This window comes from Aulostomus chinensis, chromosome 17 (genome assembly GCF_037954235.1).
Source record: "Aulostomus chinensis isolate RoL2024-O1b breed Wild chromosome 17, RoL_Achi_v1.0, whole genome shotgun sequence".
NCBI lineage: Eukaryota > Metazoa > Chordata > Actinopteri > Syngnathiformes > Aulostomidae > Aulostomus > Aulostomus chinensis.
In genome coordinates, this window is record NC_141336.1 from 18779810 (window position 1) to 18921020 (window position 141211).

The 141211-nt window shown below is 43.5% G+C and overlaps 8 protein-coding genes and 1 long non-coding RNA gene across 20 annotated transcripts in view; 6 read left to right on the forward strand and 3 right to left on the reverse strand.

The window, feature by feature from the left end:
• Positions 1–10585: 10585 nt before the first annotated feature.
• On the reverse strand, positions 10586–22411 carry aspg (asparaginase homolog (S. cerevisiae)). Its single transcript, XM_086183014.1, has 16 exons — positions 22007–22411; positions 20399–20522; positions 19028–19139; positions 18821–18946; positions 18660–18743; positions 18188–18314; positions 17991–18103; positions 15333–15518; positions 15114–15227; positions 14903–15010; positions 14444–14539; positions 14108–14271; positions 12997–13083; positions 12201–12300; positions 12069–12116; positions 10586–11475 (listed from the first exon to the last, which is right to left on the reverse strand). Exons 1-16 carry the CDS (start codon positions 22218–22220, stop codon positions 11434–11436), a joined length of 1845 nt encoding a protein of 614 aa, XP_086039140.1. The 5' UTR covers positions 22221–22411; the 3' UTR covers positions 10586–11433.
• A 9133-nt stretch (positions 22412–31544) lies between these two features.
• Positions 31545–33647, forward strand: arf6b (ADP-ribosylation factor 6b). The gene is made up of 2 exons (XM_086182466.1): positions 31545–31698; positions 31927–33647. Exon 2 carries the CDS (start codon positions 32581–32583, stop codon positions 33106–33108), a length of 528 nt encoding a protein of 175 aa, XP_086038592.1. The 5' UTR covers positions 31545–31698; positions 31927–32580; the 3' UTR covers positions 33109–33647.
• Positions 33648–41844: 8197 nt separating this feature from the next.
• Positions 41845–44122, reverse strand: vcpkmt (valosin containing protein lysine (K) methyltransferase). Of its 2 annotated transcripts, none has more exons than XM_086182530.1 (5): positions 43831–44122; positions 43571–43684; positions 43074–43146; positions 42845–42995; positions 41845–42761 (listed from the first exon to the last, which is right to left on the reverse strand). In XM_086182530.1, exons 1-4 carry the CDS (start codon positions 44085–44087, stop codon positions 42882–42884), a joined length of 558 nt encoding a protein of 185 aa, XP_086038656.1. In that variant the 5' UTR covers positions 44088–44122; the 3' UTR covers positions 41845–42761; positions 42845–42881. The 2 variants fall into 2 exon arrangements, with proteins under 2 accessions (XP_086038656.1, XP_086038655.1); XM_086182529.1 differs by having other exon boundaries at positions 41864–42761; positions 42845–42964; positions 43831–44121.
• Positions 44123–45254: 1132 nt separating this feature from the next.
• Positions 45255–54329, forward strand: msh4 (mutS homolog 4). 3 transcript variants are annotated; one of them, XM_086183387.1, is made up of 20 exons: positions 45255–45620; positions 46767–46940; positions 47019–47185; positions 47286–47396; positions 48144–48259; positions 48370–48543; positions 48627–48799; positions 48879–48946; positions 49226–49300; positions 49407–49471; positions 49545–49714; positions 49798–49934; positions 50222–50325; positions 50934–51058; positions 52492–52692; positions 52778–52896; positions 52980–53108; positions 53327–53501; positions 53581–53669; positions 53924–54329. In XM_086183387.1, the coding sequence occupies exons 1-20, from the start codon at positions 45425–45427 to the stop codon at positions 54119–54121; spliced, it is 2766 nt and encodes a 921-aa protein (XP_086039513.1). In that variant the 5' UTR covers positions 45255–45424; the 3' UTR covers positions 54122–54329. The 3 variants fall into 3 exon arrangements, 2 of the variants coding, with proteins under 2 accessions (XP_086039513.1, XP_086039515.1); XM_086183389.1 differs by having other exon boundaries at positions 47022–47185; XR_015109892.1 differs by lacking the exon at positions 53924–54329 and having other exon boundaries at positions 52980–53085; positions 53581–53668.
• A 366-nt stretch (positions 54330–54695) lies between these two features.
• On the forward strand, positions 54696–73919 carry ktn1 (kinectin 1). 6 transcript variants are annotated; one of them, XM_086183381.1, is made up of 36 exons: positions 54696–54935; positions 60374–61104; positions 61270–61428; positions 61514–61630; positions 61729–61859; positions 61962–62066; positions 62154–62294; positions 62399–62505; positions 62651–62795; positions 63444–63540; positions 63659–63843; positions 64112–64201; positions 64274–64311; positions 64397–64487; positions 65269–65337; positions 65508–65545; positions 65698–65788; positions 65975–66043; positions 66139–66176; positions 66543–66633; positions 66783–66895; positions 67016–67100; positions 67265–67302; positions 67386–67476; positions 68200–68286; positions 70000–70089; positions 70200–70286; positions 70371–70460; positions 70555–70647; positions 70778–70846; positions 70958–71041; positions 71439–71522; positions 72353–72436; positions 72527–72622; positions 72711–72815; positions 72900–73919. In XM_086183381.1, the coding sequence occupies exons 2-36, from the start codon at positions 60375–60377 to the stop codon at positions 72927–72929; spliced, it is 3858 nt and encodes a 1285-aa protein (XP_086039507.1). In that variant the 5' UTR covers positions 54696–54935; position 60374; the 3' UTR covers positions 72930–73919. The 6 variants fall into 6 exon arrangements, with proteins under 6 accessions (XP_086039507.1, XP_086039508.1, XP_086039511.1 ...); XM_086183382.1 differs by having other exon boundaries at positions 61547–61630; positions 67262–67302; XM_086183386.1 differs by having other exon boundaries at positions 54704–54935; positions 67262–67302.
• A 2767-nt stretch (positions 73920–76686) lies between these two features.
• Positions 76687–89555, forward strand: peli2 (pellino E3 ubiquitin protein ligase family member 2). Its single transcript, XM_086183390.1, has 6 exons — positions 76687–76986; positions 81975–82104; positions 85167–85268; positions 85863–86060; positions 86151–86339; positions 86425–89555. Exons 1-6 carry the CDS (start codon positions 76910–76912, stop codon positions 87001–87003), a joined length of 1275 nt encoding a protein of 424 aa, XP_086039516.1. The 5' UTR covers positions 76687–76909; the 3' UTR covers positions 87004–89555.
• A 6087-nt stretch (positions 89556–95642) lies between these two features.
• LOC147246625 (uncharacterized) lies at positions 95643–96952 on the forward strand. Its single transcript, XR_015109825.1, has 3 exons — positions 95643–95657; positions 96164–96214; positions 96860–96952. It is a non-coding gene; the product is annotated as an uncharacterized LOC147246625 (long non-coding RNA).
• Positions 96953–97355: 403 nt separating this feature from the next.
• Positions 97356–121438, forward strand: tmem260 (transmembrane protein 260). Of its 4 annotated transcripts, none has more exons than XR_015109821.1 (16): positions 97356–97795; positions 101116–101147; positions 102665–102816; positions 111482–111659; positions 111735–111848; positions 111948–112127; positions 112232–112272; positions 114269–114355; positions 115274–115382; positions 115621–115793; positions 117041–117212; positions 118077–118216; positions 118800–118876; positions 119833–119886; positions 120150–120234; positions 120375–120435. XR_015109821.1 is itself a non-coding variant. In XM_086183003.1 (16 exons), exons 1-16 carry the CDS (start codon positions 97687–97689, stop codon positions 120633–120635), a joined length of 2064 nt encoding a protein of 687 aa, XP_086039129.1. In that variant the 5' UTR covers positions 97360–97686; the 3' UTR covers positions 120636–121438. The 4 variants fall into 4 exon arrangements, 3 of the variants coding, with proteins under 3 accessions (XP_086039129.1, XP_086039130.1, XP_086039131.1); XM_086183003.1 differs by having other exon boundaries at positions 97360–97795; positions 118800–118976; positions 120375–121438; XM_086183004.1 differs by lacking the exon at positions 102665–102816 and having other exon boundaries at positions 97686–97795; positions 118800–118976; positions 120375–121438.
• Positions 121439–139760: 18322 nt separating this feature from the next.
• Positions 139761–141211, reverse strand: part of otx2b (orthodenticle homeobox 2b) — a 5786-nt gene continuing 4335 nt past the window's right edge. Inside the window, exon 4 of the mRNA XM_086182574.1 lies at positions 139761–141211. This exon is cut by the window's right edge and continues 532 nt beyond it. Within this exon, the coding sequence (XP_086038700.1) occupies positions 141120–141211 (92 nt within the window). The 3' untranslated portion in view covers positions 139761–141119.

Sequence of the window (141211 nt, forward strand, 5' to 3'; positions counted from 1 at the left end):
GCTTGGGAAATCTTTTTATAGCCAAACCCTGCTTTAAACTCCTGTAGCAGTTGGAAGGCGGAGGAGATGAGTGGCAGTGGGTAACTCTTCTTTATAGTGATCTCATTCAGTCCTCATTGTAGGGTCTCATAGTCTTGTCCTTCTTCTCAATGAAGAAAAAAAACTGTTTCAGCAGGAGATGAAGAAGGCCGAATGATGCCTGCGGCCAGGGAGTCGTTGATGGAAGTCTCCATGACTTTTCTCTTGAGCTCAGACAGAGAGTACAGGAGCCCCTTGGGAGGTGATGGACCAGGCAGGAGATCTATGGCATAGTTGGCAGGGGCAGAGATGTCTAGTGGTTGCCTTCCATGTCACGATCCCTGTCTTGTGCTTCCTGTTTTATTTTGTAGTCATGTCCTGTCTTCCTGACCTCCCTCCTGTGATTACCTTATATGTCTCACCTGGGTGATTGCACCACCTGTGTCTTGTTTTCCCTCATGTATTTAACCTCTGTGCTTCCCCTGCTCAGTGTGGGTCCATTGTTGTATGTTTCCTGTTGGCGCGTGTTGCCAGCCTCACGTGAAGTTCTCAAGTTTCCCCATCTCAATAAAACCTTTTGTGCACCATCCTAACTGTCTGCACTTGGGTCTACTTCCCCCCCTCACCCACTACTCACGACATTCCATTGTGACCTTGTGTGTGTATTACAATGCAGTAAAGCCTAGTGGTGCCACCACCATGTTTGACAGTGGGGTGGTTTTCATGTGAATATCATGATTACTGTTGTACATGTGGTAACTGAAAATGATAGATTATCTTTGTCACTCAAATTGAGCAAAGATAAGAAAAGGGCCGTCCACACCATTATAGACGATGGCCCTTTGCTTGACTCTTCCAACATGACCCCTGAGGACAGGGCAAAAATTGGAAATGATTCTGGGAGGATCAAGTCCAAATGGAGGCTGCTTAGGAAGAACCAGAGCCCGGGGCCAGGGGTGTCACACTGCGGGGATCTGCCAAGGTTGATGTACAAGACGCGTCGGTGCTTGTCTTTTTAGAACACTTGTTGAGAACTTCACCTCACCCAATGTTCATTTCCATTTGACGGATGGTTGCTTCACCTGGTTCTGTAAAAGTGAAGATTTTTCCTGTTCCTGACATCGGTGATGTGTTGTAATCATTTTCGTGATTCCAGGCAAGAAATTAGAGTTTTGACAGCTTATTTGAGTTCAGGAGATCCGGAGCATCTGTTTAACACATTCAGTTTGAGCTGAGGATGATATATTTGGAACCACAGTCAATCAATCAATCAATCAATCAATCAATCAATCAATCAATCAATCAATCAATCAATCAAGTATCAGCTGCTCTTATGGCATAGCTGAATTAAATTGATTAATTCGAGCAGTATCTGATCAGAGACCTCTGATGTTGGAAATGATTCTGGGAGGATAGAGTTCAAACAGGGACTGCTTAGGAAGAACCAGAGCCCGGCCGAGGTGTGTCAGACTGCCAGGATCTGCTATGGTGATGTCCAAGACGAGTCGGCACTTGTCTTTTTATAGCTTCCATTTCTGTTTGACTCACAGTTGCTATACGTGGTTCTATAGAAGTGATGACTTATCCTGTTCCTGGCATCAGTGATGTGTTGTAATCAATCTTGTGATTCCTGGGAAGAAATTAGAGTTTTGACAGCTTATTTGACTTTGGACTTATCTTGGTCTCCACCACCTCAGGAGGGGTCTTTCAGTCTGACCTTGGGACCTCCAGGCTAGACTCAGCGTGGATGTTCCTGTACACGGAGTCAGCCGCTTGGCTATGCTGCTCCATGTACGTTCTTACACCCTGCTCCTGTGTGCTGTCTCAGGCCTGTCAGTCTTGAACTGAGTGCCCTCTCTAGTGCTGCCATGAGTCAGGCCTCCTCCTTTCTTTCATACAGGCCTCTACAGTTACTGGCAGGAATTCTTGATCTTATCAGCAAGTTCTTCTATCTGGTGGTGGTACATGTTGTGTTGGAGCTTGTCCCTCCATGATTATTCATCTTCCTCCTTTTCTGCATTGCTGGGGCTCCCTTGTCTTGATGTCAGTGGCCTCTATTCCCTTTGGACAGATTGTTCCACCAGCTGGGTATCTGATGCCTGGCCAGGCTCACGTGTTGATGACTCAGACCTCTCTCTCTCTCTCTGGAGGTATCTGGCTGTGGCTTAATTCCTTTACCATCCAGCCACCCCGACCCCGGTTGCCACGGCTGAGTGATGAATTACCCTCTGAGGAGACTCACTCCTGTCTCCTATTTGTGTGCATTAAGGAGCTCCAGAAACATGTTGGAAAGCTAACTGCTAGTCAGCTTAGCTGCCGTGAATGCTAGTAGTGCCGTGCAGCTGCATAAAGTCTCATGAGTCATCACATACACTTTAATCCAAAATGGACTTTGCTTGTGGTGTTTAACATGCACAGTGAAAATAAATCATGAATTAAAAATACAGTGGCTTAAAAAAGGTATTCATACCCCTTGAACAAATACATATATTTTATTGGAATTTTATGTGAAAGCGGCACACAATTGTAAAGTACAAAGAAAATTACACATGATATAAATATTGTATTTCCTCTAATTTTTTATTTTAAAAAGTATTCAGCTCCCCTGAGTCAATACTTTGAGGAACCTCCTTTTGCTGCAGTTACAGCTGTAAGTCTTTCTGGGTGTGTCTCTAGCAGCTTGGCACACCCAGAGAAAACGGCAGTTTTCAGATCTTGCCACAGATTCTCAATTGGATTTAGGTCTGGATTTTGACTGGGCCTTCCTAACACATGAATGTTCTGTTTTAAACCATTCCATTGTAGCCCTGGCTTTATGTTTAGGGTCATTGTCCTGCTGGAAGGTGAACCTTCACCCCAGTCAAAAGTCTCTTGCAGAGTCCAACAGGTTTTCTTCCAAGGTTGCCCTGTATTTAGCTCCATCCCCCTTCCCTGTCCCTGCTGTAGAGAAGCAGCCCTGGAGCCTGATGCTGCCACCACCATGTTTGACAGTGGGGATGGTTTGTTCAGAGTGATGTGCAGTGTTCGTTTTCCGCCACACGTAGCATTTTGCATCTAGACCAAAATGTTCAATCTTGGTCTCATCTGACCAGAACACCTTCTTCCATATGTTTGCGGATGATTGCTTGAACAGTGCTCTGTGAGGCGTTCAAAGCTTGGGAAATCTTTTTATAGCCAAACCCTGCTTTAAACTCCTGTAGCAGTTGGAAGGCGGAGGAGATGAGTGGCAGTGGGTAACTCTTCTTTATAGTGATCTCATTCAGTCCTCATTGTAGGGTCTCATAGTCTTGTCCTTCTTCTCAATGAAGAAAAAAAACTGTTTCAGCAGGAGATGAAGAAGGCCGAATGATGCCTGCGGCCAGGGAGTCGTTGATGGAAGTCTCCATGACTTTTCTCTTGAGCTCAGACAGAGAGTACAGGAGCCCCTTGGGAGGTGATGGACCAGGCAGGAGATCTATGGCATAGTTGGCAGGGGCAGAGATGTCTAGTGGTTGCCTTCCATGTCACGATCCCTGTCTTGTGCTTCCTGTTTTATTTTGTAGTCATGTCCTGTCTTCCTGACCTCCCTCCTGTGATTACCTTATATGTCTCACCTGGGTGATTGCACCACCTGTGTCTTGTTTTCCCTCATGTATTTAACCTCTGTGCTTCCCCTGCTCAGTGTGGGTCCATTGTTGTATGTTTCCTGTTGGCGCGTGTTGCCAGCCTCACGTGAAGTTCTCAAGTTTCCCCATCTCAATAAAACCTTTTGTGCACCATCCTAACTGTCTGCACTTGGGTCTACTTCCCCCCCTCACCCACTACTCACGACATTCCATTGTGACCTTGTGTGTGTATTACAATGCAGTAAAGCCTAGTGGTGCCACCACCATGTTTGACAGTGGGGTGGTTTTCATGTGAATATCATGATTACTGTTGTACATGTGGTAACTGAAAATGATAGATTATCTTTGTCACTCAAATTGAGCAAAGATAAGAAAAGGGCCGTCCACACCATTATAGACGATGGCCCTTTGCTTGACTCTTCCAACATGACCCCTGAGGACAGGGCAAAAATTGGAAATGATTCTGGGAGGATCAAGTCCAAATGGAGGCTGCTTAGGAAGAACCAGAGCCCGGGGCCAGGGGTGTCACACTGCGGGGATCTGCCAAGGTTGATGTACAAGACGCGTCGGTGCTTGTCTTTTTAGAACACTTGTTGAGAACTTCACCTCACCCAATGTTCATTTCCATTTGACGGATGGTTGCTTCACCTGGTTCTGTAAAAGTGAAGATTTTTCCTGTTCCTGACATCGGTGATGTGTTGTAATCATTTTCGTGATTCCAGGCAAGAAATTAGAGTTTTGACAGCTTATTTGAGTTCAGGAGATCCGGAGCATCTGTTTAACACATTCAGTTTGAGCTGAGGATGATATATTTGGAACCACAGTCAATCAATCAATCAATCAATCAATCAATCAATCAATCAATCAAGTATCAGCTGCTCTTATGGCATAGCTGAATTAAATTGATTAATTCGAGCAGTATCTGATCAGAGACCTCTGATGTTGGAAATGATTCTGGGAGGATAGAGTTCAAACAGGGACTGCTTAGGAAGAACCAGAGCCCGGCCGAGGTGTGTCAGACTGCCAGGATCTGCTATGGTGATGTCCAAGATGAGTCGGCACTTGTCTTTTTATAGCTTCCATTTCTGTTTGACTCACAGTTGCTATACGTGGTTCTATAGAAGTGATGACTTATCCTGTTCCTGGCATCAGTGATGTGTTGTAATCAATCTTGTGATTCCTGGGAAGAAATTAGAGTTTTGACAGCTTATTTGACTTTGGACTTATCTTGGTCTCCACCACCTCAGGAGGGGTCTTTCAGTCTGACCTTGGGACCTCCAGGCTAGACTCAGCGTGGATGTTCCTGTACACGGAGTCAGCCGCTTGGCTATGCTGCTCCATGTACGTTCTTACACCCTGCTCCTGTGTGCTGTCTCAGGCCTGTCAGTCTTGAACTGAGTGCCCTCTCTAGTGCTGCCATGAGTCAGGCCTCCTCCTTTCTTTCATACAGGCCTCTACAGTTACTGGCAGGAATTCTTGATCTTATCAGCAAGTTCTTCTATCTGGTGGTGGTACATGTTGTGTTGGAGCTTGTCCCTCCATGATTATTCATCTTCCTCCTTTTCTGCATTGCTGGGGCTCCCTTGTCTTGATGTCAGTGGCCTCTATTCCCTTTGGACAGATTGTTCCACCAGCTGGGTATCTGATGCCTGGCCAGGCTCACGTGTTGATGACTCAGACCTCTCTCTCTCTCTCTGGAGGTATCTGGCTGTGGCTTAATTCCTTTACCATCCAGCCACCCCGACCCCGGTTGCCACGGCTGAGTGATGAATTACCCTCTGAGGAGACTCACTCCTGTCTCCTATTTGTGTGCATTAAGGAGCTCCAGAAACATGTTGGAAAGCTAACTGCTAGTCAGCTTAGCTGCCGTGAATGCTAGTAGTGCCGTGCAGCTGCATAAAGTCTCATGAGTCATCACATACACTTTAATCCAAAATGGACTTTGCTTGTGGTGTTTAACATGCACAGTGAAAATAAATCATGAATTAAAAATACAGTGGCTTAAAAAAGGTATTCATACCCCTTGAACAAATACATATATTTTATTGGAATTTTATGTGAAAGCGGCACACAATTGTAAAGTACAAAGAAAATTACACATGATATAAATATTGTATTTCCTCTAATTTTTTATTTTAAAAAGTATTCAGCTCCCCTGAGTCAATACTTTGAGGAACCTCCTTTTGCTGCAGTTACAGCTGTAAGTCTTTCTGGGTGTGTCTCTAGCAGCTTGGCACACCCAGAGAAAACGGCAGTTTTCAGATCTTGCCACAGATTCTCAATTGGATTTAGGTCTGGATTTTGACTGGGCCTTCCTAACACATGAATGTTCTGTTTTAAACCATTCCATTGTAGCCCTGGCTTTATGTTTAGGGTCATTGTCCTGCTGGAAGGTGAACCTTCACCCCAGTCAAAAGTCTCTTGCAGAGTCCAACAGGTTTCCTTCCAAGGTTGCCCTGTATTTAGCTCCATCCCCCTTCCCTGTCCCTGCTGTAGAGAAGCAGCCCTGGAGCCTGATGCTGCCACCACCATGTTTGACAGTGGGGATGGTTTGTTCAGAGTGATGTGCAGTGTTCGTTTTCCGCCACACGTAGCATTTTGCATCTAGACCAAAATGTTCAATCTTGGTCTCATCTGACCAGAACACCTTCTTCCATATGTTTGCGGATGATTGCTTGAACAGTGCTCTGTGAGGCGTTCAAAGCTTGGGAAATCTTTTTATAGCCAAACCCTGCTTTAAACTCCTGTAGCAGTTGGAAGGCGGAGGAGATGAGTGGCAGTGGGTAACTCTTCTTTATAGTGATCTCATTCAGTCCTCATTGTAGGGTCTCATAGTCTTGTCCTTCTTCTCAATGAAGAAAAAAAACTGTTTCAGCAGGAGATGAAGAAGGCCGAATGATGCCTGCGGCCAGGGAGTCGTTGATGGAAGTCTCCATGACTTTTCTCTTGAGCTCAGACAGAGAGTACAGGAGCCCCTTGGGAGGTGATGGACCAGGCAGGAGATCTATGGCATAGTTGGCAGGGGCAGAGATGTCTAGTGGTTGCCTTCCATGTCACGATCCCTGTCTTGTGCTTCCTGTTTTATTTTGTAGTCATGTCCTGTCTTCCTGACCTCCCTCCTGTGATTACCTTATATGTCTCACCTGGGTGATTGCACCACCTGTGTCTTGTTTTCCCTCATGTATTTAACCTCTGTGCTTCCCCTGCTCAGTGTGGGTCCATTGTTGTATGTTTCCTGTTGGCGCGTGTTGCCAGCCTCACGTGAAGTTCTCAAGTTTCCCCATCTCAATAAAACCTTTTGTGCACCATCCTAACTGTCTGCACTTGGGTCTACTTCCCCCCCTCACCCACTACTCACGACATTCCATTGTGACCTTGTGTGTGTATTACAATGCAGTAAAGCCTAGTGGTGCCACCACCATGTTTGACAGTGGGGTGGTTTTCATGTGAATATCATGATTACTGTTGTACATGTGGTAACTGAAAATGATAGATTATCTTTGTCACTCAAATTGAGCAAAGATAAGAAAAGGGCCGTCCACACCATTATAGACGATGGCCCTTTGCTTGACTCTTCCAACATGACCCCTGAGGACAGGGCAAAAATTGGAAATGATTCTGGGAGGATCAAGTCCAAATGGAGGCTGCTTAGGAAGAACCAGAGCCCGGGGCCAGGGGTGTCACACTGCGGGGATCTGCCAAGGTTGATGTACAAGACGCGTCGGTGCTTGTCTTTTTAGAACACTTGTTGAGAACTTCACCTCACCCAATGTTCATTTCCATTTGACGGATGGTTGCTTCACCTGGTTCTGTAAAAGTGAAGATTTTTCCTGTTCCTGACATCGGTGATGTGTTGTAATCATTTTCGTGATTCCAGGCAAGAAATTAGAGTTTTGACAGCTTATTTGAGTTCAGGAGATCCGGAGCATCTGTTTAACACATTCAGTTTGAGCTGAGGATGATATATTTGGAACCACAGTCAATCAATCAATCAATCAATCAATCAATCAATCAATCAATCAAGTATCAGCTGCTCTTATGGCATAGCTGAATTAAATTGATTAATTCGAGCAGTATCTGATCAGAGACCTCTGATGTTGGAAATGATTCTGGGAGGATAGAGTTCAAACAGGGACTGCTTAGGAAGAACCAGAGCCCGGCCGAGGTGTGTCAGACTGCCAGGATCTGCTATGGTGATGTCCAAGATGAGTCGGCACTTGTCTTTTTATAGCTTCCATTTCTGTTTGACTCACAGTTGCTATACGTGGTTCTATAGAAGTGATGACTTATCCTGTTCCTGGCATCAGTGATGTGTTGTAATCAATCTTGTGATTCCTGGGAAGAAATTAGAGTTTTGACAGCTTATTTGACTTTGGACTTATCTTGGTCTCCACCACCTCAGGAGGGGTCTTTCAGTCTGACCTTGGGACCTCCAGGCTAGACTCAGCGTGGATGTTCCTGTACACGGAGTCAGCCGCTTGGCTATGCTGCTCCATGTACGTTCTTACACCCTGCTCCTGTGTGCTGTCTCAGGCCTGTCAGTCTTGAACTGAGTGCCCTCTCTAGTGCTGCCATGAGTCAGGCCTCCTCCTTTCTTTCATACAGGCCTCTACAGTTACTGGCAGGAATTCTTGATCTTATCAGCAAGTTCTTCTATCTGGTGGTGGTACATGTTGTGTTGGAGCTTGTCCCTCCATGATTATTCATCTTCCTCCTTTTCTGCATTGCTGGGGCTCCCTTGTCTTGATGTCAGTGGCCTCTATTCCCTTTGGACAGATTGTTCCACCAGCTGGGTATCTGATGCCTGGCCAGGCTCACGTGTTGATGACTCAGACCTCTCTCTCTCTCTCTGGAGGTATCTGGCTGTGGCTTAATTCCTTTACCATCCAGCCACCCCGACCCCGGTTGCCACGGCTGAGTGATGAATTACCCTCTGAGGAGACTCACTCCTGTCTCCTATTTGTGTGCATTAAGGAGCTCCAGAAACATGTTGGAAAGCTAACTGCTAGTCAGCTTAGCTGCCGTGAATGCTAGTAGTGCCGTGCAGCTGCATAAAGTCTCATGAGTCATCACATACACTTTAATCCAAAATGGACTTTGCTTGTGGTGTTTAACATGCACAGTGAAAATAAATCATGAATTAAAAATACAGTGGCTTAAAAAAGGTATTCATACCCCTTGAACAAATACATATATTTTATTGGAATTTTATGTGAAAGCGGCACACAATTGTAAAGTACAAAGAAAATTACACATGATATAAATATTGTATTTCCTCTAATTTTTTATTTTAAAAAGTATTCAGCTCCCCTGAGTCAATACTTTGAGGAACCTCCTTTTGCTGCAGTTACAGCTGTAAGTCTTTCTGGGTGTGTCTCTAGCAGCTTGGCACACCCAGAGAAAACGGCAGTTTTCAGATCTTGCCACAGATTCTCAATTGGATTTAGGTCTGGATTTTGACTGGGCCTTCCTAACACATGAATGTTCTGTTTTAAACCATTCCATTGTAGCCCTGGCTTTATGTTTAGGGTCATTGTCCTGCTGGAAGGTGAACCTTCACCCCAGTCAAAAGTCTCTTGCAGAGTCCAACAGGTTTTCTTCCAAGGTTGCCCTGTATTTAGCTCCATCCCCCTTCCCTGTCCCTGCTGTAGAGAAGCAGCCCTGGAGCCTGATGCTGCCACCACCATGTTTGACAGTGGGGATGGTTTGTTCAGAGTGATGTGCAGTGTTCGTTTTCCGCCACACGTAGCATTTTGCATCTAGACCAAAATGTTCAATCTTGGTCTCATCTGACCAGAACACCTTCTTCCATATGTTTGCGGATGATTGCTTGAACAGTGCTCTGTGAGGCGTTCAAAGCTTGGGAAATCTTTTTATAGCCAAACCCTGCTTTAAACTCCTGTAGCAGTTGGAAGGCGGAGGAGATGAGTGGCAGTGGGTAACTCTTCTTTATAGTGATCTCATTCAGTCCTCATTGTAGGGTCTCATAGTCTTGTCCTTCTTCTCAATGAAGAAAAAAAACTGTTTCAGCAGGAGATGAAGAAGGCCGAATGATGCCTGCGGCCAGGGAGTCGTTGATGGAAGTCTCCATGACTTTTCTCTTGAGCTCAGACAGAGAGTACAGGAGCCCCTTGGGAGGTGATGGACCAGGCAGGAGATCTATGGCATAGTTGGCAGGGGCAGAGATGTCTAGTGGTTGCCTTCCATGTCACGATCCCTGTCTTGTGCTTCCTGTTTTATTTTGTAGTCATGTCCTGTCTTCCTGACCTCCCTCCTGTGATTACCTTATATGTCTCACCTGGGTGATTGCACCACCTGTGTCTTGTTTTCCCTCATGTATTTAACCTCTGTGCTTCCCCTGCTCAGTGTGGGTCCATTGTTGTATGTTTCCTGTTGGCGCGTGTTGCCAGCCTCACGTGAAGTTCTCAAGTTTCCCCATCTCAATAAAACCTTTTGTGCACCATCCTAACTGTCTGCACTTGGGTCTACTTCCCCCCCTCACCCACTACTCACGACATTCCATTGTGACCCTCTTGGGGACAAGGTGGCTGATTTCGGTAAGAATGAAAGGTGCAAATACTACATCAATAACATAAACCTGATCTCAGAATCACATTTAAAGACATCTATTTGATAAGATCCATATTCTGAGTTCCAATTTCTTCAGAGATGAATACAATTTTTTTTTGTCTTGGTGTACTTCTGTAAAAGCAGTTCACCTTGTACAAGCTGCATGTAATCCAGACGTTGAGAATAGAGCAGCTGGCACGGCCGCAACATAGCCTCTCACTACCACGAGGTGGTGCTGTTGACCCAGCTACTCCATAGGCCCAGCTACTCCAGAAACCCAGACTACACTAGCCTTACAGCTGTAGCAGTGCGGGAGTTTGATGTTTGTCCTTGATTATTGTAGTTTTCAGGGTTTGGTGCTGGACGCAACAATCACAGGAGGCTTTGCTTCAAATGCTGGGATTTATTTCTTTAGATTTATCCACGAGAGAAGCAGAGCGTCAAATCACTTACAAAAATGTTCAGAGTACAATCTAAAATGCCAGAAGGGGAGACAGCAGGACTATTTCAAGTCATAACTTTTTCATCAAATGTAATCACAAACAAGACATAATACTCTTTTGACATTGATTTTCTCAAAATCAATGTTATTTCTGACAGCAACAGACTTTACACAGGAGAAGCTCCATTCAGCACATTTACCAATTGCACTGCAAATATAAAAAAGAGCACACTTTTCAACATCAATGGAAAGGCTATTGTTAATTCGAAATAAATGATGGATCACAGTGACAACGGCAGTGCAAGACTTAATGGGGCTCTTTAACAGTCGGAATTGTTCCCCATCACATTGGAATGTAAGCCGCTTCAGGCTGGATGAGTGAGTCTTCGTAACACTTGTTTGAGCAGCTGGGACATTAATGTCATCTCACTATAACTATAAATGTTCTCTGAATTTCCAGAAAATATTGCTTTGGAGGTATTACTTTTGTCAAGTATTGGTACAGCTTCTGTGTATTTCTTTAATTCATTTGGTATAAAACTCTAAAACTACTGCTGTTCATATTCAGAGATAAAAGAATCTGATGTGATAAAAATAAAACACAAACAAAAAGACGAGTGGACTCAAACCAGTGCTAACACAGCTACCTGCTACTGATTAGCTTGATTAGCAATCATAACTTGGCCATTCAAAAAGAGAGCAGCTTTGAAATTTCACAGTATATGACGTGATGAGGGCGGCTCGAGAGGAAGCAGACGCAATCACGTGTTGACTTCTGCTGGCTGGAGCAGCGCCTGCTCACTTTCCTGGTGGAGTGGACGCAGTCCCTCCAGAACTCTGCTGCAGACACAAAAGAGGCAAGATGAATATAAAGCACGGGGCAGATGAAGTGTTCAGGGACTCTTGACTCCCTTTGTTGGAGCGTACACACCACACACAAGGTAAAGCCACAGCCTAGTAAATGTGGTAGTAACACACAACTGAAATGAGAAATAATTGGAACCGCCTGAACTGAGTCTTGGAGTTATCTGTCCAAGTGGAGGTTTGTTGGACTTTACCTCAGTCACTGGACGGCTGACCTGTCCTGCCTACTGTGTGATGCAGGCTGGGATGGATGGATAGATAGATACATAGATAGATAGATAGATAGATGATTGGTACAAGTTAAAGCCCATGACTACGCCAAAGCAGTGATGATAAGGCGGTGTTCAGAGCACGGGGTCTTGGAATGTGCTTGCCAAAAGTCATTCACATTCAACACATCTCATTTCCCTCCTCCTCCTCCACCTCATCATCGTATTTACACTCAAATTCTGCAAATGCTGGCTGAAATTATGCGAATGAAAGGCAAATATTCTTGGAATCACACTAAAATGCACATTCAGAAGAAGCTGTAGGGTTTGGAAATATCAGGAAGCTAACACTCTCATTACCTGTGCACGGAAAAAGGTTGTCAATTCCATTTTGCCAGCTTGCTCAGCCTGGAAACAAGCAGAACAAAGAGAGTGAGATGACAGAATCTTAACAATCAAACAGAGCAGTTGAGGTGTTTTGAAAGAACTCACCACTTTAAGCGGGGTCCGCCCATCATAGCCTTGTTCACTGAAATCTGCTCCGGCCAGACCCCATATTTCCAGGGCCAACAGGTCGCCGCTGGCTGCCAGGCTGACACACAGGGGATGACAGTGTCATTACACTAAAAGGTCCTGAGTAGAAGTGTATTGTTTGCACATTGGCTGCTCTTCAGGCCAACAGACAGCAGGTGAAGGACAGGTTGTGTACACACATTTCACAATCCGGGCCAGTAATTGAAAGTGATGTCATCAGGCTAAAAGAAAAAAATGTTTCTCATCAAGTTTCTGTCGAAGCAGTACTGCCATAATCTGATGTTTTGAGGATAGCTCACAAATACATAATTACAGAAGTGTGAAATGGATAAAGGGAGTTCAGTGTCTCAAATGGGTGAAACTGGCCAGTCAGCATGTCAAAAAGATGTTTGAGATGCAGAAGTAATTCACTATCCTGCCAGGTAACATTCCCACTGTGTGTGTTTGAGTTGGGCGACTGGTTGTACCTGTGTTTACTTTGTGGGATTGGTTACATTTATGCTTTTAGCCAAACAGCTGATTGTCAAATATTTTAAAACAGAGGAGAAAGATACAATGATGTAGAGAGAGAGAGAGAGAGAGACAGACAGACAGACAGACAGACAGAAAGTCCAAATATAATCCAGACATCGCAGATCCTCTGTGCACATTTAGACCAGCAGAATGGGAACCATTTTGTTATCCAGTGGAGAACAGAGATGACAATCATGTCAATGACAAAGTGCACGCAATATCTCGTTGCATTTCGCCGTACCTGCACAGTTCCGTTCCTGCTTCCTTCAACTCATCTCTGGAGAAGTGAGCTCCAGCGTTTCTCAGCAGCATCACCACTTCCTTGTTCCTAAATTAGACAACAGGAGATATGTGTTTGTAGTATAAATTACAACTGAATAAGTTGATGTGCTGAAACATGCATTCTTTGAGCCTTGAGCTCGTTTGCTCTGATTTGAATGGTTTATTTATCTATTACTACATCCACTTAGAGGTTTCCCCCTCGGTACAATGTGTTTCCACACCAAACCACAAACCAAAATGCCTCACTACAAGATGCAGATGAATGTAGAAACGTTCACTGTATTTATTGGTTCCATTTGTCTGGGGGATGGAGCATGGGACGAAATAAAGAAACCTGCATATTCAGCATACTGTATAGTTGGGTTTCCACTTTTTTATCATATCTTCCTCTTTCATTCTTTTTTATGCAATTTGAGTGCATTTGGAAAGGTACCGAAGCAACCAACTATTACACACACACACACACACACACACGCGCACACTGCTATTGCTGTGTTCACACTGGTCAAAACAACCCAAAAAATCTGGAAGTGTTCAAAAGCCAAACGCTGATATTACGACAATTTGATTCATGACAACTTTTTTGCTGTTGTTTGAAAGGCAGTGCTACAGTTGCAAGTAAAATGTGTTTTGCCCACGAACTGAATGGCTCACACAAGAGTCACCTTTGCGGGTCATGAAGTAAAACAATAAAATGCCATAAAATAGTTCCCCAGGTATCCAGATTAATAATTAAGGGCTGTGCTTGCTGTGTTACCAGATCAATGAAGGAGCCAGGATCTTTCAACAGGCAGTGAGCCACAAAAGTGAAATGGTTCCGCAAATCAAAACTCAAGTTGCGTCATTTGACGTCATTTCGCTAAATCCATTTTAAAAAAAGCCTTGCAAGCCTTAGCGTGGAAACATAGGAACTGGAACAACAACAGCAATACCAAAATAACATAAAATAGGATGGCAGCCATCTGGCATAGCTCTGGTACATACAAACAATTCACCCTGAAGCTTTGTCCATGACACACTAGGTCCAAACAAACACAAGACTTTATTATTAAAGACGAGGAGAGTCTTACTTGAAGCGTACAGCGTTGGCCAGGGCTGTGTCTCCGTTGCGATCTTTAGCATGGACTGTCACCCCAACACTCAGCAGATACTCCACCACTTGGAGGTGACCCTCAGACGCGGCGATGTGAAGGGGTGTACGTCGGTCATAGTCACCCAGGGACAGGTTGCTGCCCTGCGCCAAAGGAAAACAAGACAAACACAACATTATTGGTCACATTATACAGGTCACCTGGTGATTAATAAACAGAATGACAATAAGAAACTTTTTGAATGCTCAGCGATCAGTGGAAACAGGAAATTAAAGGGGGTTCTGGGAGTGGAAGTGTGGGGGGTTGGTTACTTACCATATCCTGTAAGGCTTTTAAGGCCTCCATGTCTCCGCTCTTTGCAGCAGCACATGCCAGCGTTGGAGTCAGGGCATCCCGGATCCCTTGCATCTCCTGTCAGCACCACAGATCAGTTACAACAGTAACACAGGTATAGGGGCTATGAGATCCTGGTTTTGCTGATTCATTTACTCCCCAAGCCCATTCTTTTTTTCCTTTTAATGCTTTCTGAATTTATTTTTTATCATTTAATCTCCTTTTGACTTCAGAAAATGTCCACACAAAGCGGGTCAATAACATTTCAACAATTACAAGAAAATAATTCAAACTTGAGGCCCAACTGATATTGGAAAATATATTCACCAAATGAACTTCAAAATAATAATTTATTTGAGAATGTAAAAAATGTTTTTGGCTGAAATTGATAAGGCAGAGACATGATTGGCTGTCTTGGCCGTTAGGTCCCGGTGCCCTCACCTCACTGCAGCTGATTTGCAGAGACTTGGCGATGAGCTGGATGAAACCACTGCTTAACCAGCAAATCGAGTCAGAAGACATCTCTCCTCTCAGGTTCTCAACCATCATCTGGAAGGTGTCACACACACACACACAAAAGTAACTTAACTCCATTTTCTGTCTTTCTTTTGTTTGTGTATGAGTGATGTCACTCATGAATGTAGGCACCAACCTTTTTCTTGGCTTCTAAATCAAGGTCGGTCTTGGCCAGCACATAAGACAGCTTTGTTAGTGAAGCTTCTGGAGTCATGTCCCCGCCAGCTATCAGCCCTTTGTCCATCAAGACCTGGGCAATCAGAGTGACCACTAATTTAATGTACTGAACATTACTGTTTTATTTACAAAACTAAAAGAGAAAGAACAATCATGACAATGAGAGGACATGACCAACCTTGCCAGTGTTGTAAGTCATGACCACAGTGCCCCTCAGACACTGAGTGCAGTTGACAATGATCATGCCAGAGTCAGTGGCGTTCTTCAGCGCCTCCAACAGGTCAGGGCGGTTATCTGGGGCGTTTCCAGCGCCATAAGTCTCCAGGACCACACCTTTCAATGGTGGCTGCAGGAAAGCCCTCACCTGGACACACATGAGAACATTAGAAACCACCACAATCTAAGGCCGGCTGAACTGGCAGCACTACTGTAGAGAATCAAGAGTGAGGAATTGGCATTCCATGTTATTTTTCCTGCTGCCCAATGCACAAAACCATCCACTCTCCTAAAAGCCCATCTGGTGCTGTCTACACCACCAGCATCTCAGTCACTGGTTGGCTGGCACTGGGAGCCCCAACACCACATCATTAGTCGTGGAATATGACTAGAATGGCAGATGAGTGAAATAGCAGGAAGGAGAGCAATTAATCTGAAGGTGTTAGCTAGCATAAAGTCACTTGGCAAGACCAAGGCAGTTACTGTAAAATGTGAGAGGCTGGTGACATTAAATGTACCGCGTTTCGTCGGTATTTTTGATGCGATAAGCACTTTGACAAGAAATGCTGGATGCTGATTACCAGTGAAGCTATAGTTCAGCAGAGTCAGGGGACACAGGAGAGCCTTGTGCTGAATCAAAACTGGCCCTCATCAAGGCAGTTAAAGGCCCTGAGAAAGTCGTGATAGCAGAGCTGGGCAGGGAGAGCAGATTGAGACAGTAAAGTCACTCTTCTGGCAGCCTCTGGAGGAGGAGGTGCAGCTCAATGTTACACTACCTATGCCAACCCCCCCTCTTTAGAGGGTGATTGGTCATGGCCCATAACTCCTTCCCATCTTTCTCTGGGCTGAGCTTTGATGGCAGTTTACATGGCAAGGAAAGTAACAGAAGATGGGTAATAGCACAATAAAATTAAAGTGAACCATATTTTATTGCTGTTCAAAAAAAACAACAGCTTTTGGGTTGTTTGTCCCCTCTGAATCCATAAATGTGCTAACGATGTCATCAGTGACCCCAGTCATTCTAAACACAAATCCTGAGCCCTTGCGAAATCTGGCAGCAAACTACCGCAGCCAGAATATTACCTCTCAGGGACAGACTATATTCCAAAGCCATCAGACTAATTAACAGTCACCTAACGACACTTCAACCTGTACCGTCAGGACCAGAGCACCTCTGCTCAGCTGCACTTTGCAAATGACTGACTGGTCTCTTACACTCAATACAAATAGGAATAATGATAATCACTGACAGTGTTCATCACATCTATGTTTGCAAAATCTATCCACTTTACTATCATTGAAGTATCACCATCGAAGTGTAGAGCAAGATACTGAACCTTCAATTGCTACTGGACAGTTTGTCCTGAAGTTTATTATTTCAGTGCACTGATGTCATTTAGGTAAACAAATTTTATTCTAATTCTATGTCTTTGTCACATTTCAGATGATACATTTGCAAAAACAATATTGGCTTATATTCTGAATTGTTTTTACTCCCAAATGTTGATCCCAGCATCAGCTATTGCATTACGCGAAGTGACATTCCATTTTAAGTGCACCAATGTCCATCCTTTTGGATGCACCAAGTTGATTTTTAAATTGTCAATTATCTTCCTATCATCAAGTATATTAGTATTTGCAGGTTAGGGTTATGTCTGCTTATATATCACAATCAGTCGTCGTCATCGTCTACCGATTTATCCAGTTGGTGCGGGTTGCGGGGGCAGCAGCCTCAGCAAGGAAGCCCAGACTGTCCTCTCCCCAGCCACCTCCACCACCTCTTCTGGGGGAATCACGAGGCATTCCCAGGCCAGCCGAGAGATACTATATAATCCCTCCAGCATGTCCTGGGTCGGCCTAAGACCTCCTCCCAGTCAGACATGCCTGGAAAACCTCCTGAGAGAGGTATCCAGGACGCATCCTCACCAGATGCCCAAACCACATCAACTGACTCCTCTCAGCATGGAGGAGCAGCGGCTCTACCCTGAGTCCCTCCTGAATGACTGAGCTTCTCACCCTATCTCTGAGGGAGAGCCCAGCCACTCTACTTTCGGTCATAACCCAAAGCTCATGGCCATAGGTGAGGAATGGAATGTAGATTGACCGGTAGAACTTGTTTGCATCACTGCAGGTGCCGCCCCAATCTGCCTGTCAATCTCCCGCTCCATCCTACCCTCACTCATGAACAAGACCCCGACATACTTAAACTCCTTCACCTGAAGCAGGACCTCCCCCCGACCTGGAGTGAGCAGGCCACCCTTTTCCGGCTGAGGGCCATGGCCTCAGATTGGAGGTGCTGATTCTCATCTCTGCCACTTCACATTTGGCTGCGAACTGCCCCAGCAAGAGCTGGTGGTCATTGCTTGATGGACATAAGAGGACGACATCATCTGCAAAAAGCAGAGACAACATCCTCCCGCCAGCAAACTCGACCCCCTCCACCACCTGCACCTAGAAATTCTGTCCATAAAAGTTATGAACAGAACCGATCACAAAGGGCAGCCTTGAGGGAGTCCAACCCTCACTTAGAACAAGTTAGAGAGATAAGAGAGAATCTCTATCCCAGTTCTGGTGCTGAACCCCCAGGACAACAGTGACGGTAACTCATAGGACGACTTACACTTTCAGCAGTGATTCCTGGGAACAGCCGAAGCAGGCCCACATTGCTATTCAGCGTTGTCCAGACTTGGAACTTTCTTATGTTTCCTTGTCTCCAAACTCTGTCCCAGTTAACTGCAAGAAAGGAGGGAAGGAACGACATTTCAAGAAATTTAAAGCACCAGTTAATTTAATGCATTAGATGCACTCGTGACTTACTTGAGATATCCACTTCAGCAGTGGCAAGAGGACCCAAGTTAGGGGAGGAGAATGCGTTAAAACCCCCAGCATCAACTTTGGTCACCCGATTCCCTCGGTAGAGTTTGTTGTAGAAATACAAGCACACCTGATTGGAGAGAGTGACACTGTGCTATTCGTTTATATAATGATACATTCCCATGAGTCTGTATATACAGGGCCATATCCCATATGGATCGAGAGAGAGAGAGAGAGAGAGAGAGAATATATCTCTATTTCCTGCTCCCTTTTTACGCTAACAGATGTGCTTGCTCATGGGCAATAGCTGGTCAAAGGATGTTGTTCTAGACCTGTTCTACTTGTGCACTGGCATGATAGATAGCTAATGTTGTGATTTGGTGCTGTAAAAATAAAATTAACATAATGAACAATATAAATGATAATTACAAATATTTCATTATCACATTGGTTAGTTTCATCTCCATTGGCTCACCTCTGGGATAACATATTGGCCAGCAATGAGCAGCGCCCCCAGCATGTTGGCTCTGCCGTCATTCCTCATCTCGTAGATCGGCACCTGAAGACATCATGAGGGTGGCAATAATTAGACTTAAAATAATGCTGGCACATTATGCTGAAGGCAGCAGCTCTTACCTGTGAGCCAGTGAGAATTACTGGTTTGCCCAGGTGTTCACACATGAAGGACAGGGCAGAGGCAGTGTAAGCCATGGTGTCGGTGCCATGAAGGATCACAAAACCAGCATAGTCCTCGTAGTTTGCCTGGAAATTAATACCACCCAGTATGAGGAATATTTTGGATCAATGCAGGGTTTTTATCAGTGGTATAACGGCGATAAATACCTGAATATCACTTCCAATTTTAGCCCATTCCTTAGGGGTCATGTTGGAAGAGTCCAGCAAAGGGTTGTACTCTATGATAGTGTAAACGACCCTTATCTTCTCTTTGCTCAACCTGAGTGACAAAGATAATTTTATGAGTTTCAGTTACCACATACACAGCTGCATTCATGATATTCACATTGCAAATCAGTGGCTGCAGTCATTGTGCATGCAGTTTTTAACTTCGAAACACACAAACATGCGGTTCAATTAAAGATTATTTGTCTTCACCAAGCTCATAAAACTAAGTGGGTTAAATTCAGTTGCTTGACAATTGACGCCCTGTTCTGGAATTTTTTTTATGAGATCTTAAATGTCATCAACGTCATGACGATAGTGTCATCAGATACAGTTCAGTAATCTCCTCTACTCTCTTGGTGGAGGATGTAATTGCTATAAAATGCTGATGAAATAATGTGTGGACTTTGATTTATAATTTCATATTCTTTTTTTCTTCAATATCATTTCAGATTCAGTGGGGGTTATTTCAGAGTTTGGCCCATAACAAGTAAATGTACATATGACACTCCTGGTTTGGATATCTATGATGATGTAAATCATAGTTAAAATTTGAAATTACATGTAATAAATTGTGAGCAATGTCAATATATAATATGGCATCAATTTACCCTCTTACTGTCTATAACTGCAGGCATGTTTTTTATAAATCGCAGCTTTTGTGTGGCTATTTTGGGTACCATTTTTTTGTGCACGGGCAAAAAACCACCCCAGGACACGTGGCATTTTCAACAACTCTATGTGCACACAGAAAGTAAGGTAGTATGGATCAAACGTGCTCAAAAAACTACTCTTCAGGTACCCAGACATCAAAACAGCATGCTTGCTGGTGTCCAATATCACATTAGTATGTGCAGACACACACAAACCCTACAGCTCCATGCTCCCCTATCCCTATCTTTTCTTCTATTGCTACCGGCCACACACATGCATTTCTAGTTATGCATGCGTAGCATATATATTTGGTCTTAGCATCGTAGTTCACACATCAAGCATGCGATTCTACTCAAGAAATGGAAGTTCAGACTGGGTTGTTGGCTTCCAGTCTGGGCAACAACAAAAAACAAAACAACACACAACAACAAAAAAGCAGTTTTGAATCATTCAAAAACAAAATGAAGTAATATTCAGACCATTTGCAACCAGTAACAATGATAACTAAATCTTTGTTTTTTTTTTACTTTTACTTTTAGAAACGATAAGAAATTGAAGCATCTGAGACAGTCACTGAATAAAAAATGATTCACTGAACACTGAGAATTGAAGAACACACATATCTCTCTGGCATCATTTCAACTTTCTTGGTGAGCTTACGGCAGGACGAAGGTGTTCTCTCCATAGTAGTCATCCAGGCAGGTTTGCTTCGCGTACTCCTCGTCATGGAACATGGGCAACTTGCGCAGGTTCTGCGCGAAAGTGTGCTTTTCTGGTTGCAGCACTGCAGGTTGCATTATTGGGGAAGAAAATCATTAATTTTGTGGCGCTACTCATCAGTCTCATACTGAACCCTAGTGGTAAATGGAAGGTAAAATTTGTGAATGAAAACCACAACAAATACTTGACAGTTTTCAACAGGTGGCAACTAAGCCCAGATTACAGAGACACAGACTTAAACCTTAGGAGGTCACGTTCTGACAGAGAGACTGGAGGTGTTTCTATTGAACAGTAAAACAAATATAACCATGTCATACATGCAAAACATCTATGAGGATAATTTGATTAAACTGCAAGTGTTGTGAATGAATGGTTGCAATTAAAAGATCAGGCTAGGCATTGGCAAGATCCTCACGGTTAAATTCAATTTCAATACTCCGGGTACCAATTTGATATGTGCATCTATGTGACTTTAATTCAACGCTTTACCTCAAAAGGGATTAATACTCAAGGTGCATAACAGAAGGCCCCATAATCCACATCATTTTGTAATAACATTATTTGCATCGTCAACCTCAAACCCTATTTCTCCATTCACAGTGTACAATAACTTCACACTTGTAAAATGAGATTAGAAGGTACAATATTTCTATTTTTTGCTCACTAAATAAGTCAAAACTCTCCAGGGGTGCTGATGATATTCTGTCCCCTGATGAAAAGCTTTAACTTGAACCGAAACATGTAGGAACCTGTTGTTTTTGCCTGTCTGCAGGCTCCAGATGTTACCAAGTACCTCCCGTCAACATAGTTATTCATTAAGAGAATCTATGGTGTTGCTTCTACTGTTATGTTGCATAGCGTTTTAGTCCGTGTACTTGGAGTGGATCCAACTGATTACATTATCTAAATTTATTGTGGCATCAGGTGATAGTCCTGTCCATCGATGACAATGAATCTACTCTGTGGTTAATGACTGATATAATGTCATATAACTCAAGACTCCATTTAACATAGAGCTTGGATCAGTTAGAGCATAGAGCAGTTTTTGTCTCTTTAAGCCATTTTTCTCAATTATCAATTAAATCCAAGGGTTATTAATGATACTGGTCCAACGTCATCAGTCATGTGATATAATGTCATTATCATCTGACATAAATATGAAATGATAATAAGGTCAACTACTTCAACGCCAACCGTGTGCATTAATCAGTAACATCCTCATTTCAAGCACTTAATTTACTTTCTTACGGTAAATTATTATTATTATTATTATTATTATTATTATTATTATTATTATTATTATTAAGAGGTCAAAGTCTTTTAGCATCTTCAAAAGTTAACATCAATAGCAGGACTATTTTGGGATACACGCGCGCTTTGAAGGGCAGGAATACAACTGTCACCCCAGGACTCACATCCGGAAGGACCTGGGACAATCATCTACCTGTGGGTTTGGCCACCGCGCTGCAGCTGTCTCGAAGAAAACAAAAAACAAAAAAACAAAAAAAAAGCGCAGGTTAATGAAAACAGGACAGTCAACATAAATACCGTCGCCATGAAGCGTCATCCCGATGGTTCCTCCGGTATTGATGACCAGCACTCGCGACTCCATGGCGCAAACTGAAGGGCCGCCGGTGCCAGCACAGCTCACCCTCCTGCGGCATCTGGAAAGGGTAGGTAACACACCAGAGAGTGTGTCTTGCAAAGTTAGTGACAAGTCCCGGGCGAGGGGCGTTTTGCTGCTGGAGCTGGGATCCGCCATGATGACTTCAAAGACTTGGAGTTGGTGCGTCGCTTCGCGCTCGTGGACAGTGTTCTAAACGCGGTGGTTTCAAGGCGTCAAAGCAGGCTGGATACCGGCAGCACAGGCCCTGGTTTATATACAAAAATTGAACTTCCACATAATCACGTGGTGAATTAAAAAAAGGGTAGAATCATCATTTTTTGTAGTCTACAGGTTTTGGCACTTCTTCGTCTTGACCCCCCGCAGACTACCCCCTGGATAGGTGTCGCTGATGTCGGTAAATGACGTCGGCAATTCATTAGGGTGTGTCCAAAGAAAACTTGACCACACACTTGATAGGTTCTGTTACTGCAGGATGGGGTCTGCACAACTGGGTTTCTGTGTGTGTGTGTGTGTGTGTGTGTGTGCGCGCGCGCGCGCGTGTGTTTGTCTAATGTATAAAACAATGAATAAAAACGGATTTGGGAAGAGGTGGAGGTCCACAATTCACTACAATATTTAAAATCAAACCATACGAGCAAAGTGTAATGTTCAATAGCAGGAGCTGCAACTTTACCATAAAGGTAAAAATTTGGGTTTTTTTTTTCTAAAAGCAAAAAATGTGGATACTGCATCATGCATAGTGTTGCAGAATAGTGTTTGGAATGCAATTGATATTATGTGTTTTTGGTCCTTCATATTAGTTCTATTTATTACTTATTGTCTTAATCACCAACTTCCTTTTCCTGAACATATTTTGTAGCAGATTTAAGGTGTGAATTTGTCTGCTATAGGATCAATGAAATAAAAATGAATCCAGAAATGATGCTTCAGACACGCATCAGCCTGCAGGTCATATGCTAACACGTGGGTTCATTTTCAGATACAAGTTGTGCTGCAAAAATATTTTGGTTACACCTTCATTTGAAACATTGAATTGATATATTTATGTCATTATTGTCGGGGCGGCATGGCTCAAAGGTAGATTAGCAAAGCTTCGCTTGTTTGATCCTCACTTCCCCCGGTGACCAAGTCCAAGTATCCTTGAGCAAGATACTGAACCCCTAATGGCTCCTGATGGCCCTGTGATGGGCGGCACGGTGGTGCAGTGGTTGACACTGTTACACTGTCGCCTCACAGCAAGAAGGTTCTGGGTTCGAGGCCCGGCTCAGGCACGGGATCTTTCTGTGTGGAGTCTGCATGTTCTCCCTGTTCCTGTGTGGGTTCTCTCCTGGTACTCTGGCTTCTTCCCACCATCCAAAGACATGCAAATTGGGAAGAAACTGATTGATACTCTAAATTGACCATAGGTGTGACTGTGAGTGTGAATGGTTGTCTGTCTCTATGTGTTGGCCCTGCGACGGACTGGTGACCTGTCCAGGGTGAACCCCGCCTCTCATGAAACATGAGTGCAACAATGCATTATGATGCATAGTGATCATAAAATTAAATCTGGAGATCAAACTGCATTTAGTTTGCTTTGTCAGCATGTTACAGAGGTTCAAGTTCCCCCGTGTAACAATCTCAGTCCTACCTTCCCTTGTTTTGCTTCATCCCTCATGCCTAGGATGAGTTGAACCTCCAGAAGCGTGACCACACAGGCAATATTTCATTATATTGCCTAAATACTCATGACTCAGTGGTCATCACTTCTGTTTATGGTATAGGATTAGTGTATGAGTGTGAAAAGTATAGAAGTGCAATCCATGGAAATTCATTACATCATGTGACCGTGCTGATTATTACAAAGGTGGCCAAAGTACATGTTGAGACAAAAACAAAACTTTGATCAACAAAAAAGTGGAATGACACTAAAAGAAGAAGTGAGACTTCTGCGTTAGTGTTGCTACAGAGATCAGGCTGGGTGAAAGCGAATCAGAAATAATTCTAAGTAAAGACAGAATTGAAAATGTTGCCTAATAACATGGTATTGAAACATTTACGGGTAAGACACAGCAAATGAGTCAGAAAAAGGACAGGGAAGGATAACAACCATGTCTGGATTATACTGTTGGGACCTAAGCTGTGCAGCCACACAAAGAATGGCCTGGCATCATCAAAGCCTGATTAGGGGTCAAGATTGAATTGTTACAGACTGAGTCTGAGTGAGCTCGCACCAAAACACCTCTCTGTCTCCTGTCTCTCGCAAGCTGGCCCTCTCTTTTCGCCAGTAAACTTGGAATTGTTGCCATTCAGGCACTCGAACTCCCCAGCAGTGTAGGCTACTGCAGGATGAAGCTCCTTTGAATTCTCTGCATCCTCCTCTCGATGAAGAGACTGAAACAAGGGGAAGGGGAAGATGCTACTTGGTGGTTTGGTAGCACACCTGCCTCTGAACCCTGGACGGTTTACGACCACCATGACACAGCCATTAAACTGACCTCAACTGTCCACGCTGTTCTAAATAGTTTCCCAAGGAGCCACCTGATGTATTGGTGGCATCATTCACCAGCATCTCAACCCCGTATGATGCTGAGATGAGATCATAGATGCATTTATTTTATTTACTCATCACAACTGGCTCATATGAGATCTAAATAATTACATCAGCTGTCTCTAGAGTGCCCAATCAGAAGTGCAGATGAAACGACGTAAAACATAGGAGACAATGTCTGTATGTGCTGTGAAAATTGCAAGGCAAGGTGCCTTAAAGACATTAAAAAAAAAATTGACATTTAACAGTTGGACACATTGATTTGCATGCCAGCTGTGAAGCTGTTAACATCTGTCATCCTCACAGTCGCATGTTCCACCGGCAGCAATTCATACCTGCTGCGCTTAACCTGCCTGGTTCTGTTAATTTGCTCAGAGTCTGCAGATTTTGTCGATGTCCCTTAGTTTACATGATTCTATCATGTGTTTGTTGAGCATGTGGTTAAATTGAGTCCCTCTCTGTTTGTTTTGCAATCAGGAGTCTGCGCATGGTGTTTTATTTTGAAAAAAAAGATAGGAGTCACTATATTATTCATGGGGGAACTTCCTGTCTGGCTTGATCTGCTCTGTGTAACTTTATGTATAATTTGATCTAACTTGATGTGCTTTGCAAATTGTAGCATTTTTTCTTTGTTTCTATTTCTTAAAATTCTATTCAATAATCTGTTAATTCGAAGATGCTCTTCAGTATGAACTAAGTGCAAGCTGCTAAGAGAGAGAGAGAGGGGTCATGGTGGCACTGCCATGTCTGCCATTTAAAAACAGTTCACCCTGGACAGGTCACCAGTCCATCACAGGGCCAACACATACAGACAGACAGACAACCATTCACACTCACATTCATACCTACGGTCAATTTAGAGTATCAATCAGCCTCGTCCCCTCTTGATGTCACACAATATTGTTAAAGATATGTTTGACAGATACAGTTTTTTTTGAAGGAATTGTATTTTTCTCCAAAAATAAATAAATTTTCTGGCTTAATCATTACAAAAATAGTGAAACATTGTCTGTATAAAGGCTCTTAAAGCCAAAACCAGCTTTATAAAAAAAAACCTGTTTCACATTTACTTCAAGCAATGTAAGCCATATTTTGAGCAGTGTTAAACAGTAACTTGAACTGGTGTAAGACACATACACCTTTTTAAATTGAGAAAAAAAAATGTTTTATTAGCTGGTACCAATACTAAACTATTCAGTAATTAAATATCTGTGTCAATAGAAAGTCTAAACAGTCAGCTTACACTCATAAAATGGCGGGACAGAAAAGGGGTAGTTAGTTTATGCAGCAACACTGTGAGCAAGTTCTTTAAATATAAAAGCATAAATTTCACCTCTTCTCATCAAAATGAAAAAGTATGGCATGGTAACAACATGTGTAGCCAGGTTTAAGGTCGTTACCTTTAAAACGAGGACTGTGTGAAGGGAGAAATTGTGCTTTCAACGGTTTTATTCCTTTGAGGTGAGGTAGAGGAGCGCGCGCCACCTTTCGAAGCTCTGAGGCACTACCAACAGATCGACGCACAATCAATCCGGGCACGAGCCCGCTTTGTGCCTTTCTTCACCGTTAAGACTTTGGGAACAGTGCTGAATTAACAAGGAATTATAGCACGATTAAGCTAGGAAGGATGCAAGCCGTAAAATCTTATCAAGATGTGATTATTTTTTTGCTGATTTTCATTTATTTATTTATTTATACAAATACTTGCGACTTTCCAGCTTAAATTTGTGTTTCAGGTGGAAACGCCGATACGAAAATTTTGGCATAGACCAATATTAATGTTGCTATTCTGTCTGATTGCCACTTTTTCATATTTTTTTTCTTACCAATATCAATGTAATCTCTATTAAATTGCATTTAGATTTTACTCATATTTTACACACTAAAAAAAACGTATGTATTGATTCGGAAAAAAATTAACATTTTTCTTTATTTACGAGATATTTACAATATTTACCACATTATTTCTGGTGAAGTTACAGGGCCACCATAACACACACACACACACACACACACACACAGTAAATTGCTCCTGGAGTTGCTTTCCAGTGCAAAATAAATCTGTCCATGGAGTAGTTTTGAGGGATTTTGTTATGGCTTAAACTCACAATTAATGTTACTTCTTCCACTTGTTTGGTTGTTCCTTGTCACTGTCTCAATAGCTTTAAGGTGAAAGTCATGGCATTTAAAAAAAAAAAAGTTTCAACAAGCTGTTGAAATTGGAAAGTTGGCCAAAAGCTATTGGGACTTTGACTATCTTGACTACTGACTGTGAAATTTGAGCTTGAGTATACTGTAAAGGTAGTTTTCAAGAATACAGAAGCATGATGTGTCGGATGTATATGTGCTGATACAACAAAAATCATTAACCAGATACAGCCTATGGATGCAGTGCTTAAACCCCCGGGCCCCCACCATACCAAATATTTTGAGGTGAATGTTAACATAGCGTGGTGCAGTGGTCAGCACTGTTGCCACACAGCAAGAAGGTTTTGGCTTCGAGCCTCAAGCATGGGATCTCTGAGAAAATGAGTGTCCGTAGAATGAACCTTGGATGAGCCCCAACCTTGGACCTCTACTGTAAAATCAGCAAAAACAATCTTCACAAGACTGGGAAGTTGTTGAAAATGTACCCATATGCTGATGGTGAATTTCCTTCCTTTGCCCGATCAGCTTCGTTGGAACTGCTTGTGTGCAGGGTCAACGCAGGCAATCGGCCTTTCGTAAAACCAGGTCTTTACACAACTGAGCACACCCAATGGCTCCATACTCACCATCTTTATCGTACGCTGCAACATACAAACCAGAACATACGCTGCTGGAGAGGAATTTTGTGTGATGAACAAATTCATCAGACACAAGACACAGAGGAACAAAGTTCAGTGTGAGATGAGATTGGGTCGGTTTCCCCAGAACATCTAATCTCCTTCCCTCAAAAACAGTCATGCTTCTATTGTTGGGCACTATCAGTCATACATCAGCAGAACATCACACAGAGTGACCTTCACGTAGTCGGAACACAGTTACGCAAACAGACAACAGAGTGTTCAGAAGGTGTTCTAACAACAAAGTTACAATGAACAGAGAACTTATTGAAGACTCCTGCAGGTTCACTCTCAGACCCAGATCAAGGCCCAGTGTCAGATTGGCTCTTGTTCTTACTGACGAATTATGAGAACAAGACCATCCATCCATTTTCTTCTGCTTATCCTGTTAAGGGTTGCGGGGGGCTGGAACCTATCCCAGCAGCTTTCAGGTGAGGTTCACCCTGGACAGGTCGCCAGTCCATCACAGGGCCAACACATAGAGACAGACAACCATTCACACTCACAGTCACACCTACGGTCAGTTTAGAGTATCAATCAGCCTCGTCCCCTCTTGATGTCTTTGGACTGTGGGAGGAAGCCGGAGTACCAGAGAGAACCCACACAGGAACAGGGAGAACATGCAGACTCCACACAGAAAGATCCCGTACCTGAGCTGGGACTCGAATCCGGAACCTTCTTGCTGTGAGGCGACAGTGCTGACCACTGCACCACCTTGCCGCCAGAGAATAAGACAAAGAAAGCTTAAAAAAAAAGGATACCAAATGAAATTCCTTATCAGTTGTATAGTCTGACATGAGGAATGACATTTGTAACAATCTTTGCATTTGAGATGAATGTTTTAGCCTGATTAGTCACTTTTTTTTTTTTTTACTTTAAATATTGAAATACTATGTTTTTGTTGTTGTTGTTTTGTTCTCACAAGTTGTGTAAGTGAAGTATTAGTCCTTCACACATTCATCACTTCTGGGAATGCTCGAGGAAACACAGTGGGCTGCTGGCAAGCTGCAATAAAAAAGAATGAACATGAAGAATAGTGCCAATTTAGAGTCGTCATTCAACCTAACTTGTATGTTTTCATTGAGTGGCAACCAAAACAGAGGGCCCGGCCAGATGAATGATTTAAACCTAGAAGTTTCCTGTTGTGAGGCGACAGATAGACCCACTGCACCACCATGTTGGTCCTGTGTTTATACTGTAAAGATACTGCAAAACTGCTGAGTTCTGACCTTTTCTCCTGTTTGGCATCCATTTTCATTTGGCAGTGACATAGTACCGGTTTTAAAAACCAAGCAGTGAAGTTTTGCAAGATTTTGTCTGAAGATCATGTCTGACATTTGGGGATATTTTGTGGTTTGCAGAAATTATTTTAAAAAATAATAAAAGCCTGTATAGTGGACTATGCAAAATGGCAGATATCAGCAGACGTGTCATAGTGTGTGTTGAACTTGGCTTGATTCAAACGACTCTGATGGCGGCCATGTTTTGAATTAAGTGTATAAGCAACATAATCAGGCGGCATGGTGGTGGCGTTGTCACCTCAGTTTGCTTGACCTCCCTATGCCTACTAGGCTGATTGATACTCTAAACCAGGGGTGGGCAATCATGTGCCATGGAGGGCCGTGTGTATGCAGGTTTTCCTTCCAACCAAACACTTTAACAGGTGATTCCACTGATCAACACTCTTCTGTGGCTGAAGGTGTGTTAATCAGTGGAATCACCTGTTCAAGTGTTTGGTTGGAAGGAAAACCTGCATACACACGGCTCTCCATGGCACATGATTGCCCACCCCTGCTCTAAACTGACCATGGGTGTGACTGTGAGAGCGAATGGTTGTCTGTCTATATGTGCTGGTCCTGCCATGGACTGGCGACCCGTCCAGGGTGAACCCCACTGCTCCCCCGGAGGCAGCTGGGATAGGCTCCACCCCCCTGCAACCTTTAACAGGATAAGTGATAGAAAATGGAGAGATGGAAGTTACATAATCGCACCTAAAAATGTGACTGTGACCCTGCAACCTCGGGTTGTAAACAGGAAACTTTGCAAAAAGTCGGTGGAATGTCTGCACACAACACTTCAAATTTCACAACTTTTTCGTTCTCTTCTGAAAGCACTTAGTAAACATTTCTAGACAACAGTCCATCAATCTTATGGAAAGTCTGTCACTTTGATTATCTATACTTGAAGGGAAAAAAAGGAAAGAGCTGCTAAAGGTTATTCATCATCTTAATATTACCCTCATAACGTAGTCTGATAGTTGACTTCAGTGGGGATTCCAAAATATAATTGCATTCCTTTACTTAGTCTGTGGTCTGTATGGTGGTGCAGTGGTCAGCACTGTTGCTTCACAGCAAGAAGGTTCTGGGTTTGAGTTCTGGCTTGGCCAGGGGATCTTTCTGTGTGGAGTCTGCATGTTCTCCTTGTACCTGCGTGGGTTCTCTCCAGGTACTCTGGAGACATGCAATTGGGGACCAGACTAATTGGACACTCTAAATTGACCGTAGGTGTGAATGATTGTTTGTCTTTGTGTGTTGGCCCTGTGATGGAATGTTAACATAGGGTGGACCTGTCCAGGGTGAACCCCACCTCTCACCCGTTGATGCTGGGATAGGCTCCAGCCCCCCCGAGACCTTTAATGTAGGAATAAGCGGAAGACAATGGATGGATAGTTTTTCTGCTTTGAGGGCGTCCAGCTCTTTGGTCCCATTTAAATACAGGGCATTAGTCTATGATATCAATTAAAAGTGTACCAAGCTGTATCCTAAGAGTTTTTACATAACGGATTGTCCCCTCTAGACTTATAATCCACTTGAACTTTCCCATTGTTCATTAACCTTGTCATTATTCCAGTTCAGCCTTCCCAACATCTTTTCACATGCAGTAGTTTCCATCATTTGAACTCGTCACATATTCAATTTAGGGTTGTAAGGCTCCCTCCAACACCTTAGAATCAGTCTGACGCAGTTTTTGATACTCAAACTAATCATGGATTTAATCGCAGCGCTACAGTTTTGTTTCCAAAGAGACACAATCTCCGAGACCCAGGCAGATCTTGTTCTAACCCTCCATGTATTATCAAAAGAATTAATCTACGAAGTAACCCTGGGACACTTCCCACAATGCATACATATGCGTGACCCTTTCCTCTCTGCATTTACAGCAAAGATCATCTTCAATCAGGGGCAGTATAGTCCCTATTTTTGCCACCGTGCTCAGGTCATGGCCAGAGCTAGAAGGTCACCAATGAATGCCTGTCTTAGTCTCTCTGTCACTCACTGGGGGCAAAAAGAGTTTAGATATTGTGATGAAGTTGGGAGGGGGGGGGCAGAGAAAAGGGTACCTAGTCAAAAGAAATTTTATCAGCACTGTATGTGTTTGGTTTTGGCCCCCAGCCCATAATCTGATTTGAATTTTGGCCCTCCAAGGTTAAACAAAATTGGGCCCCTCTGGTCTATGGATTCAACCACCACAAGTCAACACATACAGACATAAATAAATCAGTTCAAACTCCAGTGCCGCTGTTCAAGGTCTAACTGTACAGGTCACTTGTTATTTTGCTGTAGACTCAAGTTGCGCTGTCATACATTTGTATTTGAATGACTAACATTTATCTGCAAACATATTAAGATTCAAATTTCAGCTTCAACTTTAAACTTGTTTTTCCTCAGTGGCACTATTAGTTTTAGGACCTCATGAGGCAAACTAAAGGAACGGGTCAAACTGATTGGTCATACATGACTTACAGTTGTCTCCTGCTACCACAAGGGGGTGCTGTTACACCGACTTTTCACAGGCAGACATACAGTGACTAAACCAACCTTTCTCAATTGTAATATTATACCATTTCAACATTTCCCCATTACTGCAGCGCTTTTATTATCAACATATTTAAGCTAATGTTTTCGCAGAAGGAAACCAAGAAACACTTATCCACCGATGTGTAAAAGTCATTATCGTACGTTGCATTCTTTTTATTTACTCGCTGGCTTATTTTGATTTAAGTCGCACCTATATGATTCTTGAGAAAAACAATGTTTTTTTTTACGTCATTTAAGCAGTTTTATTGTTTCTATTGTCACTCGTGAGTGCTCCAGACAGCGAGAGCTCCACCAGGCAGCAGTTGAATGAAGTAGACGGGAGGAAGTGGCGGTTAATGCAGCTCCACACCTTTCCGGTGTAGCAGCACTGTGAGCACCTCGGCTTAAAGGAGAAAGACGAGTGCTGGGTGTAATTATCGAAAGAGGAGGGGAGATAGGAGGTAAATGGCTTGTATTTTAATTAATAGTTCAACTCTGGGTTATTTGCCTCTAATATTGTGTCATCATCTTGTGTATTTTGTGGCAAGACATGGTTAGTTTGCTGAAGCTAACCTCCATTAGCTTGTTAGCAAGATTGCTAACTTTAGCATGCTAGCCGTCATTCTCAGCCATGGGCAGTAGCTAGCTAATTTAGGATGATCTGACTCTCCTCCTAAATCTCTTTTCAGGGGGACGAGAGGTGGAGTTTCATGGGTGAATAAATGTGTAGCCGAATCTCCGAGGATTTTCTGGAATAAGTCCCTCAGCACGCTGAAGTTAACCGGCTCAAAGGAATAACTGTTAGCCGCAGAAACCTGCTTTTCTCCTCCGGTAGCGTAAAGAGAGCAGGGGCGCAGCCGGTTGGGAGGACCGCTAGAGAACACCAGAGGGACTTGTCAAGTAACGTTACCCTTTCTGAACCTTATATAAACGCCATATGTCCCTCTGAAAATTGAACACACCACGAACTGTTGTGTTTACAACGTCTGTGTTGATTTGGGCTGAACAATGAACACCCCACAACAGCTGCTCTCAAGTTTTTAGACTGTCCGTGCCATGGTGTGTTTAGGCCCAGCACATATTGTGATTCTCTAAACATACACGTCCTTGCACAGCAGAGGATCCTGACGCATAGTGAAAGTCTTACAGGTACTGCAAGAACATGAGTATGTGATTTTGACCCTCTTTTTTTTTTTTTTTAAACCTGCTTTTGCTCTTCATTGAGTCATGGTCTCTCAAGTAAGCCCATAATCAAACTGAAGTTATATTCCAATTGAAAATCGTCAGAGTGCTTTTAGTAATATTCTCTTTACTAGCAAAGTATTTATGCACAAGAGTTCAAAATGGGGAAGATGCTATCAAAAATATTTGGCAACAAGGAGATGAGAATACTAATGCTTGGACTTGACGCTGCTGGAAAGACAACAATCCTTTACAAACTGAAACTTGGACAGTCAGTCACCACAATCCCCACAGTCGGCTTCAATGTGGAGACTGTCACCTACAAAAACGTCAAGTTCAATGTCTGGGATGTTGGGGGCCAAGATAAGATTCGCCCCCTGTGGCGACACTATTATACCGGCACCCAAGGGCTAATTTTTGTGGTGGATTGCGCTGACAGGGATCGCATTGACGAAGCCAGGCAGGAACTTCACCGCATCATTAATGACCGGGAAATGAGGGATGCCATCATCTTGATATTCGCCAATAAGCAAGACCTTCCGGATGCCATGAAGCCGCATGAAATACAGGAGAAGCTTGGATTGACCCGCATCAGAGATAGGAATTGGTATGTTCAGCCCTCCTGTGCGACCACAGGGGATGGACTATATGAGGGCTTGACATGGCTAACCTCGAATTACAAATCTTAATGGTTGAGTGCTGACTGTTTTAGGTCAAAACTATAATAAAGTTGCAAATAACAAATAACTTCTCAAATGAGTATGGTTAAGGAAAAGTTGATTATCCCCCATTTATTTTTAATACTACATTTACCCCATGACTAATTTATCTTCAGATTGGTTTGCTGGCTTAAAGTTCGCTTGTACTGTGTAGCAGATCTATATTCATTCATTATTTTGGGGCTTGCTTGATGAACATTGAATTAATTGGTCCTATTGTGAAAGCCAGAAAGATCACCGCCTTTGCCTGGTTGTTTTCTCCCGTTTTATATGAGTTTTTCTAATGAAGTTTTTATCTCCATTCTTGGACTTGCGCTTGTTCCGGAGCTCCTCTATCTTTATCGCGTTCAATTTGGATCATTGGTTTCTTTTCTTTTTTTTGTTGTTGTTGTTGTTGTTGTTGTTCCTACGAAGGTGAAATATTTTAACATCAAGCAACCGACTTTGAAGGACTTTGTGATGAAAAGTATTTGTTCTGAATGGTATTGACTGCTACAAGGTGGGGGGGGGGGGGAGAAAAAAAAAAGAAATGTCACCACTGCTTACAATTCATGATCATCTGTCTTGACATAAAAGAAAACAATGTTTTGTTCCCCTCACCTGATCCCTTTATGTGGGCTATATAGTTAACTGATTGAACTCTTTTGTGTCATGTCTTGATACCTAATTGTGCTAAATATTCAACAAATAGGCCTCCAGTAACTTGAACATGCTTGTTGGGATGCATTTTTAATTTTAGGGTTTTAGGGTGGGTGGGGTTTTGAGGGGGGGGGGGGGCACATACACAGTCAGTTGACTCAATCTTTCCAAAGGAATGTCATTCAGCTCTGAGTTCTCTCAATCTGATACAACAATTGATAAGTCTCAGTATTGGGACATTATATGATAGCCTATATCTGTAGCATGAGTACGAAAGTACGGTAAACCTCCATCAGAGTCCATCCGTCGTGCAGTCAGAGGAAGCTGCTTTCTGGTGAAATGTTGGAGACACCTTGTGGTGCGGCTCTTACTCCTATTTTGACCGGGGGTACCATGTACAGACAATGTCATTGTAATGTCTTATTAAAAAAGTGATTTTAAAACTGTTGTGTGTCTTTTTTTAATTATTGTTACTATCAAGGGGGTTTGTTCAGCCTGCCCGGCAGGATCGTGACCTCCACGCATGTCAGCTCCTCCAGTACAGAGCTGATCTTAGTAGCAGTCAGTCCAAATTCAAAAAGCTGCTGTCCTCTGTGCAGAGAGAACGTTCAAAACAGGAAGTTAAACTGCTGCTCTCTCTGGAAGGACAGCAGAGCCCCATGATAGCTTGCATGACAGTGTGTGTGTGTGTGTGTGTGTGTAGGGCGGGGGGGGGGGGGGGGTGAAGATGTACGGCTGACTGGTGAATTCTATTTTGAATGGTAGCGAGCTGTCAGGTCTAACTTCATGCCTGTGCTTTTGTTTGAGGCTGGCATTTAAGGGAGAGTTGTTGAGAAGCGGATCAACGCCGGGTCGCTGTTGAAAAGATGAGAGGAGAAGGTGATCAGCGGAGGACACCTGCACACGAGCAACGCCGTCCCGTGACGAGCGAGACGATCGTTTCCAAGGCGAACATGTTGAGTGTGTGCAGATGAAGCGATCCTCTCAACGAGGAGCCACTCACAGCCAGGAGTTACTTGTGATTACCAGCACAGACGGCGTGTAGTAATGCCAGTGCTCTAAAATATCAAACATTCTCTTCAGAGTATTACTGGTTCACGTCTGTTCCTGCGGGGTTGACACAAAAGAAGACACTGACTGGTTTCTCCGTGATGCTTTTGGGAAGCAGGGAGGCAGTTACAGAATTACATATTTAGTTTTGTTTGTTTTTTACAATTCAATGAGACAATTGCTGGGCAGTCATTATTTTTTGCGTTGTGTGGCTTGCTTAGCTGCTTTTTCCCTTAAGTGAGGTTATTTTTTGATTTAATGTTGGCTACATAAGTGTTCAAAGGTAAAAAATAAATAAATAAATAAATGCAAAACTAAATTAAAAACAACAACATGAATTAAAATATAAAGCTTTAATGGACTTGGCCCATCAAATCGGCCGGTTTGTTCAAGCTTCTCAGCACATAGTCAGTCCTTTATTGGTAGTCACTGATATTTTGGGGGTTTCAAAAAGAAGAAGCCTGATTTGTTTTTCAGTATGTACAAAATGTGAATATCATATTCACTTATATAGATGATATCTGTAGATCAGCTATCAAATTCCATTGTAAAATATATCAGTAAAAAATCCTATATGGTGCATCCCTACTTTTAACATTTAAAATGATGAACAGAAAATTCAAAAGTTTTGGTGTTGCACCTGAACTAAGTTGATGGATTTGTGCCTTCATCACATGTCTCTTGTTTCCTGGAGTCATAATTAGCAAGTCTCAAGTAATCATGATCGACGTAAAGAAAGTAAATACGAACAGCTGTTAAAGGAAACGATGTGACGCCTGTACTTTTAGCTGACGGCTGTGGATCTGAAGGCGAGCATAATTATGGTAGCAAGTAAGATGATGGAGGCCTCAGGTAGAGGGTTTTGGCTCTTAAAACTAGAGCAGAAATGTGTGTGTGTGTGTGTGTGTGTGTGTGCGGGGGGGGGGGGGGGGGTTCCCACTTATCACCCTCCCAGTATTACATTCTTGCTAAATAATTACTTCCTTATTTAAATCTCATCATGTTGTGACAGCAAAGTCAGTCTCAGGGTTCATTTCAGGAGCAGCAGGAGTGAATTTGTCGATTCTGGTCTAATAGATAACGAGAGCAGCATGGAGGAACGTAGCAGTTAGCATCGAAGCTGAGGGCTGCTGCATTTCTTTCCACTATTTTAAACTTAAAAACACCCACACTGATGTGTATTTACAAGCAAGGCTTTAAGTATCCTAACAGAAGACGTACAGTACAGCCACACACGCTATCCCTGTGTATGTGTGTGCACACGTCTGCATCCACAGCCGTTTGGCTGCGCAGTCGCAGTGGCATTTGCTTTGTGGAAAAATCTGGTGCTGAGCGTGTTGCTGCAGAGGCCTCAGGTTGTTTTCTCTAGCACCACAGAGGTTTTCCGTCAGACAGGTCAGGTGACGAGACTCTGCTGCTTCCAGAGATCTTTTGCACAACGTGGTGATATAATTCAAAACAAAAATTAAAGGGTTAACCATAATGATCAGCCTCATACGTGCAAATACCCTGTGAATACCAAGCTTCTGAGGATATTTGCAGATGCTCTCAGCGAGGGCTTGGTCAAGAGCCTCTGTTAGATGCTGATGGCAGCTTAATTGGGCTGTAATGGTCTCTTGGCTTCCCACTACTTCATTACAACCATATGATCCCCACAGCTTTATTAGCAGTGATGGGGCCCCTGGGGCAGGGACATCGACTGTAAGCAAGGTTTTACAACCTTTCCTCTGTTAAGATGAGACCTTCTGGCCTTTTTGTCAACTCCCTCTGTGATCGGCAGGAATTTCTTGCACTTCCTGAGAGGCAAGGTTAGGGAATCGGGTCTGCTGAATATGATGGCGTTCACACTCAGAAGTCCTTTTAAGCATCTCAGCTATGAAGAATGTTGAGCATTTCTCATAATTCAAGACTTTTGTATCTCTAGGAAGGTGAGAAAACTGCTAAAACGGAGAGACTGTGAACGCCTGTCTGTTGAGGTGGTTCCCGTGACAACAGTCTGACGGGATGGACTTCCGGTGTGGCTTGCTGGTTTTTGGTGTCACGTAAGTTCCTAACCCGAGTTTGCACGGAGTTCCTCTGTGTGTAGATGGAAAGAGGAAGAGTGTGGAAAAAAAGCAAGAGTGACTTCTGAGAAAAGCCCTGCAATTGTGGATCTCTAACACAGCAACAACTACGATATTATTACCCAATCTGATAAAGATTTGACCCAGCTCAGGGATACTGAGGGGAGTGAGGTTAACAGCTGCAAGCCTGACATGCCAACAAACTTTGCCTGAAATGTGTGGGTTTTGTAGGGGAGTGGCTTCTCATCTTCACTTCCCTCTTCGTCCCAGCTGCAAAGGAACGTTAGCGCAGGTAGCGCTGACACAGATCTGAGCACAGTCATTGCTGAGTTAATGCTACAGTTCTACAGCCACACCCAGATGGATAATCACTGTGGGATTTGCGCTTCATGCACGCACGCACACGCACACACAAACACACACATCTATTCTTTAGTGCAGAATCCAACACCATTATTAAAATAGTTTATTTATCTCCCAAACGGTGGGAGGGAACACCTACTCTGCTATTTGCTACACTTCTCTTATCCTCAAGGACAGTAAAACAGTCTCTGTCCTCCAGGTCAATCAAGAGCACCTCCAGTAGCTGCTGGTAATGAGCTCATGGAGGGAGCTCGTTTGAACAACGGGTCCGGAAGTCTCTGAGAGTTGTTTCAAGTTTCCTGCTGAGGTTAACGTAGTCGAACGCCATTTTTCGTGGTCTTTAAAAAACATGCAGGCAGCAGGTAATCAAATTCAAGCCTTAAGACATAAACAATGTAGAAAAGTTTTATTTTAAATAAAAACATCTCAACAGGGGTTTAACTACAGCCTGTTAATTAGGTTTGAGAATCTGAAGCGATGATGTCCAGGGTGCACTTTGGGCACTGGTCCAAAACACATTCCATTCAGATCAACTCAAGGTTACTTGCTGTGGGGAAATTACATATTCAGAGAAGCAGAAATAATCATGTCAACATGACCATATTCATTTTACTATGACGCAGATAGAAAAAGGGCTCAAACTAGCGATGTCACAAACAAGTTTTTAAATTTTCCTAAGTAACGCAGTTGCCAAAGGATAGTTGTTATTCAAATTAACCGGGTTTATAGTGCGACTGCTGCTCTACATTAAGAAAAAAAAAAATGTCTGCCATCCAAGCTGCTCATTGAGGGGTTTTTTATGTGTGTTTTTTAAAGTTCCAAAGTAAACAAAATTCCAGCAGACCAAAACCCAAAGGCTGTTCTGGCACAAGTGACAAAAAAACAAAAAAGCAACAAGTTGTTTTTTTTTTTTAATTAAATGACTGACATTTAAACACTCAAAATGTTTTGCTATTAACTGATTAATTACTGCAACTCAGAGTGACAGCTGATGTTAAATAAAATGATCTGATTCTGATCAGTTTAAAAAAAAGCCTTGATCAGACCTGATTTCAAACTTTGAGATTCCTTGTTTACACAATCATCAGAAGTGCTACCTCTTCATATTGTATTCTTGTACTTGTATTCTATTCCATGAAGACATTCCCACATTATTCCTCTGGATGTAACTGAGCTGTGGGAGTGTGAACTGGTTGGTTCCTGTTGTGTTTTTCCAGCTGAAACAGACTGAGAGTGAAGTGGATCACAGTTGACCATCTTGCCTCAGATGTAAGAAAGGCTGAAGTGTGGAGCTAGAAATACCACGGCGAAGCCTGCTTGTTACTGTGACTTTGACCTCTCACCGCCAAATGTTCTCAGTTCATTCTCAAATCGCAGAAGATGTGTGTGCCAAATCTGAAGAAATTCTTATAAGGTGTTCCCGGGATATCATATTAATGCAAATGGGACGAATGTCACACACAAATAGGGTACAAAGGACCCTCGACCACGAACAACACTTCCCAGTGGACATTTGTGCCAAATCTATAGACACGTTCTGAATTAGTCCTGAGATATTGTGGTAATAAGAAAGAGATGGACGGATGCTTTTAGAGGCATGGAAGCATAAAAACTGTAGTAGATGCTGCAGCTTGTGGTTTCCTGCCTCTTGGCTCGAAGCACATCTCATTTGTTTGTATAATGTTTTTGTACAAGAGAAACTCATGCAGCACAGAGGGTACTGACCTCTGTACGAATGTACATAACCTCCTACAGGACGAATCGGAGTGTCCGCTCAAGTAGACAGGAGCCATTCGTTCCAGTCCACTGGCAGAATGACGGCGATCCATCTGAAGTAACCTCAAAGGCTTCCTTCAGCAGCTTGCTAACACACCGTCCCGCTCCATCACTGTGTGTGTGACAGGATCGCCTCTGTAATCACACAAGCGTCAGTGTTTCCAGTGACACTGTGTCTGTATTAGACACCAGTTTGGGCTTGGAGCAAATCTCATATCTATGGCAAGTCTCATACACACACACACACACACACACACACACACACACACACACACACACACACACACACACACACACACACACACACACACACAAACTGGTCCCTTCCTTCTGCAACTCCCACAATCACCAGTGGTGTATGAAGCTGTAGATTCTGCTGATTATTTACTGATGTTTGCACACTGATCAGATATTAATACCATTAATACCATTGTGGCTATGATGCAATGACATGAGTGCACCGAAACACCTGCGAGAGTCTGTGAGCTGATGGTATTAATGTCTGATCAGTGTGCTGATCATTTACTGATGTTTGCACACTGATCAGACATTAATACCATCAGCTCACAGACTCTCGCAGGTGTTTCGGTGCACTCATGTCATTGCATCATAGCCACAATGGCAGGAGGCAAGTGTTCTCATATTCTCACAGTGCTGGGGTTTGTGTCCTATCTCAACTGCAGCACAGCTGTCTTAACAGCACCCCCGCCCTCCTCCTGGTTCTCTGCAGGGGGGAAGACGAGGGGAGGGGAAGGGGGTGGTGGAGTCAGCATTGTGTTTCTAAAAGCAGTTGTTGTCCTGTCAGGCTTTGCTCTGCTAGCGCCGCACCATCTCTTGCTTTCAAATCCACTGAACAAGAGTACAACAGACGATTAGAAGTGGTGCATCACATTATTCTGCCTTAGTCACAAGCTCCACTCATTATATTAGCTCGTTATAAGTTCACTTTTTTGTCCCATGGAAGAGATAGAGGGGTGATCTATGCGTGCAAATAAGTTTGCAGGATCACACATGAATGCAGCCTTTTCTATTTTTAAATCATCCCAGTTTGATGGTCTATTCTTGAGCCACTCCCTAATAGTTAGTCTTCCTCTCTGGAGCGGTGTCTCTGGGCTCCAGGCAGCGTGATGATGGTGACACAAAGGATCCTCTGTGTCACTTGGCTGTGATGCAGCAGAGTGGAGCCCAGGCGCTGGAGTCTGACTCTCCTCCATCCAGCTGGTTCAGATGCGGTGCTGCACTGCTGCTTCCTCACATTACCTGGTTTTAAAAACACCTGGGGGGAACATGTGGATTACAGCGGTGATGCAATGTTTTTTGTTTTTTTTTTTAAGTTTGGTTGAATTAGATATAATCATCATAACCCACTCATTTCACCATGCATATCAAAGTCAATCAACAATGTTAACTCCCCTTTCATCGATCATCTTTAGCGAGTGTTCGACTCCAGCGCCCTGGAGTGACTGTGGAGAGAAGAAATATATTTTGTGGCCACAAGATAAAACTTGTTCCCTCAGTGTGATTATTTTGAGGCCACCACATACAACCTGTCTCCTTACTCAATCCATTTATAGCAACAAGACATAATTTCTCGCTTAATTTAAACATTGCTTGATCCTTCAATTTCATTATTTTGAGAGCACAAGATATAACTTGTTCTCATGAATTAATCAGAAAGCGGGGAAGGAGTTGTCTTGTGGATTGTTGTTGTCTCTCTCTGTGGCCACTCTTCGCACGTAGCCCTACGCAGGTAATTGCCGTTTCTACGAGCGGCACCATCTGTTGGTATGCATCGCCCCCATTCTGTCTTCAAGCTGCATGTGTACACGATTGGTAATGAATGTTTAAGGCTACAAGAATACTGCGTGTATGCTTACAGACTACACCAACACCAGAGCTTCATTGCCCTCATTTACCATGAGCCTCCCTGTATTCCCCAGTAGTGCTAGCCTAATTAGCAAACCACAGTAAGGCTGTAAGGACGTTGATGGAATTATTTTTGGTTAACATTTATGGAGGAGAGAGCACCAGGGAGACTGGAGAATAGACTTTAGATTATTTGACTGAGAGGGCTATAGGTAGGTGGGGTGGGGTGGGGGTGGGGGGGGGGATGTTACAGACTCAAATACTTCCACCAGTGAGTCACAATCATTAGCTAAGGATCTCCTGGTCAGAGCCAAAGGAGTCCTGAATCACTGAGAGACTGTAATAACGTGAGTAAGAGGGCAAAGGAGCGCCAGAGTGATTATCTTAAATGATCCTCGGTAAGATATGCAGGCCCCTCCACCGCCGCCAAGTGTCATAATTACCGCCCTGTTCCATTAAGTGCATTCAGGGGTAAATGTACACGAACATTCAGTAACGATATAAATAAAAGAAATGATTTTGTGCTGCCATTCTGTTCATTCCATAATCGCAACGCAAAACACCAGGTTTCTGGCCCACCTAAGTGGAACAGGGCCATGATTAAATGTTATTAATAACATCTGTGTTCTAATTTTAAAACTACTCCCAAATTGAGGAATACTCATTATTAAAATGCTCCTAGTAGCACTAATTATCAGACTCACACTAACGCAACATATCGGCATGTATTGCTTTCTTGTGGAAATCGACTTTTTTTGGGGGGACTATTTCAGGACTCTTACACCCTCCCCATTAACTGGAGCTGGTTTGGTGAGAGCGCTGGAAGCCCCCCCCCGGCTTGTTACACTACAGCAGCTCCAAAGTGTAAACAGAGATCTGCATGAAAGCCTGCGAGGGGCCCCGGCATGCCTGTGGAAGTCTGTGCCGTACTTCATGGGTTTTATACTAGAAAAAGAGCAATAATCTCTCACCTAATCTGGAGACTGATGTGGAATTCCCCTCACACAGAGGAAAACAAGAGCCGGCAAATGCTGTGTTGGCTTTAATCTTAAAAAACAACAATAAAAAAACCTGGGAAGAGGAAATGAGTAAATGGGCTGTTTAATTTTACTTCTTTGACTTTTTGAATCTTTAGAGTATCCTCTTTACAACTTAAATCCATATTTAGTGCTGAGATAACTAGCAAGGCCTTCAAATTAATAATGCAGTCGCAGATCAAACTATTCTTTTTTAGCCATTATCGCCTCCCAGTGATACACATAAGTACTGCATTTACAGTCAGAGGAAACTGAATAAACTTTGTCGCAAATATACTGGAAACAACACATTCAGACACTTGCAGGAGGTTCTCAAGTGATAACGTGGTATTTTTTATTTTATAGTGTGTATTGTCCTCTACACAACAGCCACGGATGAGCTTCGTGTTCAGCTGTTTGCAGTTGACTGAGCTCTTTCAGTTCTGCTTACATAAAAACAAACAAAACTCTCATATGTTGGAGACGCTGATCGTAGTTTCTAAAGAAACACATCCTGGTCTGTTTGGAACTCTTCTTGTATTCTCAGTGCATCGTCTGCCACGTCTGTGTTCGTTACTTTCACAGCTATCAACGCCACTGATGGTATCGAAAGGAAAAATCTCACTTTAGGTTTACCTTTTTAAAACACGTACCCCGATCACATGTGGGAAAACTGCAACATCAGAAAACAATTTTCTTTTGATGTGACTTTAAAAGAGCGTGGACACGGACACTGAACAGGAACTCAGACTTTTCTTTGGATGTGCAGGATGTGGATGTCAGGACTGCTAAACTCTTGGTCTTGTTTGCTTGAGGGGATCTCCTCACAGATGAAATTCTGTTGCAGCAACTACGAGATAAAACAGAAACTTCTAAAAATATACTCATCAGTTTCTTGGTGTTTACAGATCAAGCACATGGTTACGTCCTTACCTCAAAAAACTGCCTTTCCACTTTTGGGTTGACACCCTCAGTGCGTTGCTCGTAGCAGCAAATAATGCAGGTCTCCGGTCCCGCGAGCACCATCAGGGTCTCCACCAGTGGAGCAATAGACTGTAAAAGGACATGGACTGCTACCTTTGGCCTGTTTTCACGTTAATATAATGCAACCACGCATAAGGTCAGTGTGCACGTAAAACCTAATAAAGTGGTAGAAAAATACCTGTTCATAGTAGATGCAGTCGGCCATCAGGACATAGCGTGGGGGTGGCAGGAAGTCAGCCACATCTTCACCCCTTTAACAGAAAAGGCAGAACTCAACAGTTACCACACGGGCATGTTCCCAATGTGCTGATCATACAGGTTGATGCCATTACTAACAGGGATGGGAAGATTGATGCTTTGATACACAAAGGCTACTCAATTGGTATCAATTCCTTATAAAAACATAGCAAAAATGAACTTATGCATTAGTGGCTGACATGACTTCTTAATGTCAACCAGTGGCACATGACAAACAAAAACACCCTTCATTTCTAAGCATTAACATGACCGACTGTGCAAATTCATTATTAGTGCAATGATTTTTCTTGCCGCTTAAAATAATTTTTCAAAAATGACAGACTAAAATTATTGGTATCGCTTTCTGCTTTCAAAAGTTTGGTGTTGCCAGTCTCTAACAATAAATAATAAACAATCCAGCATAGAAAATGTACAAACCATTTCAGTACCTTGGCAGTTATGGCTCCACGCGTGATGAGCGCCTGGTTTTCTTCAATGTTCACTCTCAAGAGGGTTTGTAAATCCTCCAAGTCTGTCACAATAGTTTCAGCTCTAAAGAGGAGTTGATACACCATGTCAGAAATGTGTTTTTATCTGAAGTAAACACGGACTTCACATGAGGTGACAGCAGAGTGGGAAAATTATGATAATACATGAAATTCTTACTTGGTAGAAGCAGGTGACACTACTAAACTCACCCGAGCGTTGCTGCCATCAAACCGACCGCCCCAGTCCCAGCTCCGAGCTCCAGCACCCTCCTGCCAGCCCACACGTTCACTCCGGAGGCCGGGTCGTAAAACTGTTTGGTCTCTAAATATTTTGCAAGAACGATGGCGGCGTCCCAGACCACACAGCCAACATCACCCATGTAGCACTGCTTCACTTTCAACACACAACCATCGTTTTTCTCAATTTCTCTCACAAAATACTCATTCGGATCACAGGAAGCCGCCATATTGGCAGCAGCTGACGCTCAAAGCCGGAACTTCCGGTGGAATTTTACACAACAAAAGCATAAAGTCCACGATACCTGTCTTCCTCTAACGAATGACGAGGGTTTACATAAATACTGAACAAATTACAGCGAAAAATCGTTATACAGGTCACTAGTTATTTAACTTTACCCTTTTTTTTTGACAAAAATGAAATTGGCAACAATGACACAGAAAGGTAACCAAATTTGACTTTTTCTAATTAACTGCTACATGTCAAAGAGAGTGAAAGTTTACAAATTTGTTTGTAATATCAAAATTAAAAGAGTACAGGCACTAAAAAAAAAACTTTTTAAGATGGAATGCCCCTGTTAATATGACACCGCATATTTTATTTCCATTTATTTATTTGCAGTTCTTTATAAACTGGGGGCCGTGATACACGAATTGGACCCATAGAACCCATAGTTCACTCTGCTCATTACTCTGGTCTCTTAATGTCAAAGAATTCTTCCTTTTACAACATTTGATGCCACAAGACCTTTCAGTTTAATGATGACTCTTTATCAGCAGAGACTGAGTATCCATGTCAACACTTGAAATGAGTCAGACAATGCCACTGCCAAGTTAACCACTTTCACTTTAGGACTCACACTATCATTTAAGTAAATTTCAAAAGTCACAGTCATGAAAGTTACATCTCTCCGCCTCAAGAGGGCATCAAAATGTTATTATTCTTCACTTTGTGCATGCGAGTAAAATAAAAAAGTTCTGAATGTTAAGAACCACATGACGGAGCAATTACAAGGTTAAGAGTGTGGTTTTATTGATTTCACAGGTATGTATTATTTTAGTTATAATAAGTCATGTGTATTCTATTTATTCCAATCCTCATCCAATCATTAAATTTGTGATTTTTTTGCTTTGAAAAATCTGTTTAATCTAAAGTGAATTTATTAAATCCCTATCACAATTTTTTTTAATTGCTATTGCTGAAAATTTGTATCTTGGTTTTTTTTTTCAAATTCTATATAAAGTATCACTTATTTTGTGGCATTTCTTTATAATAGTAGTAATACAATTACTTTATCGCTCAAACCATCAACAAACCAATCTGTTTAACCCCTCACTTGTTGATCAACCCGACAGATAAGAGCAACACAGACATGCGCAGAAGTAGGTTAGCTAAAATTAGCTAATTGTTGTGTTAGCTAGTTGGATTTTTTTCTACAGAAATCTTCTTTGTGTGTGTTGTTAGCATATTAACTGAATATTTGAAAACTATCTTAATTTTATTTTTCAGCTGTACCAGAAAAGTGAGAAATAAACATTTCTTAACGAGCTTTCTTCAGGTTTTGAGATGTTGCGCAGTAGCACAGAGGAGATAACGACAGATAGCTCGGAGGGCGGAGGGACAACGCCGGTGGACAGAGGCGCAGTAACCGAAACTACTTCGTACATTCCCGCGTCAGCTTCCTCAGGTTCATCCCATCTAAGTTTAGATGGAGGCAGCAGAAGATCCAGCCATGGTCCAGCACTTCCCCGTACTGCTACAGGTGACAATTTAATGTGGATAGCCTAGGTAGTTTATGCTAACATGCCAGATTAATTATGTTGTAGAAAGAGGTTGAGCCACATCCAATGATGAGACAGTAAAAGACTGACAGTTTATTTAGATATATTTTTCTCAAATCTTATTTAGTCATGAAGCAGTAGATTAGAAGACGAAGTAAACAGTTCTTTTACTAGTAAAAGTAGCAAAGCCCAGATAGATTGTACTCTAGCACTCTAAAAGTTACGTTTCCATTCAAAATTTTACTTGGAGTAGAGAACATATTTGATATTGAGTTTCCAAAGTATCAAAAATAAAAGTACACATTCCGAATAATATTTGAAAATGACTTTAACTTTGAGTGTCTCATCTTCATCACATATTGTCTTGTTTCTTAAACAAAATCCATCCATCCATTGTCTTTCACTTATTCCTATTAAGGGTCGCGGGGGGTGGGGGGGCTGGAGCCTATCCCAGCAGCTATGGGCGAGAGGCGGGGTTCACCATGGACAGGTCGCCAGTCCATCGCAGGGCCAACATACAGAGACGAACAACTATTCACACTCACATTCACACCTACGGTCAATTTAGAGTATCAATCAGCCTCGTCCCCTCTTGATGTCTTTGGACTGTGGGAGGAAGCCAGAGAGAACCCACGCAGGCACGGGGAGAACATGGAGACTCACACAGGAAGATCCTGTGCTGGAGCCTGGAACCTTCTTGCTGTGAGGCAACAGTGCTAACCCCTGCACCAGTGTGCAGCCCTTAATACCTCATATTTATCTTCACATACTATTTATGTTAAATTCTCCTTGTTCTTGCTGCTGTAACGATGTAAATTTCCCCACTGTGGGACGATTAAAGGTTGATCTTATCTTATCTTATCTTATCTTAAACAAAATATTTTTCTTGAAAATAACTAGTAACTGAGGGGTTCATATAAATATAGCATCATAAAAGTACAGAATCCCCTAAAATGCAAATACTTCAGTAAAGTACAGATACTTTGACATTGTACTTTGACAGGACTTGAGTAAATCTACTGTTGCACCACTGTCTTTAAGTGTTTTGTTTTGGTAGTGGATTGAACAATGGACAGAGTTACTGGATTATAACACACATCCTCTCTTCCTATTTTGGTTTGGCAAAGGTCAGCTCCACTCCAGCTTCAGGTTTGGTGCTACAAATCCATCACTCCTGGTCTCTACATCTGACAGCTCCTCCCTCCGCAACCGTGGAGGGACACCTCGACACAGAAGGACCCCGGGATCTGTAGGGGCCGCAGGCCTACGCTCTGCACAGACACCACTGACTGATCACACTGGTACCACCCAGGATGATGCTTCCAGTAAGGTGGTAAAATTGCTAAGGCCAATGTCTGAATATGTTTCATCTGCTCCAGCAGCTACAAGTTGCTCCTCTGTAACCTCAACATCTGGTGCATCTGTGATTGTGGCTGTGGTGGAGGGACGTGGTTTGGCCAGGGGAGAGATTGGCATGGCCAGTCTCAACTTGAAATGTCCAGAGCTCGTTCTATCTCAGTTTGCAGACACTGGAACATATGCCAAGGTGACTAAATACTGCACTCGAGATACAATATCTTCTTCACTCAGTCAGGTCTCTGTAGCTGAGGGAGCTCACATCTCTGTTATGGCATGCATTTCTTAAGGTTATAACCAAAGTTCACATCTTGATGCCAATGGAAATACTGATGCCAGACACTGCCAGCGACACAGGGAAAGGGACCAAGCTGTTCAGAATCATTACAGAGAACTTCCAGGTATCGTTGTAAACGCTTGCTGTTAAAGGAACACACCAACATTTTGGGACATGCTCTTGTATACCAGCCATCCCAGAGCCAAACAAGAAGACAGATACCCTTCCCTCCTCTGTGTGTCCAGTAGAGAGCTAAGACCCAAAGGTACCAGCTTACCTTACCTTACCTTAGCGTAGCGCAGTGAATGGTTGTTTATGGGCAGGTTAGCATACTTCTAGTAAAAGTAATCATATATACTTTTTCTCCAAAATGCATTATTACGACTTGGGTTGTAGATAGAATTTACAATGAAATGGCTATGTAGAATTGCCAGACAATTTATTTCAGGTTTTGACACATAGCTGGAACTGCTTTTCGTACTGGACGCAGTGATTTGCTGCAGCACCTTAAAACTTTGACCAACAAAGCAAAACATTTGCTGACAAGTAGAGGAGCTGCTGCTGCTACTTACAATGGACAACGTTATAACGGAGGATGAGGATGATTTCTTCTGGACAAATTAAGATTCAGAAACTTATACATTTGAAGCAGGATACACAGTTACCATTCACTACCATTCATTGCACCAAGCTAATATACTGTCTCCTTGGTTTTTGGGAGGAAGTCAACTAAGCATGCTTTCTTAAAAGCTTGCATGTTCCTGTAAGAGTAAAACAGACATTTTAAAGCATAACATTTCTCCATCTACTACTGATGTATATTTAGAGTGTTAGCTGATGAACCGATGAGTTTTTGTGTTTCATTTATCAGGGTGTGGCTTTCACTGCAATCCAAAGGAAGTATTTCAATGAGAGGAAAGGACTGGAGTACATTCAGCAGCTGTGTGCTCCAGAATTTGGCACTGTCCTCATGGAAGTGCAAACTAAGTATGCCACTGAGTACAATAATGTATAGAAACAGACATACTGTATATTCATATATCTATATACCTGTCCCTATTGTGTCTTAACTACCAAATGTCATGATTTTTTTAAAGATATTATTGCCTAGCAGCTGCAGCAGCTTTGCTGAAATACTTGGAGTTCATTCAGACCTCAGTCTATGCTGCCAAGTCTCTCAAAGTGAGCTTTAAAGGGAGTGAACTGACAGCCATGATCGACTCAGGGTCTGCTTGTAACATGGAGCTGGTGGTTAATAACAGAGACCACAGGTAAGCAAAGATTGTGAACGCATGATCTCACCTTGAAGTGTTTGCATCAGCAGACGTTTGCCTTTCTTTATTTGTGTGCACAGGAGCAACCATACTCTTTTAGGGGTACTCAACCACACAAAAACTCCCGGTGGTGCTAGAAGGTTGCGCTCCAATATTCTTGAGCCGCTGGTTGATGTGGATACCATCAACATACGCTTAGATGCAGTACAGGAGATGCTGCAAGACGAGGAGCTCTTCTTTGGCTTGAAGAATGGTCAGGAACAAACTGAATGTTGTGCATACTGATGATCAGCGTGTGACTGAGTTTTTAATATTTGTTCTTTGCCCTTAAGCCATAGGTCATTTCCTTGACATTGACCAGCTGCTGTCTGTTCTCATCCAAGTTCCAAAGCAGGAAACAGTATGTGAAGTACTTCTTTTCCCCATTTAATTTATTCTATACAGGAAAACGTTGGACAGGAACAGTAAAATGGTGCAGTTAAACTGACCTGACAGCAGCTTCCTGTTCTACTGCACATAGAGGACGACTTCTACGGCAGAATAAAAATAATAATCACACACTACTTATGATTGCATTCAGTTACCTAACTGTAATAGGAATTCTCACTTTTAACTGAATAGGAATTCTACATGCATTTTTCAGTATTCTTCCTCTCTCTCTCTTTTTTTTTTTTTTTAGGTTCAGGTTGCAGAAGCAAAGATTACACACGTCATTCAGCTGAAACACACGTTGGATCTGGTGCCGCAGTTGAGGGTGTGTGTCCGTTGGTGTTTAACGTCAAATCAGTGTACAGTTATAAACAAACCCTTGCACTGTCATTATCTGCTTATAATGTGAATGCCTTATGCCGTGTAAACAGGCAGTGTTGAAGAACTGCAAAACAGCTCTCCTGAAGGCGTACAGCACGTCACTGGAGGACAGCAGGTACCAGTCTCGTACCAAACAAATGATCTTTTTCTTCTACGGCCCTGCTTTAATTGTTTGTGTGTACCATCAGATTTGACCTGATCCTAACGCAGATCCACACAGTGATTAACGATGACACCACCTACCTGAAGGGGAGCCTCAACTTGCGCACCCAGAAGTGCTACGCTGTGCGTCCCAATATCAACGAGTTCCTAGATATTGCCCGGCGAGCTTATACTGAGATAGTGGATGACATTGCAGGTGTTTATTCTGGCGACATATCTTTGGTTTGTAAGTGGAATATTCCTAGACTGAGACTCACTAAAGGATTCATGCTTGTACAGGGCTGGTGAACCAGATGGGGGAGAAATACGGCTTCCCGATGCGAACCAGCTTCAGTACAGCTCGTGGTTTCTTCATCCAGATGAAGCTGGGAGGGCTGGTCTTACATGAGGGGAAACTTCCTCCGGAGTTCATCAAGGTGTTGTCCACAAGACAGTAATATTGACAACACTGTGGACTTCTGGCATTATTGACTGACGCTGTTTAATTTTTTTTGTTTGTTTATTAATCAGAGGGGATTCTCTCACTGTGAAATTCTAGGTCAGTATCGAAGTTTAAAATAATTGGCTGGTGCCGATACTAACATCTGTTGATTTTTTTGCCAAACCTGATCTTCTTTGTTTGTTTGTATATGTCAGCTTTGTTTATCTTTACTTCCCCCTCTGTGCCAAGGTAACAGAAAAAAAACATCTGTGTCTCACTCAGGTGTCCAAGAACAAGGACAACTGCAGCTTCACGACTACAGACCTGATGAAGATGAATGACCGCTGCGATGAGGCCTTGAGGGAGATCTTCCACATGTCCTACGTGTGAGGGGATCATGATCTTGTGACTGAAAACAAGCACACTCATGTATTGTATACAACATGTTACTTGTATAATTTTAAAAGAAGGATTGCTTTGTACTGTGACTGTCCTTGTCTAAAGAATTTCTCAGTTGAGGAGTGTCAGAATTGCTGTGTCTAACTGATTAGTCACTTGAATCTGTCATATGTTTTTTCTGATATTTTCCACAACACAAACGAATGTGATAACGCTGAGGAGTTTCTTCTGATACATATTTAAAATCTGTATTAATATCATCCATCTATCCCAGCTGACATTGGGGGAGAGGCGAGTTCGCCAGTTTGTCGCAGGGCCATCAGGAGCAGTTTGGGGTTCAGTATCTTGCTTAAGGATACTTAGACATGGTCACCAGGGGAAGTGAGGATTGAACCAGCGACGCTTCAGTTGCTAGATGGCCACGCTTCTTCTTCCAAGCCGCCCCCTGTATTCATATTATTTCAATAATATTCAAACTCAGATGGATTCACTTAATTTAATGATTTCTCCACTAGAGTGTGCTGTTTGTCTGAGAATGGTGACAATAATGATAATCACCTGTAGCTCTCTCAGCATCTAACCTGTGTCCATACAGGGTGATATGTCAACTCCTCAGCACCATCCACGAGCACATCCACTGCCTCTACAAGCTGTCAGATGCTGTATCCATGCTGGACATGTTGCTGTCGCTGGCAAACACGTGTACCATCTCCGACTATGGTTAGTTTGAATCACTGCTGATTTTTGTCAGACTGTCAACCTTGAATAAATCTGATCTGTGAGAGTGTTGTTTGCACATAAGGGAGTACCCAGCCAGTGTCAGACATGACAGCCAGAGAGTGCTCTCCTTTATCTGGCAGTTACGCTGGCCTCTCTCTTTTTGTGTGGGTTGCGGGCATCACCAGCCACGTGGGTGGTGAGTGTTGGCCCTCAGCTGTCTAAAAACATCTATCTGTAGACACGTGCTGACTGCCTGCCCCCTGCTTTCCCAGCCAGCTTGTACTCAGATTACCCTCGTTACATAAGCGTGCACTGGTGTGCTGTATTTACCAAGACAAATCTTCTCACCAGAGGAGCTTGCTGACTGTCACCACTGCCCACAACTCTCTGAGAATTCTACCTTTATCATAGGTGACACACTCGCTTTACCACCCAACTATCAGTTGCATAAGAATGTACTTCAACCAGTGCAGCTCATAAAGAAATATAACACATGTAGTATTTGGCTTTGACTGAGTCACTGTTAACTGGCCATAAAGACTTAAAACACACTTCCACAACCACATAGTTCCAGAGGCTATTTAGAAGGAGACAAACCACCCTTAGAATACCTGAACAGAGGAATATGCAGCCCAAAGATTGCAGTTCAACGCATATCCCTCTCTTCCACCCAGACAAAAAAAAAATGTCCCCTGAAGCATGTGACTAAGATCAGTAGACTAAAACTACAGGGAACACCTCTTTTTGTTGCAATTTATCGTCTCCTTTAGTTGTTATGAAATTTTTTGGTTGGTTTATTTTTCATCCACTTTCTGCTGCATTGAATGTTTTCTTTTTTTCTACAGCCTCAATGTCATGTGACTCCAAATCAGTACCAGATATAAGTACTGGACTGGAAATGTAATACATTCCTCTGTTTATTGCCTTTTATTTCATCCTATATTATATATAAATATTTTAGATCAAAATGCCACGGGTTGTTGTGTTCTTTATACTGCAAATTGGCATTTTCTTTTCCCATTGGCTTTCATGTCATATGACCTAGGGACTATGGATCAGTACCAGATATTAATACTGCACTGGAAATGTAGAACTGCAACGCATTGATTCTCTGTCTCTCTCCATCTCTCCCTCTCTCTCTCACACACACAGACACACACACTTTCAATTATTATTAGTATCTGTGATCAGACTCATAGTATCACATGTACATGTGACAGTGCACACACAACTGTGTTCATGAGTGAAACATGCACTCACATCATGGAGTATTTCTGCTCTGCACGCACAAATGCGTTCCTTGGCCCTGGTCAGTGACTGACTACAATGCTGACGCAGTCTTTGCGCATCAGCTAACATGTAGTTGAGTAGTGGGGGGCAGTTCTAAACTAAAATGATGCCATCCTGATTGTCGTTTGTCTTGTGTATGTCAGTGCGTCCAGAGTTCACAGACACGCTGGCCATCAAGCAGGGTCGTCACCCCATCCTGGAGCGAATGACTGGACAGCAGCTCGTATCCAACAATAGCTACATCTCCGAGGGCAGCAACTTCATCATCATCACTGGGCCCAACATGAGTGGGAAATCCACATACCTCAAACAGGTGGCGCTGTGTCAGATCATGGCCCAGATAGGTCAGCAGCAAACTCCTCTGCAAATTGGAAACATGAAGCTACACGCACACCGCTGTGCATTGATAATCCCCATCCTCCACTCCAGGCTCTTTTGTTCCTGCTGAGTACGCTTCTTTTCGTGTTGCTGATCAGATTTTCACCAGAATCGGTGTTGATGATGATTTGGAAACTAACACCTCAACTTTTATGATGGAAATGAAGGAGGTATGTTCTGTGCCCATTATATGGCTACTTACATTCTAGTTGAATCATTACCTCATCATTGCCTCTATATTCCCTCCCCAAAGATCTCTTACATCATCCACAACGTAAGTGACAGGTCTTTAATCATCATAGACGAGCTGGGGCGTGGCACTAGTGCTGAGGAGGGCATCGGCATCTGTCACTCCGTTTGTGAGTTCCTCCTTAGCCTCAAGGTACTGTCAGCACAATTAAGTCCTGCAGTGTCCGTCCTTTGTCCAAGACAGTAATAAAACCATGTTGGTTAGATTCCTACTGATGTATAAATACGATAATTGATACTATCATTCTGATAGACATCAACAGTCAAAGCCAAGTGAAACGAAACATAGGAGCAGTGTACGCCCTTAAGTGTGAACAATCATTAAGGTGTGTGCTATCTCTGTGTTCGAAGGCATTCACGCTGTTTGCCACGCACTTTCTCGAACTGTGCCAACTTGAATCTCTTTATCCCAACGTGGAGAACCAGCACATGGAGGTTCAGCACACACGCAGTGGTGAAACCGGTGCTGAGGGTGTGGTGTATACACACTCGCTGAGCCGGGGATGCTCTGAAGAAAGACACTATGGTACAGAAGAGTCTGTGAAACCTAAATCTGTTGATAAGAATATGTCAAATCATCACAGTAGTTATTTTTACTCTTGTAGGTCTTAGAGCTGCAGAAATGACCTCCCTACCTTCAGGCATAGTCCAAGAGGCAAAGATGATTGCCTCCAAAGTCAGCCAGCAGCTATCGGTATGCTTCTTAGAGATCTTATTTGGACTCATTTTGTTCCACTCTGTTTGATTAACAAATCTGTTCTACATACATGTGAAATACATTTTCACGTGGGATTTTACAGCATGAAAAATATTGCTAAAGTAGAGCATACCTTCAATCTTCCCCAGAAAAAAGCTCTGGATACATAACGTTTTCTGAATCCTAACCATTGTTTATCTGAGTGCAGGATATAGAAACATTACTAAAGGAGTTTTATGTGTGTTCTCCAGGCTAAACATCAGAGTGATCCTGAAACCGAGAGGCAGAGAGCTGTATACCGTTTGGCCACCCGCTTACTGCAGACTGCCAGGAACTCAAGACTGGACCCAGAGAGCCTGCGCATGTATCTGAAGGGTCTGAGGAAGCAATACGAGGCAGAGCTGCAGGCTGCGGGGCCGTTAGCATCCAAAGACACAGTGGAAGAATGAGTGACTCAGCCCTTTAGCCGGGTGGGGCAATTATACTAATGTATGAAGGTTATTAGTAGACATTTTGTAAATCTAAATTGGCTTGTTTCCCAATGCATTTCCTCTAGCGAGCCCCTCACGGCCATGCCTATACTTTTAAACGTAAAACTAGAGTGTTAACGTACAGATGGGACAAATTAGAGAAAACATCAGAATAAATGCAAGTGTTTCTGTACTGAGCAGCAGCTGAGTGGACAGTTTGATGGGTATGGATGATGGTAGTCAAAGACCAGATCTCTGTATACCTGAATGTCCAGATTTTGGAACATTGTGTTTCAACCCACAATCATGAAAGTATCAGCATATTTTGAGGGAATGCTGTGTACACCTACCAGAGGAGACGCATTAGGGGTGGAAAACATGTTTAAAAGATAAGCCAACTTTCTGTCTTTTCCTCTGCGCCCATCTGTAATAGAAGTCGATCTTGGCACAAACGTTGCACCGGGGCCAGAACTTTGACGTTTCTGAAGTAGTGTCACCACGCCCCTCTTTGCCTTTCTGTTGCTTAAGATATAACTGCCAAGGATGTCTCGAAAAGACGGTGCTATTTATTGACATGCCTTCTGCCACACCGGTGCGTTCGGGGCGCCTCGAGGAGAAAATCAAGCGCACCCAGCAGCCTACGTGTGACCCGCCCCCGCGAACCAGAGGCAGCAGATAGTCTGACGGATAGCGCAGCGGAGAGTCAGGTTGGAGCTGGCCTGGTGAGTCTGGAGTCTGCTCGAGTCAACGCAGAGCAACGTCATTTCTTGGAGAACAGCAAACTAAACGTCAGGTAAGAGTTAAGTATCCGTCTCCCGTTGTTTTCTGGCCAAACAGCCAATCAGTCCAGTGTTAGCGCGGCTGAGGTTTTTACTCAGGCCTTGGAACGGCCCACAGGACTCAAACGGAAGAATGGAGCGGCAGACCGGGTCAGAGATTTCAGGAGAGACGGGGGTTGGGTCACCAGCCAGATCAGGCCCGTCGAACAGATGTCCACGCCTCCAGACGAGCTGTTTGTTAAAACTAATTTTAGTGTTGTCCCAAACGTTTTGTTGGTCATTTTAATCGCCGAAGACTTCCTCAGAATGTAATAATTGGATTGGCCGGCTAACGTTAGTTGGCTAACGATTGCATTAGCCCCTCAGAGATAGTGTGGCTCATAAGCTCTAATGTTAGCTTTTCAGTGGGCGAAGTTGAGTGGCGAGCCCTTTCCTGTAAGGATTCAACCATCACAGCAACTACTTGTAGCAATGTGGCTGCCTCCAGTTGATCCTTAGCTTTCATTACTCGGTTTGTGACGGCGTGTGATAGAGAAGCCGCTAGGCTAACCTACCATTAGCTTGCGAGATTAACGTTAGGATCCGTTTTGTTTGTTCCTCCATTTATAACAAGCGTTGGTCTTTTGTGAGAACAGCTGCCATTACGTGTCTTGGTTCACTCGCCCGGTCTAGGCCCACAATTACACATGACCTAGCATGCCGGGACATTTGGTACTCGGCCATGTGAACTGTCAGCTGGCTTGCTGGACATCACTCAAAGAAATGGTATACCCGTAATGGTCGTTGCTAACCTGGTATATCTTCTGTTGTGCCTGGAGGTGTAAATGTGCTATAAGGCTGTATTCCAATCACTTCCTGGTGCATGTAGGGTTGTTAAATGATTTATACTCTTGACCTACGTGCCACTTTGGAGCTCTTTTGAAACCCAAGTCAGTTATAGCCCCGATTTGATCAACTATTCCATCTTCAAGATGTTTGAGGTTGACACATCATATCATTTTTGTCATGTCATCTTTGGCTCTTTCCTTGACTTGTACCGGCAGATAAGCTGTCGTGGGGGTGTTTGAGATTGCTTGGTTCAATACGGTCTCGATAAGTTTCCTTATTACAGTCTTACAAGGAAATCCAGACTATCTCCGGGACCAATATCCTGTTGTTAATGTTTTCCACAAAATGGATAAAATGATAGTCCAGTTGAATATTTTATAAGTGCAAGACAGAAGTGAGGGCTCTTCTTTCTGGCTGTGCTCTCTTTACAGTGTTTCCACTGTATCTTTGCACTTTGCTACCGGCAGTTCAGTTTATTATCAGAATATTGATAATGGTGATTTTTCAGCCCCTCATTCTCACAGGTTAAATATTAATTACCACCATCTTCATGTCATCCTACCTGTCACTTCTAACTTGTGCATTTGAATTGCAAAGCTGCCATTATTGAACATTTATCAAGCTCAGAAATTGCACACTTGACTAGATGTAAGTTTCCTTTTCTTGCACAGCAGAACATGAGGTTGTCATATTGTTGACATCCTAAAGATGCCGTGTGGCTTGCTGCATGGCCTGTTTTTCAAGAACTTGTCTGTGCTGCTTTTTTTGGATGTGAAAGTTGTTCAGAGCTCCCCCTGTGTCCACACTAGTTAAATCAGGAGGCCTCGCCAGCCAAGTAGCTAGATTCCAGGGAGCCAACAGCCCGAGAGGGCTTTGTCCTCCAGGCTCATTTTGATGCTGGGACAAGACTCAGGCTGCACAAGAAGACTCGTGCACCTTCCCCTTTGAGGTGTGAGACTGAAAGTTAGCTAGCAGGCCTCTAACATTCATACCAATTATTCCACCCATACTTTATAAGCTAAGAAGCCAAACACTTCAAGAGTTCTTGGGCTGTTGGACTTTGTCTGATCTGGCAGTTTCCTGTTAAGCACAATGGATGTGACATTAAAAAAAACTTCCTGCTTCAAAAGTTATCGGAAGTTTTTTTTTTTTTTAAACCAATAGTATATCGTGTACATACTATTTTATTGCCTTGCAAGTGGCTGTTAGTTACTATCCAGATTTCAGACAGTAATATCAGAAGTGAATGCCATTTGGGCTGAACAGCAGATTGAAATTTTAACAAAAATCACAAAATGATTTCGTGCTATGTCTAAATTATTCAAGGTAAATATTTGCTAGAGGCAAAACGTGTCTGAAAATACCATTTGAAATAAATATTTCGGCCCGCTAATTGTCGGTTACAAACTTTAAGCAAATCATTCAAGCTAATCCAGATAAAATTAAGACATTATAATTTCAACATGTTTCACATTCAAGACATGAAAAATGACAAGAAAGATCATTCTTTCTACTTGTCAGGGCTTTTTTCCCCAAATTGTTCAGCCCTAACTGCAGCGATCCTGTACGACCGTTTGGGTTTGAGCAGAGAATGAAGATGACCTGAAGGAAAGCTTGACGTTCTCAGGTTCTGGTACGAGTCCACGTTTCACACAGTGCTCTGTAAACCAACAGCTATTTCTCTTCTCAAAGTTAAAATGTACTTTTATGTGTTCACACACAGCTGCCGCCAGCGTGGGGGAATGCATATTTTTTCACACACACGCCAAACACCTTGGATGAATTGGACTGAATAGGAACAGAATGTCTAAAACAAACCTTCTCAAACAACCCTGAGAAGCAGTAAAGATGTATGTTGTTGACCGAGAGCTCTTCATAAAAGTTATGTGATGAGAACTGTAAGAATTCCAAACAAATGTTATTATAAGGGTGTTTGTTCCGGTTTAAGATTAAGGGGAGCGAATCTGAAGAGGAGAGAAAAATTTCTGAGAATAAGAAATAAGAAATGTCATTGCTGCTTCATTGTTTTGGATGAAATGAGAAGTTGTTTTTTTGTTGTTTTTGGGAGTCTGGAGTGAAACAGACATCATTACTCTATTACTAGGCCTAAGCCTGTCAGCCTGTGCTCAGGAAGCCCTACACTGGCAAGTTATTCTTAAATGTATTACCATGTGTAATCTTCTTAATCCAAATTGCTAAAGAGGCCCGGTCTACGACACGGACTACATTACCGCCACAAATCTTGGGATTGTGCAGCACTGTGTACATTGATTGAATTCATTTATTTCCAGCAGTACGGCATATTTCACAACATAAATGACCTGCACCGAGCAAAAATTAATCAGGCAAATACTTTGAATAGAAGACATGCAGGTTCGCTCACGGTTGCTGCCCCTCTCATTTTGTTGCCAACGCAAGTCCGCTATTGTCGCTTGGCGCTAAACTTGCTCCGGTTTTTAAATCTCTGGATTTTTGTAGTCATTGCACAGGTTTGTTCACAGCCCTGGTGCATGCTAGTATGTGTGACACACTCGCAGGGTGACCATGAGACTGTAACTTTGACTTAAACCAGTTACAATGATAATATTTTCCATTTGTGGGCACTGCATGCTCACTGCCTGTACCAACTACGTCTATGTAACAGCTGGCACAGAGATAAAATAGTTTTGAAGGAACAGCGTGGTCTTTGGTTGACATTTTTGGCACCGTTTGAACTCGTTCTTTTTTTTTTTTTTTTAATATTCACATTGCATGACTGAGGCAGTGCATTAAAGCAACATTATGCAGCATTTTCAGCTTAAACTAACAGTTTGAACATCATTTTGATGGTGAAATAATACGGGATGGGCACAAGTAATGTTTTCCTGGCTTGTGTAATCGTATGATATAGTGATATATGTTGTAACTGGTAGTGGAAACAGAAGAGTCAGTAACTGTCAGTGGAAACTAGTATATAGAGCAGCAACATGAGCTAGAGTGATGTCAGCTTAGCTCCTAACAACAAAATACTAAAAGGTGCTTGACTTCCGGTCTAAATTTTTCAGAATAAGTCTTTCAAATCCAGCTCTAGAAAAAAATGATTGCAGTAAGAAAAAATAAAAAAAAAAGGCATTGCATTGATCCCTGGTGTTCCCTCGTAACAGCGAGAACTCGGTTACTCACAGCTATCCTTAATCCGGACGTGTGAAAAAGAACGGTGGCACTTTGATTCCCCCTCAGAGCTCAGTGTATTTGTTTCTGCTTTATGTAATTTAAGCTAATTAGATACTTCTGCTGGCTCACAGTGCTGCTTTCAGGTACTAGAAATTGTTTTGGAATTCTCTGTATATTCTAGCGCAGGACGTTACTAGAGGAAGCCGAGGAGAGAGACATGAGACCTGTTTGTCAGCGGTTGTGTTTCCATTTATTCCTTAGAGAATTTTAAGCGCCAGAATGTGGTGGATGTATCTTATAAAAGGAAATGCGCACCATGGGTTTGTTTCCATCAGCTAGTTTGAATTGAAGTCTTTAATGCACTGCTACAGCCTAAAAAAAACAATACACCGAGTAGAATAATTGTTACCTTTCTGACATTTAACAAAAGCTGAGAAATCACAGGCTTTGTAAAAGCAGTGCTTAAACTGGCTTCCGTCGAGAAATAAGTTGCATCGTCTCCGATCATTTCTGCTTTGTCTGCATTGATTCCACCCCAATTCATCCTAACAAGTTAATGAATGCGAAAGCTTTCTGAGATGATGATTGTCTGAAGTCTCAGGACCTCGTGGTAGGAGAGCCAAACTGCAGCTGCAGCCGTCCTCCTTGGGTTACTCTTGTGCGTGGGTGTATTTTTGCCTCTCCAAAATCCATCCTGATACGAGTGTTCAGAAAACCAACATGTTGCCCTTGTAAGGGGCTGAAGCAGTGAAGTGACTAAATGAGAGTGAGTCACGTTCTCTTAAGTCGTGTTTGCCATGTTTTTGACCCGTTTCGTTTTTCTTTTTTTCTCCTATGTTTTAGCCAGTATGAATGGAGTTGATGGCCTTAATTCTCTTCTTTCGATGTGTGTTTTTTCCAGGCCTCCGCCTTTATGTAAAGGTGAAGAGGACGTTACGTTGTGTATCTAGCTTGGTAACGTTGTCAAATTGGATCATATTACTAAGAGGTCGGCGATGGCCCTCTCACTCACCCTCTCAGCATTAGTGAAGTACTAAACCCCACCCACCATCACCACCACCAGTCTCAGTCAGCCCTTTGCATCAGGGTTTAATTCAAATTATTGTCATTGTGACTAAAACTGGCCTGTTGGACTATGTGAAAACTCGTTAATCCAACTGAAATCGTACTTGCTGAAGTCAAACGAGCAAACCTAGAAAAAGCCGTTAGTCTGCTGTTCAACTGGGATGCTGCTTGTTGCTGGTTTATGTTTGCCCTGTGAAGCAAAAAGGGAAATCAGAAGAAATCTGATTGCAACTGAATGTAAGGTGCCATACCTCCACCCACTGCTTATAATACTCTTGGCATCTCTGGAATTGGTTAGGTTGCTGATTGCCCCATGGTTGTAATGTCAAACATACGCTAAAACGTTTTAGCGGTTAATTACATGGAAAGTTATCCAAACTAATCCCATTGTCTTTCTGTGCTTCAGAATGGCGGTGGATATCTACGACTCTCAGTACCTGCTCATCCTGGCCCCTTCCCTGGTCATTGCCCTCATGTTCCTCTTCTTCTGGCTCTTCATGAAGGAGACCTCCTATGATGAGGTGCTGGCCAGGCAGAAACGAGACCTCAAGCTGCCACTGTCCAAGCCAGAGACCCGTAAGAAGAATGAAAAGAAGAAGAGTAAGAAGAAGGAAGGTGCTAATGCAGGAGGTGGCGGAGGTGGAGGTGGTGGGGGAGAGTCTGAAGAGGATCTGCGAGACTTTGATGGGGTTGATGGCACCCACAGCTCCGCACTGGAGATGGAAGAGGAACCTGCACCAGAGGTGACACCAGCTCCTTCTCCACCAACACCGACACCCTACGTGTCTGTCCCAGTAACAACAGAGGCTCCTGTAGGTCTGCGGGAGAGAAAGAAAAAGGAGAAAAAAGCTGCAAAGGCTGCAGCTGCCGCTGCCGCAGCAGCAGCAGCAGCAGCAGCGGCGGCAGCAGCCGCTGCAGTTACGTCTGCCCCCCTTGAGGAGCCAGAAGTGAACGGCTCCAAGCTGGTCAACCGCAAGACAGAGCCCCCTATGGCTGCGAGCAAACAACCCAGCCCACCCTCTCCCCAGCTTGAAGCTCAGGTTCAGGTCCAAGCTGCCCAGGCTCCTGCTCTAGCTCAGACACCTCCTCAGACCTCTGGGAAGAAAAAAGAGAAGAAGAAACAAAAAACAGAGGGAGGTAGGTTGCCTAGAGTACTTCTAAAGTGGCAATTTGTCTCAAACTGCCGACTAGTCCATGGTTCAGTTAATTCTCTCATGAAGTTACACTAGAAATTGCAAGGCAAATATGAGATTTAGAGTGTGAGTGACAAGTGAGGATCAACCGTCACTCGTCTCTTTCCAGCTGATGACCAGCAGCCAGAGGTGAAAGCAGAACAGGCTCCAGCACCGGTCAAGAAGGAGTCTCCTGTTGTGGCTGAAACCAAACCTCTCGACACTGCAACTCCTGTTGCTCCCAGCGGCAAGAAGAAGAACTCAGCCAAGAAGCAGAAGACAGAGCCTGGTAATGATGCTCAGCTTCTATCCATAAACACTGACTGAGCATTGAACTCATCACCTTGTAATCATCTGACCTCTCTCGCATCCAGTCGATGACTCCCATGTTCTGGCTGACTCAGCAGCTTCTGCCAACCACCAGGCAGCCCATAATGATGATGCACCATCCAGAGGGAGTAGTAAAAAACAGAAGAATGAGACGGATAAAGGTGAGAGAAAAACCCAGCTCTTTTTGCCATCTTATTATTGACTATTGCACAGCTTATAACCTGTTTAATTGGTCATGTGTCTTGTCATGTGTTAACAGAGAACACAGAGCTGAAGCTGAAGGAGCTGCTCTCTGGTCTGTCCAGCCTGGCTCTGTCAGAAGCTGAGGCTATCAGTGTGATCACTGTGCTGCGGGAGAAGAGCCCGAGCGCCTTGGAAGCCTGGCGCAAAGTGAGAGATTTTGAAGTCATACATATCAATTATGGGTCGTGACAAGAGTCATTTTACATGATTTATGACACCCGTTTCATTTTGTTTCTCTCTCACCACCAGTCTGCCACCAGACCGGACCCAGCTGCTCAGGAACGAGAACGACTCCTAACTACTCTTCAGGAGGAGGCTTCCATTGCCAAGGACAAAGTGAAACAACTCAGCCAGGTTCAGACTCTATCTTTTACTTGAAAAGGGTGATGTTTTCTATCTCAGGATGAATTTGTGTGCCACATTTTTTTCTCTTCTCCTCAGGAGCTTCAGGTTGAGAAGCAAAAGACCGGCCGGGTGGAGGCCATGATGAGAGACCAACGCGCAGCAATGGAGAAGGAACTTGGAGGCATGCAGGCTAAAGCTCAGGGCAGCTACCAGGAGCTCCAGACCATGCAGATTAAGGTGAGGCTGTCATGTATTCCCTAAAATGATCACCTTTCATTTGTTTTCCAGTCTGTTTTGCCTCACTATTGCAGCTTAGCATCATTGAGATTGTTTGTGTGCAGTTCCAGCAGGTGAGGGAGCAGCTGGAGGGCCAGATCACTCGACTGCAGCAGGAGAACGGAATCCTGAGGGACGCCGTCAGCTCTGCCACCAACCAAATGGAGAGCAAGTCAGTGTGGCACTGCAGTACACAAGATCTTACCTTAGCACGATCCTCAGTGTCTTCCACGTTAATCATATTCACATAATATTTCGTTGATGAGACAACTTCCCTCAACAGTTTGGATGTCACTTCAGTATGTATTTCTTGGCAGGAATTCGGCGGAGATGAACAAGTTGCGTTCCGAGTATGCTGGTCTGATGAAAGAACTGTCAGACAACAATAGCAAGCTACAACAGGAGGAACACCAGAGGAAGTCACTGGAGGTCAACTACAAGCAGAACGTGTCCCAGCTGGAGGTACGCTAATCCAGAATCCAGATGCCCATCAAGGTTTATTTGGCCCGTGTGCTTCACTGATTTCCCCAGCCGAGACAAGGAAAAAACCCCAAACAATGAACCGAACTGTTTAAAGTCTTAGCATGCCGCACAACTTCATATCTGTTGAGTGGGTGTGACAGCATTAGCAGGGAAATGGGAGGAGGTTGTTGGTGGAAGTCCTGGGGAGGGGTGTGGGAAATGGGACCCAGGTTGGGAGGGATCATGTTGGCTTTGGAAGCTGGGATGTTTGAGGCTTTGTGCTGTGCATAAACACCACTTTTCCTGCTAGACAGCCAGATCAGCCTTTCTTGTCTTTTTTTTTTTCCCCCCCTCAATCCACACAATCAAAGAAGGTGATTTAATTGAAGTTGGCAGCTTGACACAGATGATTCTCAACAAAGAGCCACGCCACAAGTTTTGAAACCCGTTTTTCTTCATTGATGAGCCAATGTTATTGAAATGCTCTTGTCTCTTTGATTAGTTTGACAGATCCTGAGCTTTATTTTCACTCTTGAGGAAAAAGAGATGACTAGCCATGCTAAAATGAAAATAGTGAGATTGAGATTAATATTTGTTGAAGTACATGAGAAGAATGCTCATCAAATGTTCTGTATTTCTTGGTCCCAGGCCCAACTCCAGGACGCAAAGCGACGCTGGGAAGAACTGCAGAATTTCCTCCATAATGTCAACGCCGAACGAGAGAAACTTCAAGCATCTAATCAAGGTCATCAGACACATTGCATGATTTTATTTATTTGTTTATTTATTTTTGTTAATTCTACAAAGGGTCAGGTTCCTGTCAACATTGGATTTTTATTGTGTGTGTGTGTGTGTGTGTGCAGAGCTCCACAGCCAGATGTTAGCTGTGGAGACAGAGATGAACAATAAGAACAAGGAGGTCCAGACCCTCGCCAACAGCCTGACCGAAGCTGTGGTGTCAAATGAGCGGCTGGAGCAAAGAGTGAGGGAGCTGTTGGAGGCGTCCCAGCACAGTATGCCTGATGACTCCCTGCAGGCCCATGCTCAGGTGAGGCGCTGTCGCTCAGCTTCTAACCCAGTATCAAAGTTTGAAACATGTTCTTTCCTCACTTAACAGAAGGGAAAAAACAAAAGCAATTTGTGCTTTATGAAATGGGATTGTATTGAATTGCATTAAATTTCACTGGAGTAAAGCTGGAATAGAATTTGATTATCTTGACGCCTCCTTCAAATGCATCTCTCCATTGGTGATTCTATATCGAGATCCGGAGCTAATGCACTTTGTAGTCGCTAATGTTTCGGGTGTTTCTTGACAGGAACTTTTGAAAGAAAACAAAGATCTTCAGGTCCAGAAAGAGACACTCCAAGTCCAGAATGAGAGCCTACAGGCCCAGATCTCCTCACAGGTATATAGGACTCCACAGTCAGCCCTTGCTGAAGTGAGTGTATGCATGTTAATAAGATGTCATTTCCCCCAGGCCACCCATGTCTCCCATATTGAGGAGCTACAGAAGCTGTAAGAACCTTTCACATGGAGTAATCCTATTAAAGATGATACTATTATCAGTGCTGGTTTGCTAACGCCTCCTTGTTCTGTCCAGACTGGCTGAGAAAGAGTTGCAGAGGAAGAGTCTGGAGGATTCTCTCAACGCCGAGAGGAGCAGTGGCGCCAGTAGAGAAACCAACATGCAGGTAGAGTTTCTAGCGCTTCATTTGCAGCGTCAAACGTTACACAGTTCCAGTCAGGGGTGGGTGATGTATCAAATATACTCGGATGCATCGCAGCTTGTGCTCAGAGGGCTATTAAATGACTTGATCACAGACATGAGACTTTGCTTCGCATGCATACTCCTAGGCATGCACCTGACTCCTAATAGGGTTACTCAGGTTCCAAAAGAAGCTCCGTAATAGACATGGCTGTGCACTGATTCCTGTTATGGATGGACACAAGACGCAAATGCAGCGCAGAGCCTTTGTTTCACTAATTGATAATTTAATTTACTACACATTTTGTTTGAAAAGTGACCACTGTGTTCTGACAGCTGTCTGTGTTATCACTCAGAGAATATCCACATCGAAGAAAGTCCAAAATCCGTATAGTCTGGTAAATGTTGCAGAGACGACCAGCACACATCTGTAATTATATGTATCAAAGAGTAAAGTTGCGTGTGCATTAAGAGCTTTGGAAAAGATTTCTAAAGTGTATCACTATCTTGGCTAAATATATCATTAACATTATTTACAGGCCACTCCTGATTTAATTGTTGAACACATGATCGGCCTCTCGCCGCGCTGAGGGGTGAAGACATGTTCAGGCACATTTACCAATTCATCATGTTCACATGCCAAAGGATTTTCATCTTAGTTGTGATAAGCACACACAGAGTTGAGTGGTACAGTCTGATCCTTTCCTGTCTCTGTTGTTACCCCTCCCCCCCCTCCTCCTCCTCCTCCTCCACCTCCTCCTCCACAGGCCTTACACAATGAGAACATGTCACTGAAGGCAGATATTCAGAATCTGCAGGCCCAGATTTCTGAGCAGGTCAGCTGTGTTCTTTGATCGAGATCAGTGAGTTTGGTCTTGTCTTTGACACTCTCTCAATCTCTGTCTCTCTCTCCCTCTCTCTCTCTCTCTCTCTCTCTCTCTGTCTGTCTCTCGCTCTTTCTCTCTCTCTGTCTCCTACTCTTTGACTACCTTTGATTCTCATTCAGACTGCCTCCCAACTGGCTTTGGATCAGATCCAGAAGAGGTGTGTGTGTGTGTGTGTGTGTGTGTGTGTGTGTGTGTGTGTGTGTGTGTGAATACTGACAACTATTTCTAGAAATGCATATTTTGATCAATCTATGTAGTTAATAATTTATAATTTGTAAATAACAGTTTTCAAACCTTACCTCCTACCAGTGTTCAAGAAAGGGAGGAGAACATGAAAACAGTGGAGGGTCTGCTGGAGAAGGGCCTGATTGAAGTGGCCAACAAAGAGGAGGAACTCAAGGTGTGTGTGTGTGTTTGTGTGTGTGTGTGGTTTTCTTTGTGTCAGAGTCTCTCACACACATCCACATTTGACTGACATCAGCATCCCTGAAGTGACTCTGCATTTCGTTGCATTTCATCCTTGTAATTTAAATCCATACTTGGCAAAAAAAACAACATGTTCAAGTGGTTTCTTTCCTCAATTCAGGCTGTAAGAGAAGAGAATCTGGACCTAAAACAAGATTTGGAGATCCTTCAGAGAAAGATGGCAGAGCAGGTGAGTTAATCTGACATCCGTAATTAAAACGGCATCTTCTTTTTGCTACTCTGGTCTGTTTTCTCTTGCTTTATTTTCATCATCTTATATCACAGGTGCCATCAGAATCACTCATGCAAGAACTGCAGAGCAAGTAAGATTTTAGGGTTCGTTTCATTATTGTGTTTGTGTGTGTGTGTGTGTGTGTGTGTGTGTGTGTGTGTGTGTGTGTGTGTGTTCAGTGTCTTCACTAATCAACACAAACCAGCTTTAATTCCAGTAACACAAGTCAGCTAATAGTAACAGGTTTTTCAAACTAGCTGAATGAAGAGCAGCTGATGCATGCCATAATTTTATGTTGTGAAAACAAACTAGACCGACGATGCCAACAAATCAACACAAATGACTTCTGGCAACTTCGGCAAAGAGCTTTTTAACACTTATGAGTATTTGAATGTCCTCATCATATGTACATGTCGTTATATGCAGTATCTTTATGGGCTGTAATTGTGCTTTACAGGATTCAGGAAAGGGACGTGAAGCTAAAATTAGTGGAGGAAAGCCTCCAGGCAGCACAAGACAGCAGCTCTGCCCAAGCCAAGATGGTTGAGGTGAGGAATTCAACATTCCCTTTCTTAACTCTCTGTCAAGGAAATACTTCATTTGCAACTTTCAGGAGACCAGAAATAGTGTCCCTCATATTGCAAGTGCAGTCTTGTCCTAGTTTCTGCTCTTGTCTGAAGCCGTTTTTGTCTTGCAGGCTCTGGAGCAGCAGTTGGTTGCCCTGCAGGCAGAGATGGAGCAGCTGAGACAGAAGGAGACGCCAGGAGAGCTGACCAGTTCTGGTGCTCAGCTCCAAGAACTCCATGCTCAGTATGTTAACCTCCCCAACACACACACGCGCGCACGCACATACACACACGCATGTCACTATGCAGTCTCCCTGTGAGGGCATGCCAAATCAGGCTACTAACGAGGACATGTGATCCACAGACTGGCTGCGAAGGACCAGGAGGTCCAGATGCTGCAGGAGAAGATGAAGGAGCTGAGTGAGACGATGGTGCAGGTACATCAACAGGTGAGGAGGCACCACAGATAGAAATGACTGGCTACACACTGAGTGTGACATTTTCGGAAGCTTTTACAGGCTACAGCTCGATGCATGAACATTTCTGTCTCTGTGTTATAAATTCTCCATCTATGTTTTTGATCACAGCCTTTTCTCCTCTCTTCCAATAGCAGTCCAACACTGGGATCCCAAGCTCAGAGCTTCTTACAGCGTGAGTAATGCTGAACACTGAACCACTCGGGTGTTTTTCCAGGAGAGGAGCCTTTACTACATGTGATGTGTTGTGTCTATCAGGTTGTCGGAGAAGGAGCAGCAGCTCTCAGATCTGCAGGGTGAGCTGGCTGAGCTGAGGGACTCCCTGGAGCTGCATAGGAAGAAGAACAATGTAGGTTTCCTCCAGAGATGACCTGAACTGTTTAATACCACTGGCAGCTCTGGTCCAGCCCTGTGAGAAACCTTTTGTGTGGTACCCCCTGAAAACACTCCCATCACAGTGGAGGTGCACACACGTCCATAACCTCCCCCCCACTTAGTTTGACTTGGTCTTGGTCATTTAAATGTTTGGTTTCATTTGTTGTCGTTTCTAGCCAACATGGTTATACATATCAGTGCAGATGTCTGTTTTGATTTGGATTGCTCAAGCTGAACGTTGCATAACTGGGCTCCCAGCCTACTCTTGTTAGGCTCGCCGCTGGCCATGACGGTTCCAGCGAGCTTGTCTGTGCTTGTGGGTGATTCAGAGCAGTAGAACTCGCCTACCTTTTTATTTTTGACAGAGGCACTTGATTTGAAAAGCATCTTTACTTTTTCAGACACTACATTTCTTAACAGTATTACCTTAATTTGAATAGGAGGTACTGGTTAATCCTACTATGTATATTTATCTTGTCTTGCATATTGTGCATGCTGCTTTTACCCACATGGTGTGAGACTGGTGCTCTCAGGGTTCCTAATTCTCATAAATTGTTGGAGCATGGGTGAAAGGCGGAGTGTAGTCATCTTAGAGTGACACATTGGTTCCGCCGTGGTCTGTATTTGAGGGTCACTGCATGCATTTTTCCCTGAGGCTAAACTGAAAGTAGTATTTCTCTGGAACTGACCAAAACAGGAGCTCCGGGAGAAAAACTGGAGTGCAATGGAAGCTCTGTCAGCCACCGAGTCCATGCTTCAAGGAAAACTCAGCAAAGCTGTCAAGGTTCGACACCCCACCTCAGTCTGCTTCACTCTAGTTCCAATCTGATGCATTCCCCCAAGATGCTCCTTTTTTTTTTTTCCTTCTTTTTTTTGCCATAATCGATCCAATGAGATGTATTTTTCCGCCATCATCCATAACAAAGCTGCATACTCATTTACCTCAATCCCCCCCTCCCTTTGGCTGAGTGTGGAGCTGTTGAACTACTCCTGTTCGAAATCTCAGAACTCTTTTAACTAAATCAATCTTTTTTTCTCCCCCCCCCTTTTTTTTTTTATTCTCGTTGAAAGCGGTGGGCAATATGGCTAAAATCTTTTATCACAGTAAATGTCATTATAGGTCACAATACAGGAATTTTTCTGTAAATTCAGTTGAAGAAAAAGTCCCTTTTTATATTTGATTTATTTTCCTCTTTTATTTCGAACTTCCATACAGATTTGGGATGGTTAGGATTCCGCCTCCTGCTCTGTATGAATTTCACTTCGCCATGCACCGCAAATTCTTGAAAATGTACTTTCTGTGGTAGAAACGTTAAATCTCTACCGTCATATGGCCCGACCCTACTCGTGGATATGTTCTCGACTCGAACCTGTTGCCCAAAGCTGCAGCTGATGCTTGGAAATGAGTGTGCAGTGACCTAGTAATGGTTTCACTAGATGTCATTAGGTTTGAAGTATTCATGGCAATCATTTCAGCTCCTTCCTGTCTCTCTGTCATGTGACTCATTTCTTGCATGGTTCTTTTTTTTTTTTTTTTTTGCCTTTCTGCTTGTGACATCTGAACTGTCAGTAATCCACTGCGATTTAAAAAAAAAAAAAATTTTTTTAATGCAATTAATTCTTTTAAGGAAGCTTTTTAATGATCAGTATGTGCTCGCTTCAGAAATGTTTGTTCCTTATGAAGAACTATGTATTTCATATAGTTGCAGGTCCCCTCGTGTAGACAGAAGTGAGCTACCAGATACAGTAGCTGTTCTATTCATAGTTTTATATACATATATATAAGTGTGTGTGTGTGTGTATATTTTTGCCATCGCCCTCCCTCAGCAGTGACGGATACATGCTGAACCATCATCTTGGCAGCTGCTCATCTGCCATTTTAGCACAGTAGAGGCGTCCGTCTCAGAGCTGAACCGGGGAGCTCCTTTGGCAGCTGTTGTGTACCGTCAGTGCACGCTGGTTGTACATTCAACTTTATGCTCAAGAGCTGCTTTGTGACACCATGTGTTTATATGAATGGAGGTTAGCTGACATCGTTCTCCCTTCAGGCCTAAGAGTGACAGTGCATGACACTGGCCTATTGAGGGAGGACTGATAGCTACCTTTTTATCATTGGAGAGTTTTTTAAAGGTGCTTTTTACATGTCATGAGGAGGGAGTGATGTGTTTGTTTCCTTTAAGCTTTGGGAAGCGGTTCCAGGAGAACTGGCGTATGTGAGGTGCTGTGAATTAGACGTGTCAAGGTTTGCTGATGGTGACTTCAGTAAAACAGTGTCAACTTAAAAGGTTTCTGTGACACTGATCAGGGTGAATTAAGTACTTAAGAGCTCATGGAGATGATAGTGAGGAAGAAAAACAAGGTTGTGGTCATATCTGCTCATATGACCACTGGACCTTCCATGCAGCTGAACCATACGTACAGTCTGGGCTCAATCCCCCTCTCCTCTCCTTGTTTTCCCTCCTCCATTTCCACTTTGCCCTCCCACATCACCTTGTAGGAGAACCAGACGGCTCTAGCAGCGTCTCAGGCTGAGTGTCGTGATGTTCTGCACAGACTTCTGCCCCACGTGCCTCTGCCTAATGAGCAGGTATGGGTATTACAATTTTACTGCCAGGCCAATTATTACTCTTGTAATTATTATTATGTGAACTTCTCTGAAATGTGACCCTTCACTTCCTGTTTCTGCGTTTCTGCTAGAACCATCAGGAGTGGCTTCACAGCTTTGAGAGCGCAGTCCCTGAAAGTTCGGCAGCACAATCCAACCCTGCATCAGGGAACTCTGAGGCAAGTGTTCAAGAAAAAAAGAGAAGTGAAATGGGTGGGGGGAGTGGAGTGCAACATGACCCTTTGATGCTCTTCTTTCACCAGGGACTGTCTGAGAAGCTGAAAGAAGCTGAAGAAGCCCAACGGATCCTACAGAAAGACTGCGAGACATACAAGAAAGTTTTAGCAGAGACAGTGAGAGAGGATTTGTTTTTATCAAGTGTTCACCACGACGGTGTATGTAGCAGCATCTTGCAAAACTGAAGTGTCATTCCTACTGTGTCCACAGGAGGGCATCCTGCAGCGCCTCCAGAGCAGCGTGGAGCAGGAGGAGTCCCGCTGGAGGGTTAAGGTGGAGCTGTCTCAGGCCGAGCTCCGAGAGGTAGGTATTCAGGTCTAGCTGGAAATGACACCTGGATGGATCACTGTCATATTCTATTACAACTTGTGGTGTGTGTGTGTGTGTGTGTGTGCGCGCTTTAATCAGGTCCTTCTTCTTTTTCTAACCTCAGATGAACCAGAAAGTCATAACTCTGGAGCAAGAGATCGAGAGACTAACTGATGGGGCAGAGTTGGAAAATGTCAGTGGGGACACTCCTCAAGCTTTTACACATTTCCTCAAAGACTTCTCACACTTGTTAAATGTCATCGTCACTGCTATTGGTCTCACTTGTATTCTCCTCTGACTCCAGCTGAGGAGAGAGAAGCAGCACTTGGAGTCTGAGTTAGAGAGGGCGGAGCGTGAGAGCGCCACCTATGTGACAGAGGTCAGAGAGGTGAGCCGAAGCTGGACTTTCCTCAGTCGTGTCACACAGCATTCCACCTCCTGCAGCTAAACGATGAACTCTGTTGGTTCCTTGGTGATGGCGTGCTTCTCTCCCCTGTACGCATCCTGTTTATTGAGGGAATCCATACCAAATGTAGCTGCACTAAAAGTACAGACACACACACACCACTTACCAGACTAACTTTAGATCTATTTTTGTCAGTTCCATACGCAACAGGATCCCATGGTTCATCAGTGGACACACTCACCACTTCTAGGACTCATATGGCTGGAGCAGATTACACCACTGTGTAGACTAGTTCCTAGTAGCACTGTTCCGCATCAAGTCTCCCCACCTTCCCACCCCCCAAGACTCATTATACCCATCATCTCAAACTTAATTTCAGCTCAAAGATCTGTTGACTGAATTGCAGACCAGACTAGATGGCTCATATACAGAGGCCATCAGGCAGAATGAGGAGCTGAATTTGGTAAGCGTTGCTCATCCTGTAGCTAGAGCTCCTTTATTTGAAACCTCTCCCTGTTGCACTGAGCTCCACACCGGCCGCCACAGGACGGGGCACTAACCTACACCATCATTCATAACCTCAGCTCACTTGCTTGCTCTGCATAATATGTATTACTGTCCTATTTTCACATCGCAAGCAAAAGTATTCTGGAAATGTCTGTGGCTATGAATGATGACTCACCTTCACGCTGGGTCACACTTACAAGACTAACTCTCCCTTCCCTGCCCTCGCACCAGAGCTCTTCTCTCTGTGGTCAGGTGTTGTAGAACTGATGCACTAGTTGACTCCTCATTCTGCAAAGGCTGCACTCTTGTCGTCCCATCTTCAGCCTCTATACAACCCTCGTTTCTTTGTCTTTATTGCTTTGTTTTTTAATCATAATAAATAGTCAAGCTGAGCTTTTGTTACCGTACAATGCATTGTGCTTCAGAAGATGAATGACATACTTCTACTGTTTATCTTGCAATCGCTAAGCCTAAAGGAAACCGACTGCAGCTGTTACGAGTCTTATATGCTGTAATATCCTGTTTCATAGTATGATAACCCTCTGAGAAGTGTTGCAGGTTCTGATAAGCCTTGAAAGATGGTACATAGGTGTCCGCACCAACAGTTACTTGCTTTTTTTCCTTCTCCACGTGGCTATCATTGATGTGAAAGAGGCCTATGTCAGATAAATTAAATGTATTCGGTGTTTTCGATGCGTTCATGGCTGAATTTGAATTCCGAGGTGGGTTATTATTTTTTTGTTTAGGAAAACTGCCATCAGCTTTACATTTGTATTTTGATTCCAGCTGAAAACCCAGCTGACTGAGACTCTGTCCAAGCTGGAGACGGAGGAGAATGAGAGGCAAAGAGTAGCTGGCGACCTCTACAAGGTATGACAGAGACTTGCATGTCAATTTTTGGGAAACCTCTCACTCCTGGCTGGAATTGTAAACAAGACAAACTTGTCATCTGTAACCCAGGCCCAACAGTCTGTGGATCTGATCCAGGGGGAGCTCTCAAAAGTGACAGACAACACAGATGACCTGATAGAGAACAGCAGCCTGTCGTCGCAGAGAGTAAGAGTGTGGGGAAGTTGGTGAAGTGCTCTGTTTCTGTAGTGTTATCAGATCTAAAGGTGTGTGTGTGTGTGTGTCTGTCTGTCAGGAAGAGATTGACAGAAAGGAAAAGATGACTGCAGGACTCAACCAGACAGTCCGAGAACTGCAGCAGCTGCTACAAGGGGTCAGCCGGCAACTCACAAAAGAGGCGGTAAGATCTGTTCCTTCCAATAATGACTACTTGTGATCCCGCATGTTTCTGAGAATTCTACATTTGTGCTTCTTTTCTCTCAAGGATGTAGACAAAGATCTGCCCAAGGTATAGTGAACGGAGATTGGACGCAGGCGCAGCCACTCTCGACTGCACTACAGAGACCACATTTGACCTTTGGTCCCATCACTACCACTGTCACACCATACTGTCACACCCAGCCTGTTCTGCCCCACCCTCCGTCACCTCACCTGTGCTGGAGGCAGGCTCACACCGACTCTGGCTGAGGCACTGGCCGACAAATCCTGGCCACAAGGGAGCGGGGCAGAGGTTACTCTTAATTCCAAACTCTCCGAACACTGCACCAAGACACACACTCCTCCACTCCCACCACATTCCTCGTCAGCAGCGTTGCTAGTTAATTTTTATTCTAATCTTATAAATGACATCCTGCATAATTCAAAGTGTGTGGCGACCATTCCTCTGTTTAGAGCACCTGTATTTTTCAATGAGATCTTTTTGAATACTCCAGTAGTTTATTTGTCACAAGAAGGCAGTGATACAAATTTCCAACTTGACTTATCAAACTTTGGGTTTTCAGCCTTTCTTTTCTCTTAACTTAAAGATATGTATTGTTTTTAATGTACCAGTTAGGACCTGCTGAAATACACCATGTTGTTGATCTGTTTGCCTCTCGGCCACAAACCTGTCACCCACCTGTGTATCGTCTGGCATTCATGAACACATAGCTCCATGCGTATCTTGGCTAAGTATTGGGTGGGAGAGGGAAGATCGGGTTGGGGGGGGGGTCTCTGCATATCAGATGGGTCACTAGGTGACTGTAACTATGGAGATACAGGGACAAGTTGTACGTGAGTCTGTACTGCAGCTCAAAAGAGAAGGGAGTCTGTTAGCCTGGCTGTGGAGGGAGATGGCCAGGACACCAGTGTAGAGGTTTTAATTCTACCGCAACTACTCTAGGAATAAGTGTCCCATATCATCTGTAATCAACACTTGCTATATTGTTGCTAAGTACATTAACACTGAAGATTTTGTTCTTTTTGTAACAGGTGATGTTAATAAAAGGGATGCTTGATAAATCTGCTCTTTGTCCTGTGTAGCTGTTTTTTCTTCTGATGCGCTTCTTTGTTTTCACCACTAGGGGACACCACATGATCTTCTTTCAAATTGATTCAGTTTTAGCTCCTTGAAATAGTTGAAGAGGCACAAGGAAATGACAGTGCTTCAAATGACATGACTTTGGCCTGCAGTTATATTCTTCTCAAACAAACCGTCGTCTGAATGTACAGCACACAATAAACATGTTTGTGTTGCAGTGAGGTCATTGTAGGTCATTGTTGTGCTTACAGCCTTGGTTATGGAACATTTGGGGTGTGACTTTTCCCGCAGAACAGAATACCAGCCATTATGTTCTACAGAAAGATACGAAAGTATTCTACTCTGTAGCTGAAATAATCGAAAGCTTCCCAAGGACAACTGTTGCTGAGAAATTCAAAATTTCACTTTCTTGTGGACTGTGAGGGGTGAAAAGTCTATATTATGATCATAAAGGGTGTATTTTTTTGTTTTCTTTTTAGACTCCCAGCTAACTTCTCATGAAATTGCTCATAAGATGCATGTGTATGGACTTGACTTGACGTATATATTCCGAAAGCTCTTGCCCGCATCTTTTTCATGTTTTTAAGGCAGTGTCCAACAACAGGAGTGTTGTGTTGACGGGGGTCGGGTCAGGGGCAAGAGCAACACGGGATCAGCACATTCCTAACATTCTCCCACACTGTCATGCTGCAGTCAGCTGATTGGAGATCTGGCTTTTACCTTCATGGAAAACTCACAAAGAAACTGGTGCCACTGGATCTTCAACTTATTGGATTACACACGGAGTTCTTATGTTGCACTGATCTTGATAAAGGGTCTGATTCCTAATTTATAACCATGTTTTTAAAGGTTCTAATTTATCTCTATTTCATCCTGTGTCAACCCCTTTAACTAACAGGTTTGTAATGAGCTTGACTATGTGGGTCACTTTGCTTGAAGTAACGCCATCAGACATTTGTTGACAGTCTCATGATTTCCATAGAAAGTCTGACGTGGGAGGCTTTCCACGAACCAGCGATGAGAGTTAATAGGTCTTTTGTCTCATCTGTGTCATTACTCACACTATGAGTCTCAATAGTGGAGCTTAGCTGGTTCCAAATGAGCTCTTTGACACACGTCTCCTGCCTAGTAACATTTGACTCCTCCTCCTAAACATAGATTCACACTACGCTAGCGCAGATTCAGCAAAGCAGTCCACTCCCTGCATCTGCTCTCCATCAGTGTGGTATGTGCGAGAGGGCCTTTGATCCCCCCCCCCCACACACACACACACACAACTCCACTGTGTGTGCGTGTGTGTGGGAGGGTGAGCCAGACAGACATAGAAAAGACTGTAGTGCTCTTTTACAGAGACAATGCCCAGTGGATGAAAGCAAGCGGAAAGAGACAGTGACACAAAGAGGCAGTAAACAATCATTATAGTCACAGCTTAGGAGGACAGCCTCCAGGCCTGCAGTTAAAGGCCTACCGCACCTCCAGTCTCCTCAAGCTTAATCCATGTTTCTCCAAATGGACCTGTCTGTGTCGCTATGAACTAAAACAACAATTTAGTAATATCTGTTCTATAGCTATCGTATATCTTGTACCGTAAAGCTGCAGAGTGCATGGGTGGGGAAACATAGTTTCATGGGCCCCAGTGACCCCCTACTACCTTTTGTTTCTGCGTGAAGTGTTATTGCACTTTGAAACTGAACACCAGTTCAAACAGTGGGCCATAATTGCAGAGGCAATAGCCCCACTGCAGGGGCCTAAAGCAGCAAGGGTACCTCCAGCCATGCAGAGTCTTGTGAAAACAGGGCGGAGGCTGTAAGCTGGAGATGAGACTGGCAGACAAAAGTTAAGTGGCACATTCATCAGAGAGGCGTGACAAGCGGACACGTGAGATATTAAAAGGGGTGATATTGGGGAGTTGTCACGGTTGTTGAATGCTTCACATCCTTACATTCTCACTTAAGGTGTGGATGAAGAACTGACTGAGAATTCTCAGAAGAAGCGTTTAAGCAAATCACTGGCTCTGATTAGGTTAAGCCGTATCTTCTAAAACTGCAGCAAGGAAGTAGAAACAAGGAAAAATGAGTCGACAAAAACATAAAAGCAAAGTGAAATACGAAACTAAAGCTTTCAGGGTTGAAGGTGTCATTGTATCGCATTAGCAAGCTGTAATAACACAGTACTCAACTATAGTTACTGAAAGATCCTAATGGGTCTCTTGCAAAAAAATAATCTACATATGAATGATAAAAATGGTATTTATTTTTCATCATATTTCCCACGTCTGTTCCCCAACCTTGTGAAGGATCTGATAACTTATATTTCTTGCTGAAATTGATCATGTTTGTGATGCAAACAATCAGAATATGTCTGGTAAAAGGGTGTAAACCCCCTCTTCTACTCATGAGAAACTGGAGAAACTGGAGACTTGAAAAATATTATCAGGGAAAGTATGACCCCTTTAAAAATTCCCTGATTGTACTCTTTGTTTACATAACACAAGGTGCCATCCAACGACCATGCGAGGTGGTACTATGACATATATTTTTATAAGTTTCAAAAATTTGGCTCCTTAAGAGTCAGTTACTCATTGAGTATTTTGATACTACTTACTAAGTAACTTTAAATAATTATATGCAGCACATTACGGTTAAAAACACTGATTTAAATACTAAATCGTTTAAGAATCCCCCCTACAGAAAGTAAAGAAGAAGAGAATGGTACGTCCCGGCCCAGCTCCTCGCTGTTTTTGTATCTGCTTCAGAGCGGATTCAACCGCCAAGTAAGTTACGTTTTGCAATGTCACGGTAAAGAAGTTTCAGACCAGTTTATTTATTGAAAATCGGATTTATTTGTGTACTTAGATGTATTCCGCTACATCTGTGGTATGAATTGACTGCGTGTCGGAGCTTTCTAAAGGCAGTTGTTGGCTATTTTTCGGCTGCTGTTATTACTGTAAAGCTAACAGTCAAGTCAGAAGCCTCATGTTTTCGTCAAGCCAAGAAGAGCACTGCGCCCCGTCCAAAGACCCAGTTAAATACGGGGAGCTGGTAGTTTTAGGGTAAGTTGAAGCTTATTTTTATTTCTTTGACGTTATTTTAATGTGTGAACACCCCCCCTGTGGACGTTAAAACGAAGTCTTACTATTGAGGAAGTTTCTGTAGGGAACCCTCTCGGAGCTAGCACAGCAACGAGACTTGAACATACATGAAATGAAAATAAAGTTCTGTTTGCTTTATTGGCTGTACTTTGTGGGGTTTTTTTTTTTTTTTTTTGGAAAGCTCGATTGAGAAATCCACGCGCTCACGTTACTCAACAAATCAGACACGTGCACAATCACAGATGTGTACATTTTTCCTGTTCGAGTCTCGGATGATATTGGATGTAATGGCAGGCTATATTTGAACACAGCTGAGCACATCGAAAGGATCCGTTCAGTACCGGTATGAGAACTGGATCACCAGTGAACTCAGACCAGCGCTCTTCTTCTCTTTCTTACCTTCAAGTTGGATTCATGGGGTTTCAGGAATTCGGAAGTGGCGATAGCCCCCCTCCCCCAGTCTCTAGGCTTCTTCCCCCCCCCCCCCCCCCAAAAATCATCTGTAGCTCACAGCACTCACATCTGCGAGACACACGTCCTCTGTCGCCACGAACTTACCATTTTTAGATCAATAGATAGCAAATGTGTAGGCAAACATTGCCCCCCCCCCCTTCCTCTCCACCAGCGCAGGAGACCCCCGAAATAAAACACTTTCTTCTTCAGAGTGTGGACGTCCACATGGTCAGGTAGGACCCCTAGGTAGGTGGACACAACTCTCCATTACAGTGTATGTACACGTGGTACGAATACCAACACACTGTTTTTGATTTTGGTTAATGAGCTAAACACCAAACTCATACAAAATGTCTAAGAAGCTGCCATTAACTGCCCCCTCCTCCACTCCTTAGTAAAAACTAGGAGTGTACAAACACATCAGTGTGTATTAATAAATGGAGTCAGTGACATAGAAACAGGGTATAAATTTACTATTTATAAGGGCAGCTTTATTTTTAAATTCTCTTTGTGCCTTTGAGTGATTTTATTCTTTGTAATAAGAATACTTTTCCAGAATTCAGGAATATAATGTGGAAATGTCACCGTTATTGTGTTTTGGTGCCATCGATCACAGTCCCAGATATTGAACAGAATTGTGGTTGGAATTTGTATTATCAGCAAATATTTTCTGTGTTTCAAAGCATCATATTTTGATGTAATTTCTACAAATATTATCTCAAAATCTAGCGACAGGCATATTGTTTTGCTCGCTTAAATTAGCAGAGTGATTGAAATATTTCCAGATTTACCAGATCGTTTCTTTATTTATTTGTAAGTTGTCAGTGATAATTACTCTTTTTTTTTAATGCCCTCCAGTTGATTTATTTGGTCATCTGCGGATCCTCTTCAAACTTGCTAGTTTTCGTTTGAAGAAAAAGTTCTTCTATGAACTAGTGTGTGTGTGTGTGTGTGTGTGTGTGTGTGTGTGTGTGAAGGCCATTTAATCAGTTAAATGTGGCATTGCTGTATGTATACCAAACCGCTCCTTTCTGCATTTACCCAGCAGCAGTTATCATAAACAATTGTGTTTATATTGATAAGCTGTGTCAAGGGCAACCGAGGATGGAAAACATCTGTCATGTCATCAATGATTAGAGTTTGGCTGACTGACTTATATTGAGCCCTTCCAGATGTTTGGGAGCTGCTGCGTCTGAAGGTCATAGCGGCGTGGTCTGTCCCCTGTCCTCCGCCCGTACACTCTTACCGCTCACTCTGTTAGACAAAAAAAAAAAGTGCTGACTCTTTCTTTATCACCTCAAGCGGAATATGTGGCATGTTTGAAGCTTGCACTTTTAATCTTTCCCTTGATATAAAGACCACAGATGTGACGTGGTGTATAACCACCGCTGTGACATCACATCACATCCCGTTGATAAAGCTGATGGCAGACAAGCGAGCTGACAGCGTGGAACAAAGCTTGTTTGAGCAGCAGTTTCCTCTGTGGTTTGTTGCCATGAGCGTGATGGCTGTTATTACTTGCATGGCTGGCCCCCTATCTCTGACTGGGTGGATTGGCTCGGTGCTGGTCGGGGAAGGGGGGTGTGGGGCTGCGTGGGTATCCTGGAAATGAAAGGATGGATTGACCAGGGCCCAGCCTTTGCCTCTTCTCAGCTTCCTCTGTCCATTGTATAAGGGAGACTGGACCTATTGATTGAACTTTACTCCCTAAAAGAACTGCTTGGTAGAGGAAGTGTACAAATCAACTCGGGCGACATCTTTTGCACAAACTAGCAATGATTGTTAAGATTTTGTGCCCCCACCCCCCACCACCATTCTTTATTTTTTGAAAATTTGCTACACCAAGAAGGAGATAAATTACATGCAACATGGCCAGAGAGTACCTGATGCTGTTTCAGTGTCTGGGGCAAGGTCATATATTAATCAGACGCCATGACTGCTGCCTCCCATGTAGTGATACGAGAGCTCTAATAGGCTGCAGGCTTTCCAGCGAGCATCGTCATCATCTGGCCCATGTGCCATCATCAGTTAAACTTAAAGGCCGTCCTTGTCTCACTGACATGTGAACGAAGGTTGTAACTACTCAGCATATCTCTTCCTCATTCCCCGAATGCTTCATGTTAGCATAACAGGTAGGAGGTGCTGCTGACTCCTTAGTGCAACCCTGGAGGATAGGTGATATGCTAGAGTCTCTAATCCCTGCTACTAAGTATTGCAAGGTAAATCCTCTGTCTGGCACAGGTCAAAAGGGAAAGCTATCACAATTAGTTGGAGCACTAATTAAAGAAGCCTCCCGTGTGAATGTGATGCTGGTAAGTGTTGGAATATTGTTTCTCTCTGTTATTTTGAATAAATACAATGTCGTAGCTGTTCCGCTGCAGAGAGCCTGTCATCTGACTGTGTGTTGCAATAAATGGGACCCCCATGCACAGGAACCACAAATACCTGAGTGCCCAGCTGCAGGAAGGGCCTCTCACAGCTTTGTAGGCCTGGCTGTTCTTTATTTAGGAGGTTTGTTTCTAGGACAGGTTCACTGAAATTGGGGTATAGAGTCAGCTCACTGTTCACTTGATTATTTCTGTCAGGTATAAATCTTTAACAGGGTCAGGACCACAAAGTCTTAATTGAATATATTCAAATTTTTTAATGTGCTCGCTGTCTTAAGTTATATAACCAGATTGAACGGCTATGAAGAAGATGCACTGTTGTGTCAGAACATCAGCTGATGGCGCTTTCATAAACATGATTTTAAGGTAACGCCTGTTGTCTAGAAGCTTCTTTTACTTCTTTGATAATCGGAGTCCTGTCCTAAGATGCACCCGACCAGCTTCTTACTCTGAGTGAATGTCCTCCAATAAATATGAAAACGAGGACTGCTTTCCTGTATCGACCTTGTGTCCGTATCAGCTGATGTTTGCTTGTTGACTGCCATCGTCAAATAAGATTCACAGAGGACAGTGGCCAGTGTTTATGGGTTGTTGTGAAACGTTATAATAAATTCTGGAAAGGATTTAAGTTATCCTTTTAAGATGGTGTGTTAAAAGCCTAGAAGGAATTGTAGTATTCCTTTATTTTCTCTGCCACAAAAGAGGGGAAAAACAATATGAACAAATAAAAATACAAAAGTATTGGTGACAATAAACAGGGAAGCTTCAGCAATCTGCCAAAAATATTATTTTAAATGTCTCTATCAGTCAGGATCGGCCTGGAGTGTCACAGTCGGTGCATCCCTAGTGAAAACATAACCACTGTAAGGCAAATTACACTGATGTAGTTCATTGTAATCCCAAATGTTTTTTCCGGTTTTCCTCCTGCTGTCGTGCTGTTGGTTGTGGTTTTGTCCGCTGCTTCATCCAGTGCCTCTCTAGCTCTCTGTGGGTGGCTTGTCCTACAGGCCAGCTTTGTGCACTGTGCTGACTGGGACCATGTGTTTCCATGCCTGGCCAGCCGTGTGGAGACATGGGACAGGTGGACTAGCTTGGGAGGGAGGTAGGGAGCAGCAGAAGGAAGGTTCTTGTTAATGTTGCATTTGGGTTGAAACAAAGAGATAAACTGGTTGAAGATATGCTAGCTTGGAGTTTATTCTCACGTTATTTACATTTCTTTGTGAAATGTAATACAGATTTTTGTACAGTGCAAGTGAGATCTGTACACTGTGGTTTAGTCTGTGACAGACGGTCTGTGTGTTGGATGGGAGTAGAGCATGGGGTGTCCCAGCTGTAGGAACCAGCTGGTGGATGGGGGAGGACCAGTCATACCGGAAGGGGCTTCTTCATTCAAAGGATCAGACGAGTCGAGGTTGCCGTCAGCAGACTGAAGGGCAAAACTGAAAGAAAGGAGTGAAAAAAGAGAATGCTCTTGGATGCTGCTCTGGTCATGCTGAAGCTTTGAGAATGGAGCTGCCCACATCAGTTTATATCAAACACAAGCATGAGAGAAGGTGTTTTAGTCATGCATGTCAGTCCTCCACCCAGGCTTCTCTCTCTCTCTCTCTCTCTCTCTCTCTCTCACACACACACACACACGCTCTCTCTCTCTCTCTCACACACACACACACACATGCTCTCTCTCAAAGTGGTGGTAAACCTGACGTGCATCTTAAAACCTGCTACTGCCCAGGACACAGCTGCAGTTCACACAGAACAGGCTCATGCTGTAATCACAAGCACCGGAGTGCATTATGTAATAAAAACATTATCCAAGGTAATGCTTAGATTGCTAATAGGGTGTGTGTGTGTGTGTGTGTGTGTGTGTGTGTGTGTGTGTGTGTGTGTGTGTGTGTGTTAGATTTTCAATGATGTAATGCGTGGCCAAGCTCCGTTTTGAAACACATAAAAATGTTCTTAACTCTCCATGTTTTCTTGTCATATGTGATTAGGAGAATTGGGACTGTAAATCTCATTAAACACATAATGCTCCAGGAAAAACTTTTTTTTTCCGTTTCAACTGAATTTGCTGTCTGTCCTTCCCTCCACCCCACCCCCTCTTTGTTACAGGTACAATGGCTCTCTGCCCAATGGAGATCGGGGTAGACGGAAAAGCAGATTTGCGCTCTACAAGAGGACCAAAGCCAATGGTGTTAAACCAAGCACTGTGCACATCCTCAACACACCCCAGGCCAGCAAGGTACACACCCTGTCAAGAGCTGAATGAGCAGTTTTTTAAACCCTGTTTATGCTTCTGCATCGCGGCAACATTGTACGCCGTCATTGAGCATTTGAAGTTCTGCGTTGAGGGAACGTGTTGCTCTGCAATCCACCGCTGAGCCGCTGGGGGGATTGGGCTATGTCTTTGTACTTGCGGACCTCCTCGATAACCCTTTCTTCGGCTTGGTTCATTTTTGCGTGTAGCTCTCACCACAGAAACTTTAAAAATGGCGGAGTTGTTGTGCTGAACCGGAAATGACGTTCTGAGCGGGTCAATCACAGTCCTTGACATTCATGTAACGACGCGTCGATGCAACGCATAGTCAGGATTTTTTGGAGATGCACGTCAGGCTACGGCGTAGGGTCCGCCTAGGGGTCTGCGTCGATGGCGTAGGTACGGCGTCGCCGCGACACAGAAGCATAAACCAGGCTTTACTCACTACTTTGACTGAGTACACTTTGTTTTGATTCATACTGTGGTTGAATGCAAAAGAAGAAGAAAGAAAAAACACAAAATGTACTGTTCCAGAGCAGCAGCGGCCTCTGGAAACTTCACTAAGGCTCTCTACCATATTGTTAGCAGACCCTGATGTTGACATTTCCAGTACAATAACTCTAGTTCTTAGCCAGGCCTCATAGATTCACTCTGTACTGGATTGCCTGCCAAAAATTTGCCCCTTTCTGTATAACACGTCTGCCTCGCTGCATTCCTGCCTGTGGTTCCCAAGCAAAACTGCTAAAAAAGCCAGCGGCCCTGCTTACCTCTGCACCTCTCAGAGGCCAATATTCCAGACATTTGTTGGGAGTTAAGCTCCCTGGCCAAAGGCCCATTGGCTCCCGTTTCTCTCACCATGTGGAACTTGACTCTTGATGTCTGTAGATGTTTTTCTGTTACTGGGTTGTTGGGTTGAGACTGTGTATCATTCCAGTGAGGCACAGTTTGTTCAGACACAGCTAAATGTTTCTGTTGCTTCACACTACTAGTTGTTTTTACAACAGAACAAAGAATACCAATTTACGCAATCCTGTGTCAGAGACGGGAACTGCCTCTTAGCCTCTTCCCCTTGTGCCACTCTTCCTCTGTGCCGCTGAGTTACCAAACTGGGGATGAGGAGGAGGCTAAACTGAGGAGGAAGTTGTTGCAGTTGGCTGACCCTCTGCTCTCAGCTGTACACACAGTCAAAAATAACCACTCCTTGAGAAAGTAGGAGGGCAGTAAACTTAATTTGAGGAAAGCCTTCCGTTCAGTACAGAGGAGTAAAGTGAACCAAGCCCCTGTCTTTTTCCATGGTAGGTCCCCCCCCAACCCACTCCTGCTCCCTCCCAGTCTGAACCGAACACGCTGAGTGAGAAAGCTCACGTGTCTGTGCACACTGGTGTTCCTGACGGATAATGAGGAGCTCCCGTGACGCCACTGCCACCCTCCAGTTCCATGCCTGCCACCGATCTCTGATCTTCCCATTTGATTGCTGCAGTGTTTGCTCTGGCCTTCCTCTGGGGCTCCATGGCCCGTGGCTGAGTTTTTATTTATACTCCCTCAGAAGAGGGGAGGGGGTTGTGGTATAGTGCTTATAAAAATATATCTTTATTTTGGATTGTGTGTGCACCTCATTTAGCCTTTGAACAGGTGGAGCACCATTTGGTTGTTGCGGCGCAGTCGAGACAAGACTGCATGCGATGATGACATTTGTCCCCGTCTGTGTCGGATGTTACAGCAGAAAGCGGCAGCACTGATGACCCACTTCTCCTCTTGCACGTGACAAAAGAGCGCTGTGTGTGTGTGTGAGGTGGGGGGGGGGGGGTGGGAAATGGAATTTGCAGATTAGAGCAGGATGATAGTGGCATGTGGTGAAGTGTTGAAGGGAACTGAGTGGCACTAACCTGCCCTCCCTCACTACACGAGAGTGGACGGGTGAGTTTGTGTTAACTGAGGCTGGTGGGCAGTTTATGGTGGCTGTCATAGGAGTGTGACTTTACTCACTTTACTCTGCTCCTCTTCAAGATAGCCCCAGTCAATACATTTGGTATTACAAGGGTTCTCAGTGTGGGGTCTGGGGACCCCCAGGCGTCCTTAAGGGTCTTCCAGGGTTCCTTGGGAAAATAAGTAGTTGTTTCTGCACTATGTTCAGCTTTAAATGCAAGAAATCTCACGTATTAAAACATGTGATTTTACTCATCTGTGTTCTGAAGGGTCTCATAAACTTCACTATTTTCTTTTCTCTCATAAATCGTTGCTGGCTTACTCATGGCATTTTACCAATGAAAGAAATGAAGTGAATTTGTTTATGAATCAAAACAGGACTTTTACCAACAAATTAGGAAACAACTTCCAAAAGAGAAAATAAATAATTTCAAAACATTGGAACTCACTATTGTGGGCACAAAAAACATTGCTAGCTAACAGTATTTCGAATAAAACTAACCGTATTTAATTGTGAGTGCCAGCGATTTGTTTTTTTGTCTTCGTTGCTACAAGGCATTAATGCATGCTTTGTTGCCTTAAGGCCTTAGGTGCATTATGTTTTTTGAGATGTGTATGCTTTTAATTTTCAATAGAAAATAAATGATAAAACAAAAAACAATTATAATTGTCTATGACTTGATATCAGAGGGTTACATCTATGATTACAAATCACATTGCTTGGGTTTAAATGCTTAAATGCAAAAGGCATTTAACCCCATTTAAAGGGTCTGCTGAGCTCCATCACTACAAATAAATGTCACTGGCTTTCCGAAAGTAGCAATGAGAATTTTTTCTTTAGCATGGGTTTAATTTTTATACGAACGTGAGATGACGTTTTTGTGAAAATGACAACTCAAACTACTTCCTCTTTTTCAGCCTCACATTTGATGTGAAAGGGCACAAACACAGATATCTTAAGATGTTCTCTTGGCTGTATGGCGGCACGGAACAATAAAAACACCTCTTAATTGCGGCTGCGCAGACTTTACCTTTTTCAAAAATAAATGGAGCACTGCTTAATATGATGATAGAACGTGAAGCATGTGCGTATATTAAGTTTCTCCTATGTTCTATTTCAGGCTGTTAACTGCAAAGGCCAACACAGCATCTCATACACACTGTCCAGGAACCAGACGGTGGTGGTGGAGTACAGCCATGATAAAGACACAGACATGTTTCAGGTCAGTTCACTCACGCTGGTGCTTTTGTGCTTGAAATGTATTTCTAGTTTTTGTTGTTGTTGTTGTTGTTTCTTCCTTGTTTGAATGTGCAGCGAGGAGATGAAGGCCAGAGGGACGTCAGCATCGCAGACATGTGCTTCATATTCAACCCTTTATTGTGTCAGTGTGCCTTTGAGTAACACACAATTGAAGGAAACGTATACGCAGCAGAGACCTTTGCAAAAAGGACTTGAGATGAATGGTTTGGAAAAAGAAAATAAGCACGAAAAGAAGGGAACGCTCACCAGCCCGAGAAATATTAAGACATTTTTCAGTTTTATGCATAAAATTGGACCGTAACCCTGATAAATGCCTGCTACACCAACATGCTGCTGTATGAATCTCCCAGCCTTTTCTTCTTCCCACACACGCACACAGCGACATGAACTTGTGTGCCAACATTAAAATGTCAAATCACCAGAGACTGGGTGGAAAGGGCTGAACTGCCAGAAAAGCTCAGGATTCAGATGTCTGCTGTAAAGAAAAGCAACCGTGTACTGATATAGCGCGATATCTCTTCTTTGCTCCATGTAATTACTGTGTACTGTGTTTTAGATTGGGCGTTCCACTGAGAGTCCCATAGACTTTGTGGTGACTGACACAATAGCAGGAGGCCAGGAGGGCGACGAGACTCCCATCACACAGAGCACCATCTCCCGTTTTGCCTGCCGAGTTGTGTGCGAGCGTAACCCACCTTTCACGGCTCGCATCTATGCAGCTGGGTTTGACTCTTCCAAGAACATCTTCCTTGGGGTAAGTAGAAGTTAACGCACCGTGATCAATACTCAGTACCTCCTTGTAGCATGAGTGCATGTCATCACCTGCGCTCTTTCTTGTCAACAGGAAAAAGCTGCAAAATGGAAGAACCCTGACGGTCACATGGATGGCTTGACGACCAATGGTGTACTGGTAATGCACCCTAAAGGCGGGTTCACAGAAGAGTCCAAGCCTGGCGTTTGGAGAGAGATCTCCGTTTGTGGGGATGTTTACACTCTGAGAGAGACCCGCTCGGCACAGACCCCAGGCAAACTGGTCAGTTCCTGGTACATACAGTCATTTAAATGGACATCTTCTGACTCCCAGTATATAATATGAGTGTCTGCTATGCCCTCTTCAGGTGGAGAATGAGAGTAACATCCTGCAGGACGGTTCGCTGGTGGATCTGTGCGGGGCCACGTTGCTGTGGCGAACTGCGGAAGGCCTCTTTCACACTCCAACTCAAAAGCATCTGGAGGCTCTCAGGCAGGAGATCAATGCAGCACGACCCCAGTGCCCCGTAGGTCTCAACACCCTCGCCTTCCCCAGCATGCAACGCAGTCGCGCCCTCTCTTCTCTAGAGGACAAGCAGCCTTGGGTCTACTTAGCTTGTGGTCACGTGCACGGTTACCACAACTGGGGCCACCGATCAGAGCAGGAACCCAACACTCAGCGAGAGTGTCCCATGTGCCGGGTGGTCGGCCCCTATGTACCACTTTGGCTCGGCTGTGAGCCGGCCTTCTATGTGGACACAGGTGCACCCACGCACGCCTTTGTGCCGTGTGGACATGTGTGCTCTGAGAAGTCAGTCAAGTACTGGGCAGAGATCCCTCTGCCCCATGGCACCCATGCTTTCCACGCAGCCTGCCCCTTCTGTGCCACCCAGCTCAGCCTCTCTCAGGGCTGCTCCAAGCTAATCTTCCAGGGCCCGGTGGACTGAGAGGAGGAGTCCTTCTTTGGTGGAGTGATTGGACGACAATGCCAACATGCTGTGAAACTGTTCTGTTTTATTTTGTGCTTTCTTTTCTTCATGTGCACCAGCTGTGGAACGAGTCAGGCTTCTGAAGCTCTGGTGATATACTTAAGATTCTGCACAACGGGAAGCCATTGCAGGTTGTTCTTGGACTTGGCTTTTTGGATGGTCACTTGGATACAGAGATGCTGGGCCCTCTGGACCACAGATGCCTGTTTCAGCTGTCCTGCTAACCAGTTGCTATGAACATGGTTCCAGCCCTCAGCGGTTCCACATGAAATTACAATAGCTGCTTGTTTTCAATCAGAGGGCTGTGAGATTTAGGTTGTCGAAGTTACGCCGAAGATCACCGATAACAGTGTAGTTAAATATGTTGGACAGGAGAGAGGGGAGGGGTTCTGTCTAGTTCCTGGTGGATTGGAGAGGTCTTGCAGAGCCAGACAGCTGGACTGTTGGCTGGGAAAAAAGCTTGGAGACACTTGGGGTCGAATGCTTAACTGCTGCACGTCAGTTTTTAGGCCCTTGACCCCTTACAGCATCTAGATCATGTAACTGCGGAGGTGGCCTCCATTTGCTGAACAAACCTTGACAGTGGAGGACAGAGACTTTGTGTACAGAGATATAATCCAGTGCCTCAAATCCCGTCAAACTTTGGGAATATTTTTCATAGATGAAAAAAGGATATTTTGTTGAAGGCAAGTGGAGAGTTAGTTTTGCATTCAGATTAAAGCAACCCACATGGATTCCTCTCCACCTTTTTATTGGACAAAAAGAGGTATTTTACTACACTGAGGCCCGTGTACTATTTTGTAATGCAAATGTTAATATATTTTCTCCTGCATAAATAATGTGTGTGAGAATGTTTGGATTGCGTGTGCACATGTGTGATTGTGTGTGTGTGATTGTGTGTGTGTGTGTGTGGGTTGGGACAGTGTGGGTGCCCTTTGGGCTTTGTTTCAATCGCCCTGCGTCATGTCACCTCAATCCCCTTTCTATGAGTTCGCCCACCACCCAAAACGCTACGAGAGAGAACACAGGAATTAAACCAACCTTGCAGGGTTTGACAATGAATGTACTTAATTACATTGACTCCCCTCACTGGCCGTGCTTCAATTATACCACTTGCTTTCTTGGTGGCGGTGCCGTTAAAAAGGTATCAGGTCTTCTATGTGCATCGATCACACTTGCTTGCTAGCTAGCTGCATCTCTGTCCCACACTCACACACACACACACAGACACGTAAACACACACACAGACTCTATTCAGTGTGCACTGTTGTTAGCTTTATCCCGCGCTGGGTCTGATCCAATGATTTGTACGCCATCAAACTTGGGCATAGCCTCGGCAGCATCCAGAGATTATACCAAATATAAGGAGGAGCTATTTTCTCTCCACATGTGAGATGCAACTCAAAGTGTGTCTGTAAACAATTCTAAACCCAAAGTGCTGCTATGGTGGAATGTTGACAGCTTTGGATTACAGTCAAGGCTGTTCACTTGCATGCACCAGCTCCATGGGAATAATGATATTATCTCACACAATGCCAAAATTGGGTAAGTTCTTTTGTGCGTGGATGAGTCAAGTGAAACTGAAACTAAAAATTGGGGACAAATCTGTGCATTCTTCTGCGATGTTTAGCTCCCTAAACTGAGCCCATATATTGAACGTTGTAGCTGATCAGAAATAACACTGAGCATTAAAATTACCAATATAGCATTCAAAATGTCTTCCAGGTTGCAGACAGAGTTCAGAGGTTTTTGCTGTTCGGAAAAATCCACCTTTTTTCAAAGCTCCCAGCAGCGGCGGCAGCGATGGAGAGCCGGAGTGTTTTTGTTTTGTTTTTGTCTTTCTTTCTTTTTTGGTTCCTTCCTAAGAGAAACATACTTCACATTCTTAGCAGCATTACCCTCGGCTCATAGGTCAGAGCGTTTCTGAATCACTTTAGATTTTATGTAACTGCCGTGCAGGGCCAAGCACTAAGCCACATACTGTACAGTAGCATTCCTCTGTAAAACTTCCAGCTCAAACACTGTGCCCGTTGCTTAAGACCGTGTTCTGTAACAGCTGCAGAGTAGCTGCTTCAAACATTCCTCCTTGGTAAACATGGGTGGGGCCCTCAGTTCATCCAAGGGCTTGTTCTATGATTTTTGTCTCCTACAGGAACTCTGTACACAAGCCATAGAACGCACTGATACTCCCAATGCCTCCTTTGCAAAAGAATAAAAATATTTTTTAAAAATAACCCCTGAGTGAGGTGTTGGTGTTCTGTGATTTTTATTTATTTATCTATTTCATTTTGTTGAGGCCTGACAAGTCACATTTTATACTTAAAGGTACGTCGAGGCAAAGAGGGAATTTGTTCTTTATAATGCGGCGGCTGCCTTTGAACTCAGTTGTCTCAGCCGTGTTCACACAACATAGCAGCAATGTTTAATCGCACAGTTACATATGTGTTTCATCATTCCTCTGTATGAGTATTTCCTTGCTATCTTGGATGCCAAAACGGCTCTGAATCCTGATAGGCCTATCAAACACTGTTTTTGAGATAAGCCACAACATTTTCTTGAAGTCTTTTTCATTCACATTTCATGTTATATCAGCTCCTCTATCGCATATCACTATTATCTCATTATTTACCAGTGTAAATGATAAGTGAGCAACGTTCCCTAATGTGTAGCGTTGTTTCCTTCTGATGCCACAGGAGGGCACTACTTCCTCAACAATAGAGATGTTGGCTGTATGCCCACCAAACCAATGAGCCTGCAGCATCTTAAACCTCAAAACACAGAGCAAAGCAATGCAAGTTTGACGTTTATTGTGTATAAGACTCAGTCGGAATGCATCAGAAATACATCTGAAACCAGAGAAATTGAATTAACTAAATTAGCATGGCTATAGGAGATCTCTGTAGGTTGCTGATAAATGCATATATTCCTTATGTTTGTTTGGTTTTTTTTGTTTTTTGTTTTTGCTGTGTTGCTGTTTTCATGTAATAATTACCAGATTTAAATTCTGGCATCATATGTAAAGAAAGGCTAAAAAATATGCACTGTTATGTGAGGTTTATTGTTTTTCTCTCTCTCTTTTTTTTTTAGCTTTTATTTGTATGTGCATGCACAAATATTATACCATGATGATGACATTTTCCATCATTTGCATGTGACTTCATCTCTGCTATAATAAGGGCGCATGAGAGGGATTTAAATACATAACATGTCAGTTAGGCGTTTGGTGAGGAACGGAGCTGTGGGATGCCATGCTTCCTAATTAACATTTCTGCAGTAGATGTGAGATGAGTTCATGTGTCTACACATTTGCCTGTTTTTCTGAATGACAGAAGAGACACTGAAGGTGACAGCATGCTAATTTTGAGATCACTCGGTGGCTCCCTTGATTTAAGCAGGGCAGGGTTGTTATTATTTTTTTCTTTTTTTCCCCTTAAACCAGCCTCCTCCATGAGAAAGTGAGGTTCTTGTGTTATAATGATACCGGTCCTGAAGATAGGAGAACCATCATCACCTTCCTGATCCTAATTAACCTGTTAAAGACAATATTCTTCACAGGCATGCAACTCAACTTCCCATCTGCAGCAGTTCTATTACGACCGTGCTGCAGAAATCAACTGGATGTTTCTGACGCGTGCGGTTGATAGTGAGGCTTTATGACGTCTAGTTTTAGGAGGTGATTTAAGGTTCTCAAGTTCCTGACATCCCCAAGACCCCTCAATGGAACCTGAAATGAGAAGGCATATCTTTCTGTCTGTTTGAAACTCCACCACCAGAAAAAAAGCTGAATGAAATGATACAGAATCGTGCTAAAAGTGATAATATTCAGCGACACATAATGTAGATCAGAAGTTCTCACACTGTTCATACTACTGGAGTCTGGATCACTGTTAAAAAGTGTTTTTTGCTCAATAGGGAGCCTTACGTATCAAGGGATATTTACGTTGACATTCAGGCAACCTTTACATAGTTTAGGGTTGTTGAGTTTGTTGTTTTTGAAGAGTATAAAACAAGAATTTACCTTTCTGCTGCTACCTCTCTGTTTCTGCTGCTGTAACAGTGCCAATTTCCCCACTGAGGGAGGAATAAAGGTTTATCTTATCTTATCTTAAATCAGGCAGTATTATATAAAGACGTCACAATGACCAGAATAGTAACAAACAATTCTCAGAAAGTTTGGAACAAATTTTTTTTTTTTTTTTTGGTTTCAAGGTTATTTGTTGTGTACACTCTGGGTTGTTGACAAAGGGTCAACAACACAATGACAAACACTTGACATTCGGGTCAGATCATCACATAAAGTGACAAGAATGCAAAATACAGAGCAGAAATACAAGGGACGCTGGTGTAGAACTGTAAAGCAAATGTTTCCAGATTAAACACAAAGAAGTAACTAAAACATTTTTGCAAATATTTGCTTTTTTAGTGTGCTTGCGTTAGATACTTAAAGAGATAAATATGACCTGAACAGAAGGGAAGTGTATTAATACTGCAGTTTTATCCAGTAGTGCACATAATCTAAAATATATGAGTTCAGATCCTGGTGGCCTTGTGAAGTGTCCCTGACCGCAGCATCCAGCTGCTGCTTTACTGAGCATTTTGCTTCAGACCCTTTGGAAGAACCCCAAGGAAAGAAGTTGCTTCACATTTTGTGTCTGTCGTGCTCGGTGCTTGATTAATTATGAAATAATTATCACGATCACAATATTTCTTGAGTTTATTCCTCAGATGACACACTGGCATACTTGATGTTTTCCAAGGCAGGAATATGATGTTCAATAGCTGCACCACAGCGTGAGAGTCCATCATGCAGCTGTACTTAAAAGCTTCAGCCTCAGTTTGGGTTGATTCTTTGCGTCCTGTTACCCCGAGTCCTGACATGTGACATGCTACAGGTGGCTGCAGGCAGTGGGCCAAGCTATCAGCAGGGCAACTCCACTATTAAGTTGATGGTTGTGATATTTACCTCAATTACCCAGTGTGCAACTGAGGCGAATTAAATGCAGATCATCATCTGAAAATAAGAGATAGTGCTCTTCCCCCTGCGTAAATTAAGTAACACAACCCTGCACAAGACACATTTTTCTCCCTGGTTTTAAAATAGTTGACTTGGCAGTCATCATTTTTTCTGCGGGCAAATTGGACCGCCGTGGCACAGTGGCACACATCGGTCGATGCTCTTAATTCGTCACTATTTCTGTCTGGTGCGGTTTGTTGAGGAGAACCTCTCATTGATTATCCACACCGCTCCACGCACCGTTATTTGGTTTTCGGTCGAGGCGTGGCTTTCTCCATCCAGGTCAAACGCCTCACACGGGTCAGATACTTAATAGCAATTTGTCCCCCCTGAAAAAATACAAACACACACACACACACACACACACACACACACACACACACACACACACACACACACACATATAAAATGACTAGCAATCCTTCCTCAAAGAAACGAGCTGTCAAATAAAAGGTAAATAACTAAAGAGAATCTGAGGCAGACACTCTTTAGAACATTCTAGGTGAACGCAGGTTTGGAACTCCAAGCGTGAGTGTGGAGCAGAGTCGACCTCTCTGAGCCCCTGATGCCCTCTTTCTCTCATCTGCTCTTGCGGAGGCACATGTAGCGTCTTGCCTACTCACCCAAACAAGAGGACAAATTACTTTAATTATGGAGTAATTGCAGATTCGTGTGTTAATTAAATCTTTATCAGTTCAAGTAAGTGGATTGCTCCCACATGGAAACCATGCAGTGACTCACTGTCTTGCCCCTACACCCTCCTGCTCCGTCTAAATTTTCCTCCAACAACACAGTCTGAGACCATCTTTGATTCAGACTCTCACCCGACCCCCCCCACCCCCCCTACCTCACCCACCCACGAGTCTCCCACCGAAATGACTGGGATTAGCATCATTGGGGAAGCGGGTTGTTTTACCAACTCTGTCAGTAGCCAGCTGTTTCTTAAAAATACCATAACAAACATGATAGCACCGGCGTGAGGGAGTGTCCTCCGCTGGAAAATGAGATACAAGATTTATCTCAGGTTCCTGGTGTTTGACAAAATTGAATCCTCTCATTTTAATTGCTCTCTCTACTAGGTGTGCTGCTCCGGGCCATGGAAACAGCAGCTCAGTGTGTTGTCCCTCATTCTCTTTAGACTATTATGCTCCATTGTGCAAAATGCCGATTATGATTTGCTTTATCCTTGTCATCTATCTTATTTAGGATCATTTAGGTAGCCACATGTTACAAAGGAACAGCAGTCAACCCTGTTATTACATGTATTTGAGTCCCCTGCTTCTTGAAATGAGAACAGGATCACAAAGGAGAATTAATCTCCCCAGAGACTGTTCGGCTGGTTCAAGGCCTCACGACAGTCGTGGAAAATGCTGGAAAATTGTTTTGTGTGTTGATTTTTTTTTTTTTTTTTGCATTATATAAAGTATTGGCTCTTTTATTTTAAGAGTAGTTAAGAATTGTTTTTTTTTAAGAAACACTACGGTGATGAACAACAGATTATCTGACCCATCTGTACTGTTTTTCATGTATATTTGTTATGAGAGCCACTTGGCAACGTTTGCCACAGCGCTGAGGTGTCATACTCTGTTTCTAACTGTTTTAACCTTTGTAACGTCAATCAAACACGGCTCGTTCGCTGGGTTAGTACCTGCTGAGGCTGTTTAGGCCAAGGTGGAACAACAAACAAACCAAATGACAATTTATCTATTCATAGATATTCTTAAGAAATATTCTTTATGATTATGATTTATTTATAGGTTTGCTTCCTCGTTTACTTGTTTATGCTTATCTACTTCAATACAGTTAATGATAAAATTAGCCTTGATTTGTGTGTGTGTAGTATTTATGCTATATTGTCAAGAACATATCATGTGTGCATGTGTCGTGAAATCTGTTTTGTTTTTTTGTAGTAGTAGTTGTTGGTTTGGTTGGTTCTGCTGTCCGTAATGTGCGACGGCCAAATGTGAGGGTGCAAGGGACCAAAAAAAGCAAACTTCAGATAAACAAACCCCGAGATTCAATTTGCGCGTGTGAACTGCAATTGTTCAAATCCACAAAGAAACAAAAGTTATATGAGCTTGTGTGTATCTGCAGTGCACACACCTCCCTGAGAGAGCACAGAGGAGAGAACAGGCACGAGTGCAGTAGTGACAGCCAAACACAATACATAAGATGTGTATTTAGATCATTTATCATTGTTGCTCAGTGAGAGTGTCTCTGCTATTTGCGGGGGATGTTCTGATTCCCTGTAAATGTAAAAAACAAACTGAACTTGCTGGACTGTTGCACCCGTAATGTTAATTATATATGTATATACATATACATATACATATATATATATATATATATATGTGTGTGTATATATCTACGGTATTGAATCTTGGCTTGTGGACACTCAGTGGAGCAACTGTTTGGTGGGGAGAATGTTTACGGGACAATGAATGGTTGTAGTATGGCTGTGGAGCAGATTCAGAGGGGGCTTAACTGGATTACACCTCATTTCAAGGATGCTTAAGGTAAGATTAAAACAGATATGTGCTAACTGAAGAAAATACAAAATCAGATAGATTGAATTTCGCTCTGTAGGTTTTTTCATAAGCCACTTGTTCATGCATGGCTGTCATGTGGGTGTTTGCGAGTTTAAGAATCTGCCACCATCACAAAAGTGTGTGTATGCGTGTGTGTGTGTGTGTGTGTGTGCGTGCGTGCGCACATGTATATGTGTGTATGAGTGTGTATGAGAGAGAGCGAATGAGAGAGAGACAGGGAGAGACAAAAATGCTGCAAAAGAAAGAAGAGTTCTGCTTTTTTGGACATCACAATTCACTATTAATGCCCTCTCTTATCTTGTGCTGCAAATCCGCAGACCTGGAGTATTCTAACTCCAATCACACATATTGGCACGCACGCACGCACGCACACACACACACACACACACACACACACACACACACACCTCACATACAATCTGAGAAGATAATGAATTTAATACCATTGCTATTACAGACAACTAATGTTAGTTAATAGCCTAGTGCCATATGGAAGTGGGGCCTCAACTATGTGGGTAATTCCCCTCTTTGGACAAGCTGTCAATAAAAAAAAAAGGACCTACATTTTCTGGATGTATGGGGTGTAGTGATGGTGGTGGTGGTGGTGGAGTAGGGGAGAGGTTTGGAGGGTGCGCTTAATCCACCAGACTCTCTAATGATTCCTCTGTGCCTCGAACAGAAGCGACAGGCCTCTGCAGATACACGTACAATCAGAGCTGAAATGTGTGGACACGTTAACGCTGGATTCAGCATTTCAGCATATGTTTGGTTGGATGCAAGATTTTGGGTTTCTGGTGTAATGGAAGTTATTTTTTGTTTCTTTTTCAAGAAGACCTCATAAAGTGCCTGATTGCGCCCCCCTCCTCCATTTACACACACACACACACACACACACACACACACACACACACACACACACACACACACACACACACCTCCCAAATTCCTCCCCACATCCCTCTGCCAGCACTGCAGCCCAGCGGATAACCGTGCATGGATTAGCAGTGACATCACACTGAAGAGATGGCTGAGCCCGAGTGTGAGGACGGGTGAGTACTTGGGTGTGTGTGTGTGTGTGTGTGTGTGTGTGTGTGTGTGTGAGCCAGACGGGTGCGAGTGTTATATATATGTGTGTGTGTTCAAGACTGATTAGACGGTGAGGGTGGTAGTGAGAGGGAAGCGAGGATTAGAGAGCCATCGGAGAGTTGGCTAGGTGCTGACACCACTCCACCTCACCAAGGGCTCAATTTACTGAGGGATCAGACTCATTTATGGTGGGCTAGGATTATTATCAGTTCAATAGGGCAATTTCTTTATTACAGTAACCCTGCAACCTGTGAAATGTGGTCACTTGGGAGACTTTACTGGTGCATTTACCATGTTTCAGTTATAATCTAGTGCTTTTCTGCCGCAGTTAATTGAGTATTAGTAGCTGATATTGCAACTGTTAATGCATTCTGTATAATCGAATCACACTGGAAAAAAAAAATCTGTTACAAAAACACTGCCCCTTTTTGTTTTTATGAATGAGTGATTAGAGCTATTACCATTTCAGATAAATCCATCCATCATACATCGGATCCCAGCAGAGCCTCCTCCAAATCAGGTGAGGTGAGCAGCTTATGTTTGAGTTTGGGTTTACCTGATGTGTCAACACTCTTAAGCTGGCCCTCTGAATTGAACCCATTGTAATGCATCGAGCCTGATTCTCTGACAGCACGGTCCACTATGAAAACATTCAGCTGCATCTACAAGAGAACAACAGTAGACTGAGAGAGAGAGAGACACACACACACACACACACACACACACACGCGTGCGCACACACACACACACACACGCGCGCGCATGCGCACACACACACACACACATTCACGACAATACGTGAAGGAAGTAAGGTTTGCAAACATCTGCGGCGTGCAACAGTGCGCACACTTCCTTTCTCAAGTCATAGTTAACAGGGTTCAGGCACATTTTTACCAATAAATCTTCACGACTTTTTGGAACATTTTCATGATTGTACCGTACCATGACCATAAACAGAGACATCAGTGTCAAAATATGTAATTAACTAAAATTAATAACAAGGTTCATGGTTTGATTCAAGTTAAGCATGCATAGAAGTCAATCAAGACAAACAGACAGGGATTTTCTCAGTTAACTGAACCACCCTCTTGTCTAATATGCAGGTATATGTGAAGAAAATGTCCACAATTTTCTGGTTTAACTTATTTATCTAAAACTCTTGCAGGCCTGGAAATTTCTACTTTTGTAAGTTGCAAGACTGATGCCGGATTCATGACTGTATGAACTCTAAGGTCATCTCTAAAAATTAAAATTGAGCATTTGTTTTAACTGTTGTGTCTGATTAATCATGACAATTTTTTTTCATTCGATGGAGTTGCAAGAGGAAACTTCACATTTTTCTTCCTTTGATGAGAACTTTTTGTACATAAATGTTAGCATTAAAATCCCAAATAATTAGATAAAAAAAATCACATAACAAATGATCGGACTACGTTGTGTATTATGTTCATTTGTTTAAAACAGAAATAGCAGCAATGTGCTAATGAGCGACACAGCCAGGGAGACATGAACATAAAGTTTAAGGGAAATCACTGCTCCTGTTTCCGGAGTCAGGTTGAACCAGGAAGTTTGATTATTAAGGGTTGTTCAAAACCAACACGCACTCGTCTCCCGCCACCGGATAGCATTTAAACTGCGTACCGCATCCAGCCGCAATATTATAACCAGCTCTTGTGAGTGAACCTCGGGAGTTCAATGGCGCGACTTCAAGTATCGCGAGATTACCTCATCGACGCTGGGCAGGTTGCTATTTAGGAGGAACAGAAACGTTTCTACTTAGTTTGGTGTTAAACCTTTTCCCAGCGAAGGCTTAAATCTGAATTTAGATTAATGTTGATACATCCTCAGTTGTTACATGTTAGCAACTGTAAAGTAACCGCACAATTTGGGCAGGGTTTACGTCTTCCTGTGTACGAAAGTATGGATGCTAACATTAGCTTGCTAGGTGGTCGACATTAGCTGCTTTGGGAAAACTTCCGCCAGGAAAGAGCGATGTCTGGGGAACACAGGAGAGGCTGGTTACTGACGGGCGCCACCGTCGCTTGTGTCACCGCTCTGTATGTACCGTGTGTGCAGAGGACCGTCCCCGGTGGAGACTCAGGTTGGTGTTAGCTAGCTAGCTCAAGCTCCCTAGCGAGTGTCATGTGGTTTTGTTGTGTTGTAGTAGCCAATCAAAAGAAGCCTTGTTGAGGCAGCTGCTGCGGTGGTGCTGTCCGTGGTACCATGTTTGATCGCTTCATAGACCTCAAATTACAACCAGCCTGATCAATATAAATCCTTCGAGGTAACAACATGCTAAGACTAACAAACATTGGGATTGAAAACTGTTTCAAATGAGTTAATGCGCCTCCAGTTAAATGTTTCTGCGTTTAGCGAGCTGCAGTAAATTAATGGTTTTGTTTCACACAATCGATAAAAAAGACTAAATAATGATGATAATATGAATATCTTATACTGCATCTTTCAAATTAAGTATAAAACAAAATTGTAAACATGACAAAAACCCAATATTTAAAATATGAAAAAGACAAAGGAAATTCAGGAGAAATAAATAACATTAGTTAAGATAAAGTTGTAAAGTGCTTAAAAATTTAGCAGAAGTGTAAAATAAAAGACTTTCTACACACTTTTTAATTAATAAATTTCCAATAAACATTATCAGTGTGCAGCCAATTTGATTTATACACATATTTGTTTTAGCTTGAATGTAGTGGGGCAGAGAGCATTTGATTAGGAATCCCCCCCCCCCCCCCAAAAAAAAGAAAAAGAGGATCAGTTTTAGAATGAAAAAGATTGTGTTTGTAAAACCTTGGTTTACTTTCGCACAGAAAAATCTAGGTAAAAAAATTAGACTTTTTAAACTATTTGAAATAGTTCATTCTATTATTGGTCTTCAGCTTCTGGGCAGTGAGACCTGGAACATAGAGAGAAGGTCCCCGCTTTGGACTACTGCATATATAACTTATACTTTTACTACTATACAAGCTGCCACAGTTTGTGTTTTTAAGGTTTGTGCTATTGCAACGATCTCAATATAACTTTCATTATTAAATATAACCTAAAGACGGATCAGCAGGAATTTTCTTTTTACTTTTATTCGGCTGTCACAAAGTTTAAAAGTCAAAAGCTGAACATTATGTCTGTTACTGACCTCTTCCTTGCTATTGTGGGTGGTATGGATATCATTTAAAGTACTGAAGTATTGTTGACTAAATAATTCAGCTTTTGTTTAATTAAATGTACTGTGTTTGTATGTATAAATTACATTTTTATGGCTCTGTAGGGAAGCCTAACATTGAACTGAAATGTATTTTTCTCAACAACTTTACACGTTGAAGGCCAATGTGTGTTCCAACATTCTTTGTAATGCACTTCATGATGGAATGGCTTGCACAATTACAAAGAGTGTTTAGAAGTGATAGCCCAGTTACAGACTTGTAAATATGGTCATGAAGGATATGAAGGCTCTGCTTGTTAGGTTTGCGCTGCTCTGGCGTGCAAGCTGCAGAAGGGAATGCACATTTGCAGAATGAAAGCATATGACAAGCTCAGCCAGATATGAGTGAGTAAAGATGGAGAGAGCGAGAGAGGGAGGGAGGGAGAGAGAGAGAGAGAGAGAGAGCGAGCAGGCAGGCAGCTGGAGCGCTGAGTAGCCTGGCTAGTTGTGCTGCTGTCTAGCGAATGGGGCCTTTGAAAAAATGGACAGCCCCTTCTCCACAGTGTTTAGGGACGGTGCAGGATGCCCGTTCTGATAGTGCCAGCTGAACACCCTTCCGAATTCTCCAGGTCTCCGTCTCTGTGTCCTAATCTCTTTAGGTGTGATGTGCCCTGGAGAGGTTTGAGCGCAGCCCTGTGGGTATGCTGTTGTCTAGGAATGTGGAGTGTGGAAATGATAGGGATTATGGGAAGACTGGTGTGGGTGCCCATGCTCCACTATCACAAAGGCTCTTGGCACCCTTGCTGCTACCCCGTTGAGTCAATATTTTCCCTTTTTAGTACTGGGGCTGCAGAACTGCCTCTCTGTGGCACTAGGATGTTTTGGCTCGGTAATACTTTGAGTTCCTGTGTTGAATGGTGTAAAAGTGTGCTACTTCTGAGGCAAAATGAGTGAAATTGAGAAACTGATGAAGGATGGGAGAGTGTGATGTAAAATGATGGCAAGTAGCTGGCGGCTCATGCCAGGTGAAATGAAGCTGTGGAAACATTTAAGCTGTGCAGGTGGAGGAGTTCTGACTTCATGGTCCATTAGACTGATAAGAGTTAGGGCTCCTCATATGGCAGAAAATTTAGGCATCCTAATTCACTGTATCGGCAAGGTTGCACAACGCGCGAGGCATCCAATGCCATCTGAAATTCAGCTGTTCAGTTTGATAATGGTTGGTGTGTCCTGGCGTTCTTGCTGTTCAAATAGAAGTTTTACCTGGATTTAAAATAACCAGATATATGTTGTTGCGCTTTGACTTGCTGTCAGTTAATTCAAAAACCTTGACCTATTTAATGTAATCTGTTTCCAAGACTGTATGATTCTACAAGGCATCTTGCATTGCTGCAAGTGAAGTAATTGCTATCGTGTGTGTGTGTAAATGCAGGAAATGAGGCCACTGTCTCTTTGGTTCCCCTGAATGGAGCAGACACAGGACTACCTGCCTAGTACCAGTAGAGGGAGCTGTCTTGAACCCAAACATTTATCAACGTCAGTTAATCTGAACCAAATTTCAATTTTCATGAGTGGGAGATGCAAACATTGGGTGAGAAATCAGTCTAATTTGAAACGCTCTGGGTGTATTCTGGCACAAATGGGTTTGTGCCCAGATACATTAAAAGCTTCCTCAAATAGCTTTTGGGGGTTTTCTTTTCACTTTGTGCTGTGCCTCACACAGAGCTTGTCAAGAAATTGTGCACCCAGCTCTTATTTTTACAGCTTACCTCATTCTGTGACTGTCACCAACGTTGCCTTTCTGTTTGTGCCCAACGGACTAAACGAGACACTGAGACATTGGGAGTGTGGGAGCAGGCGAGAGGCGTGTAGAGTGGCAGAAGAAAGAGGAAGGGAAAGGACCCTGATGCATGGGGAGGATGGGACTGGAAGCATTATTCTCAGATCAGCATATGTGTGTCTTTGTGTGACAGAGCATCGGCGAGGGTGTCTAATGGTTTGTGTGAATGTGTGTGTGTGTTTATGTATCTGTGTGTATGTGCTGGGGAAGGGGAGGGAGGCATCAGGGGAGAGACGAGAGATGAAGAGAATGAGCGTGCCGCTTAGGAAATGTCACACTGGGAAGATTTGCAGGTTTTGATCCTGGCAAATTAATGCAAAACCCCAGTGCAAGTATTTGATTTGGGAAAACTTTGGGAGCAGACTTGTCTCTTAATAATAATTATTGGGTTTACATTCATTTCCTCCCCTATTCTCTTCCACAGGAGAGCTGATCACCACTGCTTGTGAGCTGGGGGTAAGTCTTAGCTGTATTGTTTAATCAATTCACTCATTAACTCTTATAAGCATTAAGGAAGTTTAATTAAGCATGGGCAGAAAGCAGATTAATTTACTTTCAGTCCACAGGTTTTTCCTCTTCTTTTCTATACACTTATTTTACTAAGTTGCAAGTAGAGAATGCTATAATTTGCAACCCGTTTTTCAAATCCAATTAAAGTCAATGGTAAGGCGATGGCTTTTGTAGGCTTTGCCTTATGTACGGTATAAGGCTTATTATATCCACCCCTCTTTTTTGTGTGTGTGTGTAAGCCGCGAAGAATGAACTAAATCGGGTTAACAGTTATAATAAGTTTTATTATTTAATAAAGTTTATTACGCCGCTGTGATCCTTTTAGGGAGGCTGTGTCGGTGTCACTATGCCAGTAATCCTGCCGTTAGTGCTGCAGTCCGTGTGGCCTGCCTGTGCCTTCTCAGGCCTCCCCAGGGCCTTGCAGGCCGTCCCTGGGCCCCGGCTGCTGGCCTCCCCTTCTGTTCCCAAGAGTTCTTCTTCTCTTTACCCCCTTTGGCCTTTGTCCCTCAACTGTCCTTTAGTTTCATCTGTCCACTCATGTCAGCCATAGAGTCTTTCTTCTACCGTCTCTCATTTCATTCTCATTGTGGTGGAGTTACCTGCCCACCTGACGCTATCTCTGAATTCACATGTGAGCTGTCTTTTGAGTTTCTAACTTCTTCTATTATCTGCTTCATGTCATCTCTTACTTCTTGAATTCAACTGACCTTTATTCTGTGTCCCTCTGGTGATGGTGAATTTGTTTTGCATGTTGGTGTTCAGTCATGAAGCCTTTGCTTTGTCTGAGGTGTGACCGGTGAGGTAGTCAAACTCACCTTTCAGTTTTGTCTCCATGTGAAGAGCTGCCCCTTCTCCCCGCCTGCATGGCTGGTGTTATCAGTGCCAGGGAGTGATTCTGTGTTTAATGACTGAGCCCTTATCTGGGTTAAGGAGACTTAGCGGCTAATTGCTGTGATTGCTGAGATCCCCCAGACGAGAGTGACTGCGGCTTGGAGGTGGTTTGGGGGCTGGGGCTGGCGAACACCACGTGCTCTTCCATGGGCTCTAGGGAGCTGTGCTGTCCTTGGGAAGAGGCCAGAGGAAAAGAAGTGAAAAGAGTGAGGAGTAAAGGGAGAGAAAGAGGGCTTTCAGTATCATAGCGGAGTCATTTTGCGGTGAGGCCAGCCGGGGTATATCTGACTTTTCTGCATTACTGCAGCTCTTCACTACTGGTATCTACTGAAGTCAAACGAGCAGCTAGATTTGCCACTAAATCAGGAGGTCCTGCAGAAAAACAGTATTTCCTCACAACTTCTGCCTGCTTGTCTCAGTGGTTTCCTCTTTCATTGTCAAAACATCATCAGCATCATTGCCTCTTTATCATGCTGCCCACTCAAGCACATCAGTGAATCACCTAGCATGTCACTTGGTTCTGTCTCTTGGCATGGTTACTGTGATTTCTTACCTATCGTTATGTGTTTTAGGTGGCTCATCCTCCAGGATACCCTCTCTTCACTCTACTAGCTCGCCTGGTTATGTGTCTCCTTCCCTCACTCTCCTCCGCCCACAGTGTCAACTTGATGAGTGGTCTGCTGGGGGCTGCAGCGTGTGGTGCCCTCTGCATCACAGTCTGCAAGTAGGTCTACTTGTGCTGCAATTGGGAATGTATTTTTGTTGGGGGGGTACCTTTTTTATTTTTTGTGAAGCTTTCATTCTTCTGCACTATGTGATATGATGTCACGTAATCCCACTTGTCTGTGCATGTCTCAGATTTCTGAAAAATACCGACTCCTTTCCTCTTTCAGCAGGGAAACTTCCTTTTAGTGAGCTCACACATCAATCTGCATAGCAAATGTCAAATATCCTGGGGGAGTAAAAATAAGAGGGAGACATTTTTTTTTATTTTTTTTTTTTAGCAGAGGGGGTCAACATTCAACATTCTCCTACTGGCTTTTTGCATCTTGATGCTGTCTGGAGCAGAGAGTGGTGTTTTGGGGTCCTGACAGCCTGGCAGTCGTGTCCCTGATCCTCTGTTCAGTATTCAGGAGTGGAGCTGAGCTGCCCTCCTCCCTTCCACCACCCTGCCCAGTCTGTTTACCCATCAGCCACCCATTGTGAGTGAGCGTGTGTGTGTATGTATATCACAATTATCATGCCCTCCAACCCCCACCCCAACGTCCCTGTTCTTCTACCCCCCCAATTGCCCAGCATGCTCCCAATCCTGACATGGCACGATTACTAATCCCCCCCTTCTTGCCTCCTGGGACTGAGAGGAACGGGATCACTAACTCTGTCCTCCCTTTCCCCTCTCACCAACCATCTTGCTCCTCACTTACCAATGAGCACAGTTTACAGTCTCTAGGTTGCCATGTACCACCCTGCCGTTTTGCCTGCTGCTGACCCCAACATGTAAAGAGCATTTCACCCTTTCCCTCTTTGAGTGTGTGCTTATCTCATTTGGTTGGCTGGTGTACCTTACATCACCCTTTTGCTGATCTTAGTAATTTTCCACATGACATTGTTTGTAGCAGCTTACTGTCAACAATTTTCAGCGTTTACGCTTTCTGGTGTATTTCCAAGCATGTCATATACTTCAAATTTACTCTCCCAGAATAGGAATAGTTGAATATGATGTAATTTCTTCTCTCCATACACTTGGTCTCATTGATCATGGAAAGAAAAGCAGGTGAAAAGGAGTGTTCCCAGAGCCTGTTTCCTGTGTGCTTGGCCAGTTTGTACGAGGTGGCAGGTGGTCCAGAGTAGGTCAGGGTACAGGGTCAGACCTGCTGGAGTAGGGCAGGGGCTGGGCAGGAAGTGCTCCATATGGGACAGGCTCCAAGCCCAGACTGCATCAGCTTTACTGAACCTCAGAAGTGAATCAATACCTTAGCACTTCAACCACACCACTCAGGACAGGGGAGGGGGGGGGGGTAGACTTACCAGAGAGAGAAAGGGGCTGATCACTCTGCCTCTTTTTGGCTATTGGACTTTATTTCCTTAATGACCTCCTAGTCCTAATGCAATGATGAGTTACTAGTCGATTGGAGGATTGGACTCAGCTTTTGGCTAGACATTTAGAAAGACTTGTTTTTTTTTTTTTTTTTTTTTTTAGTCCAGAAATATCCATGCTGTCTGGGTGTTTTTGGCTCACAGTGTGCATGTTAACTGTAGCCCTATTTGTAATCTCTGGGGATTTAGATCCAATTTTGGATTATGTTCAAGTTAAAAGTCATTATGAGTACCTCCAACCTCACCCTCCACTCAACAAGAGCTGATGGGTTGAAAGGACTTCAGCCAGAGCACACAGTCACACCGTATAAGCTCGTATGTGTGAACGTATAATCTATGGTTTCAATTTGAAAAATAAGCATAAAAGGTTTTAGTTATTATCCGTTCAGGACCTAGTTTGGGATGAGCTTCTGGCTTTGGATCAGCTGGCAGAGTTGGCCTTGTGAGTAGAGAGGGCAAAAGGCCTCAAGACCTCCCTCTTTGTTCTGGCATGGTGGACAAGGCATGCCACAGCTCGATGGGGACTCTCCGTCCCTCAGATGAAATGCCAAAACTGACCAGTTGACACTCGTTCATACCTGCCTGGTCCTGCAGTGACATCCGTTTGCTCTGTCTTTATATCACTCAAATATCTTTTTTTTTTTACCTTTTCCCTCTTGCAGCTATTTTTTTCACTACTTCTTATTTGATGGTTTGAATCAGCTGAGACATTTTTCTACTCCAATAAATAATTGCTTTGTGCCAGTATTTTCAGAAGGCAAAATATACCGAAGTTAATATGGGTAGATGAAGGCAGTTTCTCTCAAATATTAAATTGTAAGACCTTCAAATTCATCTGGAATATACCCAACATGGCAAGCCTTTGATGTATCAATTTAAATTAGTCGGCCAGATTGCCGTGTTTAATGTGGGGGAATGTAAGTTGATAGGCTTGGAAGCCACTTCTCTCCCTTGCATAAGTTAAAATGTAGCACTTAACCTCCCTTTGATTTGTCAATTACAGTTCTCTTGGCTTGATCATGTGGTGTGATGGCCAAATTGCATGTCTTGTTATGTTTTCACACCGTGGCCTGACAAGCCTTTGAGGATGGCGGACGTAATGATAATTACTATCGATTGCACTCAGAGGAGGAAACATTTGGCCCGTGGAATGCGATGGGCCTCAGCCATTAGTCTCTAGAGGAATGCACCCTTCATAACGGGATAATCCAAGCAGCTCTGCATTTGCTGCTCTCTCGTTTCACAGTTTATCTGCTAAAGCTGCTCTGTATCTCTGCTACCTGCGAGGAATCTCTCTCGATTCTGGTGCTTATCCCGAGAAACCAGGAGCAGACACGTTAGTGCGCTGACAGCCTTCAGAGCAGAAAATCAATCCTGGAACGCTCAGTCATCAGCATTTTTTACTTTCATCGCGTGATTACGTAACAAGACTGTTGAAGCACACGAAAGGTATCTGCACACCTCGGAAAGGCCATGAGCTGGCCCATGTGGCACAGCTGACACCTCAGTGGACCAGAGGGTGGGCACGGTGCCATCCCCCGCCTTGTGCTACGTCCCCAGCTCCTTATAAGGACCTTTACCATATGGTCCTGATGGCACTTGCCCTCCTATGCTCAGCTCTGCCAGCTCAGGTGGGTTGTTTTCCACAAGGGTGGGATTGCATGTGTATTATTGGGGTCATGTAAGGGCCAGTGTCTAGGGTGATTGTTAATCATTTTTTCCCCCAGACTTTCACATTGTTTATTATATTCTAGAGCTGTTTAGCACAAGTTGTGATGCATTGGAAAAAACTGAGAAGAGTTGTTTTTGTGGCTACTGTTCTCACCTCTCCCTGCAGGTGGCATGACTGCCCCTCCCTCTCACATCTGCTATGGTTGGATAGAGAATACACCCATCTCTGTTTTCTTATAAAAACACAGTCGACTATTTCCCTGCATAAAAAGGCCCCAGTCTCTGGACCTTGTTCTATTTCCACAGTATCTCATCTGTCATATTGTAGTCCAATAGACCCCCCCCCCCCCCCCATCCTAAGCATGACCAATGGTTCCCCCAGGACTCATCCTTTAATACAGTTAAACAGATGTCTAATGAAGATGTTATTTCCTCATTACTGGCTATGGGATGGGGATAGTGAGGAGGAGGGCTGGATAGACAGCAGAATACAGTAGCAGTTTAATATTCCTTTCGCCCGTGGGCCCAAGATTGTGTCTGCCTCGGACGTCAATATTACATTCCTCACCCACCACAAGCAGTCTTAATAAGGCACCAGGCACAGAGACGGATCAGACTCGGCAATTACAATTCACCCAGAATTAGTTAATGGAATCTATACAGCAACATTTATGTATCACTGGTGTGTGCCTAATGATTTGTTGTAAAAAGAAGCAATAAAAATGGCAGTCAGTGAATTGCATAAACACAGGATTTTTGTAAATTGTTTTTTTTTTTTTTCCCCTCCTCCTGTAATTTTTGTGTGCTGGGTGGAGATTAAGATGGCATTCTGGGAGAAATTGTCATGTCAGTGTCTGCATTGTTTGAGCAGAATTGTGGTATTAATTTTTTTTTGCGCACTTAGAGCACTGGAGCGCTTCCTGGAGGAGGGGTGTCTCAGCAGCAGAGCCGGGACCCTCATTTATCCTTCTCTCTGGAACAGCCACACTTAGGAGGAGGCAGGAAAGATAGGGAGGTACGTGTTTTGGTGGTTGGCCCAAAATTAGGTTGTAGCATCCCAGATTGTTTTTGATCTTTAAAAAGAAAAAGATTATAAGCAGAGGCGATATGAAAAAATGTCAAATGAAATTTGGATAGAACAATATATATGAAAATTTACAATATAATTCCATCACTTGTATCTGCATAGAAAGACAGCAAATACCATGATTTGAGACATAATGTCATTAGCATATGATAGTGCAGTTAATTGCATTCACTGAACATCTGCTCACTGGTGCTCCCACTCCTTAAAGTTGAACATTTACAAGCAATACATTCAATATAATTATAAAACAAATCCACAAAAAACTCTTAAATCTAAATGTCAGGTTGGTGCATCAAGCCCCCAAAACACTGGATCCTATATATTCCATAATGCAACTTGGTTGTATGTTAGCATCAGTTTTAACAGGTGTCCTACTGCAAAGTAAATGAGGACGTAATCCAGGTTATTTCAAACTACTAGTTCTCCCTGAGCGAAGCAAACTACACACAACTGGTGGAGTTGTACCACTTTTCTTCTAATTAACTTGATTGTTTTGTTGAAAGTCTATGAATGATTCACAGTTCACACTTTGACCTGTTGTAAATCCTTTTGAATTATTTGATTAAGTAGTCTATTTGATTTCCTGGCACATATTCTTTACAAATTATATCGTTTAAAAGCTTAAATTTGTATATCAATTGCTGCTTGACTCTGGAATTTCAAAGCACTCTAATATAATAGCTACTGAGTACCCTGCCTGGTGTCCTGGCCAGAGGCGAGCCTTTGGGTACGATCGAGAGCCAGCTGGAAACCTCCGCCTCAGCCTGAGCAGGCCACCTTCTCTATGGGGTCTCTACCCTCTTCAGGAATGTGTGATTCTTTTCCAGCGCTGCTTCCCCAAACCACCACTCAGTTAGAGAACATTGCAGTGCTGAGCCGCAGTGGCACAGCGGTGGTATTGTCTGGTCCCCGGGGTGGTGTGTGTCACTGGCTGCCTTGGCCAGCTCCATTGTGAAGCTTCATTCAGTACTCAGTGCTGGTGTCGGGGTTTTTGTGCTGTTATTTAGCACACACGGCTGATGCTGGCACGTCTCGGGCCTGTACTGTAGAACTGAGGGGGTAAATGAGGCAGGTCCCATTTTGACACTTCAGAGTGATTATACTGAGCTTTTGTTGTGTCCTTGAAGGGGACACTGCTTACCAGAGCCTGTGCTGTCATTGTTAATTTATTTGTTTCATTACCTTTGATCCTCTCTTTGAATCAGTATGTACATTTATTTTGTATTGAATATTTTATTTTCATATATCAACCCCCTCCATTTAAGCCAGAAGTTTTCTAAGTGACATTATTTCAAAGTTTGTGAAAATTGCAGACATTTTGGCAGGTCAGGTTGGTTCAGGGTTCTTGTTGTCAGCCTTGTTCTGCTCTCAAACAGGCCATTGTCACTGAGCCCCAACATTTCAACACATTCTGCACCACATTGAGCGGCGATAACAGGGAACATGGCCACACTGGTGTCAGAATGTGTCCTATTTTATCTGCACGCCCTGGGAGCAGCCAGCCTGGAGAATGAGCCGTGGCGAGGCTGACTGGGACCCAGGTGGTCCCACGCAGACAGACAGGTCATTTACAACTACACTGTACACACATCACTGGGCTCCCACAGACTGACGAGCTCTAACAGAGAGATTTGTCAGCCACTCAGGGAGAATAAAGAAGTTTAAGATCAAGAGAGAGAGAGAGAGCGTGTGTGTGTGTGTGTGTGTGTGTGTGTGTGTGTGTGAGTGTGAGTGATGCGGAATATATGACGAGTGCTGCATGTTTATTAGCTGGGACTTAAGAAGCCAGAACAGACTTGGTGTAATAACCCTGTCCGTGGACCCCCATGACGGTTCTGCACCCTATGCTACCCCAAAACCAGCCCCCCTGCTAGGTGTATGAGCTATGGGTTAATTATCATGCAGGGAGGTAAACGTATGGGTGCGGGGGGTCTCTGCACCTCAACAAAAGTCCCCATTTGCCCCCCACACCCTCTTCATCCCTGCTTCAAGTTACAACTAATTCCTGGAGCGGTGCAGTGAGAAAGACGCTGCTATCTCTTATTAAGACCCACTCCTAGACGCCCCATCAACACAACCCCCCCCCCCCCTTTCTCTCTTTAGTGCACACATGCACACACATGCTCATTCACTGAGCTCGCCTTACAGTGAACACAGAGGAAAAATAGTGGCGAGAAGGAGAGACAACCCAAGAAAAAAGGGGAAGTAGTCAGCAAGCAAGAGTTTTTTTTCTACCCTCCTCTCGCTCTCTCTCCCCTTTTTTTCCTGATTTACCGCGCTTTCCTCAGAAAGCTCCATTGTTCCCCTAGCCTAAGTCTCATCAGGCCTTTTGTGGCTGACTATCACAGCGGCAGGCAGAGAGCTGGAAATGTATAAATGGTATCATGCCTTGTGATTAATGGCGGTGCTTATGAGTCAGGTCTGATAACGGGCCTGCTCTCTACTCAATTTCAGATACCGTTAATGGAATCTGTCTTCTGCGATTGTAATGTGAGAGCGCCTAATTTGCTATGGAGCTTGAAGCTGTCACCGGCAAGGGATTGTGGGGTCATAAGGGACCTGGCAGCCGTTTGGCCTGCAGCTTGTATCTGCGGTGCTGAATAGAGCAGCTCTCTGCCTGTCAGTTAGCTGATAGGCTGATGAGGACTCTAAGCCACTCCACACAATGGCGGAAAGGGCCATACTGCCTGACTTCCCTAATTGTCGAGCCTGCTCATATTTCAGAGCCAGCATGCCGGGGACTGGGCTGCTGCTTTTTTTTTTTTTTTCCTATTTCCTTTTCCCCCCTTCTCTCTTCTTGAACTTTTTTCTTCCTTTTTTCTTTATTTCCTCCTTCATCCGGCACACTGTCTCACCCCTTTAACACACATTCGTCTGCCCTGTTTTTCTTTTTTTCCCCTTTTCCCAATCATTTGTCGCCTCTCTCTCTCTCTCTCTCTCTCTCTCTCTCTCTCTCTCTCTCTCTCTCTCTCTCTCTCTCTCTCTCTCTCTCTCTCTCTCTCTCTCTCTCTCTCTCTCTCTCTCTCTCTCTCTCTCTCTCTCTCTCTCCCCTTCTGTCTCTCATTTTAGTAAGTGGTGGGTCTTAGCGTATGACAGATTAGCCCAAGTTTGCTTCAATTACCGCAAAGGAGATGGAGACAGTACAGGAGAGGAGGAAGGGGAAAACTTTTGTGCACACATTATATTTAAGAAGCTGGGGATAAAGTGCTATCTCGAGCACGGTGGTTTCTGTGCCAGTCTGCTCGAGATCAACCAGCTTCTGGGGAGGGAGTTCTCATGATATGTGAATGGCCCAATTCACTGAGGGTGTTTTTCAAGGTCTTGTCCGAGAAGCAAACTTGGGTTGCAAAGAGATTATAATGGGTCCCCAAATTAGTTTCGGGGAAGTGGTGGCTTTTTAACTGCATAATTTTAGTTTAGTGTGAAACTGCTGATTTAGTTGTTTTGCCTTTGTTTGTGTGTCATTGCAGTGTAAGTTAGGACAAATACTTCAGTGAAAAAACTTGAAGGTCTGTAGTCTGTAAAATGGACTAAGATTAACTAAATTTAAGGCCAGGATTGGTATCGTGGAAAATTTAGAAATATATTTGATACTTCAAAACATTAAGATCAGGCAAGAATAGTATACATGAATAGTAGTAGACTCTGCAAAAATGGTAATTGCAAGCTGATAAAGTTTGGTTTGTACATAAGTTGACCTACTTTAAAATGACATACCCAAAAAAGGACCTAATTCAGTTTTCTAAATTTGCTGCAGTGTTTTATAGTTACACACACACATATTTTATAATTAGCACTTGGCAGCTTACTTATTCTAGTTACACATTTGGAGTCATAGTGCACTGCAGATCTACCGCAAGACCTCTGGAAGTTGGAGCACAGGTGGTCTGTATTTGGTGTCATGGAGTCATGGACTCAAGTGATTGTAATTAAAAGATTTCAAACCTCTAGCAGCATAGAAAACTGAATAAAAAAGCAAAGCTTCAAGACTTTGCACATTAAGTTACAAGATAAATCAAAGCCAAATATTATTGTGTACAAACAGCCAATCACCGAGCTTCAAATTCCATGGTTTGGCTAGGTTAACTGATTTAACTGTACAGCGTCATGTCAGTTAATAAAGAAATTTTAGATTGTGATCAGCTAAGGTGCAAAAACAGCTGCTAATTTGAGTACAGTGTATCATATTGACTCTTATTTCCCTGAATCAGCTGGTGTCATCACCAGCCTGACAACCAGTGAGGCTCATGGCTTCTGAAGTATTTTGTTCCATTAATACAAAATGAACAGAAAAGCATGTCTTGGAAATAATGTGGAAACAGATGTAACATAACCCTGTTGTATCAGGTATTTATCAGGAGATGCCTGAGTGTGTTCTGTGTTTACAAATGTTTTGGTTCTTGACAAAAGAAAAATTTCAAGAAAGCAGTCTGATTCCATAGTTTGGTTAGGTGCAACTACATGGCTTAAACGAAAAAAAGTTATTCCAGCATATGTGTGAAAAGTCACAACTCTTTCACCACCTCGCTTTCAGGTTGTCAGGTCCGGGTCCAGGAGCAGTACTGGCTGGAGGACTCTTCGCCGTGTCTAAACTGTGCTGGCAGTGGTCTATGGTTGCAGAGGTCTTCACCCTTAACAACCTGTTTGTCGGTCTGCTCTTCTTCTTGTCTGCCAGTTTTCATTGTGCTGAAAATGCTCATCAGAGGAGGAAGGTAACCGTTCATTCTCCAGGTTACATGTTCATATACCATCACATTGAACTCACTGTCCTGCACTTGCCTTGTTAGATCTCACAGTGGGGGGCATTATGCTGTGGTCTAGGGCTCTGTAACCAACATACCCTGGTGCTCTATGTACTTGTTGCCATTCCCTGGGTCCTTCACAGACTCTACTCTCACAGGGTAAGTCCTAGGGACTTAGTTATTCAAGCTTCATTGGAACATAGGTGTTTATTCTCTTTTTGGGTAATATATCCAATGTGTTCCTCATCGTCTTGGCAGGAGCTGTGTTTGCGTAGCCTTGTCTCTATGGGAATGTGTTTCTTGGGGGGCTTTCTACCCTACATCTACCTGCCTGTCTCGTCCTACTACAACACAGCCCGTTGGAGCTGGGGGGATCAGACAACCCTGTCCGGCCTGCTGACCCACCTGCTCCGAGTTGAGTATGGCACCTTCAGTCTGGTATGTGCTGCTCTACATTTTAATGTACACACATGCTTTTATTATGTTATTAATCTTAATCTTGCATTTAGATGGTTTTCGTTGTATTATATTTGTGTTTGCAGGCGAAGGCAGAGAGCTCTATGAACATGACCACAATGCTGAAGTGAGTTGCTGTTTTAGCCTTTTTTTCCCCTTCTTTTTTAAAATCGATTTGTTTGACGTACCAAACAAAAGCAGGTGTTTGTTATCAGCTCAGCTCACTCTTTACTGTATATTTATAGTATTTATTTTTTTATTACATTTCTTTGAAGTTGCTTCAAATCCCACTGGTCTGCATATGCAACATTTTTGCATTTGAGAATGAACTTCTTTCATCACAGATTTATCATTGAGCTATTTATCAGAGTAGCCAATGAATCAAGTCTACCAAAAAAATGCAAGACCAAAGCAAAGTGGTTTATATTTTGCTTTAGTTGTCAATTAATTATAAAAAATATATTTAATTGATAAATTGTTGGTTAGGAGGTTGACTCATTTTAATGATTTAAGAGAAAAATATCCATGTTTCAGTCATCACTGTCGATGGTAAATATCAATGTTTGTGTTCAGAATCTAAATTAAGATTAAAAATTTAACTCTGATTTTTCACCCACTCAGATAGGCCTCTTTTGGAGGTTGGAATCAGCCAAAGAATCCAACAAAACCTGACCACTTCCTTGCAGCAGAATTGTTTCTGTTCACATCAGAGAGGAATTTTCGCAAGGGCAGTTGCTTTTGGCTCTCAGAGCTGTGGGTTTCCAGTGAACCCCAGTGGTCATCTCTTGTGAGGCTAATGCAGCCACAGTCACACTTTCTCTCCGCTGCATTTCTGCATCAACCTACTCCCGCAGAGACTAGAAATCCAAGCTGAGATACCCTGTAGTTCTACCTTACCACCAACTATGACGTCACTGTACTCATCAATGACGACACTGTACTCAGCTGCAGAGCCTGTTCAGCTTCAGTCCTCAATTGCCTATATTCACCATCAACAGTGAATGAAAATACACATGAAAAGTGGCCAAATTTCTTCAATAAATTCACCACTTGGATAATTAACTTCTGGTGGGGTTTGTTTTTGTTTTGAGTTGAAGAAATACTGCAGGATAATGTTGGGCTCTGATCTGAGGACCCGACTACTGTTCGATTGATGGTTCTAGTGTTTTACACAGGTTCAACCAGAAATGCCAATCTGTGTCTCTGGTGCTGGCAGCCATTCCGGCAGCCCATCTCTCCCTCTCTGTTTCTCTCTGTCTTTCTCTCTCTCACACTCTCCAGCTTCTTTTGTTCTACCCATTCCACTCTCTCCCATCAAAGCAGAACTGAACCTTCTTAGAGGGCCAAATCGCTGTGTTCTGTTTCTCCAGCAGTTTGAAATGATCACTCAGCTCTGGTGTTTAAGCGTGACAAGCTGTGATGACAGACACTGCAATAGAGCTGGAGAAATTGTATTTTTCTACTCCAGCACCCCCCGCCCCCCCACCTCCGCGGCACTTCCTCCACCCGATTCCCTCCCCTACTCCTCGCCGCCACCACCAACAGCACTGCAGTCGTCCTACTCCTCATATCTTTTTCCAGCTGATGGGATGGGACGTCTTAAGACCCCCCACCACTAGCCCCCCTCTGCCAGCACCCACTGCTACCCATCACCCCCGCTGCTTGATGGACAAGCACACCTTCAAGATGGGGAAGAGAGGCGAACATGACAGGCATGTCGCACTGGAGACGTAAACCCGCTGGAGAAGCTGACACAAACACACGCTCGTGAGCACACTCACACATAGTGTACATTGGGAGATATAGAGACTCAATAAGCTGTCAAATAGAGATGGGTATTAAGGAAGAAGCAGGAAACTATCTCTGTGCTCTGAGCAAGCGCTCTGTGACTGACAAGCGCTGTGAGGAGAGGATGGGGCAGCGGGGGGTGGATGACACAGTCATTGGTATCTGTCAATCCGATTGAAAGGAAGAGCGTACAGTCCAAGGAGTTTGTTTTGATAGGGGATGGAGGGCATTTCATAATTGGTGTCCTTGAGTTCAGTAGCAGGGAGAGTTTGTCTTTGGTGTCCATCATATTTATTTATTTATATATATGTGCTTGTGTATGTCTGTGTGCGCAGGGCCCAGTTGGACCACTGCCTGGAGGACCTTTCCCTTCCTGTTCTGCTGCTGGCAGGCGTAGGTCTCCTCCTCTCCTCGTGGGATAGGTAGGAATGAGGAAGCAACACATCAAACTCTGTCACACACATCTCCACAGCCACTTCAACCAAAAATCTAATCCCCTAGAGTAAAAGACGGGGAACAAAACCACTGACAAAATGCTGATTTTCAAAAAAAAGAACACAAAAAACATGGAGGCACCTAACTGTCAAGCTGTCACAACGCTCCACATTCAAATGCCTTGATGTGTAGTTCAGAAAACCATATTTGTGTGTAAGTCACTGCTTGTATGTATCTGTGTGTGGCAGTGTGATCCAGTAATTCATTACATTTGTGCCTTTGCTGAGGTCTGTGGGGTGGCGCTGATAACGCAAAGTGAAGCCCTCCGGGTCTGCAGGGCTTTGGCCACCCCCCCCTATTTCTCCTTCTCCTGGTGTGCACTTTGATAGAAATATACACAGATGAAAAACAGCAAGGTCATTTCATAAGATGCCAAAATTAAACCATGCTAATTTGTCTAATAATAATATTTCATTTCTCAAAGGGAAGGCAAACAAAAACGAAGGAATTTTAGTGACCAGTGGTTGGGTTCAGATGATGATTTCTTTTTATTGCCACAAGGGTGACCTGTTTTCTTCTCAGTGTGTTTTTCCACTTTACTGTAATGAGTGTGTGATTCAGCTGTTGGCCTCTGCTCATTCTGACTCCGTCTACATTAGAAAATCAATCATGCACCTCTTAGCTGCCTGGTGAATACATTTGCTCTTGGGTATGTGATCTTCATCCCCTCATTAATAATTTTATAACAAACAAGAATATTTTTATCCAGCAACCAGATGGGGGTGGGGGGGGGGGGGCTGTAAATGGGAAATAGCTATCCAGAGATATACAGAACAATATTTGTTTACAGATAATGGAAGGTACTGGAGATTAATATTTGAACGCAGTGTCCTTTACTGTCCCAGGACGTGTTGCTCGATGTCCTGGTTGTTAACCGCCATGCTTCTCGTTTACTCACTGTTTTTTGCTTGGAGAGCAAACCTGGATGTCACCAGACCTCTACTGCTCGGTGTGGTGAGATATAAATTAGTTTCATCTTCTCTCTGCTTTGTTGTTTTCACTGGCACCTGTGTTTATAGACTGTTTCCGCAATTTTTTCATTTATTAATGAGAAATCTATGCAGATATTCTGTACTGAAATCACTTCATTAGTAGAGCCAAATTTAACTGAGACATGAATACAAAACTATAGAAACCACTGGTGTGTGTGTGTGTGTGTGTGTGTGTGTGTGTGTGTGTGTGTCTCCTGCAGGTTGAGCGTTTCTGGCTCCAGAGTGATGCTGTCGTGTGTGTGCTGGCAGGCCTTGGCTTGAGCCAGACGCTTGCTGGGCTGGAGAGGAGGCTAGGCAACGGGGGGGTGTGGAAGACCGCTGGCTGGGTCCTCACCATGGCTCTGCTGGCACATATGGTACAAACCAACCACAGGTGAGCGTGGATCGCTGGTGAAACATGATGTAGAGTCAGGAATTCAGGTAGATTGTTGGGCTAACACACTAACACACTTGATGGAGAGAACAACATGCTTTAATCAACAAATATGTACACCAGGCATAAAATGAAAAGATGTACTTGTTATATCAAATTTAAAGATTTCCTTCTTGCTGTTCAGTTGCATCAGTAGGCTGCCCTCAGATAAATAACATCCTAAAGAGAACACTTAAAATGTTTTAATCCAGTCTCCTGGACACCCTCCAAATGAATAAACTGAACCCGAAGAAGAGTCGTCTGTGTCAGTTGCACCGCTTCCTACTATCTAAAACATTCAGTTAAATAAAGAACTTAAACACCAAGCTCATCTGTGTAATTTCAGATTTCAAAGAGCTTAATGGCACGTTAAAACTACTTGTAGGTGAGGGCATCATATATGCATTGATACGCCACAACCTACACACAGACAAAATGGTTGCAAAAATGATGAGAATCGCTTTTTCAATTAAATTAATCTTCCCTAATTTGCTTAGTTTTTGTTTTGATTCTTGTTATAGCTTCGTCAAAAAAAGATGCCAGTCATCTACAATGGGTGAAATGCTTGCTGAAGATTAATTACTGTGTCCCAAGTTGCATCAGCATGGAAAAGTTGAAGGGAAATAAAAAAAAAAAGGGACATAAAAACTACTCTAAACATACCTTCTCAAATCGCTCCATGCATAAGTTTTCCCTGAGTCAACCCGATTTGTTTCTACTCTGTGCTTCATACCGCAGGTCTGAACTCCACATGTCAGGTTTTTCTCTGCTCACCCCATGGTAGGGGCTAAAGAGAGGCACGGTTAGCACATAGATTCCACTCAGCAAGCTCAGTCTGAGATGTTAGCTGTCCGAGAAGGCAGATTACACCTGCGAGGTGCTGGGGAGTGCCAGACAGCCATCACTGAGCGGCTTTGATCAAGAGGAGAGCATGGCCTGTGCTGTCAGACCCATCACACCTGTCTCCCCACGATTAGATAGGCAGCCAGAGCGCTCTGCAGAGGGGAAGGGGCGGGGGCACTGACAACTTACCCTCAGAGCACCTTGAAAGCGTACTCACGAGCGAGGACACATAGCAAGTTATACACATCACAGACACTTCTGAGCTGGGGTAAAGATGCACCCAAGCCCTTCTTAAGTGCCAGTAAACACAGCTGCTGTTTTGATGATGCTGTACAGTAAGATGGTGTATGTGTTCTTGATCCCAGGGAATGTGATCAGAGCAGAAACAGTGTGGTGGAGAGGTTCGGCAGGGAGCTTTTAGCTTCCATCCCAGCTGACTCTATCATCCTGACGAGAGGAGATCTGCCGGGAAACTCCCTCCGCTACCTTCACTACTGTCATGGTCTACGGCCTGATGTGCACCTGGTCGACCAGGAGGTCAGAGCTTTAAGTCCTTCGTATCTATCCCAGGTCTGGAACAGTGGGTCTTTACTCATTTTTCCAATCAAATAAAAACAAGAAATACTTCTCAAAAAAATGCCATCATTAAAATAAATAAAGGTACGGAATCACGTATATGTACTGAACGACAACCACAACAACAACAACAACAACAAAAAAACGCAGGAAATTTGTCTTTTTTTCACATCACGATTTGAGGAAGTAAACGGTTAGGTTTAAAATAAGTAGTAGCATTCATAAAAGGGAGATTAGGCAAAGCTTACCCTTGTGATAAATGTTTTTAGTTTGTCTTAAATATAATCAACACCATTATGGTTGTCAGACTACCAACCCAGATCTGACTTTTGCCATATCCAGATTGTATTTGAGACTGATTTTTAGAAAATCTGAACAGCCATAGCCCACATGAATATAGACTTTTCCAAATCAAACCACATTTAGAGGTGTTATGAAATCTGATTCAAATCAAATTTCTTTTCTTAATTTAGATATGTCATAGTCTGAAAGCTGTGGACACTGAAATTGGATTTAAAAGCGTCTTTGTTGTCTTGTGCAACCTGTGCCTCCATGGGAATGTCAAGTTGCAACAAATCTGATTTCATCAATTGCAAATGATGATTTTCTCAGTGTGGACAGAAAAAGTTCTGATTGGAGAAACAAGTCCAGTTTGCCTGCTGTCTGGTTGTAGTCTGTAATGTCAAACATGGAGTTAAAACAACTTAAATATATATTACATCCATTTCTTAAGTGTATTGTACACCGCACGGTAAGTCTTAAATCTCTAATCACACTGGATACAAAGACTTGAATGAAGATGGTGCTTCTCTTTCTTCTCTCTAGATGATGACATACACTTGGTATGTGGCCAAACTGGGACATCATCACCCCGGGGTCCACTTTCCTGGACGCTGGTGGGACCCGCTCCACCCTGAGGAGAAAGACACATTCAGTCTGGAGCAGTTTCTGTCCCGCAACACACAGTGAGTCACAGGAGAATAAAGGGATGATGCGAACAGATAAATAGAGGAGTATCCAATGGAGAGGGAGTGAATGGAGAGAGTGACAATGGTCCTAATGAACAAGTGGGTGATCTAATGAGGCAGAGATCAGTGGAATGGTCCATCCAGCGGTGAGTGCAGGGGGAAGATAAGCCCATAGAAATGTTGAAGCCATAAAAGGAGTTTGATGAGGAGTCGACTAATCTGCTTGATTTGGTTAAATAGTCTCTAGTGGACTCATTGCTGCTCCCTGCTCTTGCTCCTCCAGGAGGAGCTGAGACCCTGAAACTGGCATGAGACCTGTTAATACCAAGCCCACCAGGGGGCAGTGTTTGCCAGGCCAAAATGCCTGTCTCTTAGCGGGGCAACACTGACCTGTGGGATTAACCCTGCAGTGCCTGAGCTTTTAGTTCGCAGCACAGATGCTAAAAGGTGTAAGGATGAGAGGAAATGTATTTGTGTTAGCTTGCATGCATCAGCATTAGTTACCTGGCATGATGGGAGACAATGGTAGGTCACTGTGGACAGGAGCAGTTTGAAGCCTGTTTGTGTTTTTCCTCTGCAGGAAGGATGTGTTTGCATGTATCGGGCTGCCTGATGGAGATCCAAGCTGGGAACGTAGCTTCTCCCGCTGGCCTCTGGGTGTGTGTGACTTCTTAGTGCCTGCACAGAGACAGTTTCACCCCAATGAATGGGTCCGTCGCACTCGCAACATTTACAACTGGAGCGAGCCACACAACAGGTGCAACCGCAGAACAAACTGAACACTGAGTTCCTCTGGATGGGTAGGCCTTTGAACATGCAGAATATAATTTCCCCCTTGTCTCCTCTCAGGTGGCATTACACTTTGCCAAAATTCACCAAAACCATTTTGAGACTTTTTTGGGGTCTTTGAATCAACCATTCACACGGAAAGATAACAAGCTCCCCCCTCCAGCGAGTCCTAACCATGTCTTTAATACCAAAAGCAGAGTAGATCTGCCTCTTCTCTCTGTGGTCATCCTTCTGAAGACTCCACAGAGCTTCCCACAGTGAGGTTCTGCTGTGATCCAGCTCTTTGTGAATTCAACCAGAGCAAGACATTAGGCTCTCAGCCATTTGAAATGAGACTGAAGATGAAAAATAATGAGTTTCTTACTGCGTTTTGTCAATAACTGTGTCAAAAGTGGAATTAGTCAAAGCTACATATTCTGTTGCTGTTGCCAGCAGCCCTTCATTCACTCAGATATCCGCGGCTGAATACTGTGACATTATTTCCCGCACTCTCACGACAAGCGTGTCCGCCGATGCCCACAAGCCAAATATTAGCTTGGGAACCCTGCTAAAATATTCTTTTGAAGAAGAGGTCAAGTGTTTACAGGCAACAAAGTAAAAAAGGGAGATGTGGGCTTACACCATGTCGAATGCACTAGCTGGTATTGTTGCTCAGTCATTAAATGTTTATGCAGCAAACATTGATGTTTAGTGTATCAAAGCCTGCACAGTCTAGTGGAACAATATATTCACATAAATAATCATTTATAGTTAGCGGAATTGTGCACAAGCCCCTGCCTGAAGCTGCTCTGATAAAGAAATATGTTTTTTCCATGTGTGAACAGTTTCCACCCTTCGTCCTGGGAACGGGTCGCTAATGAGGAGATGTGGCAAGCCAGGTACCGTCAACTTTCTACAGGAAATATTAGTCTCCTCTTTGGAGAGATTGTATACTTTGCAGATAAAAGCTGAATCACGATGCATACTATCCTGCTAGAACATCTCCATAAACCAGTCTTGTGTGGTAGAGCATCTACATGTACATTGTATTTGGTGGCAGCATCTACATAAATCACTCCATTGAAGTGGTGCGTCTGAGAGTGTGGATCTGCATGGCTCATCCATCCAGCACTTAGCCCTCAGCCTGCGTGCTTTGTTTCAGGATGAAGACGGCTTTCTTTCTGTTTGACCTGGCAGAAAGGATGCAGGGTGAGGGGAAAGCTCACCTCTTTGAGCTGTCTTATACTGTAAGTCTGACCTGCTTCAACAATACTGTCATTTATAATGGCAGACAGATTAAAAGGCCACACGAGGTTATGTGTGGCTTTACTTTGGTCTTGTTTTTGGCTTATAATAGAGTGTCTACATGTGTGTGTTTGCTGCGCAGCTGTATAAGGAGATTGTAGAGGCCCATTCTAACTACCCTCCAAACTGGGACAAGAACCTGGCTTTGGCCTGTGAGAGGCTGCTCCGCTCAGGCCACCGCGGGTACAGTCCTGACAGCCTGCTGACCTGCAGTGCCCAGCACTTTAAACTGTACTTGGAGAAGGAACCCACAGACCCCCAAGCACCCGCCATACGCTCGGCCATCGCTCACCTGCTGAAAGAGAGAGACAGACACCGTGAGACTGTGAGGCAAACCCCATGACAAGTTCCAGAGGGGCTGACATGAATGGAGCTGGTACACTTGAGAGGGAAAGCTCAGCTGAAGGCAGTTAGACGAAGATCTTCCTGTTACATGTAAAAGGTGATGCTCCAGAAGAACATAGAACTACATCCTGGTTAATGTACGAGCTAAATGGTCAAGTTGGACCAAGTAGATGGGGCTACTGAAGGATGCCAAACCATACTTCTGCAGATGGATGTTGAGCAGAGAGAGAGAGCTCGACTTCAGGAAGACTGGAATGACCCCAATCAAGCTGTGCGTGTGCCCCTTCGACTCACCCATTTGATTGCTTTATCGTTACATCTCGTACTTTTTTTTTTCTCTCCTTCTGCTCTCACAGCTTTTAATGTACTGATTATTTTGCCTCAGCCGCTGCTCTAGTTCTCTTTTTCTCACATTAGGATGGTGAGGCAGAGATTGAGGGAAACCCAATTTGGGGGCAGAAATGGGGGATTAGAGTGGCTGTTTAATCTAGGACAGACTTGTGCTGTGCCACACAGTCCTCTCTCCACATCAGCAGCACTACCCAGCCACCCCTCTATCCATCAGTCTATCTTAGATGGTCCTTTAAATGTTTAAAACTAATGGATTCGATTAGTGCCCCCCCCCCCCCTTTCCTCACGGGAGGGCTGTAATCCCCCTTGGATTTAAATGAAATGTAAAATGTCACAATGCCAAAGACCCTTTTAGAGGTGTGTGTGTGTGTGTGTGTGTGTGTGTGTGTGTGTGTGTGTGTGTGTGTGTGTGTGTGTGTGTGTGTGTGTGTGTGTGTGTGTGTGTGTGTGCGCACATACACGTGCACTCACAAGTCCTTTCATTGCCCAGAACCACACATAAACATAGTCAATAAACAGATCGGGGCTCTGGAAAGCTTTGATCGTGAGACAAAGTCATGCAAACTCTGGGGACACACACGAACACGCAAAACCACCAGCTCCCAGAAACTGGACTGTTAGTGTTGCATGAATATGACAAATGCAGCAAGTGGACCAGAGTACAAGTTATTCATACACTACTGATGTTAATGAGTGTTTTGCAATGACGTGTTAATCAGAGGTCAAAGCAGTGTATTGCTTCATAAAGAGCTGTTGGGGGAGCCTGCTGTTTGAGATGCCACTAGAAAGCAGAAGACAAGTAAGTGCATGTGTAGTTTCCTCAGAATGTAATCTGTAGCACAGATTGTAGTCCAGATGGTTTGGTTTCTTAAAAAAAAAAGAGAGAGGGGAGAGAAATCTGTCTATTTCAATAAAGATTTTGTTTATTTTCATTCATTTTTGGAACTTTATTCTGGTGTTGTCAAGGTATAAATGATATACATTATGATCAGATATTTTTATGTAACTAACTGGAACCCTGCCTTTTATCATCTAAACATTTTAACCCCACTAACGTGTACATCCATGATTACATCACTCATTTTGTCGCATGCCCTCTTTACCTTTTTTACTTTACTTTCTTCCTTTCCTCCCTTTTGTCATCCTTCTCGTTACCCACCCTCCCGGTCTTTCCCTAACCCCTCTGTTCCTCTCCCCTCCCCTGTCTCGGAGAGTCACTTGCCCACCCTAAATCAGCAAGCTGCCGAGGATTGTGGGAACCCATGGAATCGCCGTGACCAGGGATGCAGGCAGGGAGCCACGACAACGCTGGAATGTGGGGCGTCTGAGGAGATAAGAGCTCTGTGAGCCCAGCCAGGGAGAAGGGAGGGATGGAGCTGGGTGGGGGCGGTTGAGGAAAAGGAGGCAGAGTGAGGGTGAGACAGAAACAGGGAGAGCAGCAAGTCTGTGAATGGAGAGACAGAAACACAACACCATAAACATCCAGAGAGCAAGACAGTGAGACAGAAAAAGAGGGGCGGGGGACTTAGGGGGGCACACACTGGAGATGGGAAGCCAGCCTTATTCCTCTTTGCATTTCATTTACATCCCTGGCCGTATCGACCAATCGGATTGGGAGCAAAGCCCAGGGCTTAGGAGGGGAATAAAAAGACAAAATGTCTTTGCTGCTCTCATCCCTCCCTGATAATACCCTCTCTGTTTTTCTTTTCTCTTTTTCTCCCGTCTATAAGTAGATACTGTCCGAAATGCCAGCGGAAAAGCGACACCTCCGCTTGCTGTGTATCTCAGATAGACCGAGCGGGAGCAGGGGCTGAAAAGACAGCTTTAGCAACTGGGCCTATCTCCTCTCCTCTCTCTGGCTGGATGCAAGCTTGGAGTGGAGGGAGGCGGAGTGTTGGGATGTGTTGGTTAGTGTTTGGGAAGAGAATAGAGGGTGTGAGAGGCATGATATACTGAGCTGGCCACAGTTTTTGCAGAATCTTACACTCTGAAAAACTTTGCCTGCAGATCCCATTGCTAAGCATGAGAAACCTGTTTCAAGGATGTTTACGAGGTGCCACCCATCTTTGTAAAGGTTGCCAAGGCCTGCTACCAAACTCCACACATATTTTTAGCTCAGGGTTGCTGTTAGTCTAGTATGCTAAGTTGCAGGTTTATCTGAAACAGAAAGTCTTGTCAAGTAACCTCGGATAACGCCACATTCTCACATTTATATTTATGTTATTCTCCTGAACTCATCGATGTGTATTGAGAATCATTAGCATCTGTGTTTACGCAACATCCTGGTTGCCTTATCTCAGGTTTTTGTTTACCATTACTACATTTACTGTGTGTGTTTCTCAGTGTGTGGTTGCCACTGTTTGTCTGTCTGCACTGCAGGTACAGTATGTTTGCAGGTTTGTTGAGTTTATTTGTACAGGTGTTTGTCCTGCTCTCCATTGTGTTTAGGTTGTCCATTGTGCTAAAAGTGTTTTCGCAGTTTGTAAGTGCCTCTCTTGTATTTAAAGGATGACGCCATTGTTTTTTCTGCTCACATCTTTGTGTAGGCGCACCCTGACTGTTGTACTGCCAATGGACACAGCACTGCTGATATGCAGCTTTTTGAAAGTGATTGTTGTTGCAGAGATGCAAGCTCATCTAAAAAGGCTGTTGCAGCATTCAGACATAAAGTGGGTCCTTTACCTGCCACCTTAGAACTCTGTGGGATCTCTTCCATCTTCACAGCATCCTCATCCTTTACAGCTAAAAAACAAATGAAACAATTGAGTCAAGGCTGATGTATGAGGGATTAGAGGACAGAGAGTTGGGGAATGCGACATCTCCATTTCCAGGATCAGTCTTCGACCGCTTACTGGTAATCTCTGGCCTCAGGCCCAACATACCTCCAGTGGTATCTGGCTGAGAGGCAGTGTGAGCTGGTAGTCCTGCTCGGCGTGGGGTCGCTGTTATTAAAGTGATGGGGTGGGATTCTAACTTGACATCACAGGAGTGGATTGAAGAACAGAGCGATGAGAATGTTTCCTCGCTCTGTATCCAAACCTCACCGTAATCCTCAGTCCAATGAACGCACGTGTGTGTATATTTGCATGTTTGCCTGTGTACTCTGCATGTGCGCATGTTGGTAAAGTTTCTAATCTGTAAACGTGAAATAACTTTGAGTTCTTCAGAGAATATTATCCCCAAGTTCCCGTTGTTATCTTGTGTACACACATTTGTTTATTTGATACAGCCCCTCTCCACTACAGCACTTGTGTATATCAAAGACAGCAGTGCAGAGCGTAATTGAAAATGGCTACCGTGGAGAAAGGTCTCTCTCTGCTTGACTGCGAAGAGGCAGAAAAAGCCCCATTCTCCGCTCCCGTCTTAGATCTATTTAAATAATTGAGGAGTAAACTGACAAATTAGGCACCTTTATGGACGCCCCTGGGCTCTCTCTGGGGTCCTTCAGTTTCCCCAATTCAAGAGAGTACCACTAGGCACAGGATAATATCTCTGTGCGCTTTGAGAGGGGGGTGTGTGTGAAGGAGGGTAGTGGGCCAGGAGGGGTTTCGCCAATCAAGCAGGCCACACTTCCTCCCCCAGGTTCTAATTTTGTGCCACATTAAAGAGCTCGGCCTCCATTTAGGACACAGAGAGGCATTTTCATAATTTGCCGGGTCTCTCAACTAGCTCGGGGTGCCTTTTTTTCCTCTCTCTCCTCCCTCTCTCCCTCTCACTCCGTGTCTGAATGGAAGGCCTGGGGAGGAAGAGGGGTAAATAATTCGCCTCCTTTCAACCAGCCCGCTTCCCTTCTGCATAATGTTGCTGTTAGGTGTGTATAGCAGCTAATATTTATCTCTTTAATGGCGCTCTATTAGACCTGAATATTATATGCCATATAAAAGCTAACACTACTTATTATCAGGTATCCAGAAATGGTGTTATTCACATTTTGTTGATGCATTATTACAGATTAACTTGCTTTTATCTAAGCTAAAAAGTGGTGGATCTAATTTGCGGCTGTGACACTGATGAAAAATTTGTGATCTAGTGTATCTATACTGTACAATCTAGGTTAAAGTTGTTTTATTTCCTCTCGCTGAAACCATCCATTCACGCACTACAGCATGCGTAAGCATTGATTCATATGTGATTGGTCACATAATTCACAGTCTCAGGGGGCATTTCATCGCTGACAGACAAGCTAATCTAAAATCCCCCAATTTACAAATGAAAATCCCACCATCCAATTGAGCTAATAGAGGGACTTGAATGGGATAATAAGATGTGGTGTAATACTGTGTAAAAAGCCTGTAATGTTGTGTTGGTGTAAGAGCCTGTGTGGCTGGATGTTTGACTGTTTGCAGTGATTACAGGGGCCTGCGGGCCTGGCGGCAGCTCCGTGGCTGGGACAGGGAGCTTCTCCCTGGGCAAGGAGATACGCCTGTCTGCCCCTTCTGCTGGAGCCACAGGAACCAGGATGTCAGGAGGGAGACTGCTCCCTGTGAGCTCTCTGTCTCTGTCTCTCCCTCTCTTCCTCTCTCTCCCTCTCTCTCTGGCTCTCTCTCTCTCTAGTTCTCTCCCTCTCATTGCCGGTCTCGCTGTGGTTGTACTATTGCGCTGCTTGCAGATGTGCACAAACAAGGGAGGATTAAAGCAAAACGAATCTAAACAGACAAATGGAATTAGAGTGATGGGTGTCAGTGGGCTGGTTCACAGTGATAAACAATATGATGCCCTGTGTGTGTGTGTGTGTGTGTGTGTGTGTGTGTGTGTGTGTGTGTGTGTGTTCCTGTGTCTGGGGGATTATCAGTGGTTAGGTGAGTGGTGTGTATGGCTGGGTGACTGCTTCTGGGTGTCTTTGTGTGTTTGCCTATCTGTCAATGTTTTTGTAATTATGCGTGTGTATTTACTTGGTCTCTATTTGTGTGTGTGGTAATGTGTTAGTCCATATTACCTCATGAAAACGAATCTGTGATGTGTTTTTCTTTAGCTGGGGGGGGGGGTCACATTTTCTTCTTGTCTTTCAGGGTTTGCGTCTTTACTCCATCACGTTACTGCAAAAGATGCTAACACCCAGTTTGTGATCAAGGGACTATGAAGGTTTCATAATCTGGTTTTGGAGAATGCTTGACATGTGTGGTTGTTTTTTGTTTTTTTTTCTTGTGGCAGGGGTCTGTGTATGTGTATGTGCTGAAGAGGTCAAGAGTGTGGAAGTGTCAGCAGGGGGGCAGTGATCAACAGTCTGGGGCTTCCCTGCCGAGGGGCTCTGAGATTAAGGGTAAGCCCTGCCCTGCCAGATGGGCACTACACATCCCCAACATCACACACCAGCACACCAGGAGGACCGCACTGTCTCGGGTGGAAGCTGGGTGACTTCCCGAATGAGACAGAGCTCATTTAAAGTGCAGTGACATATGAAATTCTCCATAAAATATAGCATCCTTGATTCCGTTTTAGGACTGATTATTCCAGGTGTGTTGTTGGTAGATATGTTGGTCTCTTCTCAGGTTAACACAGAAAGGTGTCAGGAGAGACCAGATGAGATGGGCGACTCTTCAAAGTGTCCGCCGGTGGACAGTATGACCAGTCAGCAGGTTCGAAGGTATCGGAAATGAAACTTACAGGTTGTTTTGATGTGCTGTATTTCAGAGCCATAGGCAACACTGGAATTAAATTGTGGGTGTGGGTGTGGATGTGGATGTGTGTGCGTGTGTGTACTTGTAATGGTTATGTTGTGAGGACATACATCTCACAATGTGGGGGTGCTCGCTTTCGTTTTAGGGTCAAAGAGCAAGTCAAAATTACGTAAGTGCTTAAATGTAATTGTGAAAATGTGGATCGAGGTTAGAGTTTAGTTGACAAGTGGTTAATGGTTGGGGCAGGACTTCAGGAACTCTGAAGTGATGGTGTAGTAATGTCATAAACTGTTGCTAGAGGATTTTCTAGTCACCTGAGTATCCTGTCGCTGTATCCTGTTTCAGGCTAGCTTTACTGCTAGCTGAAGATACGTCTTTGACAGTAACGTCAACCTGCCGTAAATCTTTGTGGTACTAGCCCACCTGGATCTGGTATTCATGGCTTCCCCAGTATGACTTAGGAAATCGTCTGTGAATTACTAGAAAGGAGATTACATGAGAGAAGTGTACAAACAAATAAAAGATTACAGGCAGAGAACATGTTTCAGTCTAATGCCCTTTCAACAAGCAGTGCTCAGCACAATGCTTCTCTCTCCCCAAGCTAAATTTGGATTCTGCTCTGATGTGAAGGCCTGCTGGCCAGCAATGTCTTCCACCAAGTGCACCACCTCTGTAATGACAGTGTTCCACACGACTGGCCTGTCTACTCCGCTGGTATTAGTTTGGCTTTGGAGTTCAAGTGACTACGGGGTTTAAACATGGATTTTTTTTTTTAAAAAGGGGGGGAAGAAAGAGTCGCTGTTGTTCTTGAAAAGCTGTGTTTATCCAGGATTAGAGACACCAGCATGTTAATAATTGTTTCTCACAGAACTGCAAAGAAGCACTTTCCTGTAATCCCCTAATCAGGCATTACACCTCTGAGCGAAGCCACAACGCAGGCGCGTGGTGTCTGTGACGCAGCACGCCCACAGTGTGTAATACACCCGCGTCTCCCCCAACACCACACCCACCACGTACAATAGCACCTGCTCTATTCTTTTCCCTTAAGGTCTACTTCCCTTCATCTATTCACTGCCCCAAATCAGTCATGACATTATTTTTCCACTCTGTTTGATGATGAAGACTTACACACTTTTCATTTATCCTGTCCTTTTTTCAGTCCTATAAGGATAACTCAAGTTTACCATCTGCACTGATAGCTGTCTGCGCCACAGGCGACATGGCGTACAAATTCAACTTCCTTACCTCTCCCGGGTTTTTTCTTTCTTTTAAGGAGAAAGTTTCTTTGTCCGATTCGAAGTCAGCCTCTGAAAAGCAAGATGTCTTTTACTTGAAAACAATGTTAGTGACACAGTAGGGGAGTGGAATTCCTTATACGTCTAGTAATGCTGCTAAAGGTCACAGAGTTGTTGGCCAGTTGTGGTACAGTGGTGAGGAGGTCACACATGAGGTCACTGTACGTGCTGAGATTATAGCAGGATGCCGGAATGTGAGGGCACAGTTGCTTGATGGCTTGTCAACATGGGAGCAGCTTGTTAGGTTTAATTAGTGACGTTTTTATGAGCCGCACCCACATTGTCATCATGATGTTTCCTGTTGTGAGTCCTGCCTCACACATAATTGTCCGCGTATCTGCTTGTTTTAATCCACCTCCTATTCAGCGTTTCAGTCGTCATTGTCACATTTCTTATTTGTTGGGATTTTTTTGTGTGTGTATGTGTCCATGTTTGTTTGTTGTTCCCCTGGTCTCTGCCCCCTCTCTCCTTGCAAGGCCTGGTTGGAGAGTGCGATGAGGGGATCGGCAGGGATTAACCTGAGGAATTTAATTAGTAGTCTCTGCCCTTAACATTTCAATCTCCCCGGGCTGGCGGTGCTGGAGCTGGACTTGTGATGGCTAACAGCAGCTAAGAGAGGGAGGGCGAGGTGGTGCTGGTGGTGGTTGTGGGTGGGTGGGGGTTGAAGTGTGCAGAGGCAAGACACGCGTTTGACAAACAGATTAGCTGAGCACCCTGCTGGAGCGAGGTGATGGAGAAAGATAGATGGACCGCTGGAGTTCTCAAAAAGCATAAAGATGATCTGTTGGTCTAACCACACCTTAACACTCACGGCCGCTTCATCAGCCCCACTTGAGCTCTCTCTCTCTGCCGTATGTTCTCCCTTCATTTCCTCCCTTTATTCTTTCAGGTAAGAATGCTCAGTTTTGTGGGTGACGTTTAAATGAACTGTTGATTGTTGGGATTTCAGCCACAGTTTACTAACATGAGAGGCAGAATACGAGAAAAACCTTTCAGTATGGTACACTCAAACACAACACCATCACCCACTTTGACTCCAGGAATGAACACAGAAGAATTATCACCATTCAAACAAAAACTAAAAGATTATATGCTTCATAAAGTTAGGATTCATGGCTCTTTGAATTTTACTCAAGTGGCGAGTTAGTAATATGTATTTTTATTGTATGACCATAACCAGCTACGGCCATGAGAGGGAGCGCATCTTGTTCTCCGCTCTGTTCATGAAGTGTTCTTACTCACAAATTTGTTCTTACACGCTACAGGACTTTTTTTTTAAGCCCTCAATTTATTCTTAAAAGCAGGAAGCAAATGCTATTAGTTAATCCTGTACCTCTCGTAAGTGTCAGTCACTCAGGCCTGCAAAAACTTTAATGTGAGACTTGAATGTAAGACTTAACAGTTGTGTAAGAACAAATTTGTGCATAAGAACATTTCATGGATTGCTGACTGACTCTTTATTTCACGTATTTTTTTTGTTATGGCAGTTTTAAAATTAGCCCAAAATAGAGCAGAGAAATGTAGATGGCGTGGCTTTTTGTCATCATGTAGTCCAAGGTGAAGTATCCAGCTGTGCCCCGTCCCTCTTCCTGGCAGTGGTGATTGTGATCAGCGGCGGTAGAGGGTGTTGCTGGTGTGAGCTTGGGGTAATCACTACTCAATCCAAAGCCATAGTGTTGCATTGTAATCCTGATGCTAAACTCCCCGTTAACCCATCTGGGACCCTACAACAGACCACCCCCACCTGCTCCACAAACACACACACTCTACTGTGTTTTAGAAGTGTTGTCTGTCTCGTTAGCGCCTGCTAGAGGGGGGGTGGGGGGGGGGGTGTCCACGTCCAGCAAATTAAAAAAGCTGCTGTAGGAATGTCGCCAAGTCCCAGCGGAGCAACCAACACCCGTCCACTGACCCAGTGGTCACTGGTGAATCCCATGTTTGTATTCCACACACACCCGCAGCTCTGGGGAGCGGTCCCAGAAACCTCCTGTGGGACTGCTGATAATTTAAGTCAAACATTATGTCCCCGCTTGTTTGACACCCATTTAAAGCTTTTCAATCACACATGTTTGCTACAGTCCAGCCTCGGAGCACCGTCCATGTCACACCCCATCACAGACATAATCAATTGTGTTTGATCTGCTTCCTCGTGTCAAAACCGAAGATTTCCTTGTGCATCACACATGTGGGCTGATAATTCGGCATAGTTCAGGATTGTTTAGTACTTCTTTATTTCTATTTGCAAAAGTGAGGCCTACAGGGGGCCTTGAGTCCCCTCCCCCTTGTCTCCCCTCCCCGTGCAGAGGAGGCCAGTGTGTGCCACTAATTAAGAACTCTTAAAGTGCTATGGAGCATACTCATTAACGAACTGTAGCATCCTTACTGTCCGTGGGTGACAGAGGAGGGAGGGAGGAAGGTCTGCCGGCCTTCTGGCAGTTCAGTTGGTCAGTAGAATTATAAAACTGAGTTTATAAAGTTTTTGTTTTTTATTGCTGAAAACATACTGGTTTATTCAATATGATATTCACTCATCTGACTGTTTATCATGCTTTTACGGATAATTTTGTCTTGTAATGTCTTATTCTTGTTTGCGTTTTTACATTATTTGAATTTTTTCCCCCCCAGAATTATTATTTAGGACTCTTTGTGGTTTATTCCATTATTCCACATAAACAACCCAGGACAACTGTCTCCCCCCTCTTTCTGCCACTTGTTTACTCCATTTTCATGGAAATGCACAACAAAACAAATGGCAGTGTTTGTCTTTATGAAAGTAGGCCAAACAAGCGCTGACAAACAAGAGGGGGAGTTGTAGGTCAGGGCGCCACAAGCCATGTGTAACCGTGCCTGTCGAGAGAGCATGACACGCTGTAGTAAACCACAATAGACACAATAACATACAAACAGCCCTGCCAGAATGATGTAACAGAGTCTAGACTAAACAACAACACATGTGTGAATAAATGAGTATGTGGACAAAATAACAGGAACGTATAAAAGACTCACTTTTTTTTTATATCTGATTGATGGATTAATTTTGTGCGCTTATCGTGATTATGAGTTCTAATGAAAGCTTTGAAATCACCTCCAGCAATGCAGGAGTTTAGAATGTCAATATTTGTTAAAACTGCGGAAGAACCATCATTTATTTGGAGACCATCTTTATTAAGGGCCCATAGAGACAGAGAGAAATAAAATTATCATGCGGCTGTTAAGTGTATCAGAACACAGAGAGAAGCACCATTAATTAGTTAAATTAAGTAATTATCATTATTATAAAACCAGGACAGCTCTTACTAAAAAAGTATGATCTCAAAACATTTTCAGTATTATCATAACATTACTGGTCTTTACGGAACCTTTTAGAGTATAAAAAGTGTTTTTTATTCACATTTTACACGGTAAAAACACTTCAGTGGCATCACAAGGAGACGAGAGATTCCCTTGTCAGTTCAAATCTTGTTCCCGTCTTAAGATATCTTCTCTCCCCGAAACTGAAGATGGCAGCAAGGTGGCGGACTTTCAGCCACCTTCAAAATCGTCTGTTATGTTATTTCATTTTCCTCGCCGACCCCAGAGGTCAAGATCCTCACGGTCCGCACAGGCTCAACTTGACCTGACCTCGGTAACCCCTCTGACCCATGCCCCCGTCCTCCTGCTGTGTCAATGCGTCGCTCTCCACTGGAGTTCATAAATCACACAGCAGCACAGTCAGCTGGTTCATGGGGGGGGGGGGGGGGGTTCATTGCCTTAATCAATGCCTGTTAAAAGTAATCAATTGTATTGATTTGTGAAGCGATACAAGAGAGTAGGAACAGCATAAGGGCTGAATATACTATGTTTTAAACATATAGTGGTACGTAGGATTTATTACTCACATACTAGATTATAAATTTATAACTTTTATCTCATATAAAAGTTTAGAAATGAGAGATTTCAAGTATCTCATCTAAATCTCATGACTGCTACACCTCCCTTATTTGCACTCTGTCAAGTGTGTCATTGTTCTCAACACTAATTGTAGTAAAGTAGCGTAAAAATCAGTTGACAGCGTGTGTTGTTCAATAAAACTTTGAAATATGAATTTCATTAGCAGCAGAAGTTGACCTGTTTTTATATTCTAGTGAAGACCTCGTTTAATTATAATGGATGCAATTGTTTTAAAGTGCCCCCCCTCCTCCCCTCTCCCCACCTCTCACAAACATGCACACACACACACACACACACACGTCATATTCTTTGTCTGCGGTCCCCTCGTCTGGCATATTACCTCAGGTTAGACACACACACAACAGATGCCCCCTGACGCTTTTTCCAAAAAAAGAAAAAAAAATAGTAGCAGGCAGGCACGTGATGGACGGTCCTCAGTCCACAGGCTCTGCCAGCCTCATGGCATTGTGTTCCCGTTGGGCGGGCAGCCGGCCTCCCTAAATACCCTTTTGTCTTGGGTGGGATAACAAAGCAGTGGCCAAGCCGCTGGTGTGGCACGCGCACAGCCACTCATCCCCCTGGTCTGTGACCCAAACAGGTGGATAGGAGGGAAGGGCTGGTGGTTGCGGGTGAGCAAGGAGGGGAGGTAGTGGGGTGGGGGGGGGGGAAGAGGCTGCATCTGTCCCCACACTCAACGACTCCCTGGGTCAGCCTCGGCTCCATATGCTCTCAGGAGAGAGGGAGGCATGCATGCAAACCCAGACTAACAGGTGGAGGGGGGAAAGGGGGATTAGCAGAGGTAAAATTGATCAGAGGATAGAGGGATTTTAGAACCATCAAATTAGCTGTATGAGGAGAGAGAGCGCGAGTCAACTGTCCCCACAAGATACTAAAGACAAACATTAAACCAGAGAAACATTCCTCGTCACACACATTAGTTTTGGGCTTTTCCTCTTGTATGAAACCATCTTTGTATGGCTGAATGAGCCTTTTATGTGACATTATTTTACACGTTTGCAGGTTTTGAAACTTAGAAACTGACAGTTCACTGTAACTGGTCTGACTTAGCTGTTAGTGTGGCTAATTACCCGTACACCCCACCCTGGTACCAGCTCAACTCTTCTTGGCTTTCTATCAGGCAAATGTTGTGGATGGTGCTGTTTTCCTCCACCACCTAAAACTGTAAGCGACATGAAAGCACGGCTGAAGGCTGATTGGTCAGAGAGAGACGTCACTGTGGCGTTGCTTCATTGCCTGAGTTCTGATGTAGACTTTCCCTAACTCCGCTTCTTTCTTCTTCTTTTTTTTTTTTTCCAGCAGTTGCCATTTGCTGCCATTGCTCCTGTGTGGTATTTTGAAGATGACGTTACTGCAGTTTCACTTGGTGTCGCCATGGGGACCAGCTTCATTTTGGAGGTTCTATGTGCAGTGGAAAACTGGTAATTCTTGTACCAAAAGCTACTTAAGTTAAGTAGAGTAGAAGCAGCCATTATACCAAATCGACTTTTTCTTCACTGCAGACATTTTCACTTGTCAAATCAGGAAAAGCCCAGGCAGAATTCCTGACATTACTGCTGGCTGTGTTCCATTTAGTTGAGCCGTGAGGTTTACTGGGACAATTAATGAAACTGAGCCATGATATCTGCAGGGAAAAGGGTTCCATAGTGATTTCATGGCACCAACTTCACCGAAATGGAATGCCACCATTTTGAACATTACTAATGTCAACCGTAGTTTTCCTGGGATGAGAAGTTCCAGGATCTTCCATGAGAAGTATCTTGATCAGTCTTCAGTTCATTTGCCTCCACGCCATCTGTTTATTCTCATTAATGTAATATCAAAGGAGTACGGAGAGGGGATTTATCCAGAACCCAGCTCAAACCACCTCTGGGACTCCAGGATGACCTGACAATATTTGGCGGTCAAAGGTCAAGGTCGTTGTGACCTCTTATGAAAGCATCATTTAAGTTGAAGTATCACCTTTGGGGTATTTCCTCGAATAGAGTAAAAAAAACATCCACTGGGACTCGAGGAGGAACTGACAGGACTTTGCGGGTCAAAGGTCAAGGTCACATTGACAAGAACACATCCCAGAGGCGTAGTACTGCAGTGCTTTCCGTTTCCGTTTCATTCTTCATATGAGTTTTGCGACGCCATTGCTAATTAATGGGGAAAAAAAAGGCCCTATAAAATGATGTTTAAAATGTCAGAGTCCTTATTAAATATTAATTTAATTGTCCAATAAAATTTCATTGGACGCACACTGGAAAAGATTACAGCTCAATCAGAGTCGGAGTTACAGCTCCAGGTACGTCTGGAAAATCACATCCCCAAAACGTGGAAAACTAGCATGAGCAACATTCTTCAATGTCACAAGTTGATTGCTGTCTGTGTCCCCTCTTTTACCCTATACTGGGAAAAAGAAATACTTTCATTTCTAGTATTTTAACTTCTGAATCAATTTGCCGAAATATGAATGCATAGTTGTGTATTTAGCCTATTGGATCCGATTCATGTGTGCATCCTCTCATCCCATCAGCATTTACTTTTTAATTTAAATCAATTTACAGCAGTTAAACATGAACATCACCATCGTAATTATAATAAAAAAAAATCCCCTCATCTACATTTATATTATTTATTTAGTCATTTTTCTTGATAAAGCTAATTTTCTGTGATGCTGCTAAAAAGTGGAAGTTGTGTTTCCAGAAGTTTCAGTCTGTACAAAACTTGTGTGATAGAGACGCCTGCTTGCAAGTATTCGGGACACGTTGAATTGAAGACGCACACATGAATTCCGACGGCTTAGCTTCTGCCCGATGACACCCTGAAACAGTTCATTGATGTATAAAACTCAATGAAATATTGAAATAAGCAAAGAGGAGATTGTGTGGCGGGGCTGATGTGCTTCTCTGCACTACAGTCGAACTAACTGCTGTCCATCTGGGGTGGGGTGGGGTGGGGTGGGGGTGGGGGGGGGTCTCGGGTCTCCAGGCTCTAATCTGTTGGCTGTAGCTAATTAATTTTGAGTTCCTCCTATAGGCCGACTGTCTCACAAGAGACCAGTGTTTGCAGGAGATTAAGAGATAGTGTTTGTTCGAAAGGTGTGAATTATCAGCGAGGCCCGATCACGTGCACCTGTGTTAATTGTTCTAATGAGGAGTCTCGTGGGCTCGGCGGCCTGGTGAGGAGGAGACAAGTGGGTCTTTCACAGGTAGCGGAAACAGTGGGGCCAAACGTAGTCGGAACACATGTGAGGAAAAGCATCATGACTCTGGTGATGGTGAATTACTGTCTTCTGTGGATTGATGTCGAACCATGGGGCCAGAGATTAATCACAAACAACTCCGTGACATTGTTGCACTGTTTTGTTTGTTTGTTTTTTTGGTCTTTTGAGCTACTTCTCTGTTGTGTCCTTAGATGGGCTCCGTTCACCGTCAAGTCATTAGATTTGTAAGTTCTTCGTGATCAAAAGGTGCGTTTGAGGCCGTTCACTGTGGGGTTTGATGGCTTACGTGTGATGTCAAATGTCAGCTGGTCCTGCTATCCCCACCCCCCCCCCCCATTGTAGATGAAAGTAAGTCTTAAGTCAGTAAAATGTAAAAGTTGTTGAATATTTGTGTATTGTCTCACTTTTCATGCCTGAAATACTCACTTGGCACTACTGCGTCTATGACGTGTCCTGATAGAATATATCATATGGATTAAACCACACAAGTGTATTGTGAGTTGTGAAATACATTGCAGCAGCAGCACTTCCTTCCCTAAACTGCAGAAATAACACATTTATTTAATAGTTTGGGTTTTTTTTTTTTCTTTCCTTTTTTTTTTCTTTCGGAGAACGACTGCACTTTTGATTGCTGACTGCAAAAAAATGTTTTCTCAAACTGTGGTTTTAGGTTCTTGTGTGATGGACGGACGCCAGCGTAAAAATAATTAGAAGCAAGTGATGTTTGCTCTGAAGCTAAATAGGTCTCCATTTAATATTCAGAGCCCAAATTGACTGTCTGCTTGGGTTTGTCATCATCAGCAAGGAGCGATTATACTGTTTCACTCTTTGCCATGCCACTTTGTGTTGGACATTAGGGCGCTATGTTATAATCCACTATGAAAATATTGTCTCATAAGGAGATTTTATTATACTGCGCAATAAGCAGTTTGAAATATATGCAACATTTAAGCATAATACCGCCCGATTTTAACATCTGAATGTGTTGTCACAATGCGAGGGGTGGACATATGTGCCAAAACAATAAGTTGATTTATGTATGTCAGCATCGAGCCTTTTAAATGGACAACCTCTGAACTAGGGAAGCTTTAACTAACTAGGCTTTAACTGGACCCATAAGCATCGTAATAATGTGTTTTTAACATATGCTGAGATCTGGTAATCTCCTTATGTTTTTGGGTTTTTTTTCCCCCCCTACCCCTCTGAATAGCTTAACAAAAATACTCCTCAGTAATGGATGGTCGTATCCTCATCCATCGGCCTCCCTCCCAAATGCTATAACTTGAAATAGGCCATCAAGTGGCTAATGAACTGATAAGCCCTCTGTGTCCTGTGGGGCTTATGAGCATCCTGAGCTAATTGTTTAGGCATATTTGTTGAGGTGTTTTAAAGAAATATTGTACACGATCCTTCAAACGTGCTTGCGTGCACGTTTCTGTTAAAGGAGAAGTCCCGATCCATCAGAAGCAGAGTAATGATTACGGGTTGTGTCGTGGAAAGAATGTGTGGCCCTTTGCTTTATCAGACCTCCAGCTAGTCAAGCTGCTAGTATCATTATCAGTTGTGGATCTCTGTAAATCCATGGATTTGCGTGAGCAGTCTGAGAAATTAAAATAACATGCTTTTTACTGCGCTTACTTTAAATCTCTTTAGACTTCATTTTTTAAAACATCTAAATCTGTTATTATGTAGGCCATACAAAACCCTTTTAACGTAATCTTTGACAAGATTATCAAATTCATTGATGATGTCACAAACTTAAATAATTTCAGAAAAATGTCGACTAAGCCTGGATAAGCACTTTGAAGGGGATAGTGTTGGATTATGAAGAAGATATTTATTTTTGTTTGTTTTATTAGTTGTTGGCACATTTTTCCTCCGTATTATTTTCTTGATTTTATTTTCATCGCTGGCAATAAATACACATGGATGTATGTCAAACTGGCTATCACACATCGAGATCACTGTGAATTTTAATTGAAAGCCATCAATTAATCTCACATTTGTGGATTTTTTTTGAGCGGGGGAGGGGGGGGGGGTGTTAATCTTTCTCCCTCAGTCTTTCTCTGTTTCCTTTTGTATGGATTCATAGAAAGTTTCCGCAGCAGATTGGACTTGGATTGGGATTATTTTCCAACACCTGCGCACTCCTGAAGCAGAGTAAATCAGTCAGTTTATGTTGGAATCCTGTAAAAGGCGGTGGTGGTGGGGCGACATATTAATGTACAGTGGGGCCCATTATTGTTTCATTTCTCGGGGTCCTAAATCTCTAGCTGAACTCCATAGTTTTCTTGCGGAGGACGGCTCGTGTGTGTGACCGTCCGGGCAGCAGCCAGACCGGGGGACGAGGCCGCCGTTACACTCAAACCAGGGGGGGATTAATGCGGCGTCTGTTGGGCCCATATGCTCCGCAGCTCCGCGAAGGTCTTGATTAAAACTCTTTGTATGTATGAAGGATGTTGGAGGCCGGGCGTCTAATCCTCCTCTGACTTGTGCACTTTGAAGACACGAGGCTCCGAGGTTACAATAACAAGTTGGACAAGGCCATTGTGGTTGTTGGATGTATCACTCCGCATTGATTAGACCCGTAAACACACTTTTCCAGACGAGCAATGCGGCACTTAATGCGGTTAGTATAGTTTTAATTGCGTCACTTGAGTTTGAAATATCCCTCTGTGGTTGTTTGTGTCAACAATCACTGTTTCTCCTTTCTTATTTTGACGCCAAATCGGGATGCGATTTTTGACGAATATTTCAATGAACATTAATTGTGCATTTAGAGGAAGAAGTCAAACAACGTGACGCGTTCTTTTATTTTACTCTGGGGTTTCAACGAACGTTTTTTTTCCCATCAATCAATCTGAAGAGGAATCGTTTAGTTCATAAAACGTCAAGAAATTTTGAAAAAGGTTCATCGCAGTTCCCCACAGCCTCCAAGTCATGTGTCGAATTTCTTTTTTTTTTTCTTCCCATTTTAACAAACCAAAACCTCAAAGATTTTTAATTTTCTGTCATAAATAACAACAACAACAAAAAAAAATAGCCGAATTGTCATATTTGAGAGTTTGGAATCAGCATTATTTACATTTACTGCTTGAAAAAAAATAGGAGATTAATTGATCGTTTATGATCAGGCTATGATGAAAACCATTTGGTGAATAACGAATTTTTATTATTCGATTAATTGCTGCATCAAATACTCTTTTATAATGCTTTTTTTTGGTGGTTATTATAATATTTTTTCCCCTCCAGCTGTCTGAATGGAGGAATTGTTCCCACGGCGAGGAGACGCACCTCATGAATATTCAGCCGTCTTTATAACCTAAACCATTGTTTCTTAATTCAGTTGTTTTGGCCATAACGATGCTTGTGTCTAAAGCTGTGACTCTCGAATAACTGACACTCAAAGTGACCCGTGTGATAGAGCAAGCACAAGCCAGGACCTGCAGAAAAATAATGCTACTTCCGCTTCACCCTTGAATATAAGTTAGATATGAACTGTTGTATAACTAAGTAGTCCTTCAAAGCAATAATCCAACCCCCTGAAAGGACACACACACACACACACACACACACACACACACACACACACACACACACCTTTTTTGTAATACAAGGAATCAAAGTCGCCTCTTCTCCTCAACGCTTCGATTATTTCAAGCAACGCTTTTAATTAGCGCTCTCCTCCAGTGAAAGAGAGATTATTGGCAATGTCAAGGATGCTAATTGAATGTTGGACTTCTAACAATTAACCCGCTGCAGAGCCACGACGACTCATTACACGTCCCACCGCCGCCGTTCCCTCACTCCCAGGTACAGAAACCCTCCAACTAATGGAGGCTCAACAATATACCAAAGCTTTTCTCCCCTTTTTTTTTTTTTTTCTTTAAAGCAAATAAACGCATTCAGTGTTGTTCCGCGGGTGGCAAAGGTTTTTATAAACGTGTATAGAATAAAGAATATCTGAGGACGTACATGATAATGATTCTATACCTCCCACAGGTGCAGGAACTCATCAAGTTTGCGTTTGCGCAGTTTTATCCCAGGGAGGTTTTTTTTGTTTGTTTGTTTTTTAGATTGGTTTGAAAATCTTTCAGATCAATAGCAAAAAACAACAACAACAACAACAAAAAACAGTAGAAAGAGAACCTATAGGCCTGTTTTTCCCCCCATTTATATTTTGAAGATTCGAGGTGTTTTTTTTGTTTTTTTGTAATGTCCCCGCTGTGCAAACCGCAAAAGTTAAACATCAGGTAATTTAACTTGGAAGGAAAGCAAAGGACTTGGATTGGTTGTATTTTCCCGTGATGCATCTTGTGTGTCCCCACATCTGGAGGATGTAAACCCGGGCGGTGAGCTTTGAATGGGACCACTGCTGCTCTACCCAGAAAAACCCCTGCCGGTAAAATATTGGGATTAACATCTCTTGGAGACCGGGATTAAAAAGGCTATTCTCAAACTCTGTGTTGAACTACAAAAGAGTGGGAGGGAAAAGAAGAAGAAAAAAACCATCCAAGCAGATGAGACTACTCTTATTTTTTTGGTCAGATTTATTATTATTGTCATTTTTTTTTAAAACGGCTTCCTTCCCATAGATCAACTTTATTCGATTATTTAAACCATATCGAAATCGAATAGATTGAAACACAGTAGTTCTGAGCGTCCCCCCCCCCCCCATCCCCATTTCATATTTGGTTAATAGATCTGAACAGCTGAAAAAGTGACGCAAGGGCAGAGAGGTCGATCCGCCATTGTCATTATTGGTTACTAACAAGTGCGCCACTACGGTACAGTAGCCACCACACATACATGTTGTTGTTTTTTAAAGCAAACCCCAAATTTTCAGATTATATAATCCGTGATTTACCAATACTCACTGCTTTAACTGACGTTTTTTTTCCAGTTATACATTTAAAAAAAATAATCAAATAAATATCTCGTCCCAGTGATTACGTTTAAAAAAAAGAGAGCCATGAACACTCCCAATTAGTTTTCCAGGCTCACTCAGGCACTGTTCGCGCTTCCATTCTCTCTGTCTCTCTCTCTCAAACACACACACACACACACACACACACACACACACACACACACACACACACACACGGATCGTAAGCTCACAGGACCTTTATTCATGTCTTTTCAGCGGTGAGGTCACACCATCTTTGGAGCCTGTCAAGGATCCGCAGTCACCGTGTGTTCAGATCAATGAGAGGAGCAAGTGTGGACCCTTCATTGTTTGTTACTACCGTGTAGTGTTGGAAAAGTCTCTCGTTGTGACGCCCTGGTTATTTAAACCATTAGCATCTGTCGTTGTTTCCCAAAAAAAAAAAAAAAAAAAAGTTAGAAATCTATTAAAATCACAACAGAGAGTCTGATGCGAGGGGGGCTCACAAATTGCATACAATACAACAGATCACAGTTTCGAAGGCTAGCACAGATAAAAAAAACACTTATGTACCATTTATATAAGACACACACTGATTGTCTCTTAGAAACTACATATTGATTCTTTATAAACACTTTTTTTTTCTTAAATAAAGTAGTGCATCCATGTCCTCAAACCATCCCCGTCAACCTCTGGCTGCAGACGCGGTTGAGAAGCCTAAAGGAGGTCTGTCCGTCCCGAGCACTTCGCCAGAGAATTCACTTGAGTTTTGTTCTCAGCTTTAGTTCCGTGGCTGTGGTGTACTGGAGAGTCCACTTTGTGTCGTCCTCAACAGGTGTTTTATACGCATAGAGGCACACACTGACAGACATGGATGAGGGGCCACAACCTGTGAATGAATGGCGGTAAAGAATCTCTTTGCCAGTGCTAAAATAAATTAAACCTCTCCTCTAGGAGGAACAAAAAAAAAAAAGCAACAAAAAAAAAAACAACTCGAGGCCCCCGGGAGCCCTGCCTCGCAGAGCACGGCTCGCATTTTAACCAGTCTTGTGTGTGTGCGTGTGTGTGCGTGCGTGCGTGCGTGTGTGTGTTGGGTGGGTTTTTTTGGGGGGGTGGGGGGGTGGCAGCGCTGATGTGATCGTCACTGTTTGTTCTGACAGGTTATTGCTTTTGTTCACAGGACCTGAAATTTCCACGAGGAAGTTTGATCCTTATAATCCAAGCAATCGGCATTGAAGTTCAGCTTCCACGACGCCGCCTGGTCCT

Coding starts and splice junctions, on each gene's coding strand:
- aspg (XM_086183014.1), bottom strand. CDS start 22,220: ATGGCGGATCCCAGCTCCAGCAGCAAAACGCCCCTCGCCCGGGACTTG. Junction 20,523..22,006: donor GATGACGCTTCATGGCGACG/GTATTTATGTTG, acceptor TGCAACCTGCAG/TGCTGCAACCAGAAAAGCAC. Junction 19,140..20,398: donor GAGAACACCTTCGTCCTGCC/GTAAGCTCACCA, acceptor TTTGTCACTCAG/GTTGAGCAAAGAGAAGATAA.
- arf6b (XM_086182466.1), top strand. CDS start 32,581: ATGGGGAAGATGCTATCAAAAATATTTGGCAACAAGGAGATGAGAATA.
- vcpkmt (XM_086182529.1), bottom strand. CDS start 44,087: ATGGCGGCTTCCTGTGATCCGAATGAGTATTTTGTGAGAGAAATTGAG. Junction 43,147..43,570: donor ACTGCCAAGGTACTGAAATG/GTTTGTACATTT, acceptor TTTCTGTTAAAG/GGGTGAAGATGTGGCTGACT. Junction 42,965..43,073: donor ACTGCATCTACTATGAACAG/GTATTTTTCTAC, acceptor GTCCTTTTACAG/TCTATTGCTCCACTGGTGGA.
- msh4 (XM_086183387.1), top strand. CDS start 45,425: ATGTTGCGCAGTAGCACAGAGGAGATAACGACAGATAGCTCGGAGGGC. Junction 46,941..47,018: donor ACCACTGACTGATCACACTG/GTACCACCCAGG, acceptor CATCTGCTCCAG/CAGCTACAAGTTGCTCCTCT. Junction 48,260..48,369: donor CTCATGGAAGTGCAAACTAA/GTATGCCACTGA, acceptor ATTTTTTTAAAG/ATATTATTGCCTAGCAGCTG.
- ktn1 (XM_086183386.1), top strand. CDS start 60,375: ATGGCGGTGGATATCTACGACTCTCAGTACCTGCTCATCCTGGCCCCT. Junction 65,338..65,507: donor AGGCCCAGATTTCTGAGCAG/GTCAGCTGTGTT, acceptor ATTCTCATTCAG/ACTGCCTCCCAACTGGCTTT. Junction 66,177..66,542: donor ATGCAAGAACTGCAGAGCAA/GTAAGATTTTAG, acceptor TGTGCTTTACAG/GATTCAGGAAAGGGACGTGA.
- peli2 (XM_086183390.1), top strand. CDS start 76,910: ATGTTTTCGTCAAGCCAAGAAGAGCACTGCGCCCCGTCCAAAGACCCA. Junction 76,987..81,974: donor GGGGAGCTGGTAGTTTTAGG/GTAAGTTGAAGC, acceptor TCTTTGTTACAG/GTACAATGGCTCTCTGCCCA. Junction 85,269..85,862: donor AAGACACAGACATGTTTCAG/GTCAGTTCACTC, acceptor ACTGTGTTTTAG/ATTGGGCGTTCCACTGAGAG.
- tmem260 (XM_086183003.1), top strand. CDS start 97,687: ATGTCTGGGGAACACAGGAGAGGCTGGTTACTGACGGGCGCCACCGTC. Junction 101,148..102,664: donor CCACTGCTTGTGAGCTGGGG/GTAAGTCTTAGC, acceptor TATGTGTTTTAG/GTGGCTCATCCTCCAGGATA. Junction 118,217..118,799: donor TTTCTGTCCCGCAACACACA/GTGAGTCACAGG, acceptor TTTCCTCTGCAG/GAAGGATGTGTTTGCATGTA.